At 36.5% G+C, this 144,179-nt stretch overlaps 1 protein-coding gene across 3 annotated transcripts; it reads right to left on the bottom strand.

Moving 5' to 3' along the window:
- Positions 1-26,253: 26,253 nt before the first annotated feature.
- Hnf4g (hepatocyte nuclear factor 4 gamma) lies at positions 26,254-139,535 on the bottom strand. Of its 3 annotated transcripts, XM_069990942.1 has the most exons (12): positions 139,467-139,535; positions 103,029-103,086; positions 51,441-51,607; positions 48,119-48,290; positions 43,084-43,178; positions 40,686-40,792; positions 38,952-39,107; positions 35,731-35,818; positions 32,883-33,035; positions 32,525-32,761; positions 31,494-31,616; positions 26,254-28,795 (listed from the first exon to the last, which is right to left on the bottom strand). In XM_069990942.1, the coding sequence occupies exons 3-12, from the start codon at positions 51,556-51,558 to the stop codon at positions 28,674-28,676; spliced, it is 1,371 nt and encodes a 456-aa protein (XP_069847043.1). In that variant the 5' UTR covers positions 51,559-51,607; positions 103,029-103,086; positions 139,467-139,535; the 3' UTR covers positions 26,254-28,673. The 3 variants fall into 3 exon arrangements, with proteins under 3 accessions (XP_069847043.1, XP_069847045.1, XP_069847044.1); XM_069990944.1 differs by lacking the exon at positions 51,441-51,607; XM_069990943.1 differs by lacking the exons at positions 103,029-103,086; positions 139,467-139,535 and adding an exon at positions 56,004-56,033.
- Between the last annotated feature and the right edge of the window lie 4,644 nt (positions 139,536-144,179).

Genomic DNA, 144,179 nt, shown 5'->3' with positions numbered 1-144,179 from the left:
AAGCCTTTAGTTCTTGTGTGGTTTTCTAGACCAAGGACCATATACTTTAGAGTGAAACAGATAGATGTTTCCTGAAATAAACAGAAACTTCTTTTAAGATTCCAGTTTAAATATATATTCTCATGAAAAAATTGAAAATATTTTGAAATAAGTTAATCATAACATCATCCAAATATTAATACCATATTAACTTCCAATATTATAGCTAAATATATTTAGCACTCTTTTCTCTGTACCTGTATAAGTTGAAGCCTACTCCTTTTTTTTAATTTTATAAACTACCAAAAATCATCATCGTATCATGCTAGCTACTCAGGAGGCTGAGAGATTCGTGATTCAAAACTAGCCCAGGAAGAAAATTCCATGAGTCTCTTATCTCCGATTAACCATCTGAAAACCTGAAGTGGAGCTGTGGCTCAAAGTGGTAGAGTGTTAACCTTGAGCAAACAAGCTCAGAGACAGCACCCAGACCCTGAATTCAAGCCCCATGATCCCCTCCCCTGCCCCCAAAAGACATCTTATTATGGTGGAAATTTTAAATCCAATATACAGCTTTTTCAATAGATGTTACTAGGAGCATAGAGAAAAATATGCATCTATACAACATCTCTAGACCTATGGAATTCATCTCTAGCTCTGATGTTAACTGCTAAATCTTTCTCATAAAATGTTGACAAAACCTTTAGTCCATGCGGCTGCAGAGAATTCTGTGGTCTAATGCTGGGCTAATTTTTATATACATGTTATTCTAGCTCTGCACTCTCTCCAGGTATCTGTCTTATCCGCCTGTCAACAATAAATTTCTGAAAGATTATGTTCTATATTTACAAGTGCTTAAAGATAATTATTTAAGTAAGGCACTTGTGGCTGAATGATGATGCCTCATGCCTGCAATCCTATATTCTCAGAAAATAGATCTAGCTGGGCTCTGATAGCTCATGTCTATAATCTTAGCTACTCAGGAAGCTGAGTAGCTCATGCCAACCCAGGCATGAAAGTCCTTAATACTCTTACCTCCAATTAACTACCAAAAGAAGTAGAAAATGGATCTGTGGCTGAAGTAGAGCACTAGCTTGGAGCAGAAAAGCTCAGGAAGACCCAGGCCCTGAGTTCTAGCCCCAGAACCACCACAAGAAAACAAAAGAAAAAGAAAAGTGAGATTTAAGGGTCTAGGTTTGAAGCCAGTCCAGGAAAGACAAATCATAGATTCTTGTCTTCAATTAACCAGCAAAAAACAAAGCACCAAGACGGGGGGGGGGGGGTAAGAGAAAAAAAAAAGCCAAGCAAGGAAGCACTAGAACAAAAATAATAGTAATAACAAAACGACAACAACAATAATAATTGTCATGTAACTATTAAAATACTATTTATAGAGTGTTTTCAGAACTTTATTTTTGCTACTCCTCATTACATCTAAGAGGCTTAAAAATTCTCAGTGTGCTATCTGAGGGGACTAAGGAGAGGGGCTCTGGGCAAACTCTCTTCAAGGTATTTTAGCAATGTCAGGACTTCATAGTCCTGCTTGCCATTTGAACCAGATGTGACCATGCATGTGTTCTGGGAAAACCTCTTTATTTTGTTTTAAATCTCTTACAGCTACATTTTGTGTCAACTGAACTTTTCCCCTAGAGGTTATGGTGACTCTTAAAAAATAGTTCAACTATTACTTGAGGATCTGAATTTTAACTATCTAACTATAAATGATGAAGGAGGTAACATTGAGGGAGATGCATTGTACTCATAAACTGACATGTTGAATTAAAACCTCTTGGTACAACTACTTAAAGGTAATAATAAAAATAGAAAATACTTAACACTATAATCCCATGAACTAAGTTGAACCTTTTATAGTATTCAGAAAAGATATAATTGACTCTCTAGACTAAATTGATTACCTCCATCATTATCTAGACAAAAATCAGAAGTAGTCAAATGAAGAACTGAACAGCAGCCAACATTCTCTCAGATGAATAGATGCAAACATCACTTCTTTTTAAAACAAAAACTACTTATGTTTACAGAACCACAGTGGTGGTATATTTAGGGAATGTTTGTCCAATAGTAAAAGACCAAAGTGATAACACAAAGAGGAGGAAAATCTTGGATACACATTTTTACTGGTTGTTGGTTTGGAGTTCTATTTTCTAGGGACATGTTCTTTTACTTTCTTCCAAGTATGCAATCAGAGATCGACTAAGACACAATAGCACTGATATCACTTCAAACAAATATGGTCAGCTAAAGTTTGTTGTTTCTGATAGAAAAGATGTTGGAATCTACAAGGAGAAGAAAGGAATTCATGTCCAAACTCCCAGCTTCATACCTGCATATATTATTTATCAGAAAACTAGTTTCCTCAGAAGAGCTTTTAAAATGTCAGAGTTCACTGAAGAATCCAAATTCACTTGAATTATGGAACTTGAATGGACACGATCCTTCACCCACTAATGTTCTGGGTTGTGGTTAATTGCTAAGAGAACATTGAGAAGCTTCTATGCTGGTGTGTCTCTTGATTTTTTTTCAGCTTTAATGTCAGTTCTATGAATTTTGAAATGTTTTTTACAACAACATATATTTTAAAAATCTTTTACTTGCTAAATATAAGAAACAGCTGTTTAGAAAATGGAGACTGAGGGGAGACAGAAGTGTCTCAATCCTCAACAAAACAGCTTATTACATCCATTGGAGGGTTTTACACACACACACACACACACACACACACACACACACACACACACACACACACACACACACACACACACCTGCCACACACACCTGCTCTGGCTTTGTTTTTCTTTCAATAGGCCTCCACTGTTAGTTTCATCCTAAACTCATTATCAGTACTACTTTTACTACTTTTTTTGTCTTTTTTGGGGGGGGTCCGGTCGTGGGCCTGAACTTTGGGCCTGGGCGCTGTCCCTCAGCTCTTCAGCTCAGGGCTAGCACTCTACCACTTAAGCCACAGAGCCACTTCCGGATTTTTCTTTTTGCTTTATGTGGTGCTGAGGAATCGAACCCAAGGCCTCATGCATGCAAGGCAAGCGCTCTACCACTGAGCCACCTTCCCAGTCCCTTGTCTTTTTTTTTTTTTTTTTTTTTTATCAGTCGTGGGGTTTGAACTCGGGGCCTAGCTGCTGGGTGCTGTCTGGCTGTCCCCAAGCTTTTTTGCTCAAGAATAGTGCTCTACCACTTTGAGCCACAGAACCACTTCCAGTTTTCTGGAGATAAAGAGTGTCACAGACTTTCCTGCCTGGAGCTGGCTTCCAATCATGATCCTTAGATCTCAGCCTCCTAACTAGCTAGGATTACAGGAATGAGCCACTGGTGCCCAGCTCAATACTACTTTTTTCTGGCTTTATTTTTATATGCCAATGCCTTCAGCTAAGATTTGCCACAACTTGCTTACTTTCAGTCATATTTCTCCCAGATTAATAGTCATGAAAATGGCTGTTATTATCACAATACATAGGAGGCAAGTGAATTCCTTTCTAAATTGTTTCACCAATTAAATTAATTGATGTAAATTTTAGACTAGACCAACAATGGATTGACCATTTCAAGTCCCTTATACAACTTCATTGATTTGATCCAACCATAAAGACTAACAACTGGATGGTTTAGATTATTATAAATTATGCTGTTGAATGTGTCCATATAGTCTACAATTCAAAGAGTAAATTCCTCTATATATTTTTCTCAGTTTCCCCTTTTCCTTCATAGATTTCTAGCCATAGACTAGTACAACTCAGAAACAATGAGATGATAGTGTTCATTTCCTTAGTCTGACTGTAATATCCACTGTAATAAATGTGGAGCAGTGATGTATTGATGTTGAGGAAGTGAAAGTCGATTCACCATTGAAACAAATGGAGGCTGATGTTCCCCCCATCGTTTTGGATGACATAACTGTTAAACAGCACTTCTTTGGGGATGTGTTTGCCGTCCAGTTCTATAGACGTCAGGGAAGACACCGTCATTATCTTGTTTCCCTGAATCGATGCTTATGCTGTGAACCTTACCACGGGCATCTGCCAGGACACAGCAACAATGTGATGATTTTAATATTTTTTGCTCTTTCAAAACTCAGACTTATTTTCTTGCTCTAAATAGCCCAAAGCAGTAATTCCAGACAGGTTGTCCGATTATTTGGTTTAAGAATCAAACTAAACTTCTAGGCCTAGTTATCATATTTTTGACAGTTTTTGAAACAGACCAGCAGACCTATACTACAAACTGTCAAAAGAAGAAAAAAAAGTTGTATTTCAATTCTATAGCTTCCCCAAGGCCTGGTTACCATTTGATATTCTTAACTTACTTATTGAATTTTCTCTCAAGTAGTCGGGGTTTCTGAGAATTGTCAAGCTGTTCTATTAACAAGAAAAGCTTGTTTGTGAAATGCCAATGTTACATGGCTCAACCAGAATTATGTCAATTCACTAAATTTTCACTGAGTATATGTCATATTTGGACATGATCAGCACTTGGTCCAGAGTGATCAATTTCTGGTGCATTTTCAGTGTAATAAATACAGATACAAGAAGACCGCAGATTCAGTTTATTTTATGTGAGATATAAGCTTTTTAAAAGTTAAATCAATTAAGTGTGTTTCAAAGTAGTTTTACGGCTTATATTAATACAGTAGTTTTCTAAACAGAAACTTTCAGAATAATTTTTTTAATTTTTTATTGTGAAAATATCCATACAGAGGGGTTACAATTACATGGACAAGGTAATGAGTACATTTCTTATCAAGCATTGTTGCCTCCTCCTTTGTTTCCCCTTCCCATCTCTTCCCATCCCGGCGCCCCCTCTCCCCTCTGCCCCTACCCCTGCCAAAGTTGCAAAGTTGGTTTTTCAACATAACGACTTGTACGTCTCATTGTTTCAATGGGTCCACCTGTATCCCTATTTAAACGGTTTTTGCCCTTCCCCTCCACAAACTATACCAACATCAAATACAATGAAAGCAGGGGTTATACTGTGGCGGGAGGGACATACAAAGCAACATAGAAATCATCTTATGTTAGAAACAATCGCAAGAAAGAAAAAAAATTGAATACTTATCTTGGGGTTCATTTCACCTAACATCAACTTATCTGACCATTTCTGCTCATCTCACACATATACTACTTATTGCAAATAAGGGAAACCATGGGACCTATGTTTCTTTGGGTCTGGCTTACTTCACTTAATATAATTTTTTCCAAAAATTAGTAACACAAAAATTAGTTTTACACATTCTTGACATTTTTATTTTCAGAGCATTTTCTACTCCTTTTGAAATGTAAAAGTTAGAAACTATGGATTATCAATGAGCCCAGAAATTCATGTTGATTTCAGATGATGGATAATCTAGATTTAAAGAAAGCAAAAGAAACTACCATTAATGTGGCTAAATGATTGTTCAAAATGTTTGTAATTACACAAGAAATCAGGTTGGCTCCAGAAGAACAATTCTCAGAATATATGATAAAATCTCCTTAACAAATATGTAGTGTATCAAAGTAAGCAATGAACTTATTCACAGTCATGAAACCATAGCTATCTGGATCCTCACTTTTGGTGCTCCATGCTACTAGCATAAAAAAATCATTTAATTCTGATTTTGTTAACCCAGACTGACATATAAAGCAATGATAACAGTTCTAGTGGCCACTCACCTCTCAGAGCTTTCCCAAGCTTTCTATCTACTCCTCTTTAAAAAAAGAATAATGACAATTTAAGAAAAGTCTATAATCTGAAACTTCACCTTCTCTGAGATTGAAAGATTACTGTAAAAACAAATTGGGGTTCCAGTATGATTTTCATTTATTGTAACTTTAATGGAAATGATAAAGCTAAAAACACAAATATTTTGTGCTATTGCAGTGGTGAGTAGAATCAGCTTGCTGTAGTTTCAAAATGATGATTTTTATATATTTGCCTATGCAGATAATATAAAAATGCATGAAAATAAGAAAATTATAGAGAAAAAATATTACTGGAAATTTCCTGTTTCTGTGTAAATTCTCAACTTTGACATTCATTTACATTTTTAAAGATTATAGTTCTATTCTTTTATATTGTCACTTTTTTGGTATACAAATATCACTCAGAAAGTCCACAACTTTATACAGTGGCCACTAGCAAGAAATCATGTTAGTAAGAAACCAACAAATGAAAACAGTATCTAGGTTGCTGTGTGGTTACCTTGTTAGTATTTCCTTGTCATTTATTTTTAATCAAGTACATGAAGGATGCATTCTACAGCTTGTTTAATATGAAATACTAATATGATTTCTAACTAAAATTTGTAATTTAAAATACATATTTTTGAGCCCAGCATTGGTAGGTCACAACTATTATCTTAGCTACGGAAGCTGAGATTTGAGATCCAAGCTCAAAGTCATTATAAGCAGAAAAGTTCAGAGACCAACATCTCGAAATGACCACCAAAAAAAACAACAAAAGCAAAAAAAAACACACAAGTAGAGCTTTGACCCACGAGATAGAGCATTAACCTTGAGCACAAATACTCAGGGACAGTGAGTAGACCCTGAGTTCAAGACCCAGGACAGGCATAATAAAAATTAAATAAATAAATAATTTAATATATAGCAATTTTAAGTGCAAATCAAGTAATATGATTTTCTTTTATGTCTATTGCTAATGTACACCTTATTATTTAAATTGAAAAAGCTTTTGCTATAGTGTGATGATCTGGCATGAATTTGGTACAACTGTAGCCCTTTTGCATAAATTTCCATTAGTTTTGGCTAATGCTCTCAAAAAGAAATGTAAAAAAGATTAAGAGTAATTGCTTGATATTTATAAATTATTCAGCAGACTAATTTGAAATATCCAATCCATAGCCCAATGGTTACTTTCTGCCATATCTTAATAGAAATAGAGTATTACCACATATATCTTAATACAGTAAATTGAAAATGAAATTAATTACAATTATTTGGTCTATCTTAAGAGATATTAATATAATATAGCAAATTCATACAGTTATATATTTGTGAGGAGTTGAACTCAGTACCTTGCTTGCTCTGTTAGTGCTCTACCACTTGAATTATGTCTCCAGCCTGTTCTTTGCTAGCTACTTTGGTAATAGAGATTCACAAACTGCCTGGGCTTGTCTTAAATTGTGATTCTTCAGATCTCAGCCTCGTAAGTAACTAGATTTACAAGCATAGGACACCAGTTCCTAGCTTATGCATCTTTTTTAACATACACAAAATTAGTTTTTAACAGTTTCTGTTTAATTATGATCCTTACAGTTGAATTATTAGAGTGTCTGAATCAGTATGGCTATTAAATGAATTTTTTTTATTCTTTTATATATTATCTTACAGAAAATGTATTCAAAACATCTGGTGACTTAAAGGTATTTTACTCTGTAAATGTACTTTTTCCCCCAGTAATTCAGACAGGGATTGAACCAATGGCTTTGTGTATGTTGTGCAAATACTCTACCGCTGAGCTATATTACTAATCCCCATACATATACTTTTCCTTTCTTTCTTCTGTTTCTTTTTTTTTTAATTGGAGCTTGTTTATTTACTTGTTCGCAGTACTGGGGATTAAACCCAACAAGGTCTTGCATTTGCCAGCAAACACTCCACCACTAAGCTACCATCTTCAACTTTACCTCAAATGTATGTTTGGCTTATTATTTTAAAAAAGCAAACTATTCAACTAGTTGCTAAGCCCCAGCTACTCATAGGCCAATCCTTGCAAAAGTTGGTTGCTTGAGACAAGATCTCACTATTAGTCCATACTGGCTTTGAGCTCATGATTTTCATGCATCTAACTTCCCAGAGCTGGAATTTCAGGCATGTGCCACAAAGCCTAGCCTATTTTCTCATTTATAACTATTCATTTGTAGTCTTGGTTTCTCTCTTTCTTTAAATCAACAGCATTACTGCTCTTTATAAGAAGTAAACTTTTGCCAGGTGCTGGGGGCTCATACCTGAAATCCTAGCTACTCAGAGAGATATCTGATGATCACAGTTCAAAGACAGCCCAGGCAGGAAAGTCTGTGAGACTCTTATCTCCAATTAAGCACTAAAAATAACACAAGGGAAGCTGTGGCTCTGGTGGTAGAGTACTAGCCTTGAGCAAAAAAGTTCAAGGGTAGCACCTAGACCTTGAGTTCAAGCCCCTGAACCAGTACCAAAAAAAAGTAAAATTTAATACATCATCTATAACTCCTAATTATTTAGCCCAAATCTTGTGAGACAAACTTCATTTTTGCAAATGATTATGTGGAAGATTATATAGACCTTCTTTTCAATTCTTAATTCAGCAGAGGGTTTAAATGTTTTGGGAAGTGTCCCTTTTAGTGCTTATGTATTTCATTTGAAAAGATAAAATGCACTTTTGAAGTTGTGCAAGATATTAAAGCCAAAATAAGTAAGAGTTGACATAATCTGAAGAGGTAGAATGGAAAGCAAAAGCAAAATTAGAAAAATTCTGTAATGAGTCTAACAGGGAAATAATGAGGACAGTCTGGGAGAGTTTTCCATCCTCTGAGAAGGAAAGGCTAGGAGGAGGTTGGGCTTTATTGCCTTCACTGCTGTTGTGTTTGGACAGTAGCCAAAGGCTCCAGAACAATTAACAGGGAGTCTTAGCAATTTAGAAACTGCTTGAAAGAGTGATTAACAAGAAAGAAAACATAGGTCTACAGACAGCAGCAAGATGGCTACCAGGAGAAAGGTTGTGCATGACTAGTGAGGCACACTAGGAGATTCTCTGAAATTCTGTATTTGTCAAAGGAGTTTGTGAACCAGTAGCAGTTTCCTTTGACCAATTGGCCTGTCAGTGGCTGTGATTTAACAGCTAAGTGAGGATGTTTCTTAGGTAATAATACTTCTCTCAAATCCTTATGTTGCCTCTGAAGCTCATCAAAAACTGCCAGAATAATAATCCAAAGCTTCCTTTCGTCTCAGCTTTGAATTCATTTTTCTTCCTAGTCTTCGTACAGCAATGTGGTCTGCATTTATTTCATTTCACCTTAAGATTCTTTCTCTACTTATAGAGGATCAGTTTTTTACAAATTAGTCAAGAGGTTTATACATACATACACACACACACACACACACACACACACACACACACACACACACACACACACACACACAAGTTGGGCCTTAACACTTATAATAGGAAAATATGTGTATCCAACATGCCCATCAAAAGCAATGACAGAATATAGAAAATAAGCAATTATGATCTATTATATGCTTATAAAGTCATGTACTCGCCAGTGGCCTGTAATCCTAGCTATTCAGGAGGCTGAGATCTGAGCATGGCAGTTCAAAGCCAGCCCAGGCAGGAAAGGCCATGAGACTCTTATCTTCAATAAACCACTCAAAAAAACAGAAGTGGCAGCGTGGCTCAAGTGGTAGAGTATTAGTCTTGAGCGGAAGAGCTGAGCGGACAGAACCCAGGCCCAGAGTTCAAGCTCCATGACAGACAAGAAGAAAAAAAAAACTCATGTACTCAAAATTATTGGCTACAGGACTTCACAGTAAGCAAAAAAAAAAAAAAAAGTCTCTTAGAGATAATTTTCAGTAGTGAATGCTGGGGTAAGTTTGGCCACCAAGGAAAAACCTTTTAGCCTTTTGATGTTTTGTGAATATCTTATGTAACAGAGAGAGTTAAGAAACTTATGTCCAAAACGGGATTGCATGAAGTTGCAGAGCTTCTGCATGGCAAAGGACATAGCTATCAAGATCAATAGAAAGCCCACAGAATGGGAGAAGATCTTCACTAGCCATACAATGGACAAGGGCCTCATATCTAAAATATACCTAGAACTCAAAAAATTAAATCCCCCAACAACAAATCTTCAAAGAAACAACTGTCCAATAAATAAGTGGGCTAAAGACTTAAAGAGAAACTTCTCTGAAGAGGAACGAAGGATGGCCAATAGACACATGAAGAAATGCTCAACCTCCCTAGCCAAAAATGAAATGCAAATCAAAACAACATTGAGATACCACCTCACTTCAGTTAGAATGGCTAAAATCAAGAACTCTAATAACAACAGATGCTGGAGGGGATGTGGACAGAAGGGAACCTTACTGCATTGTTGGTAGGAGTGTAAACTTGATCAACCACTTTGGAAAGTAGTATGGAGGTTCCTCAACAGACTCCACATAGAGCTCCCCTATGACCCAGCAATCCCACTTTTGGGCATTTACCCAAATGATCACAAACAAGACCACACTAAAGCTACCAGCACAACTATGTTTATTGCAGCACTATTTACTGTAGCTAAGATGTGGAACCAACCCAGATGCCCCTCAGTAGATGAATGGTGGATCAAGAAAATGTGGTTTATATACACAATAGAATTCTATGCCTCCATCAGAAAGAATGACATTGCCCCATTTGTTCGGAAATGCAAAGGCTTGGAAAAAATTATATTAAGTGAAGTAAGCCAGGCCAAAGAAACATAGGTCCCATGGTTTCCCTTATTTGCAATATCTAGTATATGTCTGAGTCAAGCAGAAAAGGTCAGATAAGATGATGTTAGGGAAATGAACCCTAAGATATGTATTCAAATGTTTTTTTTTTCTTTCATGCGATTGTTTCTAACACATTTATAAGATTATTTCTTTGTTGCTTTGCATGTCTCTCCCCCACTTTCACTGCTTTCACTGTATTTGATGTTGGTATAATTTGTGGAAGGGAAGGGGAAAAACAAATTGTTTAAATAGGGATACAGGTAGACCCATTGCAACAATGAGATGTACAAGTCGTTATGTCGAAAAATGAACTTTACAACTTTGGTGCGGGATGGGGGGGGGAGGGGGGAGGATTGGGTGGGAGGGGTGGGGGGAGGATGGGAAGGGATGGGAAGGGGAAACAAAGGAGGAGGCTACAATGCCTGATAAGAAATGTACTCATTACCTTGCCCATGTAATTGTAACCCCTTTGTACAGTATTTTCACAATAAAAAAATAAAAATGAAAAAAATAAAAAAATAAACTCATGTCCACAATATCACTTTGTTGTTGAATTGTTCACAACCTAATCTAATCATTTTCATCGTATTTGCCAGGCAAACAAAACACAAAAATTATTCTAACCTTCAAATTAATTTTGTAATCCTCCTTTGGTTTACATCTAAAAGTTTCAATTATGCCTTCAATCAAAGAAATGCACCTACTGAAAGAATTTTATTTGTCCCTTTGTTCATCTATTTTGGAAAACTTTGAAATATCTGTGAGATATTGTTTATATAGAAAGAGGTATCTCAGTTTCAGCAAGGTAATATAAAAAAGAAGCAATTGCACCATCAAAAATACATGACTACAAAGTACATGGTATGTTAGAGCATAACTCCTATGATTAAGTAATTTGAAAAGCTTATTTCTTTATCACAGAATATTTCAATACATTTGAATCACTTATAACATTTATTTCACTACCATTTGGTATGGTGCATGCCTTCAATGGAAGTTTACTAGGATCTAAGGATGGCAAACTGACCAACACCCTACCAATGGGATATTACCATCAGATAGTATAACACTTATCCATGAAGATGTGATACTGAAGTCCACATGAGATACTGTTACTCCCATATTGTTTTAAATGTTGTCACACTTAAGTTTTCATTGACATAATCATTAACTTATCTAATAGCTTCTAAAAGAACAATAACAGTGTATTAAATATTGAAACAAATAGCCCATTCTAAGAAGTAGATGCATAACTGAAGTTACTAACAAATGAAATAAGATATGAGATAATTTGCTAATTATTAGTTTCCCATTACCTATTTTTTCCTATTATTCATTTTAACATTACTTAGTTGATTACGTATTCTGTTATCACAGTCTTATATTTATTTCTTTCTCTCCTTCTTTCCCTCTCGCCTTCTCCCTCCCTTCTACTAAACTATAAAATAATCACAACAACTGTTTATACACTGACAAAACTGAAACTGTTTTCAAATATCATCCTTTTATTAAATCCTGTCTCTTTGGGCTCTCATTATTTTTTTACGCTACAATCAATTGTGATACTCAGCAAATTTTTCTTTTTCCCATTTGACAGAAATAAAATTGGAACTCTGTCCTCTTCTCATCATTCCATCGGGTTACTTATTTATAGTTAAAATTAAGTTGATATTTTCAAGTTTCCTCTTACCTGAATTATATTCAACATTCTGGGTTATGCTCACACATGCATAATCAGGTCTAACAATTTCATGGGCACTTCAAAAGCTTTTCATTGGTTTATTATTTATGAATATCTTACATGAGAGAAAGGAAAATTAACAGAATTATGAGTTGATGTTTCTCTTGCTTAAGCTAATTGATCAAAATGTAAATCTATCAATTTTCATCACATATAACTACAAAAACCATACCAACATACAAGTAAATATTACATTTCTTATTAGTGCTTTTGTTATAAACAAAGCTGAAAACTTGTTAATATTCATATATTAATATTAATATAATGATATTGAATACACAAGGAATTACTGAAGATATATGAGGTCAATATACACAGGAAAACAGAAATACTTGCCTACATAATTTTGCTGGAAACTTCTTAATGATTTATATACCAGCATACAAGCTTATTTTTTGTTTCATGTATAAAGTATTAATAGTAGCCACAGTTGTAAAAAATATGACGATCTTGTGGAGAATGTTATTTTTTCCATTAGAACACAAGCTATTAAATCCATTATCCATTTTTGTTTCCTTGTCGATGCAATCTGTCTCTTTGTTTTGCTCCTATTAGTGCCACACTGAAAAATTGAATCTGTTTCCTAACTTAGTCTCTAACCTCTTTTATTATTTGAAAGAGAGTTTAGTGCTTGGAAACTTGCTTGGGGAAATATAATTCCCTTCCTAAAATTTTTCCATCTCACCAACATCAGTATTGCAAGCATGTTCACCAGTAAGCCCTTGGCCTGTTTTTGAAGAATGACTGGACGAAATGACTGAGGTCAACATAGGACTTCTCCAAGGATCAGCTAATTCATATGTTACAAGTGGTGGAGATCCTGTCACTCGCAATGAAAAGCCACTGCTTTTTAAGGGCTACTTGTATGGGGATTGCAGGGGGAGGAAGGGGCAGCAATGTGATTGTTTATCTGGTCTATGGGCTTTGGAGACCTAAAAAAGAAAAGCATTAATATACCCAATGCCATCACATTCCCATTTTAGTCCAAAGTAGATTCTACATTTCAATATTAATTTTATTTCTTGACAAAATTACCTTTATTGTACATGATCGTTTATGCAGAATAAGCTAGAAATAATTTAAGTGATCAGAATATTTACTCTCAGATATGTAGGGAAATGGTACCAGTGTATTAGTAAATTTCAGTGCCCTAAGCACCTTATTCCCTGATCCCTTCAGTGTCTCACCCTGCTGTGTTTCTAATTCTGCTTATATAAGAGATGGGAGGTTGGATTGGTCCTTATGGAAAAAGCTAGGTGATCGTAAAACTCACTTGATTTTCCTTTTTTTTTTTTTTGTCAGTCATGGGGGCTGAACTCTAGGCTTGGGCGCTATCCCTCAGCTCTTCAGCTCAAGGCTAGCGCCTTACCATTTGAACCAAAGCACCACTTCTGGCTTTTTTCTGCTTCTGTGGTGCTGAGGAATCTAACCCAGGGACTCACGCATGCTAGGCAAGCATTCTACCACTGAGCCAAATTCCCAGCCCTCATGTGATTTTGCTTTAGAGGGACCAAACTACTGTCCTCCTGACTCCTTGCTATCTACAAGAGCAGTTTTCATATATTTTGCTTGGTTTCCTGTTTCTTTAGAATTGGAAAGTAAAGCTATTCCCATTGACTTCCTCATGACAAGGAACAAATTTCTGCATTATTTCAGATTGTGAAGATTAAATGGAATTACAACCCTCACATAAATGTGTCCAAGTCCTAAACGCATAGATTAAATTTTGTAAAAGAAATGTACCCATAAATATAGCACTCATATTAAGAACTAAAACAGCATTGACATGCCAAAGCCCTCTGCTTGTCCCTTTCTAACTGCTATCACCACTATTTTGGCTGCAAACGCCACTAATGAATTTTCTTTTGTTTAAATTTTCTATATAATACATATTTCTTTGTGCCTGACTTTTTTGGTCAGCACCATGTTTTTTGTGATAAATGTGTTATGTATGGATCATTCATCCTGTAGAATATGTTGAATTTTTAGTCCACTATACTTATACAGTCTTACAGTTGAACAGTTTCTGGTTTGTAGCTTCTTCTAATGGTATTATCACAGCCTTTCTCTGTACTTGTTTGAAAAACAATATCACATATTCTTTTTAAATAGGTACATAAAATTAAATTGTGATAAGATTCATTTAGCAAACATCAAACTACAAAGTAATTTTCCCAAGTAATTTTTCTATACTTCCATTAATAACATGTTAGATTTCAACTGTTCTGATCTGCATTCTTAGGAATTTAATGTGTTTACAGTCATTTTATATTGGTTATTTATGTCAGTGTACATTAGTACTATAGGTAATTTTAAAGTCCGTTTTCCTGATGATTGTTAAAACTCTGCCCTCTTCCTATTATAACTTTATCCATATAGGTGGCACCTTCATAGGTCTTGTATTTTTAACTGTCTGGGCATTGATCCTTGGCTCTTCAGCTCACATCGAGCGCTCTACCACTTGAGCCACAGCGCCACTTCCGGTTTTCTGGTGGTTAATTGGAGATGAGTCTTACAGACTTTCTACAAGAAACTCTGAACTGTGATCCTCAAATCTCAGCCTCTGAGTAGCTAGGATTGCAGGCATGAACCACTGGTGCCTGGCTTGTATATTTTATAATGGTTCTTCTACCCTTTTTTTCAAAAACTTACTTTGTTGGAATTGCTTCCACATTTTCACATGAATCATTTGCCACATACATGCATTACAAATAACTTCATGTTTATTTTCTATTCTATTATTTTAATTCAGAATAAGTCATTTTCTTATTTAAAAATCATTTAAGTATTGTTTAACTAAGTCAACCTTGACATTCTCATTTCTTTTTTTTTTTTTTAAAGCTTTGTTTCTTCACTTTTCTGAACTTTATTTCTTGATGATGTAAAGTCCTTCATTTTACTTATGTGAATATCCACTTGACTCATTCTGGGAGGAACTGAGGTCTTAATAATATTAACTATTTCTAATTAATGAACCTGGGTCTCTTATCTTCATCCTGATACTTACAGAAACAAGTGATAGATAATCCAGGCATAAAAAATTATTTGTAATACCATGGGGGAAGAACATACAAAAGAAACAAAAATCATACAATACATTGTAAGTACATTAAAAACAACAGCAGCAAATATAAAAACTCTTGTGTCCCTATCTTGGGGTTTATTTCACTTAGCATCATCTTATATGGTCATATGACCTTTTCTGCTTGTCCTAGATGTATACTAGTTATTGTATAGATAGATAGGCAGACATAGATATGTATATATATATATATATATATATATATATTGTTAATCTTAGAAAATGAGCTTCTATTTTTTAGCAGATTTCTCTAAGGTATGTCTTTTCTCCTCTGTTATTATGTACATGCTATATAGATTTTGTTTTTTTATTTACCTTTCTTATTTATTGAACTTAAAGCTTATTTGTTTTCTACCATCTTTACAACAAATATACTCTAAAGTATACCTATCCTATCAAGCACTGTTTTTCCAAGTTCAATATACTTAGATATATCATATGTCCCTTACCATTCAGTTAAAAATAACTAATTTCCAGACTTTTTAATTTTTTGATTAGATGTACTGTTTCTTTTTTAGTCTTGAGATATTATGCATAAGGTCAATTGATTTTTAAATGTTGAGCTGAGTTTACATAATTAACATAAGTCCTATTTGGTTGTGGAATAAATTTCTTTGACACATTATTAAACTCAATTTTCTAATAATTTATTATTAATGATATCTGTGCCTTTTCATGAGAAATGCTGATTGATACTTTACTTGCACATGACTGATTTGATATTCAAGTACTGGGATTCAATCTTGGTCTGTTTTGCGTTCCTATAATGAAATACCCAAAGCTTTTAATTTATAAAGTATGGCTTATTGGCTTATGATTCTAGTGGCTAACATATCCAAATGATATGTGGCATCACTATATGTCAGAAAAGCAACTGGCTTTATGTGGGAAGGGGACAAACACAGGCACAGGACTTGCTTTAGTAAACCTACTTTGGAAAATGAATCCATCCTATAAGATCCAAACCACTATATCAGAATAGCATTAACACCTTCAAAAGCTTGTACCCCACTAAACAGTTATGTGCCACTAATTGCTGCCTACTAAAGATCTAACACTTCAGTGTCATCACACTGAGGATCTTGCTTCTAAGACATGAAATTTTAAGATCTCTCTGTAGAGATAAAATAAGAGCTGAAATGTGAGCTGGTGCAATTTGTTAACCAAGATACTCTGAATAGAAAATAATCGCATGACCAAAAGTGTGATTAACCAAGATAATAATGAGCATTAGCATTATGATGTTAAGACCATGGAGTCTAGTGTCACGTGTAAAGAGAGTTTAATGGAAAGTGATGAGACTGAAGAGAACTTATATACTATTTATATAGAGAATTTACATAGCATATTGGGCTTAAGGGCATACAGTACAGAGCATATCTTGTTACCTCTAAGAGTACTGGGAAATCATTAAAGAGCTATAAAATGGGGGAAGTCAAGATCATTTATGCTTCAGTTTTCAAAAAAAAAATTTTTTTTTGGACGGTTGTGGGGCTTGAACTCTGAGCCTGGGCGCTGTCCCTCAGCTCTTCAGCTCAAGGCGAGAGCTCTACCACTTGAGCTACAGCGCCACTTCCGGTTTTCTAGTGGTTTATTGGTGATAGGAGTATCACGGTCTCTCCTGCCCGGGCTGGCTTTGAACTGCGATCATCAGATCTCAGCCTCCTGAGTAGCTAGGATTACAGGCATGAGCCACCAGCGCCCGGCTTCAAAAGTTTTATTGTAAATGTGACGTTCCGAGGGGTTATAGTAACATAAGTCAGGTATTGAGTACATTTCTCCTCGAACAGTGTCACCACTGCCCTCATTTTCTCCCAGTATTTTCCTCTTGACCCTTTCCCCCCACCATGTTGTAGAGTTCATTTCCAACATAGTGTCTAGTGAGCATCACCGCTGAATTAGTACACCTTTTGCCCCCCCCCATTTCAACGGGTGACTCTCATTTACAGCATTTAATGCACCTGTGTCATTATTTATGACACTTATTGCAGTAAGGATCTTGACTACTTCATTCAGACTATCTGGATCTTATGTATTACCGTATTAACATTGAACTCATAGGATGTGTCATTGAACTTATTCTAACTACTGTTTCAGGCACATCACCAATTCCTAAACAGGGGTAGGTTCAAGGGGAACTCAAATAGTGCAATTCTTAGAAGGGCAAAATAAAACATCAGGAAATGGGTACTCAAAAGGGGTGAAGTGGAGGCCAAGAGGAAAGCGGTGAATGAATGAAGAGAAGAGGGGAAGAATGCAGTCAAGAATCCAATGTATAGTCTTGTTTGTGATCATTTGGGTAAATGCCCAAAAGTGGGATTGCTGGGTCATAGGGGAGCTCTATGTGGAGTCTTTTGAGGAACCTCCATACTACTTTCCAAAGTGGTTGAACAAGTTTACACTCCCACCAACAATGCAGTAGGTTCCCTTCTATCCACATCCCCTCCAGCATCTGTTGTTATTAGAGTTCTTGATTTTAGCCATTCTAACTGGGGTGAGGTGGTATCTCAATGTTGTTTTGATTTGCATTTCTTTTATGGCTAGAGAAGTTGAGCATTTCTTCATGTGTCTATTGGCCATCCTTCTTTCCTCTTCAGAGAAGTTTCTCTTTAAGTTTTTACCCCACTTATTTATTGGGCAGTTGTTTCTTTGAGGATTTATAGCCTAAAAAATTTGAGAAGAGCAAGGGAAGGGGTGGGTTGTAAGGGATGGAATTGATCAACATATAGATTTTATTCATAACCCGCTTTGTTAAATGGTAACTCCTTTATACAACTATTTAAAAATAATTTTAAAATGTCAAAAAGAAAAATGAATGAAACAAGATATTACACATAACTTTTAAATCTTTATTCATAGGGCTATGTAGTTTTATACTATACAAGGTAATAATTACAATATTTCTAATCAATGTTTATATGCTACCGGTCAGCTAGTCTTTGGGCAATTTATGTAATTAGTGTGATACCTAATCAGAATATGAATATAATTGATATAAAAGTAATATAAAATTGTCAAAATAAAATATCATATAAGTCATATTAGTTTAAGGATTCCTTCAACATTATTTGTTTACAATCAAATAATACTAGATCATTTAGATAATTTTTAAATGAAATATATAGTTCAAAATTTTAATTGGTTAAAAATGAATTTAAGCTCTTAAAATTTATCTCCCAATATTGAGACAATTTATCTAAATATCCTATGGCAAAAATCATGTTTTTAAAAATGTATTTTGAAGGAAAAAAATCTACAAAATATCTTCTAATTAGTAAGGAATATATAGAATTTAAAATATATTTCATACAAATACCTAATATCTCAAGTATGATTTTGAAATTATACTTCAAATGTTATGAAGGTAATTTTTCCTATAATATTGTTATTCATGTATTTTGCCTATTCCTCTCCAGAATTTTCAAAATTGAAAAAAAACTTTAGCCTGTCCTAAACTCTTTCTCAAACTGGAAATCATTATTTTTATCTGTGACTTATAGCTCCAAATATTGTAGCTTTATTTCTCATGTCCCAACTTGCTTCTTAGTTCATTTTTCTAATGATTTTACTGCAATGGTCATAAATTCCTCACATACCATATTCTCCACATCTATAACTATTAAATCCTTTCAAAAATATACTTTGTAGACCTTTTCCACATTGTTTCTATCCAAATCTCATTTAGAAACTCATATAAAATATATCCTCCATTAAACATCCTCAAGACTTCATTTCATCTTTGCCCTTAAGCCTTCCCATTTAAAACTTTTAATAATACTGTGTAATGCCTTTATCAATAGTTGCTAACATTATTTTTAGTGCATACTGATAGCTAGTTACCATTAAAAGCACTTTTTATAAACTTCTTCCAATCACTCCAATAGTAATGAAGTTTATGTCCATACTAGACATAGCCTTTGCCTTGCTTTGCTTTGGTTTACTTTGAAAGTTAATATTCAGAAAAACTTTGAATTAATTCTATAATTTTTACATTCAAATTTGTATTTGAATATAGGCTAAAAATAAATTCTTAAGCACTTAGGTGAAATTCATCCCATTTATTCCATTCTGTTATAAATATAATTTGTCAACCTTCATTAAACTTCAAACACCTCAAAAACAAAAAATACACCAATCATATTTGTGTTTATTTGTGCTTACTACCTTACTTTACCCTAAATGAATAAAATATTGGTGAGGCATTAATGATTCTTTTTATTCAAACTCCTCTAAACTGTATTTTTATTCTGAATTAACAAAATAACTTTTATTGGAGGCTATTTTATGTTTATTAATAGCAAAGTGCAGATGCAATTCTGTGGAAATATAGTAACATAATTTTTGCTGCTAAAAAACTATCCAGCAATGTGTTGAAGGATGCTTTGAGAAGTCATTTCAAAAATCCTTCCTTAAATAAACAAAACCCTTGGTCTGGCCAGTTCTTCAATAACAATAACAATAACATTTCTTTTAATAGATAAAGTGGTTCTACTCTAGGTACAACTCAATGGGTTTCTAAAAATATACCATGAGAAGTTTTGATTTGTACATCTTACCTATTTATCTGCCAGCTAACTGCTCATTTATATGTAAATGAATTCTTATACAGTTCAAGGACAATGATGATTTGTAAATATAATAACCAGTAATGTATCCTACTTAATTTTTGTTTCTTAGTGTCATTATTTTATGGAAAATGGACTTCATATTTTGAAATGAATGATGTTTAAAGCCTGTCTTACGCTATAATTAAAACATGATAATGAGGCTGGATGCCTGCGGTGATTAACGCCTGTAATCCTAGCTAAACAAGAGACTGAGATGTGAGGATAGAGGTTCAAAGCCAGAACAGGCTGGAAAGTCTGTGAGACTCATCTCTAAGAAGCCTAAAGTGGACATGTGGCTTAATTTATAGAGCATTAATCTTGAGCACAAAAGCTCAAGGACAGTACTAAGTCTCTGAATTCAAACCCTGGACTAGCAGACACACACACACACACACACACACACACACACACACACACAGAAATCCATACTACTGTTGCTTGTTACTGTAGTTAAGGTATTATTCTAAGGTATTTATGCCCCTAACATCTTATCTGAAGAGGAGGATTTTTTTTTTATTGTGAGAATAACTTTCAGAGGAGTTACAATTACATGGGCAAGATAATGAGTACATTTCTTATCAAGTATTGTTGCTTCCTCTTGGTTTCCCCTTCCCCTCCTTTCCTATACTCCCCCACATCATCCCACCCGGTCCTCCCCCCCTCCAAAGTTGTGAAGTTAGTTTTTCGACATGACAACTTGTACATCTCATTGTTGCAATGGGTCTATCTGTATCCCTAGATAAATGATTTGTTTTTGCCCTTCCCCTCCACAAATTATACCAACATCAAATACAGTGAAAGCAGGGGTTATACTGTGGGGGAGGGACAAACAAAGCAACATAATAATCATCTCATACATATGTTAGAAACAATTGCATGGAAAAAATAACACTTGAATACTTATCTTGAGGTTCATTCCCCTAACATCAACTTATCTGACCTTTTCTGCTTGACTCAGACATATACTAGTTATTGCAAATAAGGGAAACCATGAGACCTATGTTTCTTTGGATCTGGTTTACTTCATTTAATATAATTTTTTTCCAAGTCTTTCCATTTCCTAACAAATGGGGCAATGTCATTCTGATGGAGGCATAGAATTCCATTGTGTATATATACCACATTTTCTTGATCCATTCATCTACTGTGGGGCATCTGGAATGGTTCCATATCTTAGCTATGGTAAATAATGCTGAAATAAACATAGTTGTGCTGGTAGCTTTAGTGTGGCCTTGTTTGTGATCATTTGGGTAAATGCCCAAAAGTGGGATTGCTGGGTCATAGGGGAGCTCTCTGTGGAGTCTTTTGAGGAACCTCCATACTACTTTCCAAAGTGGTTGAACAAGTTTACACTCCCATCAACAATGCAGTAAGGTTCTCTTCTGTCCACATCCTCTCCAGCATGTTGTTATTAGAGTTCTTGATTATAGCCATTCTAACTGGGGTGAAGTGGTATCTCAATGTTGTTTTGATTTGCATTTCTTTTATGGCTAGAGAGGTTGAGTATTTCTTTATGTGTCTATTGGCCATCCTTCTTTCCTGAAGAGGAGGATTTTTTTTTTATGAACATAGAAAAGAAATGGAATGTAGTTGCTAATTCAGAAGTCACTAATCACAATAATTACTTGGAAATCTGTTCATTTTGGAAATGCAAAAATGTATCCAACAGGGTCCTTGCTCATCTGTAATTTATAATTTGCATTTTAAAAACAATGAAGAAATAAATTATATACATACAAGTATATGCAACAGTGGTACACAGAAGATAAGTCCTTATTTTTATAAGGAAAGTTGTAAAATTGTTCACAGAAGCATTGAATATCACATATTAGCTGAGTCTATGGTTCAGGATTTAGATACTATGGGCAAGAAATATTTATGGCTCAGTGGGTCTTCAGGCAGGGGACGCGGGGCGGGGGACGGGGGGGCGCTGCCAAAGAACCTGGGTAGAAAACAACCATCAGAAGTGGCTGAGGACTAGAGGGTCTGAGGTGATGGTGCAGTGGTTTCAGCAGAGGCCTCACTCCGTTAAGGCAGGCAGGAGTGTCCCTGGCACAATAGAGGCACAACATTGTGCTTACAGCTGGTTAAGAATTTAGCCTCCAGGGCCTGGCACATAACTGAACATAGATCACAGTCCTGCACACAAACCTGAATCATGTGATACCCTCACAAGGCTTAAAAGTAATTAAGACCCACCCAAGAAACTTCATTCAGACATGTTTGTTAACTGAGTGCACCAGAGTCCAGACCCTAAATTATGAAGCTTCCATCACTTACTCCTTTAAATAGGGAAATACATTGTCAGGTGGAGTCTGTAAGCAATGAGAGGATCAGGCCAAAAAAAAAAAAAAAAAAGACTCCTCAATTCTTCCCCAAATAGTGCAAAACTTGGTGCTTCTCTCCCTGCATTCCGATGTACTCAAGGCCATTCCCAAAGCATGGATGCTTACTTACTTTCCCTGGGGTCACAAACTAGGAGGCCTGTGGAGTAAATGGGAATCTGCCCCAGCCCACAGGCTATGAAGGTCTTTTCAGTCAATGGTGGCACTCAGTGCAGAAATAAGGGAAGCCCTTGTAGTAAAAACAGCCCAGAAGTGGACAACTGACCCTTCTATAAGGACCTCCAGCTAGTTTACTTATCTTCTTATTTACTTTAATCTGATCAATGCTGGCCTCAGGGTAGGTGCTTTGAGCACGTAGTAGAAGATTACTTGGCTACTGAGGCAATTCCCTCTGCTAGTGGTGGGAAACAGTACCACAATGTATCCACCGGAACACTGAGAATATTTTAACTGAAATCCAATGACTGTTTCAGATGAATAAATTCCAATGTAGAAGCAAAACTAATACAAAAATTAAAAAAGCAGTATATTTTTTCCCACAGTCAAGTTTCATAATAAAAAACTTGAAAGATAGTGAAATGGATAAAATTGAAAACAGTGCACTCAAGTGAACATTGATCAGAATGATCAACAAACTTGAAGACATAGATAAGCACCTAAATAAATTCAAAGAAGGTACAATTAAGCAGCTGAATAAAATAAGAAGCACAATATATGACATAAAAAAGAAATTAAATAAAGGTATAGAAATCTTGAGAGAAAAGTGGATTGAAATCCCGAAGATGAAAACTCAATATCCAAATAAAAACAAATCAGTTGAAAACTTGGTATTATAATGAAATAATTTGAAAATAGAGTATCATGGATGGATGATAAACTAGTGGAGTTACAGCAATCAGACAGAGAAAAACCACTACAAAAATAAAAATAAAATATGGAAGACACGGGGCTGGGAAGGTGGCTCAGTGGTAGAGTGCTTGCCTTGCATGCATGAGGCCCTGGGTTCGATTCCTCAGCACCACATAAACAAAAAGAAAAAAGCCGGAAGTGGCGCTGTGGCTTAAGTGGTAGAGCACTAGCCTTGAGCTGAAGAGCTGAGGGACAGCGCCCAGGCCCAGAGTTCAGGCCCCACGACCGGACCCAAAAAAAAAAATGTAAAAAAAAAAAAAAAAAAAAAAAAAAAAAATATGGAAGACACCATCAAAATGCAAGACCATCATAAAAAGATAAAACCTAAAAGCCATTAAGTATAGAAAAAGTACAATCTAAAGGTATAAACAATAAATTAAGACAGAATTGAAGTAAAGATGTTCTCAAGTGGTAGACTAGCAGCCATGAGCAAAAAGCTAAGCAAAAGCACAAGGCCCTGAGTTTTGAGTACCAGCACAAAAATAACATTATAGCTGGATGCTAGTGTATCTTGGTTTGAAACCAGACCAAAAAAGGTCTGTGAAGCTCTTATTTCCAATTATCCAGAAAAAAGGCCAGGAATAGAGATGTGGCTCAATTAGTAGAGTGCCAGCCTTGAGTGAAAAATCCAAGCAAGAGCATAAAGCCCTGACTTCAAGCCCTAGTACCTAGTACTTGTGTGGATTGGGGGAAGGGGGGAGAAATGTGCGTCCATGTATGCATGCATGCATATAGATAAATAACCTCCCCAATCCTGGGAAAAGTGTCATCCAGATACAGAATGCTTTCAGTTTACCAAACAGGCAAGTTCGGCAAAAACAACCAGACACAGATAAAACACTATACAAAAGTATATATACAAAGTATACAAAACAGAGAAATAATATTAAAAACAAGAAGAAAAACACAATAAGTTATATACAAAGGCAAACTGACAACAGATTTTTTGATAGACATTCTAACAGCAAGGAGGGTATGGAATGAAGTATCCTAAAACAAGAAAATAACTATTATCCTGCATTAATGGATCCAACAAAACTAGCCTTCATAGTTGGAGAAATAAGAACTTTCCATACTTAAAATGTAATTAAAAAAAATAATGACCACCAAATCAGCATTGCAAAAGATATTTAAATGAATTCTACATACAAAGAAATAGATAAAGGAATCAATTTCATTTGACAAGTAGACTAGCAAACAAAGATAAGAAAGAAGCAAACATCACAAAATAACAAAATGACAGAAAATCTATATACCTTCCAATGTCAACAACTGACTGTTCAGGGGGGTAATTCTCCAATCAAAACACATTAGAATAGTAGGCTGGATTAAAAAAAGCAACACTGCTGTTGGAATGACTTTCAAGTGGCAAAGTACCTACTTGCCTAGCAAACATAAAATCTGGAGTTCAAACACTACTACAAAAACCCTGTGTTCAAACACCACTGCACAATAAATACATGATATATGGATAATAGATAGATAGATGTATAAATAAATAAAACAACTGAACGTTTCTTGCTCAGCAAGAAATGAATCTCACCAATGAAGACAAACGTTGGCTTAGAATGAGAAGATAAAAATAGATTTTTTTAATGCAAAGAAACACTGAAACAATGCAGAAGTAGCCATATCTATATCTGATAAAAACATATACTTAAGGTGAAAATTGTCAGAAAGGTTAACTGAGATTAATAATGAGAACAGTCCATCAAAGAAGGGAGAAGAATTTAACAATTGTATGTATATATATATATATATATATATATATATATATATATATATAAAATGTGTGTGTATGTGTGTGTGTGTGTGTGTGTGTATATATATATATATATATATATATATATATATATATATATATACATAAGCTTGTGTTCATGGGCCAGCACACCTGTAGCTCTAGAACTTAAGAAGTTGAGGCAAGAGGTACTCTGGAGCTGATGGCTCACACCTATAATCCTAGTTACTCAGGAGGCTGAGATCTGAGGATCATGGTTTAAACCCAGCCTGGGCAGGAAAGCCTGTGAGATTCTTATTTCCAATAAACTACTAAAAAAAGCCAGAAGTGGCACTATGGCTTAAGTAGTAGAGTGCTTGCCTTGAGCCAAAGAAGCTCATGGACAGCACCCACAGGCCCTGGATTCAAGAAACTCAGTATTAGAATATATCTCAGGTCCTGGACTAATATATAGAGGACCTTATATATGGAACGAAGCATTGCTTTAAAAAAATTAAAAAATAACCTATAAACAATTTATGTGCCCAGGTAAATATGTAATGTCTATATATATATATTATATAAGGTTTATATATAATGTTTATTATACTAATTTAGGTCATATTTAAGTTGCTGGGACAAAACAAAAAGAAACTATACAGTAAAATTATAAATGTGAGTATTACTCCTTCTATCAATATTCATGTTACTTAGTTTTGTTCTGCTTTTAAAGACTTTGTTATACTCAACATGAATTTCATGAAGTAACCAATGAATGCTATGAATGTCTCTAAAATTATAAAAATCATTTTGAACAATAATAATACATTCCATTTTAGTTATTTGTCCTTTATTTAGAAAGTTCAGCAAAATAACAAAGTATCAGTTTAGAAATAGTTTAATCTCGCTATAATTTAACATTCAAAAAATCTACTAAGTTATGATTTTTAACAACAAAATTTATAAAAAATAATTTTACATTTATAAAATTTATATTTCACAATAAATTATTCATTTCCATTAAACCTGAAAAAAATGTATGATATAAAAGCAAAAACTCTCCTTAACAATGCTTTGAAAATATCACTTTCTCTTAGTCCAATATTTTTTTTTGGCAGTTCAGTGTATAAAAATATTATACTACAAATTCCCTGACTACAGTTACTGAAACAAAAATTATTAGTAAAAATTTCCAAAATATAGCTATTTAATAGATTCTTGTGGATAAATTATTCCCCCAAAATAAATTGTATGTTTTACATTTTAAAGGTATTTGGTATGGTCTGAATGTCTATGCCTTCACCTTCTGCACTAAAATGTTGACAGCTAGCCACCAATGTGATGGAAGTTGGAGGGGAGACTGGGAGCTGACGAGTCCTGGGGTGCAGCCCTAATGAATGAGGTTAGTGCCCTTACAAAACTGCTTTGCCCCTTCCATGTGAGAGCAAATTGCTAGAAGATTCCTCTATGAACCAGAGACAAATTAGCCAATGCCTTGAGCTTGGGCTATCCAGTGTGGAGAACTATGAGAAATACATTTCTGTTGTTTATAAGCTGTACAGTTGATGGTATTTTGTTATAGAATCCTGCATGGATTGTGGGGGGGTTTTTTTGTTTTGTTTTTATATCTCTATGTGAACAACCTAGAAAAAAGTGCACAAAAGCCTACAGAGGATATTTTTTATTTATAAAATAAAAAGCCCACTGATTTCATGAAAGAGATACTAGGGTAATTTTTTTTTTTAAATTAAATCACCCTAGTCCATTTCTGTTTCTCTCCTTTCTCCCTCCCTTACTCAGAGATACACTTTCATTTTCACAAGGATAGCAGATATATAATTGATGCTATGCTATTAAACCACTGATAGCTTGGATCTCTCTCTCACTTTTAAGGCTTCATTTCATTTTAGGAGCCAATATAATAGTTAAAATTAACATAATCTTTTTACTTGTGGGGAAGGTGAGAGTCACAAATGAATTATAATCTTAGAAATTTTGTATGGTCCTAAAAGCATTTAATTCAATATCTCACATCTTGAGATACCTTTTCTTTTTTTTGTATATCTTTCCCCTTAGAAAGCAGAGGTGGGAGTTGGGCATGGTGGCTCACGCCTGTAATCCTAGCTTCTCAGGGGGCTGAGCCTGGGGAAGAAAAGGCTTTGAGACTCTTATCTACAATAAACCACTCAAAAAACTGGAACTGGTGCTGTGGCTCAAGTGGTAGAGCTTTAACTTTGAGCTGAAGAGCTGAGGGACAGCGCCCAGGCCCAGAGTTCAAGCCCCACAACCAACAAAAAAAAAATCAGAAAACAGAGGTGGGGCAGTGGGGGTGGGGGAAGGGACACTATTTCATGAGTAAAGTCATAAGTAACCCTTTAAAACTGTATGACTGATATCAAGTAATTAGCAGCTACAATGAGTTGAACACCTGGGTCTACAATTAGACATTCAAAATACATTCTAATGTTCATGAAATTTTGAAAAGTTAAGTGGGTAACTCGAATGTGATTTTCTTTCTCTTCAAAACACATACAGTGTATTCTATTTAATATTTTTAGCAAGAGGACTTTGAAATGTACACAGTGTTGTTTCTTACACTTATCACTTACGTGTGACAAGTCATTTGATGGAAAGTATTCAATCATTAGTCAATTGCATATGTTTCAAAAACATATTTCTTAGAAGTTCACAGTTTTTTTCCCCCCAAAGGTATCATCTCATTTATGTCAATCACAGCTCAGTTTGCATGTGGCTTTCTAATTCCACAGGCTTCTGCACTATATGTTCCTTAAACCCTCAAGCCAATTCCTAACATAGGAAAGAAAGTAATACTTCACTTAGAGAGTGGTGCAGACTCAACAATTTGTGTGATGACATTTTCCCACCAACTCGGTCCTCCTGGCTCAGGGTTCACATCGAAACATACTGTTCTGCATCCCTGGGGAGCTAGACATGAGAATGGGCTAATTTCTTGTCGACATTGACTTTCAATGATCGTTTCAAGAGAGAGAGAAACAAATATCTCTCTGTTCAGTCACTGCTTCAGGGTTTTTTTTTAAATCAGATTTTACCCTGCATTTAGGGTTTAATTACATTTTACTCTAATTTATAAGACCATTTGTGATTTATTGCAGCCACATCTTCAAAACTGGATTCCAAAAAGACCTTGGTATCCTTAGAATGGCTTTTTGTAATTTCCTGAATTTATGAGAGTCATATTTAACTGTGGACCAAAGGGATACTTCTTAGCCACAGAACACCCTCAAAGGGATTCATCTTCACAGATGTACACTCTATTCTACAGCCACGGATTTCTTTTCCTAATCTTTAAGTTTATAATTTATTACAAGAACAAAAACAACAAGAAAGAAAAAAAGAAAGAAAAACAAACAAACCTTGGTTCATTTCACATTAACCTAGCAACTCTGATTTACTGTTCTCAGCCAAACAGGAACATTTAGCTCTACATCACATCACAATAAAGTAATTATTTACAGATTTAAATTAATATTAGGGAAACAAATGAAAGTAGTACATAGCATTCGACTGGCCCAGGCCCAGGGCAGAGGCAGGGAAACAAGACACTCTATAAACAATTCCAAACTCAAACATACATTGGTTGTGGGTGAAAATCTTATACCTTAACAAACAAACAAAACAAATATATAAACAAGAAAATAGGAGACCAACTTATCACAGCACCATGAAGAAGAAGCATTTTTTGAGGTTGCCAAAAGTACTATCCTGAGATATTTCAAAACCACCAACTTTTCACATTTCCACAGTGCCATTCAGGAGTAACTATGTTCTCATAATGGCTTTTGTTTGGAGAGGGACTGGTGTGAAATGACGGAAGCTTGGTTGGCAGTGATTTTGTATGGTTCTTGTCCAGAGCCTTGTGGTGGGGAAGGGAGTGGGGTTTCAGGAGTAGCTGAAAGAGAAGTAGAGAATTGTATGTGATAGCAGCTGATAACTCTACCTAGTGCCAACATAAAATCTTCTATCGTGTTAATGTTCAAAATATCCCCTGTGAGGAATTGATTATATGGAGTATTATCAGTGCATTGATATACTAATGGAAAAACTCTGTCACCCCTCCTTCCAGATTTCATTAAACACCTATAGATCATGCTAGAAAATCTTTATTAACACTGACAAATTTTTTCGCCTTTCTTAGTAGCATTTGTTTGAATTTCAGTCTCCTACAAACCAGTAGAAAGGAATTAGTGAAAAGAATGAACAATGTTAGTTTTAATAAATATTAGAAAACAATTTTCACAGCAGTTGTAATCAAAGTGCACATAAAATTACAATGCTTGGTTTGAAATCCTCTAACTTAGACATATTAGATAACAGAAAAATTAATGTAATGATACTTTATGAATGTTTTGAAACCTGAGTGGTAGTCAGGAGCCCTCTAACGTACTGGTTTAGTTGCTACACAATTATTCTATTACAATTGAGCTGGCCTGTGCCTACCTTTGCAACGGAAAGGGCAAGCCTGAGTAATTGAGTAGAAATAATTGAATATAAAAAATTGGATTCAGTATAAAAAAAGATAGTTTAAATAATACCTCATTATATGGGAAAGTATTTTGTTCTACTATGAAATTTTACTATATTACAAAATAATCTAGGAGCTATCCTATCATTTTAAAACACTTGAAATGGCTGGATGTGAGTGGCTCATACTTATAATCCTAGCTACTCAGAAATCTGTGATGGTGGCTCAAAGCCAGTCCAGGCAGGAAAGTCTATGAAGACTTTTATCTCCATTAATCACCAAAATGCTAGAAATAGCAATGTAGCTCAAGTGGAAGTGTATTAGCCTTGAGTGAAAAAGCTAATAGACAGCACCTAGGCCCTGAGTTTAATCACCAATACTAGCATATGCACACACATACAAACACACATCCCACTTGAAATATTTTAGTATTCATATTTATGATTTCATATATTTTACAGAAATAATAGAAAACATTTGAATAGATGATAACACTACAAAGTTCACTGATTTTTTTCTCATTTTAAAACCTCTATATAAAAACAAAGGCATCTATTTTTGTCAAGTATGTACTAAATTAATTAAATATAGGTTAGTAATTACTTGTAAATAACAATTTAAATGCTGTTCAATTGATGAAGGAATATCTAAATGTGCTTTTCAAGTTATTGTAGATATTTAAAATGAATTTTAAATTCTAGTGGCCTTCAAGATGCAAATATGTATGAACTTCAGTTTTTTGGAATAAAGATTATATATATATATATATATATATATGTATATAGACACATAGAATGAACATGTTTAACATTTATATAAATTATTCCAACTGAACATAAGCAAAGGAAAGTTTTCCTTTATAGTAATTGTCACAAGTATATTGAAAGTGGGCAAAAAAAATAGTAAGGTGATATAATTCCTACAATAGCAAATATGTTTTGTTTGCTAGCATTTAAGAGGTAAAGGATTCCACTGGCATTAGTACCATTAAACTTTCTCAAGAGTTGATGCCTACAATGCTTAACATGTTTTACATTCCAAGTTTATGAATAGCAGGTCTCTAAAAACGTAATCCCACAAACTTTGACATAGGATAGTAAGCTCTCCTGCCTTTCCTCTTAACAATTTCATTAAATAAGCATTAATATAATTTAGTAAGGATAGTCAAAAATTAATTTCTTTCAAGTACATTAGAAAGATTGATAGATTAAATATACTATATCATTTCCAAAATTTGTGTATTTTCTCCAGTGATTTAATTTCTCTCTCATATACTCAATGAATTTTGTGTTTCAGATATGATTTACCTAAAGGTCTACTAGTACTTATATCTGAAAATGGCATTATTAATGTATTTTCCTCCCACTAGCTACTAGTCAGATGGTATTTGAATCAGTTGTTCTATTACATAAAGTGTTTTGGTACAATCACACTATAACAAGTGTATATAAAATTAGTAGCCATATATGTATGCATAATAATAATATTAATAATAATAATAATATCATAGTAAGTCAAACCTCTCAGTGAGCTAGCTGGTATGGTATTTAGAAATAAGAGATCAAAGGTAAATTTGGAATTAATTAGCACAAATCAAAAGCAATTTGCAGTGGATTGAACATGATTTATGTGTTGAAAGCTTGGGCCCCAGCTGGCGGTGGAATCTTTAGAAGATGAGGCCTCAGGGTAATATTGGAATTACTCTACAGGTTTATAATCTATGTGTTTATAATCGATGTTAATGTTTTCATATTTTGAAGGCCACATGTAATCATAATTTTCTGATTTATGAGTAGAATTCTTTTGTATAGTTTCATCTTGTAAGATCATTTTTAAGGTCTCATGTCACCATACAAACCTGGAACTATCTCAATGCCTAGTTTTTGTACTTTCCTCATCTGTGGCATAGAAAGATTGGAATTCTAGCATATTCATCTTAGAAAGCAGACTCATGCCTAGGGAAAATAGCATTTAGCTGAATATTGTACTGCTGCTGGCAGGTGAGTCCTAGAAAAGAAATTCAACTCGAGTTTTATAATTTTTGTGTACTAATATTCCTATTTTTTTTTCCTCAGATACTTAAGTTCAAGGAATCTTATTGTGGGAAAATACAGCTAACACTTACAGATCTGGTCTGTATGGACTAGAGTTGACATAGGGCCTAAAAGTATAGTTTGTCCAGTTAGTGGATCTTGAGACAAATGTGGATGCATTGGATGATGGATATGGCTGCCATCGTTGGAAGCACCTATAGAAGACAAAAAGATGCCTACATTAGTGACATGTACCAGGACCAATGAGTTTATTGGACATGGCAGAGATATTTCCATGGACAGCTAAAACATTGCTATTTTTGCAAAGAATTTTTGAGAATTCAAAAATAAAATGATAGAACCTCTGCCATATCAAAGACAAAGTCAGCTTTTACTGCATATTGGCTAGATTAATCTTGTATCACAATGTTGTAGTTTAATAGTAGACCTCATATACCATTTCCTGGAATCATTAGGTTGCTGTCTGTTGTTAAGTCAATTCCAAGAATTACTTACTTCTGGTTTATAGTATTTGGAATCATCCTAATAGCAAGAACAATTTCTATTTCAGAAAGCTACCACTAGGAACACATCAGACAGCAGAAAATGAAAAATAAATACAGTGACTTACAAGGAAATTTAATATAAATCAGAACACAAATAAATGATGTCTTAACTTATTCCTGACATTTACTGTCACATTTTCCTCTTCTACAACTAATTTTTTCACGAGCAAAATGTTCAGTTTTAAGCTAATGAATTTATATAAGCTATACTGAAATTCCTGTACTCCTGTAGTTTTAAAGGTATAAGGTCATAAAAAAAATCAAGAAGCCCTAAAAGTAAGGAATACATTTCTAATTACCATAGATGTAAACATTTGAAAATTAACATATAAAGGACTGCAGGATGGAAAGATGTTAAAGATGGTTTTGAATTGTCTAGATGTTCACAAAGTTGAATGCATTATCTCATCATACCAGAAACAGAAACAAACTCGCAATACAAGGTAACCTCAAAGAGGAAATAAATCCGGACAAAAGCAAATAAATGGGAATAATTTGCTCTGATGGACTTCTGAATGATGCTGATCAATAAAGGAGAAATGGTTAAATGTACTCACCACCTAGTAACATTTCCTGAAGCAGGTTGTCAATTTTAACCATGCCAAAAAGTTTCACAAACTGTATTTGCTCAATCATTTGCCAGGTGATACTCTGCAGCGTGGGCAAGAGAAGCAGCAGCTCTCCAAACCTCCCCCGAGAGTCATACTGGCGGTCATTGATGTAGTCCTCCAGACTGATCTGTACTTGGAACCGCATGTTCTTAATTTTTACAGGGTCACTTAAACCTTTCGCATCTAATAGAGGGATAAAATGAGTAGTCTAAAGATTTACTCAAACTTGGATGTGGGTATGTAATCTTATATGGGGGGAAAAAGTAGTTTAATACACATACTATCAATATTTCTGTCAACAAACCTGGGTCAAAAAATACAATTGCCTTCAAACAAGCATATTCATTGTCATCGATCTGGATTTCTTGAAAGGGACGAACTAGCTCATCCAGAACTCGATTGGCCACACGGCTGATCTCAACCTCACAGCTGTTACGGTGAATGACGTAGTTGTTCCCTACAAGAAGTAGAAAAATTAACTTCCTTTTCTGCCACATTGTCAGACATTCTTTTCAGGTTATTAAATGGCTTATTCTTGAAGTGGATGCTGTTAGTACTCCATCTTTCCCTAGTGTTAAGTTAGTGATGTAAGAAAAATTTAAGTATACTTAAAGGATCAATAATAATGACAATGTGATCACACAATTTTTTTTTGGCTCAGATCACTGGTGATAACAATGTAAAGACCAATAACAAGCTAATAATTGACCATGGAGACAATAACTATAACGATTAGCTTTCCTCTTTGTCAGTCATCTATTAGTGTCTTAGTCATTAACAAGCATACCACAAATCCTAAGGAATCTTCTGTGCTTACAGTGGATTAAACATAGACATCCTCGGGTGCTCTAGGAAGGAATAAGAGCTAGAGACATAGTTTTAACAAGCCAAGTAAAGCTGAAAATTGAGCACACATATGCTCAGGCACTGCGTAGCCCTCTTCAGTCAAGGTGAGGTGGCTTCACCACTTTATGGGCTGAACTCAAGGCAGTTGAGAATTTGGCTAGAGATCGAGACCATCTAACGCCTCAAGAATTTTCTAACTTAAACATGCTCTGAACATGATAGAGAAAATAATTATTATAGCTTCTAAAAGCTAAATGGCTATTTTTGTGGGTTTTATAAAAAGTACAATATTCTGAATTCCTCCATTTCTTATGAAGGCAATTATTTAGTTTGGATCTTGGACATTCTTCAAAAGCATATGTGTCAAAATTGTGGGCTCCAGCTCATGACACTATCAGGCAGTGGTAGATATTTTCCCTAGTGAGAAGAAGTTGTGTCATTGGTAGTGTGTCAAAAATGAGGGGTTGTTGGGACCCTAGCCCTCTTCTCTTTCCTGGCCACAAAGAGGTTAACAGATTTCCTCTGCCCACACTCTTGCCATGACACACTGTGCTGTCCCAGACCCAGAGCAGCAGGGCCCACAGAAAATGAACTGATAAGTCTAATTCATGAGCCAAAATTAGTCTTTCAACCTTTTAAGTTGATTATCTCAGTGATTTTGTCATAGTCATGGAAATATAACACAAGAATTTTCAAGGTAATGAAATGTACAAAAAATACTTGTTCATTCTCTGCCTCAGCTCTCTATGCACAATGAATTATTATATGTATTTAAAGTATACAATGTGCTGTTTTAGTGTACATATTTGCTAGGAAATGATTACCACATATAACCTAATAGAGTCATCAATTCATAGTTACCTCATTTTCATACCAGTTTGAACCACACTCTTGCTTGTGAAAAGTTAGCTTACCTCCCTTTGTTTTCTAAGGTTTAATATATTCTGATTGATAGATAGTTAGAATAGTATTTGAGGTGTTCACTAGAAATGCAAGATTAGTATTTAATATAAATTTACTTTATAGGTTTAGAATCTTATATCTGTCTCATTTGTCCCAACATTAGAACTTTTAGAGCACAGAACTTATACTTCCATTGTTTCTTGGCTGAAAAAAATTTACTGAACAGGACAGTAACTCTTTCAATGACTAGCAAAACTGTGAAAAAATAAAAAATAAAAGAATTTAACATTCAAACTTCATGAATTAAGCTGGGTGCCAGTGGCTCACGCCTGTAATCCCAGCTACTCAGGAGGCTGACATCTGAAGATTGTGGTTCAAAGCCAGCCCGGGCAGGAAAGTCCAATAAACTACCAGAAAACTGAAAGTGGTGCTGTGGCTCAATTGGTAGAGCACTAACCTTGAGCTGAAGAGCTGAGAGGCAGTGCCCAGGCCCAGAGTTCAAACCCCATGACAAAAAAAAAAAAAAGGAAACCATGAATTATGTAAGTGGGTGGAACTGGAACAATTATATAAATTAAAGCTTTGTCCTTATACCTTTCCTTCTCTCCACCTACCTTTCCATTGTTGCTTCTTCCAGCACTTCTACCAGTTAATTAGACCTTGGCACCAAATATTTCCCTGACTATTATGATGCATAAGGAAAGCAAAATGAATAAGTATGTGCCTTAAAAAATGTTAAGTTTTTCATCAGATTGGTAGTGAAGGAAAATACATGGGGATTCCACGGATGATCACATAAATCATTAATTCTTTGTCCTGGTAAAGATGTAAACATTTTAACATATCTCAGTATTATTTTACTAGGCAACATCATTTCACTCATTTTTTTAAATCTTAATGCTTCCCAGTCATCTTAGGGTACTCTGATATTATGTATTACAGAGACAAAGACAACTATGAACTAAGTGAGGTCAGTTACTTAAACTTAATTTGCAAAGAAAGAGCACCATTGTGTGCGTGTGTGTGTGCGCGCGCGCATGCGCATGCATGTGTCTGAGTCCTAGGATTTGAATTCAGAGCCTGGGAGTTGTCCCTAAGCTTTTGAGTTCAGAGCTAACACTACCACTTGAGTTATAGCTATACTTTCAGCATTGTGGTAGTTAACTGGAGACAGGAATCTCACAGACTTTCCTGCCTGGGCTAACTTTGTACCAAGATCTTCAGATCTCAGCAGCTTAAGTAGCTAAAATTGTAGGTGTGAGCCTCTGGCACCTGGCTTGAGAAAAACATTTGATTGTGTCAGTGAATGCTTGGTTCTTATAGGAGAGAACTTTATATTATTATATGGATAAAGTATGTACAGCTTCTTAAAACTAAAACTAAAATAAAATAAAATTACTTACCTAAAACTAAAATATCTTTATACATCATGGATCTCTTTGTAGCTCCAAGCAGTAAGTGCTCCCCTGCATGGGCTCTCAACAGGGCCACCTGGATTTTAAAAAAAATTCTAAGATTAGCAATTAAATATAAAATATACTAAATAAAAGACAGCACAATATAAGTCTGATTAACTCACAGTGTGTTTAAAGCCTGGAATTTTTGTTCTAACAAGCTATAATACTTACAGGCCCCTACTATCAGTAGTCGTCTAGTTTTCAAGCTCAGCATGTCAATAGAGTGGCCTTTTCAAAATTTCTAAAATTACCTAACAAGTGAGCACAGTGGAAGCAGGGAGAGAAAAGTAGATTCATTAACTGTTTTAGGAAAGAAATTGAATCAGACAGACAGAGTTCAACTCGGATGCTGGAGACTCAGTTACTTCCATCTGTAAAATGGAAGTCAAGATGAGAGAAAAATATCTGAGTGTACTCATGAGGACTAAATGATTATACATATATATATAATTATACATATATCATCTCCTGCATATCATAAACAGCATAAACAAAAGCAAAACAAGGTCTTGAAACTGGCAAAGAATAGAGGTCTGGGTTTTGCCATTTCCTAAGCAAGCTTTGGCCTCTGCACTAAACTCTCAACTCAGCTTCATTCATTCAGCCGTTTTGCATGGAGCACCTCTGCTAGGAAGAATGCCACATGTAATGCTTCTCTGCTGTCTTCACTGTTTTAGTAAATGGCACCATCATCTAAAGTATTTGATCAAGAGGCTGTTGAGTACTTAGTTCAATGAAAATAGAACAGTGAAGCTGTTGAGATTGGTTTGGAAAGGGAGAGGAAGAGTGAGAGAAATAGGTGAGTCTAACTGAGGCATATCATATATATATATATATATATATATATATATATATATATATATAAATGTGGAAATGTCAAAATGAAACTTCTTGTATGACTAAATTGATGCTAAATATGGGTGGAGAGGCAGGGAAGTCTACCTTGAGTCTTCTCTAACTATACAGCAAATCCTAATGTTATATCTCAAAATAACAGCTGAGTCAATCTAGTGCTTTCCCCTTCCATTGCTACCACCCTAGGCCAAGCGCTTACCATTGACCTCCTGGACCACCCCAACACCCTTAGTTGGTATTCTTGCTTTCCTTTTGGTCCCTTCATTCTAAGTCTTTCTGGACCAAGCTTCCTAGGTGACATTTTTAAATCCTAATCACTTACTATCACCCCTCTGCTAAATTCATCTTTTAATGGTTTCAAATTGTTCTTGGCACACAATCCAAACTCTTCAACCATGGTCCTCCAAGGTGGTAGGAAGTGTCAGTAGGAAGTGTCACCCCAAATTTCTGGCTTTATTTTTTAACACCTTTTGTTCACATGGCTGCTGTCTGACTCAGAACCCCTAAAGATACTGTTTCTGTACTGGGCATGTTTTCTCCTTGAATCTTGGTGCACTTGGCCCCTTGTCATTTGCGATTATCTCCTCTGAGCTCCACTGTAAAGAATCTCTGCCCATACCAGATACAGTCATTTTCCAACAACTCATCTCATTCCACGTTATAGATTTTTATAGAACTTATCCCCACCTAGAATTAACTTACTCATAATTTGTATGTTCTCTCTCTCTCAAATAGGTCACAAACTTTATAAGCCTAGTGAGGTAATCTGTATGTTTATTGCAAAATGCCATAATTCCTAAAACTAAAAACAATATTCTCCTAAGAAGTACTTATTTGATAAACTTATAGAATGAAGTTAATTGATCCAGGGTGCCTGTTTAGAAATTGCAAAATGGAGATCATGCCTATCCCACAGAACCCCCGAAAGAATGAAATAATGTAATTGATACTGTATCTGAAAGCTAATTCCCCAGTGCCTAGCCCATAATAATAATTCACTAATCCATGGCCATTAGGGTTATGCTATTAAAATATCAGTCAACAAACCAAAACTATTTCACCGGTCCCTGGATTTTATTTCCCAATATTTAAACCATTATATTCATACATAAGCCAGCAACTTTTAAAGAAGAGTAAAAATAAAACTATAAAACTGATAATAACGTCATCTGACTGATGTTACTTGCAATGAGATTGCTAAATTTTAGCATTATTCATTCTGGTATAACTTTCTGAGCCAAGTTATCTTTATGGTATGTCAATAACTGTGACTCATTCCAGGAACCAGTTACAAGATATTAGAAAAATGATTTCAGCTTTCACAGTAGTTTTTTTAGTTAGTTTGTTTTGTTTTTGTGCTCCCGTCACCAGGTAAAATGCTTTCTTAGAAATGCAATTGCTAACTTCCTGTGATGATTTTAGTTCTGGAGACACAATTGTTTTCTCCTCCTTGATTTTTTACACAAGTATGACCTTTTTTCTTTATTGTTTGGTTTGTTTTTGGTGTGTCAATGATCAAGAATATTGGTCAACGAGTATCTAACTATACAGTGGATACAGCTCATCTTCGGAAATTTTCTCAATGTAAGAGAAATGGAGATATTTAAATTAGTTTAGTCTACCAGAAGCTAAACATCCCTTAGCATAAAAAGGCCAAAGCAAATTAGAAACAATCGAATCTTGATACAGTAAGTAGGAAATTCAAATTCCTAAATACTATTTATAATATCTCACTATACACATGAAAATTTAAAAATAAAAATATAAATACATGAATAAGAAAAAGATGACTATATCCAAATTTTCTATTTCCTTATAGATGTCTGGTCAATTCTTCAGAAATTTGTTTTGTTACAATTATAGTTTTATACAATAAATGTTACAATAAAATTCATAGCATGAAAGACCAAACTTAAATGTTAATTACATAAAATGTCCACAAAGGCATATCCTCTTTAATGTCTAAGAGTAGCCACACATTTCTAAGGGATCTATATGAAAATCTTCAGGAAACTAAAAACACCATAGCACACAATTTACCTCCCAGATATTTATCTTTTTAATATCTCAGGAGCTTTTTAAACTCCAAGAGGGCAGAATAGTTTGGTTAACTCATATTCAATCCGTAATTTACTATTTCCTAACAACACAAGTAAAAACGGATGTGCCTCTTGGTAAGAGGTAAGAAAAGGTAAGAAAAACTACTCCTTCTCTAATAATTTATACATTGTTTAATATGGAAAATGTATTAGCATATGATTGAAATACCACAGTTTCACAAAAAGTCCAGGCATAATTTCTTGAACTTGTACCTGGTCATCCAGTGGCAGCTCACAGAAAGCAGGAATGTATTTAGCCCACTCCACCAAGACCAAAAGCTGCTGCTTCATTGATTCACAGACATCACCGACACTTGCAATTTTCTTGACATTTATGTCAGTGCTTGCCCCAGGGCTTGAAGCTGGGATCTAGCATTAAACAGAACACTATATTAATTTGTCATTTGAAATAACAGATGGCCTGTAGTCCCCATTAATGCTTTGCCTGTGTTAAGTAATCACTATGAAAGCAGGCACTGTCATTGTCTTGGCTTCCTGAAATACATTAAACATGTTTATGTGGAGAAATAAGATTGTATTTACAGGTAACATTGAAAACATTCTTACGTAGCAGAAGAAGAAGCATATTTTAAAATTCAAACCTCAGAAGTTACCCTGACTTTCGGGGCAGTTTCCAAAGGCGATGTTGCCACACAGGTAGTATCCATATGAACTTGAACTAGGCTAGATGGTTTTATGATTAATTTTTTAAATGTGATTTCTTTTAAGGAAGTTCACTTTCAACTTGTTTATGTTCATGAAAAACAAATTATCCAGTAAATTAAACTAGGGAATTAAACTTACCAAACTGGTAGGGGGAGGGAAGCGTTAGATAAGACTAGAACTATTTATGACGTTGCATTTAATGGAAACCCATCAAAATAAGATTAGGAAATCAACCCTTGACCCAGTAATGTTGAGGAGCTTAAGCTATCATGATAAAAATTCTGAAGCTGCATATGCTTTTGAGCTCTATAAAAATACAAGTGGTGTTTAAAATCCTGTCTGCTAAAAAAAAAATAATCACTGCCTATTGTAAGTTTCTGTGAATGTAATATTTAAACATGAGTGCTTGGTGTGTCTATGTGCCTGTGTCATGATGTGGACCTAGACATTTCCTCACTGCTCTCCCTAAAGCCACTCTTAAAATGCTTTATTGGACCATCAAGTAATCTTCAAGTAATGATGTTGATAATGGGGATGTTAACCTCATCATATTACTCTTGTGTTATCAATAACGAAAGTAGTATCACTGACTCTTTGCAGGTCCCGATAACCACTTAACTATTTCATAATTTGCTTATACTAGAAAAAGAAACATCATAAACATTTCCAATAGAGTGAAGCTAAAATAAATTTCCTTCAAATGATTTTTATTGGAATATTAAAATATTTGTTTTTATGTATAAAACTAATGGCTTATTTTTTCAAGTTTCCATCTGATAGCCTCACTTAGAATCACAAACTTAGAATCATAAATCTTTTTTTCTACTGTCTTTTAAGTTGTGGCTTCTCATTGAAATGCATGTTTCCAAAGCAGCCAGCAAGGTGAGGTCCTGGGTCTGAAAGTCATTTTCCAGGAAAGAAACTCCAATGGCATACTCAACCAAACTCCAGAAAAGTTACAGCAGCAGGTTTGATGAATTCAGTCACAATAAATGAAAGATTGTCCCCAGAGTTGTGGGATGCAGTAAGCTTTTTGATCAAATTTATCAACTAATTTATTCTCTGATCATCTTATACTGAAACTCACTTAATTTTCCATTTAAAAATAAAATACTGTCTGAGTAAAGTCAAAAGTAAATGAGCAGTCCTCCTAATAGTTTCAAAGTAATGTTTTTACCTATGTAGATGCTAACTGTAATAAGCACACTTCAATACACATATACTATTGTTTCATAATGCCCATTAGAGTTCCATTAGAGCAAGCTGATGTGCAACTGGTACCTGGCGAGACCGATTTTCAGCTTGTGCCAAGGTGTTAATGGAGGGGATGTTGCTTCCATCATATGTGTTTCTCCTGGTGCTTATTCTGTCACGTTCATTTTGCACAGCTGAGAAAGGAAAATACAGTGTTCATAGGCCAGAGCTCTTGAATATACAACAGGATATAAAGTTGAAAAGTTAATTTTTAAAAACATTATTAAAAGGTAAAGATGGGGGCTTTTAAAAGAAGGCTGGTGATGGAAATTATGCTGTAGATCTTCTCATTCTGTACTATTTTCTGAAGTAGCAATAGCCAAGTTTGTCACAGAGAACAGAAAATATGGCTGCCTGACTATTAGGTCATTTTGTGTGTGTGTGTGTGTGTGTGTGTGTGTGTGTGTGTGTGTGTGTGTGTGTGTATGTGTGTGTGTGTGTGTGTATGTGTATGTATTGGTGGTGGTGGTCATGGGACCAGAGGCTAGGTGTTATCCCTGAGCTTTTTGCTCAAAGCCAGCATTCTACCACTTTGCATCACAGCTCCATTCCTGGTTTTTATATGGACATTTGGAGATGATTGGACTTTCTTGCCTGGGCTGGCTCTGAACCATGATCCTCAGATCTCAGCCACGCCTAAGTTGGTAGGATTACTGGCATAGCTACCAGTGCCTGGTCATGATATATTTTTAATAAGAGGGTTTTCTATTCTTAGAGAGTTAATAAAACTATATATACATGATAACTACAGGAAGATTATCAACTCGGAATGATCAATTCAAAGATAGGATTCACTATCAGAAGATATGAGTCAAGGGTTTTGAAATTAGTTTTCATTTTCCTATGATACATTATTAAAGAAGAAAGTAAATTTATTTCAGCTAAGATGGTTTTAAAGGGTTGGAGGCATGGCTCAGTGGTATTGAGACAGCCTAGCAAGACTAAGGCCCTGAATTCAAACTCCCAGTTGCTCCCTGCTTTTTCTCAGTGGTTTATTGGAGATAAGAGTCTCACAGACTTTCCTGCCCAGGCTGGGTTTGAACTGTGATCCTCAGATTTCATACTCCTAGGATTACAAGCAAGAGCCACTGGCACCCTGCTGTATTACCTTCTTTTAAGAGTAGCAACCTGGGGCTGGGAAGGTGGCTCAGTGGTAGAGTGCTTGCCTTTCATGCATGAGGCCCTGGGTTCGATTCCTCAGCACCACATAAGCAAAAAGAAAAAAGCCGGAAGTGGCGCTGTAGCTCAAGTGGTAGAGCGCTAGCCTTGAGCTGAAGAGCTGAGGGACAGCGCCCAGGCCAAGAGTTCAGGCCCCACGACCGGACTCAAAAAAAAAACAAAAAAAAAAGTAGCAACCTGAACTAAACTAATGGATTTCTTCACAATGGAACATACTGAGAGGTAAAAAGAAAATCTAGCTGGGTTGATATGATCTACACTTTTAAAACAGTGATTTGGCTTAATTTCATTTATCATATACTTGAAAAAAGTATTTCTTTGCATATCTACAGAGGTATTCAGCCAAACTAATAGTCATAAAATCTTTTATCTACTACTTATATCTACCTGCCAATGTGTGTGAACGTTACCATATCAGAATGTGCAAGAATATAACCCAATTATACTTAAAATAGACAAAATAAAATTTGCATACACTAACAGCATATCTAATTGTCTCTTTCCTCCAATGTACCCCAGGTAGGTGAGAGTGGAGATCTTGTGCATTATGTTCGCTACTGAAGCCTCAGCATCTAGAATAATGCTTGGGAAGTAGCAGTGTTCCATAAATATTTTTTAAACAGATAAATCCTTAAAAAGTAAAATGTCCGTCAATAGCCTAAGAATAAATAAAGATACTCAATTTTTACTAAGAATAAAAAATATATTTGAGGCTGGAAAGGTGGCTCAGTGGTAGAGTGCTTGCCTTACATGCATGAGGCCTGGGTTCGATTCCTCAGCGCCACATAAGCAGAAAAAAGCAGGAAGTGGTAGAGCGCTAGCCTTGAGCTGAAGAGCTGAGGGTCAGCGCCCAGGCCCAGAGTTCAGGCCATGACTAACAACAACAACAACAAAAAAATGTGTTTAAAATGCATATTTTCACTCTACTCATAGACTTTAACATTTATCTTTTGAACAGATACTGGAATGCTACTTAGACAATCATCTTCTGCCAGCCATAGTACACAGCCTTAGAGAGTATAATGTCAATAATCTAACCAGAGAAACAGTGGCTCTGTCACTAGCTAGTGGATATCCTTGTGCTAAATTCTTTAACTTAAGCAACAGATGCATCTTTAATAAATTAAGGAAAATCAGAACACATTGAAAGGGGTTATTGTGACATGAGAATAGCCATGCATGCTTATCATTTTCCATCAACAATATTAGTTATCATCATCATCATTATCACCAGAATTATTATTACCTTCTTTTTTCATTCCTGCTCTGAAACACTTTCTTAATCTACAATATCTACACTGATTCCTCTTGTCCTTGTCAACAACACATTGCCGACTGAACCTGTAACATCAAACAAAGTTGTGTTACTAAAGTATCATTTATCACAAAAGAAAAAAACAACAACAGTAGACTTCAAGTAAGTGTAGACAAATCTGATTCACAATGAAGAGGACATGAGGACAATTACTTAGAACACTTCTAGTCTCATGAAGAGGATGTGCATGCAAATGTAACCTTACCTCTCACATACTCTTTGTAATAAAATAAAACTGAATGACTGCCTCACTTTGGACAGTGAACATGATCATTTCTGTCATGAGTCATGAATGTCAAGCCTACTTTTAAAATGTTTGTCATCTAAATTCCAGTTGTTTATGGCTGAGTGATTTCAATATAGTGGAGAATATATCAGAATTACAATCACCTATACTTTCATATTTTTTCTCTTTTTACAAAAATAATCCTAGTAGTTTAAAATAAATTTGGACTCTACTGAAATTCACTCCAAATAAAAAATGCACTCCGGAGACTCCTTAAGAACAGCATTGACAATGTAGTTTCTACAAAATCATATTTTACTTCACTCTGTTAAGAATCGCTGTGATTTGGACAAAATAAATAGCAGAAAAACAGACAATAAAGGTGTTGTGATGATGGAGAAAATTTGCAATTATTAAACATTGCTGATTAGAATATTAAATGTTGTTGCTGCTTTGAAAGTTTGGCAGTTGCTCAAAAAGCTAAACACAGAGCTACCAACTAAAGCAGCAACTGCATGCATGGGTATATACCAATCGAAATGAAAACATGTATACTCAAACATTATTCATGATAGTCACAAAGTATAATAATCATCAAATAAATGTGGTATAGCCACATGTGGAATATTACTATTTGTCAATAAACTAAAAGGAAGTACTGGTTCAGGCTATAATATGAAATACTTTTAAATGAAAGAAGTTCATTTATATAAGGGACTATCCAATAAAAATAGAAAGTGAATTAGTAGTATCCTTACATTGTTTGAGGGAGAACTTGGGGAATTGGATAGTGCATTCAAGTTTCCTTATAGGATGGCAAAAATGGTCTAATTGGACATTTGGCAACTTTGAATATGCTAATATATTGAATTATATATTTTTTAAAAGAGTAGTATCTTTCAGGGTAGGTCTAGGCCAATTCTCAGATTAACCACTCATTCTTAAGTATAACTTGGGGATGTTAAGTAACATTAATCTACAATGATAAATGAAAGAAATAATCTTGACTTAAATAATGCTGTGTGAATGTTCTTTAGAGTTTAAGGTACAGTATTAATCCCATAATAAGCAAGAATATTGTTTCAAAAATTTCATCCATAAGTACTGATTACTTGTAATTGATTATTAAATAATAAAACAGAAATAGTTTGCTTTGTGATCTATTTGAAAAAGCTTTAAAATATATGTGGATAAATACTTGAAACTAAATTTCAGATAAGCTGAGCTAGAATCAAGATAAGCTTTCAGAGTGAGAAAAAACTACCACAATGTTCATTTTGAATGCGAACTAAGAAAACTCAGCAGAGGGGATGAGATGAACAAGAATCACAAGAAGAGCATATCCAATTGCCATTAAGTAAACTAATAACAAAAGTTGAATCAATACATGATTAATACCTCCAGCATACAAGATACAACTGTAGGGATCAAACAAATGAGGTCCTTCCTGTTTGTTCCATTCAGGGAAATTACAGTCTACCAGAGTACACATACAAACTTATAATTAACCATTACAAGAAGCATCATGTGAGAAGTATTGAAATAGCCATAAAAATGTGCCATTATACTGAAGGAACTGTGAGAGTGAAAATAGAATTTAGAATTTATAGAGTCTGGTAAAACCTGAGCTTAAATAAATATACTAACACTTTTGCAAGTGGAAAGTCATAACATTTAATACAAAAAAATATATGTATATAAAGGCTTCTTTGGCATCAGCCCACATGATGGGAAAGTAGAAGAAGCTGTACCTGTTGTAAGGATACTTATTAACCTTCTAAAGGCTGCTCTGGGAGTAACTTGTGCCTACTTTTTACATAGAGGAAAGGCAGAAATCTCAAAAGCCTTTCAATTGGTATTTTCAGCTTCTTCTAAGTTGCTGGATTTCATTGTTTGAACCACAACTACTCATGTATATGTATTTCACTTTTTAACAATTCCTATCGCTCCAAAAGAATATGTTCTTTTCTCTTTATTTTGCTGTATTAATTTTAAGAGCATTCAATATTCAGGATGATCATGGATATAGCAGTTTTGCAAAAGAAAAACAATCCATTTCTTGATGATGAGAGTTTTTATGTATATGCATAGAGAATCTACCTATATATTCTACTCTGCTAATCAACTTTTTAAAGTGGGTGATTAACATTTCCATTAATCAACATCAAACTCGCCTTGAAAATCTACTAAAGAACACTAGGTAGATATTAGGAGAGTTATGTATTAACTTTTATTATACCTTGAGAAATCAAATAACACCATGTTGTAAGAGAGTTTCTTCCCAATGTCCAACCTGTTCTTAAGTCAATGTAACAGAACTGAGGGTATAGCTCAGAGATAGAATTCTTGCCTAGCATGCTGAAGATGGCAGGTAAAATCTTGAGTTCTGCAGAAAACAATAATGCTAACAAGACTACCATTGATGGATAAAATATAAATTTTTTTTCTGCTTTAATCATATCCAACCTATTCATATTCTTCATCCAACAACTGTCATATCAATCAGGGTATAACAGCTAAACCTAAACTAAGTTATGATGTTGACTAGATTAAAAAAAATTAAAGACTACTGGAAAGGTGTGATATATAGTGTTAAATAAGATTGAGACAAAACATTTACACTTCATGGCAACAAAAATTAGCATAAGAAATACAATTTAGCCATTTTATATAGTTTTTTTTAAGATTTTTAGTGGTGTATGGACATGTGATAAAACAATAAACAGAAGGAGAAGATCAACACCATGTCTGGAAGATGAGGGAGGAAGAAATATTGTCAAGGAGGTGTCCAATCGAAGATTCAACTGTATTGTTCTAAACTGGGTGGTAGGTATGTGAATTTTTATGTGCCTTTTATAATTATAAAATATTTCATAAAAAAAAGAACAACCCCGCTGGGCACCGATGGTTGACGCCTATAATCCTAGCTACTCAGGAGGCTGATATCTGAGGATCGTGGTTCAAAGCCAATCTGGACAAGAAACTCTATAAGACTCTTATCTCCAATAAACCACTAGAAAACTGGAAGTGGCACTGTGGCTCAAGAGGTAGAGAGCTCGCCTTGAGCTGAAGAGTTCAAGGACAGTACCCAAGCCCAGAGTTGAAGCCCCATGACCAAAAAAAAAAAAAAAAAAAAGAACCACCTGTGTGAAGGTGTCTCTTAATGTCCAAACATCCTCAGAGATTTTATTTACAGACTTACAGATTTATAAAAGCTCTAGGTTTTCTTCTCTTATTTCTTCTTTTGTCATATATTACTCTTTAATTCAATTTTTGCTTTACAATATGTTCTTATGAGCAGGACATTTCAAAAAGTGAGACTGATTAGAAAGCATCTAAGACCATTGCACCATTGGAAAAAATAAAGTTTCAGAAAAGTTTCTGTCCATGGTTTGTACATGGGAAATATTGCTGTGAAAATCTCTGACTCTGGGGCTGGGAAGGTGGCTCACATGCATGAGGCCCTGGATTCGATTCCTTACCACCACATAAGCAAAAAGAAAAAAGCTGGAAGTGGCGCTGTGGCTCAAGTGGTATTGTGCTAGCCTTAAGCTGAAGAGCTGAGGGACAGCGCCCAGGCCCAGAGTTCAGGCCCATGACCGGACTCCCTCCCACCACCAAAAAAAAAAAAAATCTCTGACTCTTCTTCTGGGGAACTCTGTCTGAACAGTTTCATTTCTGTCTATCACTCTTTAAATTGAATTTCTTTAGAACAGTTTTAGATTTTAAATTGCTATCTTGTTCATGAGAAGTGAGTGCATTTTTGGTTTTTTGGTGTTTTTTTTTTGTTTGTTTGTTTTTGTTTTTTGTCAGTGTGGAACTTGAACTCGGCCTGGGCGCTGTCCCTGCACTCTTCAGCTCAAGGCAAGCACTCTACCGCTTGAGCCACAGTGCCACTAGTGAGTGCATTTTTTATGTTTACTTTCAAGGGTATCTTTGGAGCTTTCCCTTGGATTTCCAGTTAAATCAGTTAGGCTGTCTCACACTGTAGATGCCAGTCCTGTCTCATGAAGGATAGCATTTCTAGTGCTCACAGTAGTGAAGAAAATGAATAAGAGGAGGAGGAAAAAGAGGAGGAAAAGGAGGAGGAAGAGGAAGGGGAGGAGGAGGAGGAGAAGGAAGAAGAAAAGGAAGAGAAGGAAGACAAAAAAGAGGAAGAGAAGGAAGAGGATAGGAAGGAGAAGGAAGAGAAGGACAAAGAAGAACAACAAGAACAAGAAGCTGTATTATTTTTCTAATTGAACAAAGAGAATGATTAATAACAGTTGCACCTCTTCTTCCAAAACCCCAGTCTAAATTTGTGAAGCCACAGGAAATGCTGTGGTACTCTAGAAGCGCTTACATTTTAGCTCCTTAATCTCCTAACTTTACTCCCAGAATCCATTTTAAATGGTACTTGATCCCCTTCCTCCATCCCATTTGTGCTTATCTCGCTATGCCGAGCCAGGTGGACGTGTTTTGCTGTTGCTGTTGTTTTGTTTTTCTAGCTCAGGCTATGGTGGCCTTGTGTGCAGTTACTATTGAACCAGTGAGGATGAATTGTTACCTTTAGCTTAAGAGCCATCTCCTTTGCCCTTCTGAAGTTGTTCCCTCACTAGTGAGAGCTTCCCCAAATTTCCAATCTATGGTTATTTGGAGCAATGACCGTGCGCTGGGCATTGTTCTCTTATTTCTTGCATGACATGTTCGAAGAGCTCTGTAGAGAACTTTCTGAAAGGAAGAAAGGAATATCCCAGGTACCTGCAGGAGTAAACGTGACTCTTGCGTATGCTGCGTCTGAAGAAGCCTTTGCACCCATCGCAGCTTGACGCCCCGTAGTGTTTGCCAGTTGCTCTGTCCCCACAGATCGCACATAGACAGTTGACGCCATTGTCTGTAGTGTTCATACTTGTTGTCTCTGGGGCAGAACTATCTGTCAGAGAGAAAATGAAGAACACAGTTACCACTGACTATTCTTTATCACATTGTTCTAGTCATTTTTCATAGACCCCAAAGAGTGCATCCATCCCTTGGTGTGCTTTTTTTTAAATTTATTTTTAATTAATATTACAATGTATAGAGGGGATACAGCCACACACAGTTTGGGTCATGAGTACCTGGCTTTCTGGACAGTATCACACCTTTTTGTGAGTCACCACATCAGCTCTTTCCTTTTTAATCATCATTTTCATTCCAAGTTCCTTTATGGTCACTCTGACCAATAAACTTTAGGATATCACAGCAGTCATTCACCAAGTCACTTCCCTACACGAGAGATTGCAGTGTCTCAACACTAAAAAGTGTATGTGTTGCTGAGTGCTAGTGGCTCATGCCTGTAATCCTAGCTACTCTGGAGGCTGAGATCTGAGGATCACAGTTCAAAGCCAGCTCTGGGCAGCAAAGTGTGTGAAATTCTTACCTCCAATAAACCACTCAGAAAAAACTGGAAGTGGTTCTGGAGTTTAAGTGGTAGAGTGCTAACCTTGAGCAAAAGAAGCTCAGGGACAGTGTCCAGGCCCTGAGTATCAGAGGATCGATCAATCTACATGGCTTAAACAATTATTTAAAAGCTTTACTTTGAGGTCTATCAAAAATTACTGTATCATTAATAAAATCATGAACTAGTATATCTAAAACAGAATTTTCATTTCTTTTCCTACAAAACTTGCTTTTTCCCTGTCTTTTGTTGTATCCACCAATAGCTCCATCCAGATCCAGTAACTTGAAAGTGTTCCTTGAATTCTCCCCATCCATCATCTTTCACACACAAACCATTTTTAAGACCATATCTACAACGCATGAGCTTGAGCCTTTCAGCATGATCACCCTTACACAATCCACCACCACCCTCCCCATGGACTATTGCAATGTCTTCCTATCTACTTTCACCCTTGCTCCCTTACAATTTATTTATTACCCCAGAGCCAACAGAGTGGTCTTAGTTTAAAAAGTTCATGACACCCTTCTGAATCACAGTAAGCATGACTTGTCATCAGAAACAGGAAAAACAAAGCAAAACAAAACTGTAAAGCCCTGTATCATGAAGTCCCCCAAGCCTCACCAGCACCACCTCTGATCCCAGATCGGTACCACTTGTCCTGCTGTTCACTACTTCTCAGCAAGGGTGTCTTTTTCATTTCCTCAAGGCCTATTTTCCTCTTGAAACTTTTATACTTCTGGAAGGAAAGCCCTTCTTCAGTTTTTTCTTTGAGCTAGCCATGAAGTTTCCATTCAAATTTCATATTGTGTACTAAACTTCCTCTGAGAACACACCTAAGAGTTACTGCCCATCTGCTTGTCAACTAGAACCTAGATCTCTGCTTATTGTTATTGTTGCTGTTGTTTTTTAAAATAACAATGTCTGCCTAAGATTACATTGGCTATTGGTATGCTTATTTGTTATCTGCATAAAATATAAACTTCATGATGTCAGAGAATGTATTTGTCTTATTAACTCCAGTTTCCTAGGTCTTAGACATAATGAAATAGACAACTAAAATATACTTCCAGAAAAAAGGTCTTTCAAAGTAAAATTTAATATTTTTTGTAAGTAACTCCAAATATGTATGTATGTACTAAAAATACTAACTAAGGTAGTATATTAAAATTTTAATTTAAAATCAACTTTACAAATAATATAGACATAATGACAACTTAGAACCCTAATACAACAAAATAATAAAAATTAAAGGTTGCCTCATTCCAATTACCTTCCAAATATATTTCTGAACAGACAATTATTTTCAGCTATTATTTCATAAAGCTGGAAAAAACTAATGAGAATATTTTAAGGTCAATCATGTGACATTATAGAATTTAAATGCCAAGAAGTGATCTTCTGTAACATTAACAAACAAATATTAATATGGAAATTAAAAGTGTTTGAAATTCATTTTGTTCTGGGGGTTATATGCAAATTCAATTCTTCCTACAAGTTTAATGTGACACATAAGAGTGACAATGTTACTTAAAAGGTAATAAATTAGATAACATGTTGTATTTAGCCATACAAGTTAGTTGTTTTATTATACATTGGTAGATATGGTAAATATTTTGATACACCCTAAGATTTAGGAACCTAGAGTCCTTTTCAAAAATTCTATCTCTTCTGAGATAAATATTCTTGTAATTATAAATAACCAAAATAGTGACTTCCTTAGCATTTCAAGTTAGACTCACTTTAATTCTATTTGTGTTAAGTCTTAAAAGTATCTTGACACTTTAAAAATATCTCTCCACTAATACGTTATTATTTAGTTGAAGTATGGTCAGGTCACTCATACACATTTCATAACATAGTAGAATAGTAAAGTATTATTTGTGTAAGATGCTTTCAAGATCCTGAACACACATATATTTTTCCAAAGTATACATAACTTCAGGAACTAACAATTACAAGCTATCTTGGATAAGACTTGGGAAAAAAATCAAATTCTAAGTCAACAGTAAACCAAATTACATAAAAATACAAACTGTAAACAATTCATGTCTGATGTAAAGTTAAAATGTTACAGTGAGTAAATGCCAAGGGTTTTATGTGGCTAAACATTAGCCTGTCAAGTGAAGTTATACTATGAACCTCTATTTCTTTCTATATCTGTGTTCAATGGAGAAAGTTCATAGTAATTTTCAACATAGTGTCTCACCAGCAGCAATTGAAAATTGGAATAATGAGAAGGAGGCAATCAGTGAAATGCCTACTATTTTATGGAAACTTGGCTCCATGAGTGATTTTAAATAAAGCATAGAAAGTACACTCTCACCGCCAATCTGCCAATATCACTTACCACTGTGATTTACAGCTGGTAAAAATAATGCTGAAACGGTTCTATCTGGCCCATGACAGAATTCTGAGGTTACTTTATCACACAGATCACACAGAAAGAGGCTCTTCTACTTCTAACACAAAATAGCGTTATTAACTTAAAATCTATATGAAATGCAAAAGCTCAGATCTGTGGCCATTGGAAAACAAGCCTTGAATTCTCTAGCAATAACACACCAAGCAACTTCCCTGGGAAGCTCAGTTTTACTTCAATGGTACTTACTTTAAAACATATCTAACAAGCAGATGAGAACTCACCGTTGGAATTATAGAGAATCTGCATCGTTTCAAACTCCAAAGTTGTGTAAGTTGGGTCCAACACTTCACTATAATTGCCCATGTCCATGTCCAATACTGGTTCTGATACCCTCATCATCGATTGAGAGACACAAATTCAGAATGTGGTTGACGCTTTTGCTTTCAATCTGCGAGTGATAATTCAGAGCTAACTGTAACTGAGTGACTTAAGTTGTGTAGTGGGAGGGGCTGTAAAACTGTAACCTCCTTGGGCAGGGCATATTCTGTTCATTTCTTCTTTTATGGCATAGAAGGGCAATTCCTTGCAATAATGTTGCAATGCTTTGTAGAACTGCCTTATCTGAAGTGCTTAGTGGACTAACATGATTTCCTACATTGATTTCCAGTAGACAATAAATTATGTCAATCAGAGAAAGATTAAGGAGAGAACAGAGAAATCGCTGAGATTTTTGAGCTATGATTCCAATTGGAGGGTTAGCCCAGAGAAGAGGATACAGCACACATACCATGTGTCTTGACAAATGAAACTTACTTCCCTGTGACAATTTGAAACATCAGACTATAAGTTAACTTTTACCACCATAGATCACTTAACAATTTCAGGTTTTCTTACATGTACTATAAAATTAACTCTGTTTGTTTTGGAGTAAAACAAATTCACAATTGGTAAAGACAGGAATTTATGTTATGCTACAGTAGCATCCTGGAAGAATGCCAATACAACTTGTAAAATATTCTCTATAGCTATTCATTTATGAGTCTATATCCTCTCCGTATTTGTGAACTTCTCATAGGCAAAACCAGATGAGCTGCTCTTAAATTGTAGGTATTCAAGTAGTGATTGCCATATAAATAAGGTTCATTTCTTTAGACTTACACTCTAGGCATTAGCTTGAAGCAAAATTATTCCTAATGGGCAGCCCTGTATATTCTTACCATCAACCTTCAGCTACATAATGTAGTCCATCTCTGATATGTAATCATGTTGAAACAATGGACTTTGGAGAATATTTAATTATATTCAATGAGTATATTTTATGTCTGAAAGTACATTTATTGATTTTATTTTCCAAGAAAGAATTACAGTTCCACCTACATTATAAATTCAGAATTTTATTTCTGTTTGTTGAAGTTGATAGTCATCTTTCTTAATCAATTTTTGGGTATATATGGGGCAAGTTCTGGGGCTTATCTCAGGGCTTTACATCCTTGCTTGGCTTCTTTGCTCACAGCAGGTGCTCTACCACTGGAGCCACACCTTCAGTCAGACATTTTGCTGGTTAGAAATAGAATCAGCCATTTCTGTTTGCCTGGGGTTGGCTTCAAACCTCTTTTTCTATTCTCAGTCTCCTGAATAACTAAATTAACTTTATGAATACTCTTAGATACTGTTCAAGTTTGCATCCCAAAAGGCCAATCTGTTAAGACAAATTCAAAATCCATGAAGAATCATAAACAGTAGAATCATATTAACAGCAATACCAGCGATCACTGGAGTCGTCATCTTTACTTACATTAGTTATACTCTTACTTGTGTTATTAATACTGTTTTGAGATAAAGTTTAACTAAATATCCCAAACTGGACTTGAACTTACAACCCTCCTGCCTCCTCTTCTCATTATGCTGGGATTAGAGGCATGTATCACCATGCCTGGCTATTTTTAAACAAATTTTAGGAACATGTTTTCTTTGATGAAGGCTAAGCATATTTTATCCAGAGAAATGGCAGCAAGAAAATACAATGATTTTCATCTGTGTGACGTGATTCTCTTCTATGGTAAAATAACAAAGATGTGTTCGGTTCTTGTGAGAACCAAAGTGTGACATACATAGACCACAGTCTTGCTCATTTGTGGGGAAACCAACCAACCCCAGTGCACTTCCACTTTTGGAGTTAGGTCAAAAAATAAGAAAAGAAAATTTTGAGAAAGAGTTTTTCAAAAATGAATATGGTTACTGCTGAGGAGACTAATAGTTCTCCGATTCTACCCTATTCAGTACCCCTGGGAGACGTGACCATTAGACCAGGATGTTCTGCTCGAAGACTAAAGAGGACACAGACACAGTCATCCCATCATCAACCTTTAAGTTCTTCAAGGAGCTCTGGCATTTCATCTGAGCTATTTTTCACTGAAACTTGTTTCCCATCCATGTTACTGGTAATTTTTTTTTCCTTCAAGTCACAGAGGAATAAGACTTTGAGATTTCCAAAAGCTACAAATGATCCAAAATGGCAGACACATCTCCTCAAGCAAAGTGCACACTCTCTACTTAATGATACTAAAATGCTGAAACGCCCACAGAATCCAGTCACCCTTAGTCTATCTAGCAAAGAAGGGTCTCTAGCTTTTTTCCACAGAGATTAGAAAGTACAGTAGAAGCTCACTTGTCTTAAATCCTAGCACTGGAAATTTTCTGACTCATGAACGTGGTATATACACCTAATTGCTTATTAGGTTTCAGTAGCTAGAAGTCGTATTGTTTTATTGTAGAATCAAGATTTTTTTGTTGAGTACTATTCCTTACTATTTTTCCTGTTGCTCTTTTACTGCAATGTTTCTTTACTTTTCAAAAATTCTCATGTACTGCCTTTGATCTCTACTATTTTTTCCAAAAAATATTGGAGAGATAATATTATGCAAAGCCTTCTCAAATTTTACAGTTTTAAAAATAGCTCAGTCCCCTCAAATGTAATCTCAGTTATAAGGACGTAGAGATGAGGAGGATTGTGGTTTGAAGACAGCTAGAGCAAAAGGTGAACCTATTTAACCTATTTAAACCAATAAGCCAGGCATGGTGATACATCCCTATTATCCCAGCTACACAAAAGGCAGAGGTAGGAAGATCTCATAGTCTGAGGCTGGCCTTGGAAGAAACATGAGACCCTTCCTCAAATATAACTAAAACAAGAAAAGACATAGGAATGAGATTTAAGTGGTAGAGCACCTGCCTAATGAGTGAAAGACTTTGAGTTCAAACTCCAGGGTTACCTATATATGTATATTTTAGTAAATCTGCTTTTATTTAATTTCAAAATACTTCCCTTGGTTGTTATGAAAGGTGATAAAACTAAAGTTCTTCCTCAACTCATTTTCTATCAGGTTATATACTATTTAGCTACATTATGAAATAAAGTAACAACAATTCCAAAAGTAAGATAGGTTCACATATAAGTAACACTTGATAGGCATGCAAAGCTAGTGATATGTACTTACCTGGGAATAACAATTATGCGCCCCAAAAGACATTGAGAACTTGAGTGAATTCTAGGAATTATCTGAATGGAAATAGAATTTCTCTTGTATTGACCTTAACTTGAAATAATTTGTACTTATAAAATAACTTACAATCCTCTAATGAACAGTCCATATTCTCTGTTCCTAAAATCAAGTAGGTACTATTGAGAATTTTTTGTTGCTTTTTACAAAAAAAAAGAGAGAGAGCTCAGTGCCAGTGGCTCACACATGTAATCCTAGCTACTCAGGAGGCTGGGGTCTGAGGATTGCAGTATAAGCCAGCATAGGCAGAAAAGTCTGTAAATTTTTAATTGGCAATAAGTCTCCAATTAACCAGGAAATATGGGAGAAGAGCTGTCACTTAAATGGTAGAGTGCTAGCCTTCAGCAGGAGCAAAATGTACACCCTAAGACACTCCCCAGCACATGAAGAAGAAAGAAAAAAAATGGAAGGAGAAGGAGAAAGAGAAGGAGAGGAAGAAGGAGAAATAAGAAGGAGGAAGAGGGAGAAATAAGAAGGAGGAAGAGGAGGAGGAGGAGGAGGAGGAGGAGGAGGAGGAGGAGGAGGAGGAGGAGGAGGAGGAGGAGGAAGAGGAGAAGGAAGAAGAAGGAGGAGGAGGAGAAGGAGGAGGAGGGAAGGAAGGAAGGAAGGAAGGAAGGAAGGAAGGAAGGAAGGAAGGAAGGAAGGAAGGAGAAAAAAATCCAGATACAACTCCAATTATAATTAATTTTAAATTTTAAGTTAAACATCATAATCAAAATTAGTATTACACTTGGTTTTCCTTTGTTTAATAGTGATGGTAGAATTTTCATAATTCAGAAAACATATCTTAACCCAATTGAACAATATAAAATTAGAAAATTAAACTGTATAAACTTTAAATGCAAGAAACAGATAGTTTATGTTTTCACATTATAACTCAGCTGTTTTCAGAAAAATGGCTAATGGTAATTAGTCAAAGAGCTTTTCATTACTGCTTCACAAAGTCATTTCTATGAGTAAATTATTAGGCTATGTTAGATTAAAAGCTAACACAATTAAAAGAGAAACAACATAAATTGTATAATTTTATGCTGAGATAAAAACAGAAATAATTGAGCATAAAAAAACAACTCAAACTGACATCACATAGCCCCGTATGCCCCATATACACATATTATGTACTTTTTAAGTCTACTTCTAAAGTGTAATTGGGGGAAATCATACATTACCACATAGCACATAAAATAGTCATTTGGAATGAGAGTCACACATTTTCCAAAGTATAAATGCATAAACTTAATCTATAGCCAAACATATATTTATAACTGATAAACTATGACCTACCGAAAATCTCTCTTAACAGAGGCAAGTTCCCAGTATCTGTTCTGAAAGCTGAGCAACATATCAGTGTTTCGTGTGATCTCATGTTTGTAGGCCGTGATGTACCGTCCTAACCCCAGCCAGGTCAAATACTCCAAAGAAAATGTCACAACACTGTCAACTTCAAGTAGTGTGACTAGTAATCTTGAAGAGTGTTTTTCTCAAGGGCAATGGTTCTATGAACTGACATATGAAATGTGTGTCCAATTTCTATAGAAAAATCGAAGAAGAGATGAAAATACTAGCATGGTTAAAGACAACTGAGTTCTCTATTAACTTTAAGGTAACAGCAGAAGCATTTGTATCTTATCTATAAGACTATTAGGCCTGTTAAGTTGTTCCCTGCTTTACATTTGATTTAATCATTCCTTCCGAGCGTGATTGAAAACAGAAAACAGGCTAATAAAAAAAAAAAAAAAATGAAGGTTATTTTTGTAAGAGAAAAAGGTTTCATGAAAAAGGTTGGGCATCAATACCAATATACAAATATTTTCTTGGAAGGCAGATAACAAAGTTTATTTTCATAAATTTATCCACCAGAAATACAACCATAGATTTTGTTCTTTCTCATTTCACTTTGTGTAAATATAATGTAAGTACAAATAGAATCACCATAGTCAAATGAAGAATTGTAACAGGGCAAGTTCACCCAGTGTAGTTTCCATTGTAAACTTGAAGCCATTCAGCTCAGCAAAATGGCCTAGGAAATCAGAGCAAAGCAACTTTTTGTTCTCAAATAAAAAGAAAAAAATCTCAAATTAAAAAATGTTGTATTTCTTTTCTGCCAGTCTCCTTGCTTCGTCGTCATTCCTCTTTTACTATAAAACTCTGGCATTTTAGTCTCATTAATTTTGAGGAGATGAAATCCAGTAAATTTAAAAAGTGTATGAAACTAGTACAACGAAATCTGACAGAATTGTTTTAAGCAAAGAGTGGGTAAGAAGTGAGGTTGACAGGGGTAGTGTATCTGCCTGTATGAAATGTCACAATAAAACTGCTCTGCACAGTTAATTTATGCTAACAATAATCTTATTTTAAAAATTTACAAATTAAAATCAGAATATTAATCTTCAAAACAGTCACTATCACTGACATACACGAAGTTTGAATTGGAATTCTATTTTCAAAGGGATTATTGCATTAGAGCGTATAGACTAAACTCCTTCCTAACACTGTTTTCTAATGTTGATCTCAACCTGGAAGAATAGCTCAAGTGATAGAGCCCTTGTTGAACAAGCCAAAAACATGAGGCTCTGAGCCTCATGCTGATCTTTATTATTTGTTATACATATTCCTGCATTGGCATTGCTGCTAATTTACTTAATTTTAAAATTGGCCTGTCATAACTTTGCTTACATAGACATTTAATCCCTCTTTTTAAATTGTAATTATTTATTCCACAATTCATTTCTTATATACTTTCCCTTTTTCTTTTTAATAATTCATTAACTTTACACCCAGGTGCCAATTTTAAATCCTTACTTTACTTTCACATGTAATCTACAATCTTTTTTTTCTTCTGGTCAGTACAATCAAATCACATCACTATGAGAAAATGTCACTTTATAGTAAAATTCAAGAAACAACTGAGTAATTTAGAAAGATGATATTCTTTATAATAGTTATGACTTAACTCAGCCATCTATTTATTCGTTTTGTGAGTTTCTTTGTTTGAGACAATGTATCCCTGTTCACCAACCTGCCTTAGCCATCTGATTTTATAGCTATCTTATTTCCATTGAGCCATCAAATTATTATTGGAAATGAATTGCAAATACATGTAAAATCCAATTATAAGAAACAGTGCCAACTGTATTAAGTAACATAGAAAAAAATGAGGGTAGCACAGTTGAGATTTCACTGTAGCCACTGGAAGTAAAAGCTTAGAGGTAATATAAGAAATCTGCATATATTAAACTCAACTTCAAGGTCAGCTACCTTGTGATTCAGAAGATAAGAAGCCAATTGCCACTAAATTATTAACTGGAATATAGATTGTGCTAGCAAGGAAAATTTAGAAAGTGTACATATAAGAACCTGTTAGCATTTGACAGATACTATTCTTTTTTTTTTTTTTTTACAACGAGTAATATCATGGTTGTCTGTGCTAACTCAGCAAAATCAGTCCGAATATTTAAGATTATGGTAACAGTCTGATACTAAACCTGCTGCATTATGCAAAATGAAAAGAAGGACAAACATTTTCTGTTTGGGCCAGTATGTGTTTCAAATATATTCTGAAGACATACAATGTTTAAGAAAAATAGCTGCAGTTTTACTATGCTGAGTGCACATTTTGATTTCAATGTTTTAGACAAATGTACTACACTAACCATAAAGTTTTACATCTGGAAGGCAAATATAGGAATAAATAAGGGTTTCAACTTCTCCACTAAAGAACACAGTAATAGACAGTATGTTCAGTCCTGAAATGAAGAACCATTCAGTATTCCTCTTTAAAGCTTTTTGAGGTACCTAAGAATATTGCATTCTGATGAAATGAGGCTGCAGGCTGTCATCTATGCCTGTAATCTATAAAGGTAGGAGAATTGAGGTCTGAAGCCAGGGCAGGTAAAAGTATGAGACCTTTTGTGGAAAACAAGCTAAAAGAAAAAAGTCCATGAGACTCTTATCTCTAACCACCAGAAAACCAGAAGTAGAGCTACAGCTCAAAGTGGTAGAGCACTAGCCTTGAAAAAAGAGATCAGGGACAGCACCCAGGCCCTGAGTGTAAGCCCCACAATAGACTGAAAAGAAAGTTTGTCACCAGCCGCTGGTGGCTCATGCCTGTAATCCTACCTATACAGGAGACTGAGATCTGAGAATCATGGTCTGAAGCTAGCCCAAGCAGAAAAGTCCATGAGACTTTTATCTCCAATTAACTATCAAAGAGCCAGAAGTGCAGCTGTGATGGTAGAGAGGTAGCCTCAAGCAAAAAAACTCAAGGACAGCACCCAGCCCCTGAGTTCAAGCCCCAGGACCAGAGCACATACACATACACAAAAGAGTTTGTCCAACAAGCTCAAGGTTCTAAGTTCAGTTCCCAGTAATGTAAAAACAAAATACTGTAATTTAATAACAGTAAAACTGAACGCATGACTCAAGTGGTAGAGCACCAGCCTAGCAAGTGAGAAACACCAAGCTCAAACCCCGGTACCACTAAAAATAACAGTAAATGTGTGATTTTAAAAACATTTGTTTGATGTTTGTGCTTTTGTCTTGTATGTAAGTTTATCTGATTTGGGGAGGGGAAGGGGAAGCACAGAAATGGTGGGACAAAGGGTGAACCAATTCAGCAGCAATACTCACTAGACACTATGCTGGAAATGAACTGTACAACTTTGGGGGAAGGGCAGTCAGGAGGGGAAAAACTGAGAGAGAATGAGGGAGGGAATGACACTGTTCAAAAGAAAATGTACTCATTCCCTGTCTCCTGTGACTATAACCCCTCTGTACATCACCTTTACAATATATTTTTTTTTAATTTTAAAGAAAAACTTTTATTGCAATGTTAAATATTTTACCTCTCTTTTGGTCAATTTACTTGGTCACAAAAACCTTTGTTTCTCTAAATGACTGTAATTATTACTTTTGGATAAAAAGATAGAGTACTGTAATTGTACAGTTACAAAATTGTACAATTACAGTACCTTTTATAGAAGACACAGGAATGTAAAATGAACTAAATATCATAGTAAAGAAGGCATGGGGGCTTAACACAAGATATTATCACTCTCAAATAAGTGATCTGGATTTGCTTAGTGCCTAACTTTCAAAGTAGGCCTCTGATGCTCAAGTTCTGCTATATATAGCATGTTAGGGTTATCTGTAACTTCGAAGACCCACAAACTCATTCTGGCATCAGGTACTAATTAACTCAGAATGTCTGGAGACAGAAGCTTGGTTATTGGTGCTGTCAAAAACATTTAGGTGACTTCCACAGATTCCTGAGAATGGATGCTTTCACACATGAATTCTATGATTACTCAAGGGCCTGGAACATTGTGACATGGCAAACATTGCACAAATTCTTACTGAATGTGTGGATAAAAGGCCTAGTCAAATAATTAGAGAGAGAATGACATTTCTATTGAGCACATTTTGTGTGTGTGTGTGTGTGTGTGTGAAGCACTTTTTCTGACTACCTGAACAAAGAGAATTCCTGAGATAGCTCTGAAGTAAGCCTCACCACCTCAAAATGACCACAGTGATAGTGAGGATAATTTCCTTCTCTATAGAGACAGGAGATAGCTAATCCTGGTCCTTCCACCGCATACATGTAGGTGGACTGGAAAGATCAAATCCATTTGTAAGGACTCCTACTGATGCCTGAATGCTGTCTTCAAGTTGCACTGCGGTCAGGCTGGAGCTGGGGCTGAAGTCTGTCTAGCAAGCACTATCAAAGCAAAGCAAAACAAAAAAAGACCTGAAGGTTAAATACATTCTAAATGGTGAAACATTAAAGCCAGTTCCCCTAACCTTAGGGTACTGTAAGATATGCAGTCTCACCAATACCAACTGGTACTATACTTACGTTCTAGAGTTTATGGTAGGGAAAGAAAATTAAATAAGTTATATAAATCCTAGAAAATGAACTAATAAGCTAGAAATAAAAATATATTTATTAAATTCTATGTTAAAAAAGAAAATTATAATAAAATAACATTTCTCTCAAACTAACATGCTATTCTAAGAAGAATCATAGGATCAAATTTCTTTATTTTTGATGAAAATCTAAAATTCTTATCTTACATCATATAAATTCAAATATTTAAAAGCACCAAAAAATGCCAAGCACAGTGGCTCATGCCTGTGATACCAGCTTCTTAGGAGGACTGCTGTTTAAAAGCCAGCCTCAGCAGGACAATGCATGACACATTTCTCTCCAATAGACTACCACAAGCAGAGGGACAGCACCCAGGCTCCGCATTCCAGCCTGAGCACCCTGAGTACCAGCATACACGCACTAGGTAAATAATACCTTGGGACATAGAGTAGTTAAGGTAAAAGACTTCTATTTTCCTTTTTGATTTATATATATTGACTGTATAAAATGATGGGTTTCATTATGACATTTTCATACATAAGACACTAGAATTGTATCTATGCCTCCTAAAATAATGGTCGACTTCCTTTTCCTAAGTAGTCCTCTTTTTACTTTCCTGCCTTTTTTAAAGTCCAGATTCCACACATGAGAGAAAACTGCATAATATTTATCTGAGTCTGGTTTAACTCACTTAATATGATCATTTCTAGCTCCATCCATCTTTCTGCAACATAACTTCATTGTTCTTCATGCCCAAAGAACGTTCCATATGTCTCTGTATTACATTTTCTTTATCTGCTCATTTGTCAAAGGGCTTATAGGTTGAGTCTATAATTTACCTACAGGTAACTCCCTGGTGTGTTGATCTTGATTACTGTAAGTATGGGGCCAGGAATGGTATAACAGAATTATGCAGTTAAGTTTTGAGAACTTGCATACTGGGCTCCACAGTGGATGGACCATTTACATTCTCACCATATCTAAGTCTCTCTCTCTCTCTCTCTCTCTCTCTCTCTCTCTCTCTCTCTCTCTCTCTCTCTCTCTCTCTCTCTCTCTCTCTCTCTCTCTCTCTCTCACACACACACACACACACACACACACACACACACACACACACATCCTCACCAGGATTTGTTTTTTTGTTTTCTTCATGATAACCATCTGACTAGTTTTTCACAACCTATATTTTTCTCTAGCATTTCAACCTATCAGATATGTATTAAGGTCTTAGATCCACTTTGAATTGATTTTTATACAGGTCATTCACAATAACTTTCTGAATAGAACTGTGGTAACATAGGAAATAAGAGCAAGATCTGACAAATGGATTTGTACCATATTAAAAACCTCAACACAGAAAACAATTACCAGAGTAAAGATACACTCTAGCAAACCAGAGGCCTTAAGTTCAAGTTCAAACCCCAGCAATACAAAAAAAAAAAAATTCAAAAACGAGGGAAGGGGTAACAATGTATGACAAGAAATGTACTCATTACCTAATGTATGTAACTGTAACCCCTCTGTATATCACCTTGACAAGAAAATTAAATTTAAAAAAACTATTTGTTTTTATTGATTCTGAAAACTCTTCTGTTTCTTTACCAAAGTGCTGATGTGATGACATACAATATCATTTTCTTCCTCTAATGATTCCAGAGAAGCTTCTGATTGTATCTATTTTTGTCTTATTTATACTCCCCTTAATATCCTACAAAAATTCACTTGTGTTTTACACCAGAAACTGTAGCCTTTGAGTTTCATATCTCTGTCTTCTTACTTCACTTTCTCTTTTTTCTAGATTAAGAAGGTGTTACTTATCCTTGAGTTTGCAGTTCTTCCTTCCAAGACATTTGCTCTACTACTTAAGGCTTTCTCCCAGGACTTTTTTGTCCTAATTATTTTCTTCAGGCAGGATCTGTGTTTCCAACAGGAACAACTCCAAGCTACTAGTCTTCTATCTAGAAATCCTGTGCAGCTGAGATGATCATCTCATTGGTTTGTTTGTTTTTGCCCAAACTGACCTTAAATTAAGACCTTTTTAATCACCTCCTGAAATTACATGCATATACAACCATACCAGGCCTAAACAAAGATATTTAAAATCAGAATAAGAAGATAAATACAGTGAAGAAAAAGACTGTCCATAATCAATCATAGTTACTCTGGAAGAAGAAACAAAACTGTTAAAATAAGTATTTAAGCATTGACTGGATTCCTGAGGATGCTCAAGCAGCTTCTAGTAAAAATAAATTAAAAATAAAAAATTTACATCTAAAATTTACATGCCTGCAGTACTTTCTTAAAGTACCCTTCCCTTCATGGGCCAATTAGTAGCTCTGGAATTCATTTACATGATCACTGTCTATTGCACGCAGTAGAGTAACAGAAAAAATACACAACCTCCATCATTGAACAATATCTTCAGTAGCCCATGGAACCTAGACTCCAGCCTCCATCTCAACAGGAAAGTATTTTGTTTAACAGTATGGTACTTATTTAAGTAAAATTCAAGAAGAAAACAATATACATATGTAACGCTATTGACACTCTGCCTTAGCTTGAAGCTAAGAAAAGCATGACTAAAGTCTTGGAGGAGGTTTGGACCTTCATATTTGCCATCCCTACAGAATGAAACTAAAGAGGAGAAGAGGAAGCAAAGGCCTCAGGAATTTTCCAGCCAGGCCCCACCTGAACCCCTCCAGTGCCACTGGGGTTTAATCCTTTTTACCACAACATTGTGGCTGTCTCCTCCAGCTATCTATCTATCTATCATCTATCTGTTTAGTTTGCTAATAATGGGATTGGAACCCAGGGCCATGAGCTTGATTGGCAGGTGCTATACCATTAGGGCAAGCCCCAGCCCTTTTTGCCTCTGTTATTTTTCAAATAGGATCTTATTTTATGTTTTGACTGACTTGGACTGTGATCCTCCTATTTACACTTCCCAGGTAACTGAGATGACAGGCATGTGCCACAGCACTCAGCCTTTAATTTATTCGGGTGGTAATCCTTGAACTCTTCGCTTGGGTCAGTCTCAAACTGCAATCCTCCCTATGTGAGCCTCCTGAGTAGTTAGGATTACATGTGTGAACCACTATATCCAGCTCAACTCAATTTTTGTCTACACATTTCTCATATCAAGGAATGACTGCACATTTCCTGAGATTATATTTTGGAGTTAAAACTAAATTTAAGCAAGAAAATAAATTCTATATTATTACTGACATTTTAGAAATATGATAAAAAAAAGAAAGGCGTAACCTCTTAAATTACACTTTAAGGCAAAGAAAATTTCCTTGGAATCATAAATTTTATTAATACACACACAAATACACAAATGCACATGTACATGTATATATTAATCCCTTATTATTTTGTTACAGTAATGATGACATTAAAAGAAGCTATGAATATATCTGTTATCAGTATTTCATTTTAAATTTAAACAAAAATTATGTACAAATCATTATATAGTATATATCACTATACTTGATATAATATACATTTTTATGTACAAAATATTCCCTTTTGCATTTTTCTGACAGACATAAATGTTTGTCTACTGACAAACTCTTAAAAGTTTACAAATCACTGACATAAGAAAACAAACAATTTTTCAGTTCTAGAACTATAAAAATAAAAATATTTATTTATAAATCTGTGTTTACAAAAAAAATTGCAACCACAAATACCTTGGACTTTAATATTACAAGGATTATTTGTTCAGCCAAGCAGTTACACTCACATTCATTGGGCGATTAGGTTTCAATAACATGCATGTGTATGATGGCAAATACCATTCACTTCTAACTGCTTTGGTTGTGCTAGAAAGAAAGGAAAAAAGAGGGAGAGGGGAAAAGGATGGAGGAAAAAATGAAGAAGAAAAAGAGGGAGGACACAAAGGAGGGAGGAAAAGAGAAAAAGAAAGGACATCTATATTGTAAGTCATAAATATTAACCTCTAAAACCATTTAAGGTATGTATATGAAGACATTAAATAAATTCAAACATTTTATGTACCAAAATGTTAAGAGCAAATAGGATTATGTGTTTTACTTAGGTGATAATAAATCATCAAGACTCACAGTTTAGTTTAGTGGTAGTGTGTTTTCCTACTGTGAGTAAGAAACTGGGCTTGATCATCAAGAAAACAAAAATAAATAAATGTTTACTGATTTACTTATGCATATGGGAGGGTAGGGAAAAGGAAGAAAAAGAAAGGAAACAAAATGAAAAGAAAAGGAAAAGAGGGGAGGGATATCAGAATAATTTTCATGACATTACTACTATTTTTTAAATAAAAATAGAAGTCTCTATTTATTACAGAGCTTACTCTATTGCAAAATATAATTTGATGCCACCGTTTATGTTGCTATAACTTTTTTCTTAGAATTCATTTCTGTCAGGGTAAAATTTTGTCATAATATAGGGGCAATACAAAAATGCAACCTCATTACCTTCCCATCCAACCACAACAACAAACAAACAAACACAACAGCAGAGGAACTAGCTGGCCAAGAGGGCCAGAATGAGGTGGCAGGGTTGAGGTCTTCCCAGGACCCAGAAGTGCTTTGGTTATGATAGCAGTGTTAATGAAAACAGAAATGTTCATGGGGAAGATTCTAACAGCTGTGTGTGGTCAGAACTGTTAAGACAGAGATAAGAGCTCTCTCACTGCTTTCTAGCATGGGTTACCTGCTACAATCCCACCTGCCTCCCATCACAGTGAAAGGGGGCTATAGCTGGACAGGGAGCCAAGTGACACACTTATTTTTCTCAGTCCATCCTTACGAAAAACAGTTTTTACACACACACACACACACACACACACACACACACACACACACACATCTTTATAACCATTTTAGCCTGTACATAATTACAATCTATTATTATGTGTGCATATGTGTATGCGAATTGAAATTCACTTACTATGCTGTAAATGAAAAAGCTTGCCTTTCTGTATATTGATGTAATTTTTCCTCCAACCATGTATGTATGTAGGTATACACATACACATATATGTCATATACATGATCTTACATTATATTTACACATATATATGTCTATATATGTGATCTTAGCAAATACAGCAAATTCTTTGTACTTCAATTTTCTCATCAATTCAATAAGCATGCCATGTTAATTTGCCCTGAATAAGACTTCTCATGTCAGGTGCTCACAACTGTAATTCTAGCTACTCCAGAGGCTGAGATCTGAGGATTGAGGTTCAAAGCCAGCTTAGGTGGGAAAGTCCATGAGATTCTTTTCTCCAATTAACTATTCAGAAAAAGTGGCAATGTGGCTCAAGAGATATAGCTCTAGCCTTGAGCAAAAGAAGCTCAGGGACAGTGTCTAGGCCATGAGTTCAAGCCCTAGGACTGGCAAAAAAAAAACCCCAAAATTAAAAAACTTCTCATATTTATCGCTATTTGTTCCCATAGTCTTCTGAATTCATGTTGGAACCACTTCCTTCATCCTCTCCTATAACCTGTATGCTATATATAGCCTCCTATACCTCAAATGCTCATTTTATAAATATATCACTGATAAAAAAAAATAATGACTACTACAACATAAAAACCATGTAGCATGTGGTCATAAATACATAAGGCAGGTTTTCAAAATTAAGCATGACATAATACTAAATGTTAGGTTTTTTTATGAACATCATTTCCATTGGACAAAGCTTATGTTATCTTTTTTTCCCTCACAAAGATGAGATGGTGTGCCAGTGTACACTGTTGAGAATTATTGGCCATGGTTTCTTTTATGTCCCCTGAATTCAAATCAGTTCCTTCCAGAGTGATAACCTTATTTAACCACTAATATACCTTAGGATACCTGTGCAAATAGAATTTATTTTGCAACGTTTACTTAGTAAGTATATGAACAGGAAATCAGCCTAAGTGAAATATGTTTATCAGAGGTCTTTACAGGACACTTGTATCTTTGTGCTTAAATCCTAATCTTGGGGTACAATTTTACCAAGCTATAAGCTCCTGACATGAGATCTCTTCTGCATCTATATTATATTCCAATAGAGAGTTTTAAAAATATTAATCTTCTGTGAGATTGTATCTTAAAGAAGTACCACTATTTCTGAATCATCTACTGAAGGTTTCCACGGTAATGCCACGTGCTGACACACTGCCGGCATTCCTTGTCAGAGAACCTCACTCAGAAGCTTCTAGTTGCTTCCCATCACTCCAGTCCAAAACACTAGACCAATCAGTTTATTATATGCCTTGTTTGTATGGCCAGGGACAGAAGAAAATGAAATAAGCAATATAAAGTTCTTTTCTAGAAAAAGAAGGAATCGAAGGCTGAAGATGTCGGTAAGTGATAGTTTGTCTAGCATGTGCCAAGCCCTAGCTTCCATCCCCAGCAACACACACACACACACACACACACACACACACACACACACACACACACACACACACACGTGATCAAACGAATGAATCACAGAGCTATTAGGAGAGCATAAAAATAAGCAGAATTTCTTGATTCTAGAAGATTGCATTAGGGCAGTAAGTCATGATCCTGCTGATTTGAGGTTGTTACTGTTCCTTTACATCATTTGCACAGAACTGTAATTGAAAAGACACCATTGATTATAAGGCTTATTGGCTGGTCAAAGTAGACAAATTCAAAGGAAAGTACTTTTACCATATAAAAATGATGAGACTGTAACTTTATATTAGATCATATGAAATATCACACTACTAAAAAATTGGGTAACACATCAGGAAAATCATAAAGCTACCCTAATCTCAGTAGCACCATGATCATATAGTAAGAGGTATATAAAGGAGTTTGTCTAATTAATGAGATACTAATCCATAAATCTGGACCTTTTTCTGGGAAAATAAAATGTTTGAAAAATAAACAAAAATCCCACAAAGTATGATTTGGATTTTCTGGGGGAAAATAAACCTCTGATGTTTAGAAATTAAACACGTCCCTGAATAACACAAAGGTTAGAGAAAAGCTCACATTTTTTTCTCTACTAAAATCATGAGATGTAGCTAAATCAGTGCCTAGAGAAAGATGTCTAACACTAAAATGTGTGACAGTTCATTTTATGTGTCAACTTTCCTGGGTTGAGGATGGTCAGATAGCCAGGGAAATTATGTTTCATTGTGTATCTCTGAAGGTGTTTCCAGGAGAAATTGGCATTTGAATTAGTAGATTAAAAGATAACCTCACCAACCAATGGTGCGATCAAATTCATGGAAGGTTTTTATAGAGCAGGAAAGATGCATTCATGCTGTTTGAGCTTCCACATCTCCATGCTCTTAGATAGTACTACTCCTATTTCTTGTCATTTATCTCTGACTACAATTTATACCACTGTTTTTTCTTCACTCTTCCCCACCAAGACTCTCAGGCTATTATACTTGGAGTTAGACTTACAGTTTAACTAGTTCTACAGTTTTGGAACAATGTAGTATGGGACTTCATGGTGCAGGATGGGACTCACAATAGTCAGTTAATTCCGGTATCCTATTGCTTTTGTTCCTTTAGAGAATTCTGACTACACTGTTTAATAAAAATGAAGAATAAAGCTGGGCACTGGTGACTCATGTCTGTAATACTAACTACTCAGGAGGCTAAGATGGGTGATTGTAGCTCAAAGCCAGCCTTATAGGAAAGCCACGAGACTCTTATCTCCAATTAACCACCAAAAAGCCAGGGACAGTGCCCTGGCCCTGAGTTCAAGTCTGAGGACCAACACAGCACACACACACATAAACACACTAAGAGGAATCTAAAATAAGCATCCTGATTTCACTTAGGCTACTGAGAAATTGAAGTAAATAAACAAAAGGAAAAATTGAACTTAAACAAATAGAAGGATATTAAAAATGCACCCACTTGTACACTTAATAGGTCAGACAGTTGATATTGTAGTCAGGAATTAAGATAATGAGTCTAGGTGTCTAAAACAAACAAGACCCTCTAAGAGAAGTATTGTTACCAATAACATTTCAGTTGAGAAAGAGATAATACTTACATCATTTCAAGAGTTTCTCTTAGTTAGTTGAAAAATATAGACATTGGGTTGGGCACTAGTGGTTCATGCCAAGTAATCTTAGCTACTTAGAGGGCAGAGATCTAAGGGTCCCTGTTAGAAGCCAGCCCAGGCAGTAAGGTCTGTGAGACCCTTACCTCCAATTAACGAACAAAAAGCTGAAAGTTGAGGTATGGCTGAAGTAGTAAAGCACCAGCCTTGAACAAAAAAGATAACTAAGCAAGGCCCTGAGTTCAAGTCATTGTACTGGAAAAATTATAAGCAAACACAACTTTTAGAAGTACTAATTCATAACATTACCTATATTTGTTTCAGAATGGGAAAAGAAATCACAGCAAATGATCCAAAGAATACAAATCACCAAGAAAATATGGATATATCTGATTACATATGAAAGTTTTAAAACTTATGTATCAGAAACACCCCATGTAAAATTAAAAGAATAACAATGCTGCCGGGCACCGGTGGCTCACGCCTGTAATCCTACCTACTCAGGAGGCTGAGATCTGAGGGTCACGGTTCAAAGCCAGCCCGGGCAGGAAAGTCCGTGAGACTCTTATCTCCAATAAACCAGGAGAAAATCGGAAGTGGCGCTGTGGCTCAAGCGGTAGATCACTCACCTTGAGCTGAAGAGCTGAGGGACAGGGACCAAGGCCAGAGTTCAAGCCCCACGGCCGACAAAAAAAAAAAAAAAAAAAAAAAAAAACCAATGCTCAATAATACCTGTGCTTTGTGTCTTTAATAATAAAAGTTCCATAAAGGCGATCATAATAAATACAGGTATTAGAGCAATCTTACAATATATGTAAGTGAACATTTTAAAGTCTGTTTTTAGAGCTAGAGTTAAAGCACCAGGGTACAGCATGTACCTAGCATGAGTGAGCTCTGCAAAGAAAAAAAGACATTTATTCAAAACCTTTCCCACATAATACCCTCACAGCAGCAGAGATATGGAAAGAGATTATAAATGAAGGAGATAAGAATGTGAGATTTTTTTACAATGAGAAATAGACTATATCCATTTAAAATTCCTATGTAGGAAACTTATACATAAATGTACAAAATACATATTTCATGCCCACTCACACATAAACAAACTCATTGTAGAACATTTATACACTGTCTTTTTAGTCACCTACAGGATTTTCAGCCTATATAAAATTGATGTATTAAGCCATCATAGCATGAATATTATTATACATTAATGCATGAAGATTTACCTATTTTCTTTTTAGTCCCTGCATAAAAGCTTTTTTTTTTTTTTCTTTCCTGGATGAGGGGGGAATTTCAGTGGTTGCTACTCAGGCTACAGGATTCAGTTATTCAGTTCTTGAGTTCTAGTATCAAATTGTCTAGATCATGAAGAGTAATCTTTATGGATGACATTTGTTATTGTGTGGGAAAAAAGAGAGAAAGAAACTTCAGAAAAAAAGAATAGTATAAACAAACCATTAAGGAGCTACTAGTTCAAATACCAAATCCATTAAGCTGTGAATCAGAAAGGAGGTCAAAGGGAATGACGTTGTAGCAATCAAGATCCCTGCTTCCTTGTCAGAATTAAAGGACAGGAGAATGAGGTAGCATGTTAATTATTTTCTCTGATTAGGTTACTTATTTCTCCCCATGTACATTTAAATATTAATCAGAGATCCACTTTAGTACATTATTATTCAAAAGGACAAAATGAGGGAAGAGTTCAAGTAGAAGATAAACAGACACTTAAAATGGATGAGTTTCATGGTTATTAAACCAAGTATTTAATAATTACTAAAGAATCATAAAATTTGTAATAGATTTGTATTCTTGATATCTTAAAATCAAGTTAAACATATATGAAATTAGTTCAATTTAACTTTCAAACTCAAGATGCTTAAAATCACCACATAATCTATATTTTAGTGTTCTTGTATAACTTCTAAGCTCCATAGTTTCTAATACACTAGAATTGCAGTGGGGAAAAAAACTTACAATTTATTATAATATGATCTGAGCTTAAATTACTTATAGAATCATCTTAAACAGTATATATAAGGGGGGCTGGGAAGCTGGCTCAGTGGTAAAGCTCTTGACTCACATGCATGAGGCCCTGGGTTCAATTTCTCAGCACCAGATAAGCAGAAAAAAAAAACTGAAAGTGGAGCTGTGGCTCAAGTGGTAGGGCACTAACCTTGAGCTGAATTGCTGAGAGACAGTACCCAGGCCCAGAGTTCAGCCTCCATGATAGAAGAAGAAAAAAAAGAAAGAATGAGAGAGAGAGAGAGAGAGAGAGAGAGAGAGAGAGAGAGAGAGAGAGAGAGAGAGAGAGAGAGAGAGAGAAAGAGAGAGAGGGAGGGAGGGAGGGAGGGAAGGAAGGAAGGAAGGAAGGAAGGAAAGAAGGAAGGAGGGAAGGAAGGAAAAGAGTATATATAAGGGAAAAAGGAGAGGGTGATGTGGTGAATATTGTAGAAATGCATTCTGTGTGTGTGCGTGTGTCTGTGTGTCTGTGTGTCTGTGTTGGTGTATCTGTGTGTCTCTGTCTGTGTCTGTATATTTGTGGCTATTAAAACCATATACTGAAACCTAACAAAAACTTAAAAAGGGAGAGGAATGAGAAAGGTTAAGGAAGATTAATATAGTTGAGAAGAATTTGATCAAAGGACATTATCTACATGATGTAAAATCACAATAAAGTCTCCTTGTACAATCTATTATTCTAACAAAAATGCAAAAAAAGCATATATGAAGTTTTTGAATGTAAATCACTTATTTTCATTGAGATTTTTCTTTAAATCCCTTAACTAAGCAGTTTTCAAAGTTCATTTTGCCTTCAATAATATTAATCTCTGAGGATATATCTGCCTAATTAAAAATTTAATTAAAATGTACTGTGTTCCTTATTACAAACAGACTGTCAAGGGTCATTCTACTTAAATTACTGAGTTGTAAGCAGAGTTAATTATTCAGCCTTTGTGTATCTACAGCATACTTAAAATGTAACTGATAAAGAGATCCATAACTGTTTTTTCTGTAGAAAGTTTTGATACTTGATGAAAAGTAGCAAAAACTCCTGAGTATTGATATTTGTGACCTTAGTACATGAATTTTTTTGCAACTCAATTATTGTGGTTTTCAATACAGCTCTCTGTATCATAAGACACATTTCTTAGGACAGAACAGTGAAACTGAAAAAAGACTGTAAACATAAAAGTAATGTCTTTACACATTTTGCTATTACTGTTTCTGTTTGGGAGAGTGAATATGATTTCAAGGCCTTTTGGTTTTGCAGTCACCAAGTTTTATAGCCTTTGTGCTGTTTGTTACTCTTGTGCTGAAAACTTTCTAAAGAATGAGGCAGAGAAACACTAAATCAGGAAAGAAAGCAGACAAGCCCAAATTCATTTGCATATTCCAAAGGTGTACCTAGAAGTAAGAAATGCATAGAACAAGTAAATCAGAAAGACACAGCTGGCGAGGAGCTTAGACATCACATTAAGGTTTCATTTTGCAGTTGAGGAAACAGATTGGCTGACCTGTCAAAGGTCCACCACCAAGTTAGCAAAAGACCAGTTCACAAATCAGTAACTACATCACATAGTTAGCTAGGAAATTCAGTACCTGCCCTCAAAAAAAAAAAAAAAAAGAAAGAAAGAAAGAAAAAATCAGGAGATGTCAATGTGAAAACAGACACCTCAAAAAAATCCTAACTGTTGTCCTACAAAAAAAAATCCTCAATGATAACCACAAGTAGTATTAGAGTCTAAATATTGCAGTTTGTGGTAGAATTTCTATCATCATCTACATCGAGTGGAATTAAGATGCAGCCATCTTCTCTTTCCTTGTGAAAACCTAAAATATAATAGGTACAACTCTAAAGTACAGAATTATAGAGATACCACCAATGAGAAATTCAAGCTAGACTTTGTAATTTTACAAATCACTCTTTAAAAATTACAGGTTTTATGCAATTATCAATTTAATTCATAATAAAAAAGATTAAAATCCTAGTTGATTAGCAGCAAATGAGTGCCCATATATACGTCTAATTTAAAGAAAGAGAAATAGAAATAGAAAACTAACATTTGGAAAATGTCCAAAATTGGTAATAATTACAGTACATTAGCCTCAAAATATAATTTTATGCCTAGAAAATTAGCTTGCCTTATAAACGACATTATATGCTACAGATAACCAATATCACTTTTTGCCATATAATTGCCTTCCTCCCAAATTGTGCATGTGTGTATATGTGTGTGTGCACACCAAGAGCTAGTAAAGTGATTATAACTTTTGACACAGTAATCCAACATCTAAGACTCCCCCTTCCTTAAAATTTAATCTTTAGAATTCGACTTAGTATTTAAAAGGCAGAAATATTGTTCATAATATGAAGTATAAGGTTGTATTTTCTGTTTTCTTTCCTGATCCTGCCCAGAATTTTATTGCCTTTTAAGATTATGGAGACAATTTATATTTATGTATTCTGAAAATAGTCTACAGTAATTCCTTTACCTTTAGATGACCCGGAACTTCCTGATCACTAATTTCTAGCTAGTTCTTACCCACAGAAAGAATTACAGGGGTGATGAGCAGTTCTCCCATGCCTCACACACTACCTCTGGCACACTCGATGTGTCCAATTCTCAATTCTTAAAACTTCTTCCATAAATAATCCTGCCCCTCCCTCTTCTTCTCAAAAAAAAAAAAAATCATGCTTCAAGAGAGTGAGAACGTTTTTATAGGCACAATGCCGATTCAGCTCTAACATAAAAAGAACAACACTCAGTTTTGATAAAGTGTTATAAAAGTAACAAATTATTCACAGCGCAAACAAGGATTGCAACATACTAGCTTGTCAGCATACTGGGGAAAATCTAGCTTTACTCTAGACCAGCAAAATATCTTGACAGCATTCATTGAAAGTCTAAGACATTGTACAGCCAATCACTGATAGGAATAAAACTAACATATGACATTAAACAATCTCTTTATATCAGGCTCTGGGTTGCTTTGTGTGTTTTACATTATTTCATAAGTGACTTCCATTTTTATCTTTATTTTCAAGACAGAAAAGTGAGACTTAGAAGTTTATATAGTTGCCGAAAACTGTGAAAAAAAACTAACCCAAGCTCAGAGGTATCCATTATTATTTTTTGGCTTTTATCACAGGAAATTTCTTTGAATAGTTGAGTTATTTACCATGAAGGATTTTTTTTTCCTTCCAGAGTCTTCTCTGTTCTTACTAGTAGTAGCACTGTTTTGAAAGTACAGTTTTTTAGGAGTTATGGTCAGTCTATCTACAGAATGAACATCTTCATGCATTTGTATGTGTTATATATCTTTAAATACAAATAAATTATAATACACATTTTATCCTGCATATTTCATGTGAAAATATATCCATATCTTTATATATTGGGCTCCTATCTTGCTAATATACATTGGATTTCACACAATATTTTGCTATCATAGACAATGTCATGGATATCCTAGAAACATCTGTGCTAATGATTTCCTTCTACAGCCAGAACTTCTAGGTCAAAAGCTACAGACTTTTTGTCCTTATTATTTTGAAGACAAAAAAACTTGAAAATGATTTAAGAATTTACACACATTGCCAGGTACCAGCATCTTATGTCTATCACCTTAGCTACTCAAGAAGTTGAGATCTGAGAATTGCAGTTTAAAGGCCAGCCTGGGCAGACAAATGTGGGAGATTTTTATCTCCAATTAGCCCACAAAAAGCTAGAACTGGAGAAAAAAAACTCAAGTGGTGGAGCACCAGTTAGAGACAGAGGCATAGTTGGGGATTCAGTAAAACTTATTAAAGAACTGGGAGTAACCAGAAGAAAAAAAATGAGAATAGGATTAAGTTAAATATCTTTGTCCTGAATTTGCAAAGATTGTTCCTCTAGCTGGCTGTACAAAACAATATTACCTTTTCACAGTGAGTTGCCTTATTTACCATGACTCGGAATCCTTTAATTTCTCTATGTTGTCCATACTTTCCTGGTCTCTTTCAGATCCAACACTGAGGACTCCCTTCTGCTGGGAATAACAACTGGCTTCCTGGGCCTGAGAACATGTTTAATGACACACAGACACATCTTACTTGACACTCACCAAAGCAGAGCTCATTTGTACCAGTCATCTGAGCCAGATTTGAAGCTGTGTTTGTGTAACACCATGTACACATACAGAACAAGGCATTTGTTACTTCCTCATTACAGTATAATTTACACACATGGCATTTCTTCTGGTTTTAGAGGGTTTTTTGTTTGTTTGTTTTTGTTCTTAGTTTTTTGGCCTTTTTTTTTTAACTCTCTTCTAGTTATAACAGTGTTAATCTTCTTTCTTTTTTTCTTTTTTTTTTTTTTTTTAATGTCAGTCCTGGTGCTTGAATTCATAGTCTGGGTACTGTCCCTGAGCTTTTTTGTAACTGTTAATCTTATTGGTTTTCCTAGGGGAATAAAACACTCATGTTTTAAGAACTCTTTATGACTGCTCCTTATATATTCCTGAACTTAATGGGGAAATTCTATTTTTAGCAATTCAAGGTAAGAGTAAGTACAGGATGTTTCAAGAATTTTAACACTTCACAGGAAGCCTCCTCTAAATGTTAAGAGATGAGAAATTCTAATGCAAGCCACCTACAATAACAGCAGGCTGAAAATAACCATCAAATATCCATGTAGTATTTAACCACCAAGGGCTACAGGAGAGGCAAACTCATAAATGATTTCAAGTATTGTGAAGTGAACATAATGTAGACTGAGCCCAAAGAAATGAGAATGTTTGGTTATATTAAGGAAGCTTCTAGAACTCTGCCAGTAGGTGTCAGGTAAAGTTCACCACAGGGAGAGAATAATAAAGAACATCAGACACTAGAATTTTTTTTTTTTCCTGAATACTTTCTTTATTCAATCAGCTGCCTTTAAGAAGTAAATTTAGCAGTTATTTCATGACTGATTTGCAATATATTCTGGTTTCATAGTACTCATTAAAACTGGATTTAAATACAAAATTATTCTTAAAGAAACAGAAGATTTTAAATATTAGTTTTCACATTATATCCTCCCACCCACGGATCTTTCATGTGTGTTTAAATTGACATTTGTTAAGACTAATAACTTATAATGCAGTTCAAACAAGTCAAAGACTTTGTTAAAAAGAAAAATATGTAATTGGTAAGTCCAGGAGCAAAAAAATATATAAAAGTACTGATATTTTTCTCTTTCTTAAGTAGAGTGTGGCTATGTGTATTATAGTATATCCAAAGGTAATAAATTTTATTGTAGCAAACTAAAAATGTTTATTCTCTTTGTATACCATTATACTTGCCTTATACAAGCCCCAAAGTTGACATCAACTTCAGGCTGGGAACTGTGAATGTCAAGATCCCACCAGCTTCTGAGCACAGTGATTTTTGAGGGTCAGAATCACATTACTGGTTAGGGCAGAAGAGCCATGCTTAATAATATAAAATCACCCTAACAACTGGGCTTCAAAAGTAACCAGGCAAAAGTAACCAGGTGGGTATATTCAGAAAAAAAAAAGTTTCAAAGATATTACAACTAGAGGAAGTTAGTTTCATAAAAACAGAAATACCATTGTTGATGAATTCAAATAAGATGATCCAATAGAAGGGTCAAGAAGGCATTATTTCATCCTTTAAATATTATATCAAAAACATAATCTATGAATCTGTTCCAAAAGTACAAATAGCATAAAACAAAAATTCACTTGGCTCCAAAATCACTGCCATTTTTCCTTTTCTCCTGTTTCCATCCTGTCTTCAACTTGCATGACTCCATGAAATACACTACCTTACTACTGGCAGATCTCCAAAATGGAAAGCAAACTATAAAACTATGTGATTCCCTTACAACTAAAAGCAACCCTTGCCCATAGCTGGCAGAAGCTATAAGTTAGAATGAACTTAAATTAATCAAAATAAACATTCATTATTAAGGAAATACAGGATGGAGCTAGGAGAGAGGGAGGAGAATGATGAAAGGACTGATATTGATCAAGATATATTGTACTCAAACTGACAGGTTGAATTGAAACCCATTAGTACAACTACTAAAAGATATATTTTTTTAATTTTAAAAAGAAATGGAGGGAAAAAGGGTGAACAAATGCAGTCATGTATTCAATATATACTATGTAAAAAATGAACTATGCAACTTGTGGGCAGGGACAAAATGAGCAAAGTGAAGGAAGGAATAATGTTATTCAAAATGTACTTGTTACCTGATATATAAGATGGTAACTCCTCTGAACAACACCCTAATAATAACAATAAATTACATTAAAAATTGAAAGAACTATCACTTTTTCTATGTTTACTTTTGACTCTTAAGATTACATTTCACCATGACTCAATCATTCATTGAAAAAAATAACGAGCACTTACCAAGTTCAAGGCACTAATCTAGGCAATTTCCAAGATTAATAAAACATAGCACCTATGCTTGATAAGAATGTTTCTAAATGCATATGATTTGTAATATTTTAATGTTCAATCTTTATTTATTATATTCAATAAAAACAAATTTAATCTCGAGTCAGGAGCAGTATTCTCAAAGGTCACAAATTACAGCCCAATTTAGGCAATGCTAGTAAAAGACCTTATTAATGTTCATCTCATTATTTCTGGCAATAAAAATGACTTAAAATTTCACTTCTTTACCAGTTGATGTTTCCCTGGTCGCCTTCTACTTCAGCCCAGTGAGGGAAGGCGGGAGGGCCTGCTTTCCTTTACTCTCGGTGGAAACACTTGCTCTACCTTTATGGTGTCATTTATTTCATGCTGCCTGCTAAATTATTGAATGAGGGTTCATAACCCCATTACACACACTGCTTTCTGCAGCAAACTATGATGCTCTAGACAGAGCAGATTTTTACACATTTTTTTTAAAAATTGTATGTGCTCAGAATTTGTATGAATGAATGTTCAGATTATAATCATATAGTGCATAGACACATTTTTTGCTCAAATATTAATACCATGCTCATCATTTGAAAAATTTTAGTACAGAGGAGAAATTCTATTACTTGACATTAATGTCTTATACACAGGTTTTTAGTGGCAAGTATAGCAGAGGAAAAATATGAAAATTTACCACAAATTAATTGAAACAAACTTTAAAAAATATTTTTAAAAAAAAAATCACAGGCTGGGCACCAGTGGCTCACATCTGTAATCCTAGCTACTCAGGAGGCTGAGATCTGAGGATCATGGTTCAAAGCCAGCCTGGGCAGGAAAGTCCACATGAGACTCTTATCTCCAATAAACCACTAGAAAACCGGAAGTGGCACTGTGGCTCAGGAGGTAGAACACTCGCCTTGAGCTGAAGAGCTGAGGGACAGCGCCCAGGCCCAGAGTTCAAGCCCACGACCGACCAAAAAACAAAAAATCACAGTGTAAAGATGGTCTAACTTAACAAAATAAACAGAGACAGCAACAAAATTTTCTGATTCTTATATACACCTAGTGGGAAATATATGTTTTTATCAAATGTTTGAATAGGAGACAAACTACGAAGTTCATGTAAGTTGATTATAAACACTTGCTAAAACAGGTAAACAAAAAAGTAAAGTATAAATTTTGAAAAACAACAGAAATGTCATTTACACAAATACATAGCAAATTTTTACTTTACACTGAACATTATAAAGTTTAATCTTTTATTTTTCAAATTATCATTCTATTTTAATAACAATACACAGTGCTGATAAAGAATAAAAGAAGGAATAATAACAATAGCAGAAGAAGACGGAAAATTTTCTTACACTTTTGTTGGAAATGTTCATTAGATATAAACCTTTACAGCGCAATTTTGTTCAAGATGGAACTTATATCCTTCTCCTCCATGAGAAAAAAGTTGGATCTTTTCCCAGAAAGTTTTTGGGGTGTATGCAAATCCACCCAGTCTCCACTTTTCTTTGGGACAAGAAAATCAATCTACTTAGTCTAGTTTTGTGAAACATAGACACCCTGACTGATGATTTTTTTCAATCATGAAAAGAAATAGTGCAAACATATTAGGAGGTTCGGTAGAAACTCCACTTTAAATTCTGAATTTTTATCTTTTTCCCAAGAAGTGATATGTGTCTACAGCATCTTGTGATGATAAGCAAGGACAGTGAAGTCAGAAGCAGCTTCCAGTTAACCCCGGGGAGGCCAAGGTGAACAGCAGAGATACTACAAGGGCTGAGTTTTAATAGTGAGGGCATTCCCTAGGTTGAGTGAATTAAAGGTATTTTTCTTTTCTTTTTTTTGGGGGGTCCGGTCGTGGGGCCTGAACTCTGGGCCTGGGCGCTGTCCCTCAGCTCTTCAGCTCAAGGCTAGCACTCTACCACTTGAGCCACAGTGCCACTTCCGGCTTTTTTCTTATGTGGTGCTGAGGAATCGAACCCAGGGCCTCGAGCATGCAAGGCAAGTGCTCTACCACTGAGCCACCTTCCCAGCCCTAAAGGTATTTTCAAATTGGATATTTTTTATTTCATATAGGTTTAATGACACAGTCTCGTTCTAAGTAGAGGAACATCTTTACGTCCTTAACTTCCAGATATTTATCTTTTTTCCTCTTGGATATTTTTTTTTAACATAAATCTGTTCCATGTCAATTATGAGAATTCTGTGTCTCAATTTTCACTAAATGTATATACACAGAGATAAATACATACTTTCATTTTTTCAGGATAGTCTTATTGTATTGGCCAGTCTGATCTTGAACTCAAAACATATCTCTTGCTGCAGCCTCTTGAGTAGCTGAGATACATAGATTTCTGGGGCCTGAACTCTGAGCCTGGGCACTGTCCCTCAGCTCTTCAGCTCAAGGCTAGCGCTCTACCACTTGAGCAACAGTACCACTTCTGGCTTTTTTTCTTTTTGCTTATGTGGTGCTGAGGAATCGAACCCAGGGCCTCATGCAATGCAAGGCAAGCGCTCTACCACTGAGCCACCTTCCCAGACCCCCATGTTAATATTTTTTGACTCATGTATAAGAATATGATGTATAGAAAGAATTACATATATATTTGTACATGTGAATATCTGCTACTTTGTGGGCACAAAGTAGTGAACAAAAACACAGTATTGTACCAGAGCAAACTTACCATGGACAAGGTATTATTTAAATAGGCTTAAAGCCTAAGGCTGTTGGGTCTTTCTCTAAAGCCAGGTATTTATTCCCAGTTTTATTCTTCCTGCACCATCTCTTTATCTTCAACTTTCTACAATGAAAAAGTTAATGTGCGAGAAGATGATTCATGCCTGTAATCCTAGCTACTCAGGAAGCAGAGATCAGGAGGATTGCAGTTAAAGGCCAGCTCAAACAAAAAGTTCTTGAGATCTCCACCTCAACCAATAAAAAGCTGGATATGGTTTTAACACTTATCATCCCAACTATGCATTAAGTATAAATAGGAGGATCATGGTCCATGGGCAGAAATGTGACTCTAAAAGGGCTAAGAGTGAGGTTCAGATGCAACGTGCCTGCTTGGTAACTAACCTCCTTCAAACCCTATACTGTCAAGAAAAAGAGAAAAAGAATTTTTCTTTTATTAATAAGTTTTTTTATTGTGAAAATACCGTATAGAGGAGTTACAATTACATGAGCAAGGTAATAAGTACCTTTTTTTTTTTTTTTTTTTTTTTGTCAGTCGTGGGGCTTGAACTCTGGGCCTGGGTGCTGTCCCTCAGCTCTTCAGCTCAAGGCTACCACTTTGAGCCACTTGTGGCTTTTTCTGTTTATGTGATGCTGAGGAATTGAACCCAGGGCCTCATGCATGTGAGGCAAACACTCTACCACTGAGCCACCTTCCAAGACCGACTATATTTCTTACCAAGCATTGTTGCCTCCTCCTTTGTTTTTGCCCTACCATCCCTACTCTCCCAGCTGCCCCCTCCCCCCTCCCCCCCCCTCCACCTGCCAAAGTTGTAAAGTTCATTTTTCAACATAACGCCTTGTACATCTCATTGTTGCAACGGGTCCACCTGTATCCCTATTTAAACGGTTTGTTTTTGCCCCTCCCCACCCCAAATTATACCAACATCAAATGCAGTGAAAACAGGGGTTATACTGTGGGGGAGGGACATACAAAGCAACAAAGAAATCATCTTATAAATGTTAGAAACAATAGCAACAAAGAAAAAACATTTGAGTCCTCATCTTGGGGTTCATTTCACCTAACATCAACTTATCTGACCATTTCTTCTTGACTCAGACATATACTAGTTATTGCAAATAAGGGAAACCATGGGACCTATGTTTCTTTGGGCCTGGCTTAATGGAAAGACTTGGAGAAAAAGAATTTTTTTTTAAAGCTTACAAGATGCTAGGATTTTAATGCATAATGGCAAACAGCATGCCTCTATTAAATTTTCAAGTACAAAATTATATATTATAACATCAAAATTGTCATATCAAATACAGAAATCCCTACTTACATTTTATCATAGGAATGTATGCATAAGAAAAATCATAGGACATATCAGGGGCTCCAATCTGTGGTTCCATAAAGTCTTGGAACACAGTCACATCAGATAAGGAAGGTGACTTTATCCAATTAAATTATCACATTCATCCCCTCCCCCAAAAAAAATCTTTTTGGCAAGCAGTATTACGGCTATTATGATAACTATTATAAATTTACTTCCCAGTAGGAGGAACTGGTATTTGCAAAGACTGAGTTTCTTTCCTAAAACCACAGAGCTCATAACTGGCAGGATAGAATTAGGAAGCCCTTATTCTACAAACACATTCAGATGGATTTGAGGGCCAGACAAGGAAAGAATCTTCCTGCACTAACATAACTCCAGCCTCACTGACAGTCTATCCTCCTCCTGAGTTACTAGGAGAGGAACAGAAACACAAAGTCTGAGTACAAATCTCTTTCTGCTGATTATTATTTTTACAAGCTATATGCAAGTTCGGCCACCTCAAAGCAGACAGCTACAATCTGTTCAAATAACTCTGCTGAGTTAAAAGTATATTTTTTACTATTCAAATTACAAATATTAAAAGATTCATATGAGAAAGGTTCATATGAGAAGAAATTAACTCAGAAAAGAGAGAAAAAAAAATTTCTACTCCTTAGTGCAAATGAATAGATGCATTTACTCTGGTAAATAGGTTTGGCTAATAGAAACCACTTCCTTCATAATTAACTAAATTTCCTTTCAACCTATTCAATTTTTTCAGTTTGAAAATGTATTAATTAATGGATGAATGCTGGGCTCCATGTTGTCAGCCTCTCTGGTGCTCAGTCTGACATTCAGATAAATATTTATGATATTTTGTAAGCAATATTTCAAAAACAAGAACCCATGCCAAACTGTATACACATAAACCTCACAGGCCCAACATTGTTCCAATGTACAATAGGAAGGAACAAATTCCGAATGGTTGTGGTTGGTGTACAGTTTGAGACCTTTTCAATATATATGAGACCCTAGAAAGCACTAGTAAGTCAGACAAGAAGAAGAGAGATTTACAAGGTGTTCAAGTAATAAATAATTTACACAGCAATTTAGCAACCTCAGCAGGCACCACTTACAAGGCTGTGGTAGGAAACAGAGTCTATATTTGTAGAGAAGAGTAGGATCAATACAAGGAGTAAGCTGTCAGTTTTTTCTATAGTGTCAATATCTCAGCCTGGCTGCTCTCACTGGTGCTCCTGTGGAAACAATTTCCAAAAGTATACTATTGAGTGACATGCTGCATGGATTAAATGATTTACTTTAATCCCCTAACTGCATGTTGAAAGACCAATAGCCCAACAGGAATACGAGAGAGCCTGAGGACAAAGCAGCCTATAATAACAGTGTGATTTGGGAATGGTTTATACTTAAGAAAACCCTAGTGCCACAGCAAGATCCATCCAGAACTAGTCTAAATGAGGAGCAGCCACGATAGGCTTCTAATATCTGGCTACCAGGAGGATCGTTCACAATATGAAGAGAGCTGATTAAATAGATTTATCGTCCGACTTCTATGCTGTAAGTTATCAGATAAAAGGAGTGAATCATACAGCCACAAGGAGCAGTCTTAACTCCCTTTAATTTGTACCCTCATGCATGTGCCTACTGCAAAATCATGTTTCCTGTAAAAGCCAAACGTGAACCTAACCTTCACAATTGGGCCAAAGAAATAGCATGTTACATCAGAAGGCTATAGGAAGAACTAGCAAACACACAGCCATGGGCAGATTCAGAGACCAACATCAAAAAGAGGATGTTCTATCTATAGCCCATGGAGCTGGGTTTAAAATGCTGGCAATCCATCACCACTTGTATGTCTAAATGAGTAGATCCTCTAAATGAATAGATGATATTCAACTAAGCTCTAATCTCTGTAAGCATCACCGGTTCTATAATGAAGAAACATCAGTTGGTGTCTAGTGTTATTGTAAAACTGGTCATTTGTGTGGGAACTTGTGCCTTTAAATTGAGAGACACTAAATACTAAATGGAGATACACCTTAAAGAACTTATTTCCAACAGGATGTAGTGGCTCACCCCATAGTCATAGCTACTCAGGAGACTGAGATCTGAGGATCACATTTTAAAGCCAAACCGGGAGAATCTTGCTTCCAGTTACCAGCAAAAAGCCAGAAGTGGAGCTATGGCTCATACCATAGTGTCAGCCTTGAGCAAAAAAGCTAAAGGATGGCACCCAGGCCAGTATACACACAACACACACACACACACACACACACACACACACACACACACACACACACACACACGTTTCCATTTCCTTCCTTTTTTACAGTTTTTTCTGGTACTTAGGAGCACTTATAGGACATATTTTCAAAGCAAAAGGGATATAGGCACTTGTTTTGCCCTTTAAGAAATGGATAACCTGAACTTTGGGTTCCACCAAAGGTGAGATCTCAGTCTCTAGGTACTCTCTTACAAACCCATCACTGTATTGGGAGTCTGCTTGGTCAGTGTGGTCAGCTCCCTGACTCAAACAAGACTAGAGAATTCTAGAGTTCTCAGCATCCAGGAAGGACAGTTCTCTTGGTCTTCCAACAATTTTGTGAGCACTTGGCTCCCAGTTTCAAATTGCTAAAGTACTTTTTTTTTTCTTTTCTCACAAAAGTGTGGATGATACAGTATAAGAAAAGTTCATACCCAAAGCAATTTCCTGCAAATTTTTAGCAAATAAACTTCAAAACATTTTTAAAGCTACTGAGACAAAGGCTAGTAAGAAAAATCCATGGGCTGGGGGAAACGCCTGAAATGACAGAAGAAAGCATAAGGCCCTGAGTTAAACCCTAATACTCAAAAAAAAGACCCACAATGGCGGATTCATAGTTAGGCATGATGGCGCACCTTTGTATTCTTGGTGCTAGAGAGGGATAATGAATTTGAAGCCAGCCTAGACCTCATGGTGAGACCCTGTCTCACAAATAAGGAAGAAGGCAAGGAAAGAAACAAAGGATGGAAGGGAGGAAAAGAGGAAGGGAGGGAGGGAGGTAAGGAGGGAGGGAGGGAGGGAGAGAGGAGAGGTAAGAGGAGGAAGGGAGGGGAAGGGAGGGAGGAGAAGAGAAGGGAAGGGAAGGAGAAAGAAAAGATCTGACTTATCATCTAGAAAATGAAAAGTTTTGCTATGTTTATAATGTCTGAACCTAGGACCTGTGTAACCACACATTCTTGGTCAGATTTATCTTGCCAGAGAATGTTTCTAAAGTTACTTTCCAAAACATTCAAATATACAATTGTGTCAAATAGTCTGTTAACAGCAATGCTTCTACCCCTCCTCCTTAAGTGCTCATTGGTGCTAGGTTCCAAAGGTATAATAAAGGAAAATATAAATATGGCTTCTCCTCTCAAAGAGGCAGTCTATTTGGGGAGAGAGATATACAAATGGTCTATAAGTATTAAAAATTGATACTAATCATTCTAACTCTAGTTAGTGTTAAGCTGCAGAAGAAAATTTCTAAGGACTGAGGTAATCATACTGTTCATTTTAAGCCAAGCTGTACAAAAAAACTTTTCATTGGTGGACAAAGACTTTTGGAGATTTAAAAAAAAGGAAATAATGAGTGTGTGAGAAGGTATATAGGAAACTGGGTACAGTGACTCACATTTGGACTCTGGTACTAGAGAGGTAGAGCTCACAGTTCAAGGACAACCTTCACAAAAAAAGTTAACAAGACCCCTTCTCAGCACACAAGCCAGATGTGGTAAGCACGTGTAATCAATGTTACACAAAAGAAACAGGTAGGAAAATCAAGGTCTAGGGAGACCTGGGTAAAAACGGTGTTTTCCCTTGTAGGTCTGTTGTGTATGGTCCTTTCTTTTTCATCTCTGGATCCATACTCCTTATCCTGAGAGCCTCACACACAAATATTTATCAAGCATTCGCCAGAAAAGTGAATGAATGGAGAAAAACTCTATGCTAAGAACAAATAAAGCAAAAAAGGTTGGGACATGGCTCAGGTGGTGGAGTAATTGCCTAAAAAGTGTGAAGCCTCAAGTGCAAACCCAGTACAGCCAAAAGCAAAAGGAAAGAAAAATAAGAATAAGAAAATAAGAAACAAGAAAAGAAAAAAGAAAGGGAGGGGATAAGAAGGGAGGAGAGACATGAGAAGACAGAAATGAGAAAAAAGAAGAGGTTAGGAAGGATGGATAAGTGGAGAAACAATCAGTTTTCTCAGCTTCAGTATTTTTACATTGTTAGATGTAAAGTGGGATAACAAAACTTCCCAGTTTTCAATACACTTTAGAAGGTGAAATTTCAAAACTAACCCTAAAATGTTATGCCTAGTACTAGGCTGCTGTGATAGGGCAGGAGGAAGATTACTTAATCCAAGTCTGAGTGAGAGCCAGGAAGGAAATTTCAGATTTGTTTACATAAGTGATTAGAAGACATTATATGTTTATTCAACAGGTAAGTCATATGATGTGAATGACCCAAATGAAAAACTTAAAAACTAAATGTACATATATTTACTACATACAAATACATATATACAAAACCAACCTTAAAATGTTAAGCCTGGGCTGGGAAGGTGGCTCAGTGGTAGAGCACTTGCCTTGCATGCATGAGGCCCTGGGTTCAATTCCTCAACACCACATAAGCAAAACGAAAAAAGCCGGAAGTGGAGTTGTGGCTCAAGTGGTAGAGCGCAAGCCTTAAGCTGAAGAGCTGAGGGACAGCGCCCAGGCCCAGAGTTCAGGCCCCACAACTGGACCCCCCCAAAAAAATTAAAAAAAAAAAAGTTAAGCCTATAGAAAGTTTTTAAGTGTTTTAAATGCTTATTAAAATGTTGATTTTTGAGTTTGGCCAGGTTCAATTTACAGAGATACAGAGAAGCCAGAATTAACTTCTACAAATGGAGAATTGTTATTAATTGAACTAAAGTGTCATATTCTATAAACCCTACCATTTTTATGAATTTCACTTTTTAGTTCACTATTTTACATATACCATATGTCAACATGTACCTAATCAAAAATGAAAGAAAAGTTGGCTAGATTAGATTATTGAAATCTTATTAAAATAAAAGATCTTGTCAAGGTCCAAGTAAAAACAGCTAATCTGCATGAGAGACAATGAAGAGTTACATATAAAATGTGCAGGCTGATCCTCAGGATAATGTCTAAAGAAAGGGCAACAAGGGTCATTTGTGATATCATGTTCAAAAAGTCTAAGGTGTTTGTCAAGAAAATACAGCTAGAAATTAAGGACCTGGTTAATTCAGAAACTGATATTCATTCATAAATTTGATATATGCTCTGATTAATAATAGGTCCTATATAATCACACAGGGTTAATTTTTGATGCTTTTGAACAAGCAAAGTGGAAAGCTAGAGCTAAACTCTGTGGGTCTAACAGCTATAACAATATCAGGGGCTGAGAAGGGAGGTGATAATTTAACTCTAAGGAGTACTGAATGCAAAAATCTCAGACCCCTCAGACAAAATTCAGGGATCTAAAGTAAAAAATTTAGTCCTGTCAAAACTAGCACACCAGGACTATCACAGCCCAGAAGTGTCTTTGCTCATTTGTACCTACTTCAAAATCAGAGACATTTTTTGTCTCAGCAATCATAGAAAGAAAATCAAAAGAAAATGTGTGAAGAAAACAACAGAGATTAATTTTAAATTATATTGTTTTGGTAAATTTCAGGTACTTTTAAATAAACTTTAAGGTGGCCCAGTGCCAGTGGCTTGTACTCTGTTCAAAGTCAGCTCAGGCAGGAAAAATCCATGAAACTTTTATGTTCAATTAATCACTTAAGTGGCAGAGTACCATCCTTGACTGAAAAAGCTACAATACCCAGACCTAGAGTTCAAGCCCCAGTATCAGCACAAAAAAATAAAATAGGAAAAAATAAAAGGCAAGCTTATCATATATACTAATCATTACAGTAAATAAAGGTGCAGCTTTAAAAGTGAGTGATACAAATTTGATTGCTAGTCAGTATTTATGAGAAAAAATACTAGAAAGATTAAAAGTAAATAAACCAGCTCAAAACTTTATGTCTGAGTTTCTGTGTTATAAAACATACAATCATAAACATACTCTAAAGACAGAGGCTGAGTATACAAGCATTTATACTCATCTACAGTATTATAGTTTGTAAACAGAAGTAGTTTTTAAAGATAGAATTATCAACAATACATTGAAGACATTAAATACTAATGAGAATATCTGTGTGCAGGTTTTGAACTCATAATACATAATTTGGCTTTTGGCAACATATATGCCCAAATATCCTAAAAAAATCAAGAAGCTTGATGTGGTTGATAATGGGAATTTTCTTCATAGAGTAGAAAACCAAAGTCAAATTTGAGAGCATTATGGCTAAACTTTTATGTAGAACACAAACACTGGTGATGTGTAACGTCTTCATATTGCACATTATTTGGGGATAAAATGCAAAATCAAAAGGGTGGAATTTGGCTTTTTTACACTGACATTTTTATAAATATGTATACAAATAATAAAATAAATCTAGGCCAAAAGATTTTATAGCATAGGATGCTAAGGTGTCTGAATTTGATCATATAAAAAAGATGCTACAGGGCTGGGAAGGTGGCTCAGTGGTAGAGCACTTGCCTTGCATGCATGAGGCCCTGGGTTCAATTCCTCAGCACCACATAAGCAAAAAGAAATAAAGCTGGAAGTGGTGCTGTGGCTCAAGTGGTAGAGCCATAGCCTTGAGCTGAAGAGCTGAGGGACAGCCCCCAGACCCAGTATTCAGGCCCCACGACTGGAAACCCCCCCCAAAAAAAAAACATGCTACAAAAAGTCTTGAAAAAATAAGGCATTCTAAAATTTTTGCTCCATAATATTCTTTAAATTTCATAGTAAACAATGAAGCAAAAATTTCTTCTCTCTCACTTAGTTCTTTTTTTCTTTTATAACGTTATCCAAAGGGCTTTATATAATTTCTACCTTTTGGCTTCAATGAAACATTGAAAAGTTTTATGCAAATTAGAAGCCATTACAGAATCACAATGAAAGTCAGACAACCGTCATGATGCCATTAAAACTCAGCCCGAAGTTGTGTGCATACTCACAGAAACTGTGGTGATATTAGTAAAGATATAAATTATGGAATGCAAGTAGTATGTATTCTCAGCCTAACTATCTTTTTCGAAATGTGTAAAATTCTAATTTTGTACAATGTTTCAAGTGAAATGGTACGTAACCCAAAATTCCATATACCCTATATTCATGAAAGCATCACAGTGATTCAGATTTTGAAAAAAAAAAAAGAAATGATAATATTTACAAAGTCTTTACTTTGGATGCCAGCACATTGCATCTTCGTATTGATGTTAGTAATTCCAACTTACAAAATGCAAAAGAAAAAAAAAAGAAAAAAGAAACATACTGTGGCTTCCTGTTTTGCATTCCTGTAATTCCCTTTAACATAGATTTTCTTTCCCACTGAAAAATTTAAAAGCATGTTTTAAATATTGATTTCAGATTACCCAGAAAAAATTAATTAATTGCAAGTTGTACACCAATTCATAAGGTGATTACCAACTTTACAATAAGTATTTTATCTTTTGGTTGGTCTATTTACTCAATAAAAACACTAGAATTTGGTATGAAATTATTTGGACAGGACTCCTTGCTTCATCATGTTGGGGTAAATAAATTTGGAGAATGTTCTTCCTTTTTATGTGACATGATATATATTTGATGTTAAAAATTTGAGAAACAAAAAAATTGTGTGCAAAAAAAATAAATAAACCTGTGCCAGGTGCCGGTGGCTCAAACCTCTCTAATCCTAGCTACTCAGGCGGCTGAGATCTGAGGATCATGGTTCGAAGCCAGGCCTGGCAGGAAAGTCCGTTTAAAAGTGGTTTATCTCCAATAAACCACTAGAAAACTGGAAGTGGCGCTGTGGCTCAAGCGGTAGAGCGCTCTCCTTGAGCTGAAGAGCGCAAGGACAGTGCCCAAGCGGAGTTCAAGCCCCATGACCGACCAAATAAATAAATAAATAAACCCTTCAATTCTACTACTCTTTATTCTTATATTTTCTTCAGAATCCAACATATTTTGAAAGGCATTATTGTTAATAAATTATCAATATGAAGTTTGCACTTTAACATAAAGTTTGTAATTCAACATGAATATATGATCTACAAACATGACCATTTACTACATGTTCAGCAACGTATAGTTGTCTTATTTGTTATAGGCTAGGAGCTTGGAGATGACACTGAAAGCCATCCAGTTAAAATTCTATTCTATATTCTATATTCTATATCAGTTTGAACAATTTTCTCTCTAAAATTTATTTCCTTGTCTTAATGTATGATAATGATGGCCCTGTTTTCATAAGATTTTTTTCGAAGTTGTAAAGAGATTACTTGCCCAGATCAGGTGCATTAACAAATGCTTACTGATTTTATTCCATGTCCAAGTTACTGACAGACACAAAGCAAACAAGATAGGGCCATTGCTCCAGTGATACTTGTAGTCCATTGGGAAACAAATATCACAAAGATTAGTTACATTCATAATAAATTTAGAAAGGAAAATATAAGTGAGAAAGAACACAAAAGGGAATAAAACCTGGTTCAAGGTGACCCTGTAGTTTAGAAAAAAGAAAAAAAAACTGTCCTAAGATGTTGTCTGGGCACTGATAGCCCACATCTGTAATCCTAGTACTTAAGATGCTGAGTTCTGAAGATCAAAGTTCAAAGCCAGCCAGGGCAGAAACTCCAAGTAAGCAGCAAAATGTCAGAAGCCAAGGCATCAGAAGCCCAGAGTTCAAGCCCCAATGCCATCACAAAGATAGACAGACAGACAGACAAGACAGACAGGCAGACAGACAGACCAGACAGACAGACAGACAGACAGACAGACAGACAGACAGACAGACAGACAGACAGACAGACAGATAGATAGATAGATAGATAGATAGATAGATAGATAGATAGATAGATAGATAGATAGATAGATAGATAGGCAAACAAGCAAATAAATAACTGGAACTTGGAGAAATAGTCCTGGGAAGAAGTATAAGAAGAGAACTGAGCAGAGAATTCCAGGTTCTAGAAGGGCCCTGAGCTAAGTATGTTTTAGGGCTGGAAGACTGGTTGAAAATTGATATGTTTCTGGGCTGGGAAGGTGGCTCAGTGGTAGAGCGCTTGCCTTGCATGCTCGAGGCCCTGGGTTCGATTCCTCAGCACCACATAAGCAAAAAGAAAAAAGCCGGAAGTGGCGCTGTGGCTCATAGTGGTAGAGCGCTAGCCTTGAGCTGAAGAGCTGAGGGACAGCGCCCAGGCCCAGAGTTCAGGCCCCACGACCGGACCCAAAAAAAAAAAAAAAAAAAAAAGAAAAAAAGAAAATTGATATGTTTCTTTCAATGTAGTCCAAAGTACCATACCCATGTGGGGTGGAGTCCCTTTTTTCAAGATTAGGTAAAAAAGATGTACCAATTTTGCCAAACATTCAGAAAAGTATCCATCCACTTGACTTTTCTAATCTGAATATGCCTTACTTCCATTTTGAATTTATAATCATGATGATCATGATGATGATGCAGCTGTGGAAATGCTAGGAGCTATTCATGTGAAAACATCCATGTGCTCAGATAACTGAACTAAGATCATTTGTCAAGGCAAGAGAAAGATATAACAATAGAAATAATAGTTCTAAGCATCTTTAGCAAATATTTACTAAGAAATGAATCTGTTTAACCCTAGAGTGGGTGCTATTACCATAAGTTTTAGGAGAACAGCTGACATAATTTAGTGTCATGCTTTACTTGAATTTTATTGTTTGTCTTATTTTTTAAGAGACTGAACATATCATTAAATAAACCCAGCTTCAGATGAATGATATTGAACTCCATCAAAAGTTACACAGAGATAGAATTTATAATGGGGAAAAGTATAGAAAACAGACTGTGAAGTCACTGGATAAGAATGCAGAGGGCAGGGTAACAACAAAGGCTGAGGGGAATGGTTGATCATCAAGGGCAAGCACCTTGGTTCAGTTTATGTTAATAGACCTATTATGGAGAAAGGGTCTGAGTAAAGTTAACAGGCTCCGAAGCGCACAAGCCACTTAAAGAAAGAAGAAGGGTTTTTTGGTGGTTTTTTTTTAACTACAAAAAGAAAGTGGCCATCTTTTATTTGACTTATTAAGATGAAATTAGAAAATTTTTTTCTACCTATTGGAAATAAAGATCTTAACAAACCAACATTTATTGCTTTTAGAAATACGAACAACTGTATATAAAGTATATAAAAAATACAACAGGATAGCAACATTGGCTCTTTCCTTATATCTGAAAAGCTGCTGTGACTGATCATAAATGACTCACTTCAAACTTTATTTTACCATGCCTCTGCATGTTCAAGTCACATACCATTGCTGGGTTTCTAGACTTATTGAATATTCAGCAATTTAATTATAAACAGATAAAGGATTTAAGTTTTTACCTGAACCTAAAAAGGGGCTTTAAAAAATATTTATTATTTTTGTGGTCAGTTATTTTTTTTAATTTTTTTATTGTAAAGATACTATACAGAGGGTTACAGTTACATGAGTGAGGTAATGAGTACACTTCCTCTTGAACATTGTTACCCCCTCCATTGTTTTCCCCCTACCATCTCCTCCCTCCCTCCCTTCCCCAAGGTTCTTTTTTTTTTTTTTTGATTGTGATTAAGTGATTACTTAATTTCCAGAAATTCACAGTATTGTGGAATAATGATGCTCATTTAAAGTCACAAGTTCATTCTAACTTTCCTGGAGCAAATTGTCTATCACAGTCTGTAATATATAATGGTGCTCACATGTTATATACCATATATGTGATCAGCAGCATGGGGATATTTGGTAGTGGTTCAACCAGATGAGTGGGAGTTCTTTGTTTCTTAAGTCCTGTTAGTTTTGTCATATCACCTAACATTTTGGATTTATCATCCACTTATCAGGGAGGTGGTCAGTTATTTTTTAAAAAACTATTTCTCACAGTTTTTGTACAAATTAGTTGTACAAACAGATTTCAATTCAACATTTCAAGTTATGAATATAATGTGCCTTGATCAATATCACCCTTTCCAATATTCTCCCCCATCTATCCCAATTCTATCATGTTCTCAAGTTATTTGGGTCCATTTTCACATAAGCACACTGGGTATTATGACTGCATTCACCTACCATTCCTCTCTATTGGTCTGCCCCCGAAGACAAGTCACACTCTCTTCAGACAAAGGTTAACCAATGACTAATTCAAAGAGCAAGCAATTTTTAAAAAAGATGACTTAAATTGGTTAAAAAAAATTGTATACAGAAGTATTAGAAGTACTGACTGTTTCATTTGTTGCTTCTAGTTTAAAATTCAAGTGCTCTTGGTGGGAAAAAGGAGATGTAATAACCAGGTGAGTAACTGGCTCACATGGTAGAGCACATGTCTGAGATCCTGAGTTCAAACCCCAGTACCACTTATAGAAAAAGAAAAAGAGAAAGAGAGAGAGGGGCGGGGGACAGGGAAAGAGAGAGAGAGAAAGTAGAACAAGTCCTTCATGGCTCATAGGTGTAATCCTGGAATCCTATATTAGATATGAAGATTGGGGTTTGAAACCAGCCCAGGCAGGAAAGTCCATGAGACTCTTATTTCTCATAAACCACCAAAAAGCCTGAAGTAGAGCTGTGGTTCAAGTGTTAAAGTGCCAGCCCCATGAGAGAAAAATAGTCCCGGGGGGGGGGGGGGGGGGGGGGGGGGGAGGGGAGAGGCTGGGAAGGGATGTGAAGGGTAAACAAAGGAGGAGGCTGCAATGCTTGGTAAGAAATGTATGCATTATCCTGCCCATGTAATTGTAACTCCTCTGTACAGTATGTTCACAAATAAAATAAAATAAAATTAAAAAAAAATAGTCCCTAGGTCGAGCCCCAGTGACAGCACAAAATAAATAAATAAATAACCTTGTCAATGTTCTAACAGGTAGTGACAAACATCTCAGTGCTCAAAGATAATATCTAAAAGCACACTAAACTAATATAAAGTTTTGTAAGACCTATACAAGGAAATCTTATTCAAATCTCCTTATTTCCAGGACTCAATTTCCTCTAGGTGACTCACTAAATCTATCTGCTGCTTACATATCTACCACAGTGCTTTAATTGCATTCTTGTCTGAGGTTTTTATATGGTAATGGAAAGAATTATGTAAGGGACACACTGACATCGGAAGGAAATTGCTGTACTTTTGAATATGACCCACCTACAACATGATCCTTTTGAGCACACTCAGAGCTCTTGACAGTCAAGTCTGCACTAGTACTATCAACCAACTTCATAATTTTATTCAAGAGTATAAGAAAAGTCTACCTGAACATTTCCAGTGAGATTCACTGAATTTTGCTGAACAAAGGTACAATGAGTAATGGGTGTTCAGGTTAGAAAGTGAGGACAATCATTGCTTTGTGTAGTACAGTGGTATATACTAGTAGACACTACAGATAGGTTTTTTTGTTTGCATATTTTTATTTATTTTTATTTTAAAATGAGTTTTCAACTCATTTTTATTTTTATTCAAAATTTGCACTATAAGCCGAGCACCTGTGGCTCTTACCTATAATCCTACATTCTCAGGAGGTTGAGCATTGAGGATCTTGGTTCAAAGCTAGCCTGGGCAGGAAAATATCATGAGATTCTTATCTCCAATGAACTACCCAAAAAGCCAGAAGTGGAGGTGTAATTCAAGTGGTAGAATGCTAGCCTTGAGCACAAAAGCTCAGGAACAGTGCTCAGCCACTGAGTACAAAACCAGCACCAATAAGTAAATAAAACAAAATATTTATTTTCCATGTATAGCTTGACAAATTTTCTCTCTGACGAGTCTCAAGGTACTCCATTAAGGCTAGTCTTTTCTGAATGGGACAAACACTCTGAGAAGCATACTCGCACCTCACCAATGTTTTCTTTTTATTCTTTTCTTTCCTTTTTGGCCAGTCTAAGGGCTTAAACTCTGGGCCTGCACATTGTCTCCGAGCTCCTTTTACATTCAGCACAGAAGTGCATGTAAAACTATTGTGTTCCTACAGGGCACAGTTCAAAAACAAATGATCTAATTCTATCCTCTGATGAGAAAACCCAGGCACATGAGTTATCCAGTCAAGGTCATTATTGGGATTAGAAACAATTACTTTTTGCAGTAATATGTGTAACATTATGAACTATTCCAGCCATATTTGCTGGCAAGGTTGAGGGAAAACAAGGAAAATTTTCCATATATCATTGTTTGATAGGTGAAACTGATACATAATGTTGGATGGTTTTGTAACCATTGTTTCACATATCATCTGTATCTTTTATTTGCAGTCTTGGATTCACTAAAACATTTTTTTTTTTTGCCAGTCCTGATGTTTAAACTCGGGGTCTGGACACTGTCCTTGAGTTTCTTTTGCTCAAGACTAGCATTCTACCACTTGAGCCACAGAGCCACTTCTGGCCTTTTCTGTTTCTGTGGTATGAGGAATCGAACTCAGGGGTTAAAAAAAGAAGTTCCTAGTTGGGCGCCAGAGGCTCATTCCTATAATCCTAGCTAATAGGAACTTCTGTTTTTGCTGTTAATCATGAAGTTCTTGAAGAATGCTAGGTTTATAGCAAATATTCAATAATTTCCCCTCAATAATAAAATTAATATAGTAAAAAAATTTATCATGAGACCTTGTGATATGCTTCCCTTCTTTTGATCAGTTAAAATATCATGAAAAATTATTTTCCTCAAACTGATGCAAATTAATTTGGAAATACTGACATACTGGGCAGTTTTCTACAAATACACTGTTGATCCAAAATAATAAAAGATATAGGAATTAAAGAGGACTTCTTTCTTTTGTTTGTTTGCTTCATTTTATTATAAATTTCTCTTTCAAATTCATGGCAGTTAAATGGGGAATATTTGTCTTAGTTCCATTTCCACTTAGTTTCTAGTAAACAAAATAGTAAGTAGACACACAAAAATTTTGTTAATAATTAAAACAAAAGTTTGTTAATAATGCAACACCTGATAATTTTCTCTAGCCTTATCTCTCATAATACATTCTGTTGTACATAATTTTCTGATCCCAATGACAGTCTTCTACAGTCCAAATCTTGGCTCTGCTGAATAGACTCCAGCAAAGCCTACCCCAAGTGATCCTCTCCTAAAGATAGAGCACTTGATTCCATACTATCTACATTTGAAAAAATGTAAGAAATGAAAGTTGTGATTTGTACTTTCCCCAGGCCATGTTTTTCTTTTGGCAGTACCAGGATTCGAATTCAGGGCATTGCTCTTGCTGACAACTAAGCTAATATGAGCTCCTGAGTCATACCTCCAATCCTGTTTTCCAGTTTCTTTGTTTGTGTTTGGGGGGGGGGATTAAATGTGTTTTAACTTTATTTTATTGTAAAGGTGATGTACAAAGGGATTACAGTTACATAACTAAGGTAATGAGTTTATTTCTTGTTGAACAGTGTTACCCCATCCCACGTTTTCTCCCACTTTCCCTCCCCCCCAAATAATAAAGTTCTTTTCCAGCATATCGCCATGTGAGTATTGCTGTTGCATTGGTTCACCATTTGTCCTTTGTCTCACCATTTTCTTATTCCCTTTTCCTTCCCCAAATCAGATAAATGTATATACAAGACACAGGGTACCAAAATTAAAAACAGTGACAACAGGAGAGTAACCAAAGGAAAAAAAAGTAAAAGAAAAAAAGAAATAACTTCATACAGTATATTAAAAACAACAATATCAATAGCAACAACAACAAAAGCCCTCTTATTTCTATATCTTGGAGTTCATTTCAATTAGCATCATTTTATATGGTCATATGAACATAGTTATTGAGCTATTGTGATCTGCTAGGGCTATGCTAGACATGTGCTAATTATTACTAATGAGAAACCATGGAGCCTTTGTATCACTTAATATAATTTTTTCCAAGTCTTTCCATTTCCTCACAAATGAAGTGATCTCATTCTTCCTGATGGAAGCATAGAATTCCATTGTGTGTGTGTGTGTGTGTGTGTGTGTGTGTGTGTGTGTGTGTGTATATATATACATACCACATTTTCTTAAGCCACTCATCTACTGAGAGGCATCTGGGATGGTTCCATATCTTAGCTATGGTAAATAATGCTGCAATAAACAAAGTTGTGCTGGTAGCTTTAGTGTGCCCTGGTTTGTGATCATTTGGGTATATGCCAGTTTCTTTGTTTTGTTTCATTTTGTTTTGCTTTGCTCTAAGATAAAGACTTTCTTCCCCTCTGAACACACATGTGGGCAGTAATCTGCCTATATTTAGGCTGCCTGATATCACTGCCCCCAACTTTCCTTCAAGAATGTAGTCTCAGGGACTTTTTTACCTGACTGGCCTGGTACTGGTGTTCCCAGTATCAACATTCAAGATAGCTAAGGATGACAGGTATGTACTTCTGTGCCCAACAATGATTTTAGAAGGGGCCTCATAACATTTTCTGCCCACGGTTGGCCTTAAGCCTTGATGCTCTAGTTCTCAGCCTCCCAAGTGGTAGATTTACAGATGTGAACAACCAGCACCTAACTTGGGCCATTTCTCTAGTTGTTTGAATCCTCTTATTTCCCAAGAACAGCCCTTTCTAATTCCATTAGATAAGACAATCATTTCCCCATGTTTTGAGCAAAGCTAAAAGATATACTGAGAAGCTGATCTATCTAATAAGGGTGATAACTTGGTCAGAGACAATTTACAGTTCCATTTGAAAGGAAAATATTGCACTCAGGACCAATTCAACGCTAACTACTTTGCAAGACTCTTTATATCCCATTTGCTATTTAATTAGCATTTCTAGTTTTACAAATGAGAAAACTGCCAGTTAAAAGGTATAATAACTTGAGCAAGGACACACACTCCTAACAAAAACAAAATTTCTAACAATTGTAACAGATTCCAGGCATCCTCATGTCAGTGCACACCATTTTGTGACTCTAGAACATCACTCTCTAATTTCCACAGTGGGCTCACATCTCCTGTGTTTCCAAACTCAAATATTTACTTCTTTTATAGTTACTAATTTCACTCTATTCACTAAAAGAAAAAAAATCTTGTTAGAAAATCCCTCATACAAAGACTTGGATTTTTAGAATCCATGTAATAAGTTTTAGCATCTTAAATGCCGGTGGAAATACTATAAAGGTCTAATATACAAAAGTCCCTTTGAAAGGTTTTCATCCTTTGGTCCCCAGAATCACTGGATATTCAAGTATATTACTATAAGCTCATGAATAGTAAGAACTTGTCATAGTATCTTTATAATGGTGTAAATACAAAGAAGTGCAAAACCTATCAGAATAATGGCTCTTGAATGTGTAAATCTCATTTTATTTGGATGCAGATCCTCTTTTATATATTATTATGTCCAGAAAATCAGTGTTACTCTCCTGCTTGTATATCCATTGCCTCTGCTCCCTTTTTGATTCCTTGGCTAGTACTTGGGCCTAAACTCGGAACAGTGGTTCCTTAGGTTTTTTCAGTCAAGGCTAGTGCTCTATCACTTGAGCTCCAGCTCTAATTCAGGCTTTTTTGGTGGTTAATTGGAAATAAGAGTCTTATGGACACTTCTGCTCAGACTGCTTTTGAACATCAATCCTCAGATCTCAGACTCCTGCAGACCTAGGATTATAAGCAGGAGTCACCAGCACCTGGTTGCCTTTCTGCTCCATATGTATCTCATCTGAACACTATGTCATCAAAATCTTAACTATTCTTCTGCACATCAATAGACTAGAGGAACTAATTTTGAATATAGAGTCCAATAATCAATAATGTTGACAAAGTCTAACATTTATCATTCTCCACAGTGTGATTTTTAAAAAATAGTTCAGTACTAAAAAAAATCCATGTCTCAACAATAATCAACAGTAACCTGTAGCATACATGAAATTTTGGTAGGCTCTGACTTCAAGAACCATAACCATAAATCAAGTAAAATGATTTCCTTTTTAATTACCAGATCATTTTTTAATAGTTAAAACTCCTGAAATTTTGCGCGTACTTCTCCTTGACTCCTACAAACTCTTAAAGGCACTCAGTTGACCAGATATTAATAAAACAAAGAGATTTTTTAATTAATTCTAAAGTTAATCACTCTTCCATATTACTGTAAACATTAGATAAATAAGTCAGATAGGCAAGCCACACCATGATCATCATATTAACATGTTTGGTTTGGGTTTGGGGTTTTTTGTTTTTTTGTTTTTTTGTGTCCGTTCGTGGAGCCTGAACTCTGGGCTTGGGCGCTGTCCCTCAGCTCTTCAGCTCAAGGCTAGCGCTCTACCACAGCGCCACAGCACCACTTCCAGCTTTTTTCTTTTTGTTTATGTGGTGCTGAGGAATCGAATCCAGGGCCTCAGGCATGCAAGGCAAGCGCTCTACAACTGAGCCACCTTCCCAGCCCCTTTTTTTTGGTTATTTTAAAGACAACTCTATGATTCCCAAGATGATATTGAACTCATGAGCTCAAGGGATCCTCCAGCTCAGCCTCCCTAAGAGCTGAGACTACAGATATGTGCTACTGCACCATGCCTAAATAAAAATTTATGCTTAGTTTTCAAACAGAATCTAGTAATATAAACAGTGGAAATAATAGTAGTTGGAGAGGAGGAACTTCTCACTCTTGGCTGTTTGTGGAATTAGAGTTAGCTCTTTGGTCCATACTCCTATCTACTTACCCACTTAAGCCTAGAGGAGATAGAAGGACCTACATGATTGGTAAACTTGAGAAGTCAAAATTGGGATGCCTATTTCTGCACAGTCCTTTTTTCTTTCCATAGCAAGCTGCATACACACTCCTATAAGAATTACGTGGAAAATAGGGATACAGGTGGACCCATTGCAACAATGAGATGTATAAGACGTTATGTGGAAAAACAAACTTTTCAACTTTGTAAAGTTGTAATGGGACGATAAAGGGAAACAAAAGAGGAAGCAACAATATTTGATAAGAAATGTACTCATTACCTTGCTCGTGTAATTGTAACTCCTCTGAATGGTATTTTCACAATAAAAAAAAACTTAGTAATAAAAAAAATAATAGACAAGGGGCTGGGAAGGTGGCTCAGTGGTAGAGCGCTTGCCTTGCATGCATGAGGCCCTGAGTTCGATTCCCCAGCACCACATAAGCAAAAAGAAAAAAAGCCGGAAGTGGCGCTGTGGCTCAAGTGGTAGAGCACTAGCCTTGAGCTGAAGAGCTGAGGGACAGTGCCCAGGCCCAGAGTTCAGGCCCTATGACCGGACCCAAAAAAAAAAAAAAAAATAGACAAGTAGACAAATTTTTAAAAAATGTGTTGGAAAAAAAAAAAGAATTACATGGAAAAGAATTCCTGCTATCTACACTCAATAAAATAAGGTATGAATACTGCACAATACATGCAAAAAGAAAATATGGGTTGTTAAACTATTATTAAATTTTGAATTTAATAAATTATTAATTTAAAAATTAAACTATTAAATTATACTAGCTCCTCAATCATCAAATTAAGTCTCCAATAAGGTTGGGCTAAAAAGTGTAAAAAGAGACATAAGCCTGATATTGATTACTTAAGAGAAAGACACATACTCAGTATTACATAATGACATACAAATTGGTAGAGACATGCAACATATATTTTAGTTCCTTCTCCATGATGAAAATTGTACTTCTATGTTTCTTGTAATAAAAAGGAAGACTCAGGGCTGGGAATGTGGCTCAGTGGCAGAGCGCTTACCTTGCATGAGGCCCTGGGTTCAATTCCTCAGCACCACATAAGCAGAAAAAAAAAAAAAGCCAGAAGTGGCGCTGTGGCTCAAGTGGTAGAGTGCTAGCCTTGAGCTGAAAAGCTAAGGGACAGTGCCTAGGTCCAGACCCCCCAAAAAAATAAAAAAAAGGAAGACTTAGAACTGGGCATTTTCTTCTTGGCACTTTAAAATAAAAACACTAAATGAATAGATTTTTTTAAAAAACAACTCCATGAAGCTGAAGGTTTTCAGCACTCATTAATGTAACCGATCCCTGTGCCATTAAGGGATTGTAAAACAAGAAAGCTCAATAAAATAATTATAATATCACATGTTTACTTAGTTCTGAGCCTTAAATGATGGGCCTTTGTACCTGATCATGCCTAGAGACTGCGTTTCATTACACGCACAATTAGATATACACACAAGCACAATTATAAATATACACCAGGACACTTAATAAAAAAAATACACATTTACTGACACATACAGCACACCTACAAATGCACACAACCATACTTAGAAATACAGATGAGTACATTTGCAGATACACACAAGCACACACTTCTCATTCACACGTGTCTTCCTGGGACAACATCTACCATGCTGTCTAACCCAGATTCTTAAACTACGAAAGAGTGTTACCTGTTTTGTTTGTTTGTTTTTTCTAAAAGTAAATTACCAAAGCAATGGTTGTTGTAAAAAACATTTTTGTTTTTTTGGAGTGGGGGGCAGTCATGGGGCCTGAACTCTGGGCCTGGGTGCTGTCCCTCAGCTCTTCAGCTCAAAGCTAGCACTCTACGACTTGAGCCACAGCACCACTTCCGGCTTTTTCTGCTTATGTGGTGCTGAGGAATTGAGCCCAGGGCCTCATGCATGTGAGGCAAGCACTCTACCACTGAGCCACCTTCCCAGGCTGAAAAACATTATTTTTAAGTGTTGACTTAATTCAGAATCTTCTATGAATAACAGGTAAACTCAAACCAAAAATCTAAACCTATGTGATCATATTTCTTAAGTTTTTAATTAGAAATTGCTAGCTTTCTGAACATCAGTTCTCTTTAAGTAGAATAAGGAATCAATACCCAATATTTTTATACAATATTCAGTTTCCTTTATAACTTCCCAATTTACACAGAATACAGTGAATGGCCACAGTTATGTAATTTTTCAAGTGATGGTTATATTAAAGAAATGTATAGTAAATGAAGAATACATTTCTTTTATAAGAAAGTACATGCTTTTACACACTTCAAAATATTTTATTATTTTTTTAATTTTTTATTGTGAAAATACCATACAGAGGGGTTACAATTACATGGGCAAGGTAATGAGTACATTTCTTATCAAGCATTGTTGCCTCCTCCTTTGTTTCCCCTTCCCATCTCCCATCCCCCCTTCACCCCCCCCCCAACCCCTCCATATGTCTGAGACAAGCAGAAAATATTTTATTTAAGGCTGAGAATGTAGCTTAGTGGTAGAGTGCCTGCCTAACATGCATAAGTTTGATTCCTCACTACCACATAAACAGAAAAAGCCAGAAGTAGCACTATGGCTCAAGTGTTAGAGTGCTAGCCTTGAGCAAAAATAAGCTCAGGGACAGTGCCCAGGCCTTCAGTTCATCAAGCCCTAGGACTGGCAAAAAAAAAAAAAAGTTTTTTAGAGTCATAGTCTAAATAAATACCCCAACGTACGCGTTGTTTACATTATGTTTCTTCAAGTTTCTGTTGCCTACATTTATCTAGCATCTCTCCCATCACCTCTGGTTTCAATCACTACAGTTTAAAGGAAAGAGAATCTCTTCCTTTAAATCTTCTCTAACTAGAATTCTAACTAGAATTTTAGTACTTTTCTTACATTCATTTCTAGTATCTGTCTAGAGATTTTGACTGACTATTCCTAACCAAAGATTCTACTACCTCTTTATGATCTTAAAAGGTTTCTCATAACTTCTTTTTGTAATATGTTCCTTTTTAACATTTTTCTCAAATATCAGTTTGAAAGCATGATGACATCATCCACTCATATTCTACACTAACCATGCCTAAGTCACTGTTTTTCTCTACCAATTGTCACCAAGCAAGCCACATTCTTTTTATCCTGAGTTGTCTTGTTTGCAAAGTTTTCTATTTTATCTCCCCAATTCCAATCCAATTTATCTATACCTGACAGATTAATTTCTCTAATCTTCCTAACATATAGTTCCATCAAGAAAGGGTGACACTAATCAAGATAGAGTGTACTTATAAACTCACTTATTTTTTGTTTTTTTTTTAATTTATTTTTTAACTCATATGTTGAATTGAAACCCCTTTATACTACTATGTAAAAATAATTTTAAAAATATATAACTTGGAAAACACAGTTTCATCATATATCCTCAGTGTGGAGAGTGGAGACAATGTGAAGGGAAAAAAATGTCCAATGACTCTTCAAGTGTAAAGAACGCAGGACTTTTCTTTTACTTGATGAACTTTAACTTAATTTCCCTTGACCTCTGATACAGAAAAATTAGTAAACTTAACTACTTTTCTACAACATAGTCACATGCCTCCTTCAAACTAAAGCAGCACTTTTTCCATTTTTTTTTAAACTATGACCTACAATAAGGCATATAATTTAAATTGTGGGCAAGTACACACCTAAGCACATCTCTTCTCATGTTTGCATCACAAAAATCTATTTTTTGACATCACAATATTCTACCATTTTATATGTGAATCGTGATCAGCTGAATTGATTTCATAGCCTCATAAAGATAATCAACCAGCCACTTAACCCCTCATCTAGACTTTCTACATCTTTTTTCTGAGACTAGCTCAATTATGTATCTCATGTAGTCACTTAATTTTACTCAGAAAACATTTTCCAAATGTATTAAAAATCAGGCAGTACCATGTGCATTGAGGACAAAATGACCATGAACAGAGCAAGCAGTCCAGGGATTCCAGGAGCTTAAGGGTCCTATCCCCCACAACCATAATCACTCTGATCCCTGCAGAGTATTTTTCTGGTCCATTCATTTCATAGGCATACCATGTTACTTTTCCTCATCTGCTGTATATAATTCCCATTACACAAATAGACTGTAACATATATTTTCAGTCTTACCTCCGTCTAATAAAGAAACCAATAAAATAAAAGCAAAAAACAACTGAGCTCCAATGGAGACTCTCCACTTACCAGCTTTGCAACTTAGGCAGAAAGGTCATTCACCTTCTCGCAAGCTCAGTTTCTTCATCTGTAAAATAAGAGTGCTGGCTACATCAGCAGTTTCCAAATTGGACTGCACAAAGTTTTCAAAGAGGTCCCAAAACATCACAGGAAAAAGTCTTTTCTAAAATAGGGTGGAGGAGTCATCAAACCCTCATTTCCCACCTGAACCCAAATGTGTAATTTATGAGAAGTAAAATTTCAGTACTAAATATGTTTTAAATTATTAATTATTTACCAATCATGATCTCTACCTCATCTGACACACAATTATGAGATGAAAGAAGAAAGTAGAAAGAAAAGAGAACAGACTGGAAAAAAGAAAAAAAGGGAAGACAAAGGAAAAAGAAAATAACTTCTCAATTATGTGAATGCATCTGAGAACTGGATTAAGAAGATTAATACATGTGTTGTCTTACTTTTCTACATTTCCAAAAGGCAATTTCTACGTTCCCATTTAATATATAGGAAAATTAAGTTTAGAAAGCTTAGATAACTTACTCAAGTGCTATAATTAAGAAGTAAGCCAGGTGTTATGGCTCTACTGCTAGCTACATAAAGAAGCTGAGACCAAGAAGATAGCAGTTTGAAGCCAGCCTGTGGAGCAAAGTCTTTTGAGAATCTATCTCCAATTAACCAGCAAAAAAACAGGGATTGAGGTGTGGCTCAAGTGGTAAAGTACCAGATGTGAACAAGAAAACTGAGCAAGAGTGTAAGGCCTTTAAGCCCCAATACGAGCACAAAGAGAAAAACAGTTGTTTGTAGGTTTTTTAAAGAATTAAGGCCAAGTTATTCTCTAATACTCCAAACCACTGTTCAAAAAAGATAACATCACTGGGCACCAGTGGCTCAGGGCACAGAATCAATCCTACCTACTCAGGAGGCTGAGATCTGTTGATTTTGATTCAAAAGCCAGCCAGGGCAGGTAAGTCTGTGAGCCTGTTATCTCCAATTAACCACCAGAAAACCAGAAGTGGTGCTGTAGCTCAAAGTGGTAGAATGCTAGCCTTGAGTGAAAAAAAGATCAGAGACAACATCCAAGTCCTGAGTTCAAGCCCCACGACCACCAATAACAACAATAACAAAATGTTGACTTTCCATTTCTTCTACTGATGATTCCCATCTCCTACCTGACTTAAATATTACAACTTCGAGGAGAATACTTTTGCATCATTTTTCTTTGACCCATTTAAAAAGAAAAACAAGGTTCAAAGAAGTGAACGTGATCTCTTCAATGTCAAAATACCTCAGCAAGGCAGGGACAGGTTTTACATACCTGAATTCATATTCTGTGCTCTTACTACAGGATGCTGCTTCTTTAGAAGGGAGAAAGAGAAATAGGGAAATGATCAGAGCAAAAGAGGCAGAATATAGAGAACAGGTTGGAGAATTATAAGAATTCCACTGCTGAGTTCAGACGGCTATTGAGTGAACTGAGATAATTTAACGGAAAGCCCCTTGAAAAATCTGAAACTCTACCAACAGAAAGCATTCCATTATTAGTGACTTACGCAGTGAACACCAAAGAAATGACCTTGTATAATTTAGTACAATTTCACATGGTAATTGCAAAATATGAAGAGTCGTGTAAGGAAGCAATTGCTTAGGAATCCTACAGAAGCTGATATGAAAGGAAGACACCGTGCCACTCTGGAGATTAGGAACAGGGAGTGGGTTATGTGTGCTTGTTTTCTGTACATGATCTACAGTCCCTGCTGGCAGTAGAATAATTCAAATTCTCAATTTTTCTTGGATTTCATCACATACTCAATCAAAAGTATGAAAGTCCGTATTTTAATATCCTTGCACAGTGTGAAAAATAATAGTATGCTCCACCACCTGAACTCTTAAAGCATTTTTTATTTTGATTGTCTTCCCATTATACGGAGAGATTGTCAGGATTTTATCAGGAAGATCATCCAAACAAACGAGGACATTATTAAGGTTCCAGGAGAGCTGCAAGTCACTGAAGGTATGAGTGATGAAAAGGAAGACAGCTGTGACAAGGACCACAAGGAGATCAGACAAAGAAGGCACATGCCTCTCAAGGAACGAGAGAAGGAAGCGAGAAAGGGAAAAGAAATCAGAATAGTTTAACCCCTTATAGCTCTTTGCAGTGCAAAAACTACAGTATTTTTGATCAATACTGAACATCTCTGTGACCAGCTTCCTTCTAGCAAATAAATTAGAAAGATTAAATAGATTAATACACTCTTATCAAATAACAATGGTCAGTATTGAGATAATAGTATGAATCATAACAAGATGTGCTGCTATTAGTAAAATACTACCTATTTTGTAATTTGTCATTGACTATACCTACACTTTCTTGGTTCATTGAATTATTTTGGACTTAAACTATGCTCTCCTTTTGTTTAACATTCACAAAACTGTTAATTAATAGCAAAGGACACTGGAGTAAGGTATAACTTAAGAAAAGCTGTCCCTTGCTAGAATGTATAATCTGGAATAAGAGAAGACAATGTAATTCATTTCTACAATAGAATGTGTTTGGAAAAAATACCCATGTCATAATGTTCAGTGAAATAACATCTCTGTAAAACAAACAAGCTTAGTGCCAGAATGTTTACTGTATTCTCTTAAGCAGAAGAAAACAGTGATTACCATAGGCTTTATTTTTTTCTTGGTACTTCACACATCATCTGAACTTAGCAAGAATCTTGTAATACTGTGATAACCAAAAACAAAGAACCTATAAATTTTTTAATTTTTTTTTCTTCAGTGCTGTGGATCCACCCCCAAAGCTTAACACAAGCTGGAAAAGAACCCTTCACTCAGCTACCTCTCCAGTCTCATGAAATAAATTCTCTAAGAAATAGTAAGGCAAATGTTGTATGTAGCCCTAGGAAGAGGCCATCAACTATGGAAGAGTAAGGATAAGGCCTAAGAGCAAAACCAAGACCAGAGCTTTCTGACAGATGAGTGGGGAACTTCTAAATGAAGACAGCATTGAGAGCTACTTTGGGCAGTAAGTGAATCATCTGAATTAGGTTTTGAATTCAGCATCCCAGGTAGTTTGAGTGGTAGACTAAAAAGAGAAGATAGGAGTTGGAAGTTCTTCAAGAGAAAAAGCAATGTTCTGCAGCTACATATGGCTTTAGATCCTATCCATCCAGAACCATTTGAATTGTATCCTCTAGTCAGTGAGAAGAAAGTTCATCCTGCCCCAAGCCAACATGGGCACACTTGGGTTATAGTAATAATAATAACAACAAAAACAACATGGGCACACTCAGGTTATAATAATAATAATAATAATAATAATAATAATAATAATATGCTTCTGGCTCTAGAGGTTTGTGAGGTAAAATCTTGACTAACAATGAACACTCTTAATAGAACAAAAATCAAGTGAAGGAATTTGAAAGGCGTGTTGAGATGGAACTGGTCAAATATGTTCACTAGCTTGGTGTAGGGATGTGAAAGAAAACCAGTATGGCTTGGGAGATCTGATGACAGGAAGTTAAGGGGCAACAGTTTTGGGGTAAACAGAGAACTAATGAGAGATTAGTGCAAAATCGAGTGCCCATGGGGATTCCATGGCAGGGTAAAACACAGGGCTAATACATAAATGCAAGACTGAGGCCTTTCTCTCTGCTCACTACCACCGGAACAGTTAGTAATCAGCAATAAAACAAGAACAAGTCAATGAGCAACCTTTTAAATTTAACAAGTCAAACTCCTTAAGAAAAACACTTAAGGAAGCCTCTAATAATAATAAAACCAACAAACAAATATGCACATCTAGGTTCATATACTTTCTGATACAGATTATATTACTGTCCCCATTATTCAGTTCCTTGTACTAGAACTATAGGCTCACACCCTGCACTGTGTAACTTTACAGTGTCTCCCACTGTGGGTGGAGTATACTTCCTCATCCCATTACCACTAAGCTTGGACAGGAAGTTCCTGTGACTAATGGAAGGTGAGTGAATGTGATGTCATTCCTTACATGGTTTGGTGTGCTGACTGTGAAAGAACTTGGCAGCTCTACTACTGTTCCTTCAACCTACAACTCAGACTTGAAACCCAATAAAAAGCCAATAGTATAACTGTGATCCAGAAGAGCCTAGGCTGGACCAACCAAATTACAGCCCTGGGAGTACAAAAATAAATAAAAAGGATCTGACACATGGATTAAGGGGTACAGTATCTGAACAGCTAGTACAAGGTTCTGAGCTCAAATCTCAGTACTGCCAAAAAGTAAATAAATGAACCACAGCAAGACACAAAGATTGTGCCTCTTGGTCACTGGTAAAGTAGCATTGTTACAGCAATCACTGACTGACACAGCTTTTCTCAGAATACAGAAAACAGAGTTATTGGAGGTTTTTCCCCTTCTCAGGAAGGGGATTTTCTGTAAAATCATAAGCTACTCATTTTGCCTGATTTCTTAGATTAAATAGAGTTGAGTTTTACAAAGGTATATATAATTTGAGAAAAAGCTGTTTCAGAAAAAAAAAAAAGATACAGAAAAATGGCAATCATCACTTGATGATCTGATGGCAAACATAAAGGAAGACTAAAAAAAAAAAAAAAAAACTAAAATAATCCAGGCACCAGTGGCTCATTCTTGTAATCTTAGCTACACAGAGGTTGGGATCTGAGGATTGCCATTCTAAGCCAGCCAGGGAAGGAAAGTCCGTGAGACTTTTATCTTCAATAAACTACTCAGAACCCCCCCCCCGGGGGGGGGGTAGATCCTGATATGATTGATAAGAAACATAAATCTAGAACTAAGTAGATAGGCATATTGGCCTTAAATTTTTATAAATTGGAATAGGTATTAGAAAATAATGGGTCATTTAATTTACTTTAAACTGACTAAATGACAACTATTTTAAACTGACAGTGAAAAAAAAAAAACAAGAAGTTAGCAACTAAACACTGGCTATTTCTCAGTTCTTATCCTTGCACACTTTGTACACATAATTCCATCACATGTATGCATGCTGGGAAACTCACTACGAAGAAAGAAGAGTGAAGAAAGCTGAATCAACTTGCTTGTCTTCAATGAAATGAGCATTCCAGGAAGAATTAGAACAGAACAGTGAATGAAGGTTGAATTGTGGGAAAGGAAATAAGATGAATTTGAAACTTATGCTCATCTTTTGTTTGTATATACTTATGTTTTTTACGTTCTTCATGAACAAATCTAAACTTCCCATTCTTTGTTTCCACCTTCCAGCTCTCATTCCCACAAGCTGAACTTCCTAAATTAGTGGGCTTTGTCTTTTATTTCCTATTTTTACTCTACTTCCACTTTTTAATATAAAAAATATCTTCATTGTTTACTTTTCAGGCTTATAGTTCATTTTATGTTTTGGCTATTACATGTCTAGACTCAAAATCATCTTGCTAGTTCCAAAATCATTTCTGGATTTTGATTTGTTAAAACTATTAAATATATCATACGTGAATAGAACCACATAAAATATTATCTGCAATATTTTCTTCACTATTCTTATTATTCTGATTATGGTATAGATGTTTAGAATGAGCTTACTGATACAAAATAAAAGCTTTTCACTGGAAATGCTACCACTTTATTGATAAATTAACAAAGACTTGACAGCCTTGATAAAATTGAGCCATCTAATCCATGGTCATGATAAATATCCTGTCATTGATATTATCTTCAATTCTGGAATTTTTGGCGCACACACACAAAAACCTACAGGTGTGGTTAAGTGTGGTCTTTCATCATATCTCATTACCTCCTTGTTGCCCCACTGTAAATTAATCAGGTACCAACTTTGTACGTAAGATAGATCAAGTAACTATCTGCTCTATTCTCAAATCTCTTTAGTATAAAATTCATAAATTATTTTGAGTTCTTAGGAAGGAGAGATTACTGCAACCAGTCAAGAATGTGTTTAGAATTTTTAACTTGTACTCAAATATTTTTCATTCATTAATTAGGTAGGGGGGAAAAGTCTCTGATTTATTTTTTTGTTAAGCAAAAAATAATAGAAAATAAATAATAACATCAAAAAGAGATGATTTGCTTAGTGATAAGGTTCTGGAAAAGAAAAGATGTATTTTATTCTTGATTGCATAATAATGTTTGTGTAGTGTTTATGAATGACCTGAATACTTTTTTTTTTTTTTTTTTTTTTGTCATGTGGCTTGAACTCTGGGCCTGGGCTCTGTCCCTCAGCATTTCAGCTCAAGGCTAGCACTCTACCACTTTAGCCACAGTGCCACTTCCAGTTTTCTGGTGGTTTGTTGGAGATAAGAGTCTCATGGACTTTCCTGCCTGGGCTGGCTTTGAACTTCAATCCTCAGATCTCAGCCTCCTGAGTAGCTAGGATTACAGGTGTGAGCCACTGGCACCTGGCTGAATGATCTGAATACTTTGATAGAAGTAAATCTTGTTGTATTCTTATGTGGAACCATGAACTAATTCTTGTAATGGGCCATTTTGGTTGTTGGTTCATGTAGACAATCATATAAAAGTTAAACATCCCTCCTTTCACAGATGTGACCCAGATACAGATGATGACATGAAACACTGAGAAGCTATGAGTCTTTTCAATTAATGCCATTTAGGAAAGCTCCCAATTTCTAGACCATGCACAAGGTTCAAAAAAACTTGTTTTCAAATAACAGGGTTGTGTATAAATTATAACTCACATTTCAACAAAAACTATATGCAAATTGGTAAGTGTGTTTCTGTTACATAGTAAATTATCATGTTTCCCCTCAGTCATACTTTATATTTCTTAGGATTTAAAAATATTCTGACAACACTTGTCATGAAAATTTGGTCATTTGTAAGGCCTTTCTGATGCAACTATTTCATGCTATATATGTGATCCTGTGTACAGAAAACTGAAATCAATATATATCTTCTTAAGGAAGAAAACTGAAAAGAAGAAAACTCTTTTAAAATGGTGTGCACATAGTTCCTAGCACAAAAGTAGTTGGAAAGAGTTAATGTGGTTCCCTACAGGGCTAAGTAATAAAGATGGTAGCTTCTGTTGTATGAAAAAAATGAGCATGGTTTTTCAGTTCTACTTCAGGTCTATTTATGTGGAGACACTATGATGATAGAAAATACTTGCTTCTTTAATTCACTTTACCATTTAATCTACAAATGCAAACCATTTTAAAGGATGCTTGAAAAAGTAAATTTGAAAGCCAACATTAACCCCCAAACCAGCTGAAGGCACTCAAAAGACAATAAGCGTAAAATTTCATTATACATACTTGAAGTGGGAATTTTTTTTTTTAAAAAAAAGCACCTTTCCAACAAAAATGATGAATGCTGTTCTGATTCTAATTGACAAGTGTTATATATAAGAGTTCTTGCCTTCATTCTTATCAAAGCTGTGGGGATTTCCAATGAGAGGACAATATTATGTGGGTGGAAACTTCTCAGAAGAATAGAGAACTTATCAGTATTTACTTAGGTTCTATTACATTCAGAGCCATAAAAGCAACTACACTCATAAATTTATAGCCAGTCAAGGATATTGCCTCTTCCCCAAAGAGGCTAGATATTAAAGGAGTGCAGCGAATGAGCTCAAATCATGAAGTGGTTTCAATATTGGAACAGTTTTCCCCCTTCATATTTCAACTTGTAGCCAATATGTTATGAAGAATCACTAGCTAGCTAACTTTGGACATTTGGAAGCAAATGTTCTCCTCTCATCTCCAGCTCTTACTCTCCTGTCCATCTTCCATTTTTTTAAGGACTTTACATCAGACACACCCATATAATCCATGGTAATCTATCTTAAGATCTTTAATCACATGAGCCTAATCCAGCCTTAGAACATCTACCCAGGAGTTAGAGATATGTGTGTATATTTTCATATTAATATTTAATAGTATAATTGAGTAGACAAGAATGTGATCACTAAGACTAATGATCACTAAGATGGTTATGGTAATATAGAATAAATTGTGGTAACTTTGAATCTAGAAAAATTCTATTTCACTTCAGAGCCAGAAAGGAAAAGAAATGGATTTTTCAATGAAAGCAGTCACTGATTAGAAAAGCAAATGGGAACACATTTTTAATCCCTAAGATTTTTGTAGTGTTGTATTTTAAATATAAGAACCTTGTTCATAATCTTTATAATTTGAGAAATAATATTTTTTAAAACGACACATATTTAAGAATAACCAGCAGTTTTTTAAACATTAGAAAGTCATTAGAAATGTATGGCAAAGCAAGAGAAACCACTATTCTCTTTTCTTTCCACTTTTCATGAGATGAAAACTGTTTTTAACTTTGACCCACTTACAGTGGCGAAGCCAGGTGAACTCTGCCCTGACTGCCAGCCTGTAAGAAGATGTTATTGCTTCTTCCCAGGAGAGTGTCAGCTCAACTCAATAAACACGCCATGTGGTACTGGCATTTAGGAAGCAAAGAAATTAGGAAGGTATAATTTTTGTTCCCCAGAAATTTTCAGTGTAAAAAGGACAGTTTTATTCTTTATTAGTCTGGTTCTTTTTTAATCCTCAAATTTAGAACAGGTTTGGTTTTGTTTTCTGTTGGTTTTTGTGATTTTTTTTGGTATTGTCATTTGAGTGAAAATAATAAAATTTTCCACACGTGCTTCCTTTGGGAAAACAAAACCTTTTAAAATCCAATTCTCTCAGACTTTTCTCATTTGGCAACCACCCCTCTATCCCTCTATGATAAGTAGAGAAAGTATAACCATTCAACACAAGCTATAAACAAACAGATGTTTCTTTTCTCGGGATTGTTTTTGTCCTTGCCCATCTTCTTACTTGGGTTTTATGATTTCCTACCATGCTTAGTCCCAGACTTGGGTTAAATCTATCTTACTTATCATATCAATTCAATAGAAGCAGCTGAATTTCTGTTTCTAATCCTAACCATCTCCCAGTGAACAGATTAGTCTCAGGAATAATTTAAGAAATCATATATTCCTCAAAATTAGCATCTTTCTGTAATTTGTTCTCTATACAAAGGCCTATCAACTCACTCTTACATATGAAATATATAATTGCATGTATATATATATACATAGCACACATATATATCATACATATCTATAGAGCACACATGTATTATATATACAGACATATGAAGATACTTATGTAATACATATACACATGTGTTGATGCATATGTGTTTTAAAGTATATCTATTCTTTATATATTGCATCAGTCTTTAGCTGGTTTTGATAAACCTTCAGTGACTACCTAATGAGCAATTTTATCTTGCTATGGTCAGCTCCCTATTCAGAGGATTTTGCAGACAGCACACACACAGCAGAAGACTCACCTATTAAATTCAACACGTTTTCGCTCCTTTGAAATTTCTACCTTACTTCCCAAATCATACATAGCAAAACCCACTTCCAATCTCCTTCTGGACAACTTCATTTTCTTCATGTAAGAAATGGTACTCAAAAAAATCATTTTGAGGTTACGATGGGGATAGACTGAATATGTACAGCCACGAGGAACACTAATTTCCCTTCTGTCTTCAGGTCGAGAGAGGACCATATAGCCAGGCACTGGTGGCTCACACCTATAATCCTAGCTTCTCAGGAAACCAAGATCTGAGGATTATGGTTGGAAGCCAGCCTGGGCAGGAAAGTCCATGAGATTCTTAGTTCCAATTAACCACCAAAATTATATTAAGTGAAGTAAGCCAGGCCCAAAGAAACATAGGTCCCATGGTTTCCCTTATTTGCAATATCTAGTATATGTATGAGTCAAGCTGAAAAGGTCAGATAATGTGATGTCAGGAAAATGAACCCTTAGATATGTATTTTAATGTTTTTTTTCTTTCATGCATGTGTTTCTAATGCATTTATAAGATTATCTCTTTGTTGCTTTGTATGTCCCTCCCCCACAGTATAACCCCTGCTTTCATTATATTTGATGTCAGTATAACTTGTGGAGGAGATGGGGAAAAACCAGTTGTTTAAGGATACAGGTGGACCTGTTGCAACAACGAGAAGTACAAGTTGTCAAGTCCAAAACGAGCTTTACAACGTCGGTGGGGGGGGGGAAAGGGGGGGAAGGAGAAGGATTGGGATTGGGGGGGAGGGGGAGGCTGGGAAGGGATGTGAAGGGTAAACAAAGGAGGAGGCTGCAATCTTGGTAAGAAATGTACGCATTATCCTGCCCATGTAATTGTAACCCCTCTGTACAGTATGTTCACAAATAAAATAAAATTAAATTAAAAAAAAAACCAGAAGTAGAGCTGTGGCTTGATTGCTAGGTAAGGAAGAAAAGACCATAGAGCTGCCTCAGATATTAACAAACTACCTATTTATATTAAATAAGCAGCAAGGAGCTGGGGCATTATTCACATTCTCCCCTCCTTACTTTTTCTTAGATTCATGGTATGTAGGTAAGTGTTTTTCATCTTGAAAACTCATGTTACAGGGCTGCTCTTTTCCAGAGGCCCACAGATGCACACATTGTGTAATATGGATGCTTAGAATGTGCTCTAAATGTTTCAGATGACTGCTAAAATACAGAGCTTTTTAGTTACTCAATGGAGCTATCTGTTCTGGATATAGTAGGGACATGGTAAACATTAAAACAAAATAGCTGAACAGTATGTTTTATTGTATGTGGCCTTTATAGAGGATCTGATCATTTTCTGAAGACTAGGAATAGATTTCAGTTACCATACTAGAAGCAACTATCATTCTTATACTTTTTAAGGTTACATTATTGTATAATTTTTTAGATCCCACTTAAGAACAAATTGGTCCAAAAAAATGACCTAACCAAAACACAATGTAAAATATAAACTTGAAATGAAAACATGACCATATAAAACACAAAAGTAACTACAGTTTTCAGGAGATTATGCTTTCAGAGAAAGAAAAAAAGGGGGAATTCTTATAAATATATAATTTCTTATAAATATTCAAATCAGCAAATGCTTGCAACATTTCCATAAATCTTGTATTGAACTGTCATATCTCAAGTCACATATGTATGGTCTTAAAATATTTTATTTTTAAGTTGGTAGGTACCGATGGCCATTTGAGATTGGTCTTCTACATTTTTGGCTTATTTCTTCAGTAATAATATAAAATTGAACTTAAATGGGCCAAATCAGATTTTATACAGAGGATAAGATCTCAGATATGTAAAAAATGAGCTCCTGTGTATACTTAAGTATGGAATACATTTTTTCTCTCTCATAATGCTTATGCAGAATAAAGAAAAATTCATGTGATTTTTTTTGTAATCAGCTTTGATATAGGTTGATTTTTTTGTTGGTGGTGGTCATGGGGCTTGAACTCAGGGTCTGGGAGCTGTCCCTGAGCGTTTTCAGCTGACTAGTCCTCTACCACTTTCAACCATAGTGCTACTTCTGGTTTTCTGGTGGTTAATTGGAGATGAGTCTCATGGACTTTCCTGCCCTAGCTGAACTCAGCCACCAGAGCAGATAGGATTTCAGGTGTGAGCTACCAATGACCAACTAGAGACTTAATTTCATAGGATTTTACCTTATTTATTTCAGTAATACCTATTTGCTTTGGCTTAATTTGCTTTGTCATTGTTGCTTCTCTGTTTTTGTTTTGTTTAATCTTGCTTTTGATTTTTGTAGGGTAAGATTAACTCAGTCTTTATCCAAAACCTATACAGATATGGCTACTACTTGAAAAGCAGCAAAAATAACTTAAAAGAAAATAATGTTTGGCTTGGTGCCAGTAGGTCACTCCCTGTAATCCTAGCTACTGGAAAGGCTGAGATCTCAAGCTTTTTTTTTTTTTTTTTGGTCGGTCGTGGGGCTTGAACTCTGGGCCTGGACGCTGTCCCTGCGCTCTTCAGCTCAAGGCAAGCGCTCCATGGCTTGAGCCACAGCGCCACTTCCTGGAAAGGCTGAGATCTAAGGATCGAAGCCAACCCAGGCAGAAAAGTACATGAGACTCTTATCTCCATTAAACTCCTCAGAAAAATCTGGAAGTGGCACTGTGGCTCAAGTGGTAGAGTGCTAGCCTTGAATACAAAGAGGATCAGAGACCGTGCCCAGGCCCCGAGTTCAAGCCCCAAGGAAGTTCACAGTACATCATGCTAGAATTTTCTAACTTTCTTAACATCTTATTGGAAAATATGAAGTAGGGAGGTCAGGTCTGGCCGGCGCCATATTGGCCACATGGTGGATGGAAGGGTCTGAAATCTTGTCTTCATGCTAGGGGAGGCCCAAGTGATGGGCATGCCTGAATCCTGGGAGGCAGGGGAAGGCACTTGGCTGATGGGTTACTGGACCTGTCAGTCCAGGGTCTGAGACTAAGAATTTCCTGTGATGCTGCCCCTTGGCCTGACCCTATTTAGGCTTGGAACAGCACAGATGCCATGATACCATGCCACGTGTCTCCATGTTTGTGTCCTGTGCCCTGTGTTCTGGCTCATCTCCCATCACCATAGCATCCCAATTCAGCTCTCCATTGGAACTGAATTGGTTTGTTGGTATTGTTTTTGTTCTTTCCTCTCTGGCCTGTTTCCTATCTGTGTTAGGGTATTTGCTGGTTACAGGCCTTTGTAACAATGGGCTGTCTGCAGATTGCTAGTGTTCTAATAAAGACTCCAGATCAGATCCTTCAAAATGTAGCTTCTCTGAATTTTCACCTTACAACAAATACAGACAATAATCACTCCCAAATTGTTTTAGAGCTGTTTCACTACTTTAGTGATACAGATGTATACACAATGGGCTGGGAAGTTGGCTCAGTGGTAGAGTGCTTGCCTCACGTGTATGAGGGTTTGATTCCTCTGCACCACATAAGCAGAAAAAGCCGGAAGGGACGCTGTGGCTCAAGTGGTAGGGAGCTAGCCTTGAACTGAAGAGGTGAGGGATAGTGCCTAGGCCAAGAGTTCAGGCCCCACGACCGACAAAAACAAAACAAAATAAAAAACAGGTACGTACACAAAATCACCTCATCAGGATGAATGTTACACAGCAGAAGATAAAGATTTAAATGACTTGGACATTTCATTTTCCTTTACTTAAAGACAGATTGTCCAGGAAAATCATAGCTCTCCATATTCATGCTCAATAGTAACCACTGAGTTGTGGCAACTGATCAAATTGTTTTCTAGAGTCAAGGTTATCTGTGCGTTATTCTGTATATTGATCTTATTGTTCTACAAGTGTAACTAAAAACATTAACTTTATGCTATTTAGTTATTAATTATTAATCATGTCCTTTCAGTCTGAAAGCAAAGTGATGAAATAACTTCTTTAATCTTTTATTCTTGAAGATTAATTTCTTAGGAAGTTAGTCCCCCGAAGCCGACAGTTACTACTGAATCACGATGAATACTGATATGAATTTGGAAGATGAAATATGTTTGGTTTTTGATGAAACATACCCATTTAAGAAACATGTTATTGACACAAAAGGGATGGGTATGAGAGCAATAGGGACTACAGGGACACAAGACATACAAATCATTTTTTCATATATGAATAACTGTTCCCTCCAAACGGCTAACACTTACAGTGCTATACATATATGTTTCTAAGTAGCTTGGGTTGGTTGGGATTTTGGTGTGTTTTATTTTCTTGTTGTTTGGCTTGTTTCATGGTTGGCTTGTTTGGTCATACTGAGGTAGAGACTCAGAGAATCCTGCTTGCTGCTTGGCACCATACCATGGAGCCATACCTTCAGCCCTGTTTTTCACAACTTATTTTTAGGATAGGGTTTTGCTTCTCAACCCTACATGCACATGAGCCATGATCAGCCTACTTTGGTCTTCTGGTGATCTGTAGGAGCACAGGTGTACTCCCATGTTCAAAAGAAGTCTCACAGATTTTTCCTGTCTGAGCCAGCCTGGTACTTCAGTCCTCTCAATCTTAGCTCCCACACAGCTCAAGGGGACAGGTAAGTGCTACTGTACCAAGCTATGGTTTGAAAAAGAGTCTGGTTGCTCATTCCTATAATCCTAGCCAGCCCAGGCAGGAAAGTCTGAGAGACTCTTGATCTCCCCTACACTTCCCCAAAAGCCAGAAGTGCAGTGATGGCTCAATTGGTAGAGCACTATCCTTGAGCAAAAAAGAACCTCAGAAACAGAGCCCAGGCTCTGAGTTCAAGCCCCAGGACTTTCAGCCCCGCCCCCACCTCTGCAAGGGGAAAAAAAAACACACAAAACACAATCCTCCATTCTCAGACTTTCAAACAGCTAGAGTAACAGGAATGAGTCCTTCATATCTGGCTCATTTTTCATTCCTGAAACATGTTTTCTCTATTTAGCCAGTTTGACTTTATTCTACTCAGAAACCTCCTAAGCCATCTTAAGCCTTGGAGTAAGGGTTTCAGGAAGGAATTTTGAGAGAACTCCAGCATTCTGGAGGTAAATAGGAAAGGAATAGAAACTGAGGCTCAGCACCTCAGGTGTGAGTCATGACTCCAGGGAGTCAGCTGAACATTAATTGTACAGTATCCTCAGTGAACTCCCTAAATGTGGGCACTTTATTATATAGACAAATATACATGTGTATGTTTCAGAACATACACATGTGTTTGCTTTACTCCAGATTACCTTAAAAAAACAGGCTCTTATAATGTTATGACTAAATATCTTATACAAAACCTCAATATAAAACAATAAACTCCAATCCATTGCAGGTCTTGGAAATATTTATGTATTTACTGGGGTATTATTATTATTGTTGTTATTATTATTATTTTATCCACCATGGGGCTTGAACTCCGGACCTGCTCTTTAGCTCAAGGTGAGCTCTCTACCACTTGAGCCACAGTGCCACTTCTGGTTTTCTGGTGGTTAACTGAAGAGAAGAGACTCAAGGACTTTCCTGCTCAGGCTGACTTTGAACCGAGATCCTCAGATCTCAGCCTACTGAGAAGCTAGAATTACAGGTGTGAGCCACCAGCGCCCAGCTTTGGGGTATTATTTTTTAGAGAGAACTTTTATTAGCTTATGTTATATGGAGGGGGGAGTTCATTTGTTAACATTCCCACCTGTTTATGTTATACTCCAATCAATTTCCCTTCCGCTATCAATTCTTCTTTCTCATCTCTGCCCCTCCTTCCTTGGATATTAACTTTTTCTTTTTAATTGTGAAAATACCATACAGAGGGGCAATTACCTGGGCAAGGTAATGAGTACATTTCTTATCAAGCATTGTGGCCTCCTCCTTTGTTTTCCCTTCCCATCCCTTCCCATCAACCCCCCCACACACAGGCCTCCCTACACCCGCCCCAGCCCCAGGCTATCTACAAATTGAATTATCAATATTCCAACCTCATTCTTCAAGGAAATAGAAGAGGCAATCCAAAAATTCATATGGAACAGTATAAGACTCCCAATAGCAAAAATGATCCTTAACAGAAAGAACAGTGCTGGAGAATATCAATACCAAATTTTAAACTCTATTACAAAGCCATAGTAGTCAAAACAGCTTGGCACTGGCACAAGAACAGACCTCAGGACCAATGGAATAGAATTGAAAACCCAGAAATGAACCTATAGACCGATAGCCATCTAATCTTCAATAAGGGAGCTAAAACAATAGAATGGAAGAAAGACAGCCTCTTCAGTAAATGGTGCTGGCAAAATTGGTTAACTACTTGTAGAAAACTAAAGCTAGATCCTTATATATCACCCTGCACCAGAATCAACTCCAAATGGATCAAAGACCTCAGAGTCAAAGCAGACACTCTGAAAACATTACAAGATGGAATAGAAGAAACCTTAGGTCTCCTTGGCACAGGCCAAAATTTTCTTAAAAGAGACCCAGAAACACAACAAATCAAAGAAAGGATATTAACTTTTGAATTTCATTTTGCTTATGATTTTTTCTGAATGGAACTGGATCAAAGGTATTCATGTGGAATTACAGCTTTATAATTGTGTCTTTCCATCCAGAAAAATTCTAAAACATCTTGAGACCAGTATCAACTGTGTTGAAATACCATATTTCCATAAATATGACAATTATTCCATGTTGGTGAAAAATACAAAAAATGAGATAATTGAAGCTGATTTAAACTTCAAATAAATAGCAAAACTAGGGCTGGAAATGTGGCTTAGTGGTAGAGTGCTTACCTAGCATGCATGAAACCCTGAGTCCCATTCTTCAGTACCACATAAAGAGAAAAGGCTGGAAGTGGAGCTGTGGTTCAAGTGGTAGAGTGCTAACCTCTAGCAAAAGAAACTCAGGGATAGTACCCAGGCCCAGGACTGGCAAAATTTAAAATTTAAAAATTTTTAAAAATAAATAGCAAAACTAAAGTTAAGGAGATAGAAGGAAAGGTGGGAGGGAAGAAGGGAGGAAAAGAAAGGATAAAGGGAAAAAAAGCTAATTAAAGTTTCATATTTATTTATTATTGTCTATATATCCTCAGTCTAGAATGAGCAGGTATGCTAAGGAAAAGGAACAAGTAAAGACAAATCCTAAACTTATTTCAGGTTTATTTCAGTGGCTAGAAAACCAATTGTGAGGCAATTTAAATGTTAATATAGAACTAAGCAAATGAATTAAGTGCTTTGGAATGATGGGAGTCAAAGTTGAGGCTGGAGAGAAAAGTAGGGAATAAGAAAGACCAAGTGCAGATGAATTAGAATTGGAGTTACCAGAGGACACCTGTGCATTAATATGCATGCATTCATGCATATGCATATCTATGTGTGCTCCTGGTCAACAGACTTTTGTGAAGTTGATTAGTTTTACAAAATACAGTAATAATTTAAATGTACAATTTTCCTTGTCCTGTAGTCACTGAACTAGCTAGCTTAGGTACACAAAAGAAACAAGGAACGAACTCATCCATCACCTTAGTAACTATAATTCTGCACTATAACTATGTAAATATTTCCTACAGGAAAATAATATATAGAAATATTATTTTACTCCTATCATTTTACTTAGAAGTAATTGTAGAAGGACAAAAGGTAACAACTGCAGTAGAGTCTTTGAATAACCCTATCAATGCACTTCCAATGAACAACAGATAGAGCCTCTTCAATTACTTTCTTCAGCACTATGTTTCTTGTAATTTTATGTATTTTTATTACCTACAGCAATTTGTGTGTGTGCGTGCGTGCGTGCGTGCGTGCGTGCGTATGTGTGTGTGTGTGTGTGTGTGTGTGTGTGTGTGTGTACTCTGGCCTTGTTACTTTTTCTTTCTTGAGTCATCCTATGAGTTGTAATTTTTTTGTGTTTTTTTCCTACTCTATTCTTCATACTTACTTGAATTACTGTTTCCTTACTCACTAAGGGCCTGAACTCTGGGCTTGAGCACTGTCCCTAAGCTCCTTTTGTTCAAGGTTAGCTCTCTACCATTTGATCCACAGCACCAATCCTGGCTTTTTATGTGATAAATTGGAGAAAAGAGTCTCAAGGATTTTCCTGCCAATGTTGGCATCAAACTGCAGTTCTCAGATCTCACTCAGCCTCCTGAGTAGCTGGGATTACAGGCCTAAACCACAAGTGCCTGGCTCATTAATTTCTTATCAAGAATCCCTTCCTGTATTTCTCTGCATTTATTTTGTTGTTCTATTTCTAAATGTCTCTCTATTGTATGAATGTTAAGTTTTTAATTTTTCTTTTGTTTCTACATCCATGGTATTCCAAACATTTTAATGTGTAGCATTTCGTGCTCATTCATTTCTAAATATTTTCTAATTTGCTTTTTTATTTATTCTAAAAAACATTAGCTATTGAAGTAGATATTTTGATTTCTCAAATAGCAGAGTCTTTCTTTAGTTCCTGAATAGTAACTTGAGTTGAAATCCAAAAATATGGTTGTACACCAGCCCTTTGGAATATGTAAAATTGTCTAGTTACTCGTATTATTTTACCAATCAGTGTAAAATTGTGATGTTATTGCATTATGCTCTCCTTCCCATTATAATGATATAGTAAATTATCAACAAATTTTTCCATATTTATTTTGAAATATACATAAAGTTTTAAAGTTTTAATTCTCAATGACTTGAAATTCTGTGCTTATTATATTAACTCTTCTAGCATAAAAATGACTTCATGGTTTTATGACTTAAAACAACAATAAAAACTGAAAATCTGTGGGTTTGTAATGGGTCAAGTATTAAGAGAAGTAGACCAAAATGATTCTGTCTCAGATGTTTAAAGTGTTGAAGGTACAGAAATTTAAAATGTTAAGTGCGGCAGAGGATTTGCTCTAAAATGACTTGTTTAGGGCTGAAATCATGGCTTAAGTAGTAAAGAAAAGGGCCGAGTTCAAACACTCATATTGCCAAAGAAAAGGAGGATAACATACTGAAATGAATGGCAAACCCGTACTCATGTGCAAGCAAGAGGTCTCAATTCATTACAATTCTCCTTCACAGTACTACCTAAATGTTTACTCCAGAGCCTGAAGCTGACATCCTAGAGAGTAAGGTAGAGACAGCTACAGAAGTCATAAAGTATCTTTATTGTTCCTTTGAAGATCAGTGTCATTCATTAATTCTAAAATAATCCCAGTGAGTCTCTGTGCATTTCTCTGTTCTCTTTTCCTTCTTCACAATGGCCTTCCAATTAGTTAAATTCCATTTTACCTATCCTTAAAAGTCTCTGCTTACATTGTCCAGCTCCATCTCAGCTTTGACTTACTTGTATGTAACTATTTTGGAGCTATCTTTCACTTCAAAAGTTCCCTTTTCAGCTATGTCTTCTTTGTTACAAAACCCATGCAGTAAAATTCACCTTTCCCTAATCGTTTTTTGGTTTTGTGTTTTTGTTTTTGTTTTGTTTTGTTTTATTGCCAGTCCTGGGGCTTGAAACCAGGGCTCTATCCCCAAGCTTCTTTGTGCTCAAGGCTAGTGCACTACCACTTGAGCCACAGCACCATATCCGGCTTTTTCTGAGTAGTTTATTGGAGTAAGAGTCCATTGACTTTCATATCTGGGCTGGTTTAGAACCATCATCCTCCAATTTCAGCCTCCTGAGAATTACAATAGGTGTGAGCCACCAGTACCCAGCTATACCTAATAATTTTGGGTTTTTTTGGGTCGGTCATGGGGCTTGAACTATGGGCTAGAGCACTGTACCTGCGCTCTTCAGCTCAAGGCTAGTGCTCTACCACTTGAGCCACAGGGATACTTCCAGTTTTCTAGTGGTTTATTAGAGATAAGAGTCTCATGGACTTTCCTGCCTGGGCTGGCTTTGAACCACGATCCTCAGATCTCAGCCTCCTGAGTAGCCAAGATTACAGGCATGAGCCATTGGCCCCAGGCTATACCTAATAATATTTTATCACTCATAATGCTAATTCTTTTTCAAGTATCTGTTTTATTATTTCTTATATTTTATACATTTTGCTATTTACATTAATTTTTTGGTGGGGGGGGGGTTTGGTCATGGGGTCTGAACTCTGGGCCTGGGTGCTATCCCTCAGCTCTTCAGCTCAAGGCTAGCACTCTACCATTTGAGCCACAGTGCCACTTCCGGCTTTTTTCTTGTTGCTTATGTGGTGCTGGGGAATCGAACCCAGGGCCTCAGGCATGCAAGGCAAGCGCTCTACCACTGAGCCACTTTACATTATTTTTAAACACATAAGTAAAGTTCATTTATATTCTGTAAGTGAAAGCTTTCATTTTTCTTAATGACTCATGATGTTTTACATATATTTGGTGATTAACTCTTTTTTTTTTTTTGGTTAGTTGTTGGGCTTGAACTAGGTGCCTGGATACTGACTCTGAGCTTTTTTGCTCAAGACTAGTGCTCTACTACTTTAAGCCACAGCATCACTTCTGGTTTTTAGGTGCTTATTTAAACATAAGAATCTCACGGCCTTTCCTCCCTAGGCTGGCCTCAAAACATGATCCTCAGGGGGCTGGGAAGGTGGCTCAGTGGTAGAGCGCTTGCCTTGCATGCATGAGGCCCTGGGTTCAATTCCTCAGCACCACATAAGCAGGAAAAAAAAAAAAGCCGGAAGTGGCACTGTGGCTCAAGTGGTAGAGCGCTAGCCTTGAGCTGAAGAGCTGAGGGACAGTGCCCAGGCCCAGAGTTCAGGCCCAGAGTTCAGGCCCACGACCGGACCCCCCTCCCTCCCCCCACAAAAAAAACATGATCCTCAGATCTCAGCCTCTTGAGTAGCTATAGACATAAGCTACCAGCACCCAGCTCAGTTATTATCTTTTTAATGTAATCTATGTCCTTTGAAATTCTATGTATGAAAATTATTTGAGGGCATAATTTACAGTGTTTTATTTAGAGGTTGGGGTGCATCTTAAGTGCATAGAATGTATTTTCCTAGCATGTACAAGGATTTAATTGTAAGCACCACAAAAAGAAGGGAAATAAAGATAAGAAAGGAGGGGAGGGGAAGAAGGAAGGAGAAAGGAAAGAAGGAAGAAAGGGAGGAAGAGAGAAGAGGGAGAGGGAGGGAAGGAAAAAAGTCTTTTTCTTTTACTTCTCCGGAGATTTTTGCTTGCTTCTGCAAAGTATTTGGGAATACTATCAAGCAAGTATTACTCTAAACTAAAACTGAACCTTTAGGTGCTTTTAGATTATACTCTGGCTTAGAAGAAAGTGAGATTAGGAATTTTCTTCAGGTAAAACTCTCCTTTTCTGCCCTATTCCTATTCTTGCCTCTGTTTCTGTCTCTGTTTCTATCTCCCCCTCCACTTATTTAATTCACAGTAAGAGACCTTAAACATAGAGGTTTCCCAATCCTCCAAATTTTGCTAACCAAACTTGGCTTCATTCACGAAAAAATGGTCTCTTGAATCCTGGACTGAATGTCACAAAGAACTAATAAATTTTTCCGGGAAATGGCTGCTTCAGTGTTTATTTAGTTCCCTACTTGTTATTCCATGTTGCTCATAGACTCTCCTAAAGATTCAATATAGGGTATAAACTCTATGAAAACATACATTTGAAGATAGAGTCTAGCGTATTAGTATCTGCTCTCAGAAGGATAAAATCTGCAGACATAAGTATGGATCTGACAGATAATATACAGAGGCGATTTATTCCTACTCTTCCCTTGGCTAATTATAACGCTAAGGCTTATTCATTATATACACAAAATCTCTATTATTTCCTAGTTTTTAAAACTCAATAAAAGGAAACATTACCTCTGACTTGCTGTATTACCTAGTGTTATGCTTCTGAGATTCACAAAGGTTGCTGGCTATCTGTTCAGTTCATTTGTTCTCATTCCACTACATCCGCCATTGAATGGACACATAGCACACTTCCTACCTGTGAAAATGATGGACACCTGCATACTTTTTAGATCTCTACTATTAAAAACAGTTTTGCTGCCAGGCATCATAGTGTATGCCTGTGATTTTAGCACGCAGAAGGCTGTAGCATGAAGAGGGTGTGTTCAAGGCCAGCCTGGGCTCCGTAGTGAGAACTTGTCTCAAAAAAGTAATAAAATAATAAAGTAGAGTAAAATTAAGAAATCAATGTTGCCCTAACTGATAGTTCAGTACAAGTCTTGTCTTCAATATGTAAGATCTTACCTAGGGTACCACCCAGGAACAGAACTCCTGCCTTGAATTTCAATGAACATAATGAAACCTATTTTATATACTATAGATATATGGATATAGATGTGCAACTATAGGAAAATTATGTAAATTCATTTGTTTTGCTTTCCTTTTATATTCTGCCTTTAACTAAACCAAAGAAGTATATGCTTTAATTTTTAATCTTAATTTTTAATCTTAATTTTTAATCTTAATTTTAATCATTCACTCAACAAATATTTATCAAGGTTCGATGCATGTCCGCTGCTATAGCAGATGCCAAATTATTTTCAGTTTTATAAAACTTTATTTCAATCGTTAAAGCCAACAACCACAGCCCTCTCAATGACCATGAGAAGGCAAGATTCATTTTGATACTAAGAAGCACAGGTGATTATTACTTAAAACTGTCTGCAAATAGCCAATATATTGTGTGCTATAAACTGCTGATAAAACTGTTATAAAATGATTACTCCCGATTGCCTCACTTCTAATAGTAATATCTTTACACATTAACTCTAAAACTTGTTTCAAAAATAAAATCACTTAAATAGCAATATGAAACTGTTTAAATCTGATTTTCATCTTGTCTTAAAAGTAAATCATCCTATTTCTCCCTCCCATTGTTTTTAGGGAGATAATGGCATTATGTGATGGAGTTTTACCAAGTGATTACAAGACTCTCAAGTACTACACTAAACATTAGTGGAGTTTGATCAGAGCCTGGGAGTTCCATAGTCCTCAGCCAATCATTATCTCTTCCCACCTACTCTTTTCACTAAACAGTCTTTTATCCTCCAATAAATAGAGTTTGCAATAATGGAAACATTGTTCTACATGGCACCAATACTACTAGGCTTCACACCAGAGCTATACTTCAGGTGTCCAAAGAGAAAATATTCATTGCTGACACACCCTGACAAATAAAAGCTTCTTAATGACTATGCATGACAGCCTGTAAAAGGAATTTTTTTTTTGCACACTTCCTGGTTCAGAAGCATAAGACAGGACAGAAAAGAGTGTTTAATTAAGTTAGAGAAATGTATGTTAAGATGATATGGTGGTGGGTTCATTTCTAAGAAGAGCTAAGATTCTTTACAACTTCTCGTACCCATATACTGATTTAAATAAAAAGTACATTTTCAAAAATCATGCTTAGTAATGTACAGGAAATCACAGGATTGCTGTGTAAGGGTGAGTTTACCTGAATTATTTGCATGAACTCAATGCTATACAGGTGCCCAGTTATTTTCATTGTCTTCCTTAACATAAAAGAGTATCCATCAGTAGATGGTAAGTTCAGTACACCCTAGAAATGTGAAATTCAAGGGAAATCGTAGAGACCAGTGGAGAAACCATTCTGAAAAGAAACATGGCATGACAAAATTTATACCTATGTGTCAAAAGCCCCAACAATAATGAGAATAGAAGTCTGACAATTCAAGAATTTATTTACCTGAATAAATAATTTCAGAGCTACATGTACAGTAAATTTCTACAGAAAGAAATACAATGATTATCTAGACACCATGGCTCAAGCCTGTAATCCTAGCTACTCAGGAGGCTGAGTGAGATCTGAGAACTGCAGTTCAAAACCAGCACTGGCAGGAAAGTCCATAAGACTCTTATCTCCAATTAATCACATAAAAGCCAGAAGTGGTGCTGTGGCTCAAGTGGTAGAGTGCTAGCCTTGGGCAAAAGGAACTCAGGGACAGCGCCCAGGTCCACCTTTCTAGATGATTTCATCTCTCCTTTTTGTTTACTTATTCATTTATTTTTATTTAGGAACTGGGGCTTGAATTTCATGCCTGGACACTGTTGCTGAGCTTTTGTGCCCAAGACTAGCACTTTATCATTTCAGTCACTGCTTCATTTCTGACTTTTGGGTGGTTAACTGAAAATAAAGAGTCTTACAGCCGGGCGCTGGTGGCTCACTCCTGTAATCCTAGCTACTCAAGAGGCTAGGATCTGAGGTTCACGGTTCAAAGCCAGCCCGGGCAGGAAAGTCCCTGAATTTCTTATCTCCACTAAACCACCAGAAAACTGGAAGTGGTGCTGTGGCTCAAGTGGTAGAGCGCGTTCGCCTTAAGCTGAAGAGCTGAGGGACAGCACTCAAGCACACAGTTGAAGCCCCACAACTGACCAAAAAAAAAAAAAAAGAGTCTTACAGACTTTCCTGCCCATGCTGGCTTTGAATTGCGATAGTCAGATCTCAGCTTCCTGAAAAGCTACAATTACAGGTATGAGCCACCAGTGCCCAGCTTTATCTCTCCGTTTTTGAATGTCAGCATAACATCTTTGCCAATGTATATTCTTGTTTTAAATTGACTTTATAGCTTAACAAATGAATAGTAGCTAAGCATATGTATTTCCTATGTCCTAGTAATTCCAATAGGAAGCGTGTCTGTGTGCATGCCCACATGCACATAAAATATTAACTAATAAACACAAACTGGTTTCCAAGGTCATAGTTACCAACAGAATGAAGACTGCAAAACAGAAAAGCTTTCTTTACCATCATCAATAGCAGCCTGCTGGAAATGCAAGTACTAGATCCCACCCTAGATGTACAGAATCAGAATTGGGGACAGTGATACCCAAAAACCAGGTCTTTGGTAAGCCTCATGCCTACCTAAGATTAACCACTATAATATACTATTTCCAAATGTACTGTTTCATAATTAACTTACAAGTAGCAGAAATTCAGGCAACCCCTCTATGCCATCTCCAGTGTAACTAACCTCTGTCCATCCTATTATCTTCAAATGTAATTAAGACAGGCTTAATTATGACAGGCTTCTGTCTCAGAAATGTGAGTCTTTGGAAACAGAACACTAATGTATCTAAAAGACCAATACAAAGTTAGATTGTCAAAAATTCAATGAAAAGTCATCATATATGATGAAAGAGTGTCATAGATTGAACTTCCTTTGAATAAGGTTCTAAAGATCTGGACTAATACAGTATTTTGCCGGTTAAATAGAGACCAAAGTCTTAAGGATTTTTGTGTCCTGGCTGGCTTTGAATCATGGTCCTCAAATCACAGCCTCCTGAGTAGCTAGTATACAGATTGAGCCACTGGAACCTGGCTTTATTTGTGCTTTAAAAGGATCACCTTTGAAGGGAGCCATATATAAACAGAGAGAGCAGCTAGTAGACAGTTACAGTTGCCCACAAAAAGCAAGAATTGTTGTGTGGGTGATAGCAGTGGTAAGGATAAGAAGAAAATTTGAGGCTCATTTGAAAGTTAATACTGGCAGAACACTAAGTTACCCACAAACTGAAAGGAAAACACAGAAATGAAAGATAACTCCTAACTTTTGGCTAAGTGGATATTTATGAGTTCATTTTAATCCCTATTTCTAATACCATAAAACAAAATTTTCCATTTATACAGGTATCCGCTGAGTATGAGAGATGATGTTGGGTAGTATTTATATTGTTCACTTTAAGATTGGTGTTCTTTAACTCCAAATTGTCAGGAACCCTCTGAAATTAGGTGCTAGCAGCCCAGGTTAGAGATGGGCCCGTATAGCACAAAGTCCAACAGTTTGCCAAGGATCTCCCAGGTCCTCTGACTGAAATCTCTCCACAGCCCACAGAGTCATCATCAGACTTACTAATTTTCTCCAAATCAAAGACAGGAAACTCTTTCAGAGGTCAACATTACTGCTTTGGAAGCTACATGTTTGGATATGGTTGATTTAATATGTAGTCTATAACAAATATATGTATAGATTTAGAATATCAAATGCTATAGTGAGATTCGATCACTTTATGATTACCCTGCGGGCTGGACTGAATGGAAAACCTCTTTTGACCCTGATACACAATTCATATGCTGAAATCTTAACCCTCATACCTTTGGATATGATTGGATTTGGACATATAGGTCCTTTAAAGAGGAAATTAAGGTAAAATGAGGTCCTAGGAGAGGAGTCTAATTAAATTTGACTCCTGTACTTATAAAGCAGCACAAAGACTAAGGGCCAGAATGTGACACACATTAAGAAGATAGCCATCTGCAAACCCAGAAGACAGCGACCTCAGAAAACTCAGTGTGACACCACCTTGGCTTTGGACTTCGACATTCCACACTTGAGAGAAATCAAATTTCTGTGAGGTAAGCCGGTCTTTGGAATTGTTAAAACAGCCCAAATAAATAATATACACACATATGTATATGCATATATATATATACATATATACAATCATACATCTTAATTCATTCTCCTTTTTATGTAGAAATAAAGGATTATTTTAAAAATAAGTTCTAAGTCCAGTATCATTATAATCCAGGCTTCACAGGAAGATGAGATCTGAGGAATGAGATTCAAAGCCAACCCTAGCAGATAAATCTGAGAGACTTTCATCTACAATTAATTAACAGAAAAATGCCAGGCGTGGAGCAATGGCACAAAAAGCTAAGCATGAGTTTGGCACTAAAAAAAAAAAAATCTAGAGTAGGCTATGATAAAAAAAAAAAAAGTGGTATACAACTTCTTCAATGTACCTATTCCTATAATTCTAGATCACATGAATGTACTACATTTTGCTGTTTGCTTCCTTATTAAAATTAGTTAACTAGTCTTGATAGCTACCCCTCTGCTTTTTCTTCACATTTTTTAATTGATAAATAATTCAGGAATACTATTAGTTGTTGTAAAAACACAAGATATATAATAAAAAAGAAATTATTCTTAATTTCTGCTTAAATTATTCTATTTAGTTTAAACTTGCAGCAAAGCAGTTCTAATATTTGAATAATAAAATAAATGTGGATATTGGCATATCTAATAATGTTTTATGATTTTACAAAAAGAATATAAAGTCATGCAACATACCAACTTCTAAGCTAAATACAAGTCCACAACCAGCCTAAACCACAGTAAGACCATGTCGAAAAGCTGAAGGAAAAAAGAAAAGAAAAGAAAAGGTGCAAAAGAAAAAAGAAAAGAAGCTAGCCCCTGGTGGTTCATGCCTATAATCCTAACTACTCAAGAGGCTGAGGAATGAAATTCAAAGTCAACAAGGGCAGGAAAGTCCTTTATAATATTATTTCTAATGAACCAGCAAAAAAAAAAAAAAAGCCAGAAATGAAATCAGCAAAAAGCCAAAGAACACTAGCTTTAAGCAAAAAAGCTAAGGGGCAGTGCCTAGTTCAAGCCATAGTACTAGCACACACACACAATTTTTTTTTCAAAGAACATACAGTAATATGTACCCATGTATCCATATGTTCAACACAATTATTTATTTTATATCATCACCATAAAAGAATATTTTATAACTTCTTCATAAAAGAATGTTATAGTACTGACAAACCCAATTCTTGAGCATGCAGTTCCTTCAGACACTCTGGATTACAATTTCCTGGTTTCTTTTTTTTTTTTTTTTTTTTTTGGTCTGCCGTGGGGCTTGGCCTGCGCACTGTCCCTGTTCTCTTCAGCTCAAGACCAGCACTCTACCACTTGAACCACAGCTCCACTTCAGGTTTTCTAGTGGTTAAATGGAAATAAGAGTCTCACGAACCTTTCCTGCCTGGCTTCCTTGTTTCTTTACTGTGAAAAGACTCCAGGAGTTAAATACGAGTGAAAGGAGCTAATGGGAACTTCAGAATCTCCAAAAAAGAGAAAATAAGAGGAATAAGGGAGGGAATAGAAAAAAAAAATGAAAGTTTCCAACTGAGCATGTAGTTTTTCTTATGTTTATACTGTTGACTTAAAGCACATGACAATGTCAGTAATAATAAGGTCAGTCATAATAATGCCAGTACTATGGGTGAAGAAGTCAGGGCCTAGAATAATAAAAATGGAATATACTCAACCAAAAACTATGCTTGAAATAATAAGTCTGTGAATTCCCCATGAGAAACTAAAACAAATTCAAGTTAAAAATTTAAGAATAACCCAGGCACTGGTGGCTCAGGCTTGTAATGCTAGCTACTCAGGAGGCTGAGATCTGAGGATGATGGTTCAAAGGCAACACAGACAGAAAAGACCATGAGACTCTTATCTCTAGTAAACTACTCAGAAAACGCTGGAAGTGGTTTGTGGCTCAAGTGGTAAAACACTAGCCTTGAGCACAAATTGGCTCAGGGACAGTGTACAGGTCTGGAATTTTAAACATACAGAACTTGATCATGCTTTTTTTTTTTCTCTATGAAAATTAACAAGTACTAATACTTTTACTTCATCTTGAAGTGGCTTACTGGGGCATCTGCCAGGTGTCAGTAGGGCATTGACCTACTGAGATAGTGCCCTTCTGAGTGTTGCTAGACAAATCCATCTGTCACTCTGTCCTCACACCCAATTAAATGTACACAAATGCACACACAAACACAAACACACACACATATATGCTAGAAAGACATTGGAACAAACCCGAAACAGCTATCTATAATGTTGACTGTGCATGTGAAAGAATTCTGTACAATGTAAAGCTAAGTTGCTAGCATCAATATTTGTTACAATACTGATATCTTTCTGTTCCTTTATTAGTACTCAAAAGAAGTCTCATGTCCATAGTATGGCACAAAAAGGCTTTATACCCAGGCTTCTGATTTTTATAAACTTAGATTCCACTATTTTTCTTATTTTACTACATCTTGGGGCCTCATAAATCCAACTTTATTTTCCTATTTGCTATTTCTACTTATGATTGTATAATCTTTTACTCTCCTTTTCTCTTATTCAGATCCTAGCCTTTATATAGGAATACATTCATCTGGGGAGAAATCATTTTCAAAGTCTATACTACATATACACACTTCTAAGAGGACAAGTCAATTTAAAGAGTAGGACGTTTTAAAGGAAAGTTATATAAGCCCAGGAAAAGATGGTGTCATTAATCATCACTAGAGAAATGTAAATAAGCATTGTACTAACATATCATCTCAGAACTTTAGAATAACTAAAATCAAAAGACTAACCATACCAAGTATTGGTGGTAAGGACACAAAGAAACTAGAACTCTTTAATACTACTGAAAGAAATATTAAATGGTACAAGTATTCTGCAAACTAATTTGATGATGTTTTCCACAAAGCTTAGACATTCCACTCCTAGCCAATCATTTGATATAAATGGAAGCATATATTCACAAAGATGGTACAAGAATGTCCATACCTGTTTTGCCATGAGAAGCAAGACAAAAGCTCATTAGACAAATTATGAATAGACAAATTATGAACTACCTACAGGATACTATCCAGCAAAACTATTTAAAACCTCTCTCTCTCTCTCTCTCTCTCTCTCTCTCTCTCTCTCTCACACACACACACACACACACACACACACACACACACACACACACAGAGAGAGAAAAGAATCTCAAAATAATTATACTGAGTAGAAGAAACAAGATACAAATGAATATATGAATATGGGATGATCCCAGGAGTATGTTCTAGAAAACGCAAACTAAGGTCCAAGGATAGAAAAATCAACAATGGCTTCCTTAGGGCTGGGAGGGCAGGAGGAGGAAGAGCAGGAGGAAAAGCCTGTAAAAGAGCTTGTAGTAACTTTGGTGTCTTGATATATTCACAATCTTGAAACTTTTTTTCAACTTGTATACTTTATAAACACTTTTGTGTGTGTGTGTGTGTGTGTGTGTGTGTGCGTGTGCCAGCTGTGGGGCCTGAATTCTGGGCCTGGGTGTTGTCCTTCACTCTTCAGCTCAAGGCTAGCTCTCTACCACTTGAGCCACAGCACCACTTTGGCTTTTTCTTCTTATTTGGTGCTGAGTAGTCAAACCCAGAGCCTCCTGCATGCAAGGCAAGCACTCTACCACTAAGGCACCTTCCTAGCCCTATATATACTTTGTTACAAGTAAATTATTCCTCATAAATGTTTTTTTTATTACTCAAAAGGGCAAACTATAAGATGAATGAATCTCAAAATAATTGTGCTAAAAACAAAAACAAGACACAAAAGCCCAAACTGTAAGGTTCTACTTCCCTTTTATTCTGGAAAAGGCAACACTAGGGACAAAGATAAGATTAGAGGTTATCTTGGGAGAGCTAGAGACGGCTGACTGCTTAAAGGTACAAGGAATTTGAAGGATGGGAAGGAAGAAATAATTTCTATCTTCATTGTGATAATTAAGAATTTCCATGGGCCAAAATTCATGGAAGTGTGTACATAAAAAATGAACTTTACCAAATTTAAATTATATCTCAATAAACCTGATTTAAGTAACAAATTCATACATACATCATCTCTTAAGTAAACCTCTCCAGGAAAATTCAATGGGTCTTCCATTAGACTTTAGTAATATTTTCTCAGTACTCAACAATTACATTTATCATGGTGAATAATAATTATGTGAAATGGATTCCTAACTAGACATGAAGAGAAATTTAGGAGAGCATCATTCCTTAGTCAGAGCTTATACAATGTAAAATGTAGTAACTAAAAACAAAACTTTGAAGAAATATTCTATTATTGTGTTTGAGTTCCATTTTCTATGACCCAGTTACTTTCTTATTCAATGAATAAATACACATGACGTTTAAACTAAATACCCATTGTAAAAAGTGGACTTAGGCACCAGCACCAATCCTAGCTAGTCAGGAGGCTGAGATGTGAGACCTGCTGTTCAAAGTCAGCCTGTGCAGGAAAGTCCATGAGACTCTTATCTCCAGTTAACCAGCAAAAACACCTGAAGTGGAGGTGTAATTCAAGCAGTAGAGCACCAGCCTTAAGTGAAAAGGCTAAGAGAGAGTAAGAGGCCCAGAGGTCGAGCCCCAATACACGAGCAATAAATTAAATTTAATTAATTAAAATAATTATATCTGAAAAACAAAGTAAGTGATCTTAAGCAGAGAGAATTGAGATGTGGGGTCATAATCCTGGGTCATATTACAATGGGTCTACTGATGTGAAGTCACTTTGGCTTTGAGTTACTCAACATTAAGAAACTAACAAAGGATTTTAAATGAAAGAGAAAGACAACAGCTGGATTTCTTTTTTTCTCCCTCAGGAACTGAGGACACTAAGACTAGGAAAGGAGACTAGCTGGTGCTTGTAAAAGTTCTGGCTGGAAACAGTGATTTCTTTATCAAAAAGTAGCCAAAAATAAAAAAAGCCATGTTCTAAGTATTGAGAAATCTGACTCAAATTACCAAACTTCCATTATACTATAAAAATCGACTTCCAAAATATATTTACTTTGTTGGCATATAATAGTCAAAAACTATACAGTAATGAGCATGATCAAATGAAAGCCTCATCTAAACTGAAAAAATGTGGTTAGGGTGGGCTTCAACCAGTGTACTTCACTTACTGTCCATGGTCTAAATGTCAAACATTTAGCTTCAGACCTTTAATACATCTCTAGGTTCTGTCTTTTGCTCTTCTATGTCACTGGACTACTACGAAAACCACGTCTTCTCCCGGTCTCTTGTCCCTTCCTCTTTAATCCATCCCCCAAATATTGCCAATCTTAATGAAATATACAATAAAACATAGTAACACAAGCCTCATGCCCTATAATCCTAGTTACTCAAAAATCTGAGTTCTAAGGATTCTGGTTAGAAGCCATCCTGGGCAGACTCTTATCTCCAATTAACTACCCAAAAAGCCAGAAGTGGAGCTGTGGCTAAAGCGGTAGAGTACTAGCCTTAAGCAAAAAAAAACAAAACAAAAAAAAAACTCAGGAAGAGAACCCAGGCCCTCAGTTCAAGTTCCAGTACTGGTTCATGTGCATATATACACACACTGCATGTATCTCATATATATCATAACCCATGCTGCTTACAGGGCTTTGATGAATTTCACTGCCTAGCAAACATGGCTGCAGTCACTGTTACCCACAATCAAGACTGCGGGAGCCCACGGATCCTTCCTCACTTCATTTCATCCCTTCACAAGACCTATCCTTCCAGTTCATTCTCTTCCTCAAACACATTTCTGGTTCTTCTCAACTTGGCATGTTCTAATCATAAAATCATTAACTCTTCCATGAAAGCTCTCCAGGTTACTCAAGCTAAATGTATCCTTTGTGCTTCCGCTTTCCACAATATTATGGTAATTATGCCTTAGATTCCGGATCACTAGTTGTGTTTATATTCCCAGTAGATTGAAGGCTGGGATACTGCTTTATTTGTATGTGTTTTCTAGGTGCCTAGCGCAATCCTTGTAACTAAATTCTTGATAGATTAATATATATGATTTTATTTGCAAGTTCTAGACATTGCAGCATCTAAAATAAGAAAGTGCAAAGAGAATTTTTTAATTACAGATTTCACAACCTCCCACAAGCAAAACATAATAACCATGACTAGAAGATTATTAGTCAAGCTGGACACCAGTGGCTCACTCTTGTAATTCTAGCTACTCAAGAGGCTGAGATCTGAGGATCACGGTTCTAAGCCAGCCCAGGCAGAAAAGTCCCTGAGACCCTTACCTCCAATAAACTACTCTGAAAAAGCAGGAAGTGGGCTTGTGGTTCAAGTGGTAGAGCACTAGCCTTAAGCACAAAGAGGCTCAGGGACAGCACCCAGGTCCTGAGTTCAAGAAGACCAGAGAAGAAGAAGAAGAAGAGAAGGAGGAGGAGGAGGAAGAAGAAGGAGGAGGAGGAGGAGGGAGGAGAGGAGGAGTAGGAGGAGACTAGGAGGAGGAGGAGGAGGAGGAGGAGGAGGAGGACAGGAGGAGGAGGAGGAGGAGGAGGAGGAGGAGGAGGAGGAGGAGGAGGAGGAGGAGGAGGACAGGAGGAGGAGGAGGAGGAGGAGGAGGAGGAGGAGGAGGAGGAGGAGGAGGAGGAGAAGGAGAAGGACAAGGGAGAAGGAGGAAAAGGAGAAGGAGAAGGAGGAGAAGGAGGAGGAGGAGGAGGAAGAAGAGGAGGAGGAGGAGGAGGAGGAGGAGGAGGAGGAGGAGGAGGAGGAGGAGAAGAAGAAGAAGAAGAAGAAGAAGAAGAAGAAGAAGAAGAAGAAGAAGAAGAAGAAGAAGAAGAAGAAGAAGAAGAGAAAAAGGAAAGAAAACAAAAAAGATTACTACCCAAAGTTTCAAAGTATTTTAAAAATTAAAATTTCCAGGTTCAGATGGCCTTAGCCAATAATTTTAAAGGAGATGGAAGAAAAACACGGTCTTGATGAAACTTCTTATGATATATGAAACAAGAGTGAAGAGCCAAATACCCTAACCTAAATGATGAAAGAGTCCATCCACATATACTTTGAAAGTAAAAACTAGTTTCACCTTACAGGTTTTTATAAACTAAAGCATAGAAAGATTTAATAACTTCCTCTGAGATACAGAAGTGGCAGGTGGCAGAAGTGGGAGTTGCACACAGGTTATAATGATTACAAAGCTTACCTCCTAAGCCACCAAACTATACTGGGGGTGATTTTCCTTATATTACATAGCTTAAACCTCCACATAGTTGTCTACCTGATTATCCTTCATATTTGTAGGCTGGGTCTTCAGATGTTTGAAGTCATAGGGACTGTGGTTATGTAAGAATGAAAAAAAATCTCTAGAGGGTAAGTTCTTACTACAAATTAAGCTGTGTTTTAGTGTACTATGTCACGATCATTAAAACAAGCAACCCAAAATATATCTGTACATCAAGCACTGTTCTTAAAGTTTCCATAGACAGGCATCTAAACATCACACTCATTCTATTATATAGGTATTCTAGTAAAATTCGCTTCAACAATGAAAAAAATTAGGCTTCAAAAAGGCTAATGTGCCTAAGTAACTTGACTCCATTTAGTAAATAACTGAGCAGGGATATAAAGCTTTTCATCCAATGATGAAGCCTGGTCTCAGGATTGTTTGTTTTTTGCCAGTCCTGGGGCTTTAACTTAGGGCCTGGCCACTGTCCCTTAGCTTCTTTTGCTCAAGGAAAGCAATCTACCACTTGAGCCACAGCTCCACTTCGGCTTTTTCTTTTTATGTGGTACTGAGGCTTCAAACCTAGGGCTTCATGCATGCTAGGCCAGCACCCTATCACTAAGCCATATTCCCAGCCTTGGTCAGGTTCCTCAGAATGATAAGCCTATCGGAAAGAAGAAGAAACTAAATTATCCATATACTTTCCAGAAACCCATCATGATCAAATGAAAGATACTCACAGTAACATGATATCAGAAACATCAGCTAATTCTATCACACACAGACCTTACCCAGTCACTAGGTATTAAATACAAGGTAGGAAGTAGAGACCTAAAGTAGATCTGCTCTTTAAAGTGAATTGCCAGTGAATGGGTAAGATGATACTAAGTTACTTACAAAAGCACCTAGATATGTAAACATCTAGCCACCATGTGAGCTCTAATTAGAGCTCCTGTGAGCTCTAATACCTATTTTGTGAGCTCAAAAAGGGACTTCCTTAGAGAATATCCAGTCAAGAGCAAGAGAACACTCCTTGGCATGTGGTTTGTCAAGGTGTCAGTTTTCATTCTCTACCCATGTGGGCACTCTTGCAATGTGAGCAATAGGGTGTCTAGGTGCTAGTAGCCTAGCTACATTCATGATCTAGAGCCACATACCAGCATCTGAAACCCCAGCTCTGTCCTTTGTTAAATGTATGACCATAATCAACTTGTTTAATTTCCCTCTGCTTCAATTTTCCCATATGTAAGACAATAAAAGCAGGACTGTATAGGAGTATTATTACTATAAGAATTCAAAATGTAAAATGCATCTAAATTGCATAGGAAAGTGCCAAGTATGTATCAAGTATTAATTAACATTTGCTGACTATATATGTGTATTTGATTTCTTAAACAGCTTTTCTTAGTGTAAGAATAAGTCGTATTTGAAAAGTTTCTTACGTCTATGCATGGGTATAAACACAACTTCCTCTGAGGAAAATAGGAAAGTAACTGCAGGGATTCACATTGTTCACCCACTGTTGGGTTTGCTCTGACAGTTTTAAAAAATCCAAAGCTCATTTAAAATTGTGCTTTCATTGTAGGAGTGTGGATCCTTTTTTATGCAGACGGTAAGCAGCATCAAGAACCACAAAATCACAACCACAACTACCAGACCATCAATGGCCACATGTTTGCAAGGATGAGGTTCTCACTTTATCGTATTACCTATAAGTACATAATAAAGATACTTCAGCCATTCAGTATATGGGCGATGGTACGAAGGGAGTAGTAGTTCAAACTAAATGGCATTTTGAAGTTTACTTAGTTGCCTCTCTAAACCAAAATTTTCAACATATACTATTTATGACATAGGCCTACTTTATATAATTTCCAAATATGAAACTCCAAAATTGAATAAACCAGTTTTTCAACAATAGATAGCAACACTTTGTATAATATTATGCAATCACGGGACATAATCTGTGGGTATTTATGGATGTTCTTTGCAGTCCTATCAAGTTTAAAGTGAGCTTTCTTTGCATGTCACCAATTCTTGTCTCAGAACAACTCTTCATCAGTACCCATGTGAATACATTCATAACACCACTGTATCTGGAGGAAATTTTAAAAATCCAAGTTGACTAGCCAGGGGATCACTGGCTGTAGATACAAACATTGGGTAAGTACATTGTAAAATGATTCTCCCTACACTGACGGAGAATTGTCTGAAACAAAGGAAGCAAATGTTTGAGTTACAGCCAGGAGCATTGGAGGGACACAAACCAAACTCCAACTGTACATTTTTATAAAGCCCTAACATTGATGGATATTCAAAACAACAAATTAGTGACCCTTCTATTAATCTGTCTTATTTGCTTATGACTACAATTATAGAACAGAATGTCTGAGAGATCTTAATAAGCACACTTTAGTAAAAGAACATTTCCATATTTGTAGACCCATAAATGGAGGCTAACTAGAATGCGAAGTCTCTCAGTTTTCCCCTTCACTTTGAAAAGTGAGAAATGACCAGCATTCACAACTTCTTACTCCCTCTGCTCCCCTTCCCACTTCCTTTGCAAGTACTGGGGAAGAGCCTACTACTAAAACACAGGCATCAAGCACAGAGGAGGAGAAGAAAACAGATGTGCTGAGATGCAGGGGCAGGGTTAGTATGTAACACCAGTGGTAACTGAGGAAGAAAAACAGTGTAAGAACGCATTATGCTTGTGGAGAGAGTGGAAAAACTTGTAAAATGAGTAGAAACTCCGAGGAAAGACACTGAACCCAAAGCAGGAAATGTTGCTATCAATGAGGTATTTAGTTGGCAGGACGTCCTGGGAAATGAGCTCTGGTAGTTGAGAGCTCCTGTATTCTCCAGCTCAGGCTCTCCAGGAGAAACTTGTAAGATTGTTTTGCATGTCTGAGAGAAGTGCTTTGACTTCCTTAGCAGAAGGCATTAGGTACGAATTATCTCATTCACTTCCAAGATCTTATCTATTGCTAGCTTATTCCCGGTAGACACAGAATGATTGTTGCTTAACCTCATCTTCACTTTCAATGGGATGCGTCTTCCACTAAAGTGGTTTAAATAATCTACAAGTCAACCCTGACAGCATCACTACCAGACGCCCACTCCCCCAAAGTCTCTAATAAAAAGCAGATGGGAACAGATGAGTACAGGCAGTGGGGTGATGCTCTGGGACCTCTTAATTACCTCTCCCACAAACCTCCAAGAGTCGTGGACCTCAGGAGCCCCGGCCTGGTCTTGGACCACGAAGAAACCTCCAGAAAACACTTTACCTCCAGAGATCTGGCGATCACGTGACCCTCCCCCTCACGACCCCCCCCCAAGCTTTCCCTGCAGCCAAACAATTTCCATTTTTTTTCTCCCGAGTTGAACCCCTTGCGTACCCACCCCCACCCATTCCTGCCCCCCTCCCCAACTTCCTTCCACTGGCGGCGAGGCGAGGCCTCGGGGTATCTGGGATGAGCACTGGCCTAGGGCTACCGGGAGGTCGGAGGGCGCTGCCCCGCCTGGCCGCTGGGGAGATACAGGGCCTCCTCCTGGCCGAGCAGACACCCTGCGGGGCGGTGGACTGCGTGCAGCCCCGGGCACGGGCAGGGGCGCAGAAACTTACCTGTGCGGAGCCGTCCCGGAGCTCCCGCGTCGCCGTCAGCGGCTGCGCGGCCACCGCATCCCCGGCAGGCCGCCCCCCCAAGCCCCCACCCCGCACCCCACCCCACCCTACCAGCGCGTCCCGCGCCGCACTTTTCCGAGCCTGGGAACTTTTCCTGAAAGCCAGGAAGGTGGGAAGTGGGGGGTGGGGTGGGGCTCTGCGAGCGGAGCCCGAGGGTTTGGAGGGGGGTGTTTGTTTGTTTGTTTTTCTCCCCCCGCCCGCCCGATCTCTAGCAGAGATATTTTTTTAAAGACCATATGCTGGGAGAATATTATACTTTGCTCAAGGGCGACAGGGGAGCGGCCTAACTCTCACCTTTCGATCGATTTACTAAACAAACTAAAACGTGGGTGGAGATGTTAAACAGTAACCAGCAGCTTCAATGAAAACTGAAAGCAGCGCGCAGCCCGCATTTATTTCCCCGTTCTTCGGGCCCCGGGGCGGCCGGCGGGCGGGACAGCGAGCCCCAAACCCCGGCCGACTCGCACCGCCCCGTGGATCTCAGGGAGCTGCGCGATGCCACCCCGTGGCCAATTTCCAAGGCTCGGGGCGCCCGAGGCGCACTGCGACCGGGTGGTTCGGAGCCAGCCACGATGGTTCCCTGCCTCCCGCATCTAAGGAACCCGGGCCAGGCGGAGCGCCCGCAGCCGGAGGCCCCTGACCGCGCACTTCCCGCCGCGCGGGTACCATTCCCCTGGCCCACAGCGGGTCACGCCCCGTCCCGGGCTGTGTCCACCCTGGCTGGGGAAGTGCTTCAGGGAGAAGCCTGCAGACTCCTGAGTGCAGATCTGACTCGGAGCCAATGAGGTCCAGCAAAGGGCGGAAGTGTCTTTAAAGGGAATTAAATGGGTCCTGGGGGCACACCACTCAGGGACTGCCAATCTCTCTCGTAAACCCCCACCCCTCCTCCTCCAACCCGGAGGTGAAGTTCTTCCTCCAGGCTAGAGACCACCTTAGCGCTGCTGGAATTCTGGGAGCCTGGGGACTAGTTTTCTATTCTGGGCCGCCCGAGCTACCTGCGGTTTTAGTCATTAAGTGCCTTTTTACATATGTATCTGATGGAAAACTTCCCTTTCTCCTACACCCTGGGCGCCTTCCAGAACCTTCTTCCTCTATTCAAAAAACAAACAACTAAAATGATGTTGGCTCCTCATTTGTTAGGCAGGAATAATAGAGTATATATATATAATATATATATTTAATGGCTCAGCAAGTTAACTCTGAGATTTCTGGAATGAGTGACTTCAGGTCCAACAAGTAATTAAGCTCCTGAGACAAATAGTTACTTAATCCGTAAGGGTTTTTATTTTGGGGGATTGTTATTTTAAGACTGTAATAACAATGCCAGGGAGATCTAACGACAGGTGTTGTTTGTTTTGTGTGTATGTTTTTTTTCTTTTCTTTTTAGATCAGGTTTACTAAACTTTCTCAGTTTTCTCCTTCCAAACATGTTGCTGAAAGGTTCCTTTAAAAAACAAGTAGTTAGCTGTTTTAGAAATCAGAACAAAGGAGAGAGATCAGATATTATTTTTCTTTAAATCGAGCTTCTCAGTTAAACACAATTCTTTGGATACTCATTAAATGAGTAAAGGATCGGAAAACCCTGTCAAGAAAAGAGGCCTCTGTCCTCATTGGCTTCAGGAAGCCAGCCAGACTGTAGAGGCAAAAAGAGTTGCAATTAACGGGTTGCATTTGTTATGCAAATCTCCCTCGGAGGAGGTATTTACAGATCACCTGTGCACATTCCTTTTGAATATATATTTTCAGATATTTGGATAGCTAGGAAAGTTATCGAACTATTTGGTGAAATGCAAATATGTACATATAATTATATATATATAAATAACATGTTTCTGTATTATATATAATTTCCAATAAAAGAGTGAAGGTAAAAATCACAAGACAGGAATCCTCATCCTCACGCACAGGATTAATGGCATCTGGCTTCCCTCTTTCCCAGTAAGGAAATAATATTTAATTCCAAATGTCTCTGTTTACTTCACTGTTAATCCGTTATGACGCTGCGTTTGGTTTGGGGTGATCAAATCCCCTTTAACCTGTGATAGGAACGCTGATCTACCAGGAAATAACCACACGTCCGGTGTCCAAAATATTTTAGCACAATAAGTACAGCTTTGGCCAGAGAATCTTAACAATAGTTGGGGTTTTGTTTCCCCCTTTCCCCACCCCTTCCCCTTTGAGAAAAGTTTAAGTAACCAGCCCATCTTCCTGAATCTAGAAAAAAAAAAAAAAAAAAGAGGGGTAGGGGGAGTAGCTTCGGATGGATGGACGGACGGATGGATGGATAGATGGATGGATGGATGGATGGATGAATAAGCGCCTTCATTTAAGAACCCAAAGGAAGTACCAGGAGTTCGCTTGGAAGTTTTTTGTTGTTTTTTTTATACTACATAAACCAGTGCCAAACGTCCAAGCTTTAGAGCATCACTTATATTGTCCCTGAAACTAATTTATTACGATTCTCCATGGCTTAAACTGCAGAAGATGAAAAATGTACTCCAAGGAAGAGTGGTTCCTGCGACCCCCGGCGGGGTGGGGGTGGGGAGTGAACAATGAGTAGGAAGAAATCAGGATACTTTTTCAGGCAAAGGTTCTCAGAAGATGCAAAGTTGTGTTTCGCTAGCTGATGGATTGAGGCAAATTACAAACCTGTATTTCTGTTGCCTCTGCTGTTTTCACCTCAAACTGTAGCATCGAAAAACACTTTTCTATACTATCTCGTTTAGTCCGTTTTTCCTTTTGTCTTTGGTAATCGGTTTTGTCTTCTTTCCCGAGCCACCCAGAGGCTAGGCTGGGGTTCAGATAATATTCAATAAAATCCGAACCTCCCACTGAGCTCGCGAGCCCGGGTGGGGGTGGGGGTGGGGGGAGAGTGAATGGTCAGGACCGAAGCCTGAATCTCAGTAAAGTCTTCCTCATTTAAGCTTCTACACATTTCAGAGGAGAATTCTCTACTCCTTTGTCCTGTACTGATAAACCACCTTAATAAGTGAACGCCAAGTGTCCTCTTCGTGTCCTGGCGGTGCTGGTGGCCGCTGCCACCCTGGCTGACTGGGTTGGGAACGCTGTCCGCTGCGCTCTCGGTGGTACCCATGCTGGTATTGGCCACTGCCCCGCATGGGAGAAATGAACATGGATAACAGCCCACCCTTGCTCCTGGTTACAGGCAGGAGAGGAAAGGGGGTGGGGATGCTCGTGCAGTGCTGCACTCCACACACACACACACACACACACACACACACACACACACACACACACACACACACACACGCACGCACAGACCCCTCCAGATTTAGGTAAAGCCTAGTGACATCTTCAAAGCCACTCGTATGTAAAGGGCAGTTAGGGAAATCAAGAGTCCGGAGCTGCGCTCAGCACATCCCACTACTCCACCGGTACATCTGTGCCTGACCCTGGGGCGCTAAAAAGGCCGGCTGCAGAATTTCTACAACTCCCTAGAGGCCGGTGCACGTTTTCTGCTTCAGAATGGAAGGCCAGGATTCCAAGCAGGGAGGAGGGGAAGGGCTGGGCCATGTTGGGTGGGGGTCAGAATGCGGGTAGGGACTGGTTCAGCCTTCAGCCTCGCGGAAAGCCTGGAATCTCAAGTTTTTGTTTTTGTTTTTTTCTGCTGGCCTCCCTTTCTTTCAGTGAAATCCTTTTGCTCTCTAGCTTAGCCCAGAGCTACAATGCAAATCGCCAAGATGATAAAACCGTAGATTCGCTCACGTGGCAAGATGGATGCGGGTTCATTTCATCTCTTCAGATTTTTTGTGCAGTCACTGCCTGGAAGTTCTGCCCCCTGGGCCTGGAGCCACTGCAGCCCGCCACTCAGATCCTCCCGTTTGGTTCCCTAGCCTGTTAGATTCTCGGTGAGGTGCCTCCCTTTTAACCGCTTGATTTTAACTTCATAGAACTAGAAAACGAAGGGGGAAAAAATCATTCGAACTGGATGGATGAACCTGGGCAGGGGTTGACTGATGCATTCTTCACCTAAGGAGAAAGAGAAGGAGGAGCAAACATTGAGGTATTTGTCTGGCCTACTTTGGATCAGGCACCAAGTAAGCAATAATGCTTCAGGCAGGGTTTGGGGGATCTGCGTTGCAACTTGGCCCAGCATTGACCCCTATAAAAATCAGACTTTCTTTCACCCTGAAGTATCAGCTCAGAAACAGCACTGTAAGTCTATAGAAGGAAGGCAATGGGAGTACTCCCAGAATTCTTTACCTGTTAATAAAAATGCAAAACCTAACATCTCAAATTGAACATCTAAATTGAAACTGCTCTGAGTATGTCCCACATATGAGTGAGACACTGTGAAAATCGAACACTTAATAATTCTCAATGTCAGTGTATGGTTTTGTGGAAGGAAAAAAAAAAAAAAAACACCAAAAACTAGTAGGCAGGCTTCTTTTCCCCACCCTCCTCTTTGTAAATTTCCTGCTGAAGTATTGATTGCCAAGGTCTCTGCAAGATTTGCAAACTTTTACAGTCATTTATGGTGCATGCAATAAAACAAGGTGATATGAATAAGCTAGTTCAAGGTGTAATGCAAAGATGTATTCGGTGCCCTTGGCAACTATCTGTGAGACCTGTTTGTCTTTGCAGAACACACCCTTCTCTGCAATGAACCCCTCTGCAACAAAGATTGGGCCT

The sequence above is a fragment of the Dipodomys merriami genome, unplaced genomic scaffold (assembly GCF_024711535.1).
Source record: "Dipodomys merriami isolate MVZ:Mamm:240054 unplaced genomic scaffold, mDipMer1.0.p SCAF_4, whole genome shotgun sequence".
Classification (NCBI taxonomy): Eukaryota; Metazoa; Chordata; class Mammalia; order Rodentia; family Heteromyidae; genus Dipodomys; species Dipodomys merriami.
This window is presented reverse-complemented; position numbering and strand designations above follow the sequence as displayed.

Excerpts from the sequence above, each read along its gene's own strand:
- Hnf4g (XM_069990942.1), bottom strand. The coding sequence starts at position 51,558 with ATGATGAGGGTATCAGAACCAGTATTGGACATGGACATGGGCAATTAT. Across the intron at positions 39,108-40,685 it reads CTGAAAATCGGTCTCGCCAG|ATCCCAGCTTCAAGCCCTGG; the intron begins GTACCAGTTGCA and ends GTTTAATGCTAG. Across the intron at positions 35,819-38,951 it reads AGCTGCCACTGGATGACCAG|GTGGCCCTGTTGAGAGCCCA; the intron begins GTACAAGTTCAA and ends TTTAAAATCCAG.